This window comes from Lytechinus pictus, chromosome 2 (assembly GCF_037042905.1).
Source record: "Lytechinus pictus isolate F3 Inbred chromosome 2, Lp3.0, whole genome shotgun sequence".
NCBI lineage: Eukaryota > Metazoa > Echinodermata > Echinoidea > Temnopleuroida > Toxopneustidae > Lytechinus > Lytechinus pictus.
The window spans coordinates 19,007,244-19,151,422 of NC_087246.1; the positions used below are offsets into that span (position 1 = coordinate 19,007,244).

The 144,179-nt window shown below is 36.6% G+C and overlaps 7 protein-coding genes, 1 long non-coding RNA gene and 1 pseudogene across 12 annotated transcripts in view; 4 read left to right on the plus strand and 5 right to left on the minus strand.

Annotated features, from left to right (window-relative positions):
• LOC135153270 (uncharacterized) overlaps positions 1 to 2,948 on the minus strand; it is a 3,196-nt gene extending 248 nt beyond the window's left edge. The window contains exons 1-3 of the long non-coding RNA XR_010292737.1: positions 2,706 to 2,948; positions 1,292 to 1,382; positions 1 to 406 (exon numbers count right to left, since the gene is read on the minus strand). The exon at positions 1 to 406 is cut by the window's left edge and continues 248 nt beyond it. This is a non-coding gene — a long non-coding RNA (uncharacterized LOC135153270). The remainder of the gene's footprint in view (positions 407 to 1,291; positions 1,383 to 2,705) is intronic.
• A 3,170-nt stretch (positions 2,949 to 6,118) lies between these two features.
• LOC129274320 (uncharacterized) lies at positions 6,119 to 18,399 on the plus strand. Of its 3 annotated transcripts, none has more exons than XR_010296256.1 (6): positions 6,119 to 6,812; positions 7,422 to 7,546; positions 8,211 to 8,329; positions 8,754 to 8,868; positions 9,759 to 10,621; positions 16,545 to 18,399. XR_010296256.1 is itself a non-coding variant. In XM_064112159.1 (6 exons), exons 1-5 carry the CDS (start codon positions 6,498 to 6,500, stop codon positions 9,799 to 9,801), a joined length of 717 nt encoding a protein of 238 aa, XP_063968229.1. In that variant the 5' UTR covers positions 6,392 to 6,497; the 3' UTR covers positions 9,802 to 9,806; positions 12,195 to 14,577. The 3 variants fall into 3 exon arrangements, 1 of the variants encoding a protein (XP_063968229.1); XR_010296257.1 differs by having other exon boundaries at positions 8,211 to 8,315; positions 16,545 to 17,973; XM_064112159.1 differs by lacking the exon at positions 16,545 to 18,399 and adding an exon at positions 12,195 to 14,577 and having other exon boundaries at positions 6,392 to 6,812; positions 9,759 to 9,806.
• Positions 15,287 to 15,810, plus strand: LOC129283718 (uncharacterized; annotated as a pseudogene).
• A 1,352-nt stretch (positions 18,400 to 19,751) lies between the features above and the next one.
• On the minus strand, positions 19,752 to 23,735 carry LOC135155939 (uncharacterized protein K02A2.6-like). The gene has a single exon (XM_064106499.1). It carries the CDS (start codon positions 23,733 to 23,735, stop codon positions 19,752 to 19,754), a length of 3,984 nt encoding a protein of 1,327 aa, XP_063962569.1.
• Positions 22,836 to 31,765, minus strand: LOC129274310 (lactadherin-like). Of its 2 annotated transcripts, XM_064112150.1 has the most exons (6): positions 31,436 to 31,765; positions 28,833 to 28,989; positions 27,661 to 27,884; positions 26,642 to 26,788; positions 25,830 to 25,959; positions 22,836 to 24,193 (listed from the first exon to the last, which is right to left on the minus strand). In XM_064112150.1, exons 1-6 carry the CDS (start codon positions 31,760 to 31,762, stop codon positions 24,189 to 24,191), a joined length of 990 nt encoding a protein of 329 aa, XP_063968220.1. In that variant the 5' UTR covers positions 31,763 to 31,765; the 3' UTR covers positions 22,836 to 24,188. The 2 variants fall into 2 exon arrangements, with proteins under 2 accessions (XP_063968220.1, XP_054767123.2); XM_054911148.2 differs by lacking the exon at positions 22,836 to 24,193 and having other exon boundaries at positions 25,440 to 25,959.
• A 10,501-nt stretch (positions 31,766 to 42,266) lies between these two features.
• Positions 42,267 to 47,897, minus strand: LOC129283702 (uncharacterized). Its single transcript, XM_054919379.2, has 4 exons — positions 47,737 to 47,897; positions 47,193 to 47,354; positions 46,073 to 46,231; positions 42,267 to 42,475 (listed from the first exon to the last, which is right to left on the minus strand). The coding sequence occupies exons 1-4, from the start codon at positions 47,795 to 47,797 to the stop codon at positions 42,267 to 42,269; spliced, it is 591 nt and encodes a 196-aa protein (XP_054775354.2). The 5' UTR covers positions 47,798 to 47,897.
• A 3,363-nt stretch (positions 47,898 to 51,260) lies between these two features.
• On the minus strand, positions 51,261 to 62,342 carry LOC129274299 (trypsin-3-like). Of its 2 annotated transcripts, none has more exons than XM_064112170.1 (8): positions 62,159 to 62,342; positions 59,211 to 59,291; positions 57,375 to 57,549; positions 56,038 to 56,342; positions 55,502 to 55,641; positions 54,879 to 55,062; positions 54,038 to 54,172; positions 51,261 to 52,743 (listed from the first exon to the last, which is right to left on the minus strand). In XM_064112170.1, exons 1-8 carry the CDS (start codon positions 62,169 to 62,171, stop codon positions 52,688 to 52,690), a joined length of 1,089 nt encoding a protein of 362 aa, XP_063968240.1. In that variant the 5' UTR covers positions 62,172 to 62,342; the 3' UTR covers positions 51,261 to 52,687. The 2 variants fall into 2 exon arrangements, with proteins under 2 accessions (XP_063968240.1, XP_063968245.1); XM_064112175.1 differs by having other exon boundaries at positions 51,268 to 52,743; positions 61,360 to 62,314.
• A 5,926-nt stretch (positions 62,343 to 68,268) lies between these two features.
• On the plus strand, positions 68,269 to 79,269 carry LOC129254622 (RUS family member 1-like). Its single transcript, XM_064112181.1, has 11 exons — positions 68,269 to 68,434; positions 71,769 to 71,846; positions 72,342 to 72,456; positions 73,108 to 73,153; positions 73,846 to 73,878; positions 74,252 to 74,357; positions 74,777 to 74,878; positions 75,591 to 75,661; positions 76,894 to 77,084; positions 77,960 to 78,017; positions 78,234 to 79,269. Exons 1-11 carry the CDS (start codon positions 68,300 to 68,302, stop codon positions 78,370 to 78,372), a joined length of 1,074 nt encoding a protein of 357 aa, XP_063968251.1. The 5' UTR covers positions 68,269 to 68,299; the 3' UTR covers positions 78,373 to 79,269.
• A 9,999-nt stretch (positions 79,270 to 89,268) lies between these two features.
• LOC135157234 (RUS family member 1-like) lies at positions 89,269 to 95,106 on the plus strand. Its single transcript, XM_064112187.1, has 3 exons — positions 89,269 to 89,374; positions 90,808 to 90,856; positions 91,542 to 95,106. Exons 1-3 carry the CDS (start codon positions 89,342 to 89,344, stop codon positions 91,730 to 91,732), a joined length of 273 nt encoding a protein of 90 aa, XP_063968257.1. The 5' UTR covers positions 89,269 to 89,341; the 3' UTR covers positions 91,733 to 95,106.
• Positions 95,107 to 144,179: the final 49,073 nt, after the last annotated feature.

The window sequence follows — 144,179 nt, forward strand, 5'->3', positions numbered from 1 at the left end:
ATAGTGCTGAATTATCATATTTATTCATCATTACTGTTATGTCATCGTAATGAATTTATTATTCTAAGTATTATTATCATAAACATCATCATTAACTACATCCATATTTGTAAAAACTACTGCTACAATCAGCAAGGATAATTACCCCTAAAATAACCCTATCCCTCTTAAATTGTTTGTGGGTTTTGTTTGGTCAGTGGTGAGGGGGAAGCGGTTACAATACTCTATTGTAAATACATGCAGTAATTCAGTTTGATATAGGATGTTTGGCATATTGTCAATGCATTATTCCCTAATTCTTCCACCAGAAAATTATTATTGGAATTAAAAAAACAAACCCTTAATTTGGTGTTGTATTTCTTGAGTCTCTAAAACAAAGGATGTGAAGCAGAGTCATGTTCCATGTCTGTTGAAAAAAAAAAACACACAAAAAGACAGAAATGTTAGCAATTCAATCAAGCCATCATCAAAATAAAAAGAAATAAAAAAATATATAAAAGCTTAATGAAATCACAAGCCGAATGAGTCGCCTTTACAAAATCTGGTGTGGATTGAAGAATTCATGAGTGGGTAGGAAGCAAATAAATTGATTACAAATGACTTTCCACTTGCTTAGCCTATAGTATAGTATATTCTGATTTTCTTTTTTAATTTTGACAAGCTAGATCTACCGGTAGGTGATATTAATTGTCCCGTGAAAATATGACAGGTGAAAATGAAAATGGAGCCTGTCAAAACGACTCCAGCCTAGTCTCTGAGCTGATTTTCTTTTCATTTACTCAATAAAACTTAGATCTTGGTCTACCGTGTGAGCCCCCCACCCCCCCCCCCCCAAAAAAAAAGGGACACCTCACAAAACCCCAATTTAAGGTAAAAATATGTCATGAACACATATCATACCACTAGAAAGAGTATATTCTCCCAAATAATTTGATATCATATTCATGGTTGGATAGTCAGTATGTATTCTTTGCAGAGATGTAGATTTTGATTTGCACCGAAATAAGGCATGGCTAAAATTAATGACTCCAGATGCCAATGATGTCAAAATCTATGAGTTAGCAAAATTTCAAAGAAATTAATTTGTGTATTGACACTAAAAAGAATTTACTAAACAATTATCTTGTAAATTATTGAACATGGGTATTGAAATTTGAAATGGGTTTTAATATAACCATTGTAGGATTATGAAATCATTGACATCTGGAATCATTCTTGGATAAAGTTGTTTGGTATGTAAATACATGAAGTCATTCAGTTTGATATATAGGATGATTATTGTTTTTTTTACCTTTTTGAATCAGGAGGGTCCTGCAGCTTAATTTGGTCTTGTAATTCTTGAGTCTTTAAAAGAGGATGTGAAGCAGCATCATGTTCTATGTCTGTTGATTAAAACAATACACAGACAGAAATGTTAGCAATACAAGCTATTGTAAAAAAACAAAAAACATAACACTTGGACGTATATATCTAGATCTAGTCATAGACTCTGACGTACATAGATCTGGAACTAAATGTAAGTAGATCTAGATCTACATCAAAAGTAGATCTAAATTTCATATTTGTTAAACCTACTATTCTGCGAACTTTCAATGTTATTGAATCATACAAGTGTTAGATCTAGACTAAAGCTGTCTTGACCTAGTGTCTTTAAAATAGTTTCATGACATTTGCTCTGATGACAAGTGCTCCGATGGAAAATCTGCACGTTAGGCCAAACAAAAGCTAACCTCCAAAATTAAAAAAACCCTTTGGCCTTAACTTAAGACCCTGACTGAAATAATACTAAGCCTAGGCCTATATAGATTCTACAGGTCGCTTTGACTTTGTTGTAGGCCTAGATCCAAGTCTAGTCTAGGTCTATAACAAGTTAGACCTAAGCTAGATAGGCTGGGAGGTAGAAATGTTTTCTTTTAGCTTTAGCCAAGACCTGTAATCAGATCTACCAATGAATTAGGCCCAACTTAGACTAGATCTCTACTCCCCTCTACTCTAGTCTAGATCTATGTTGCCGAGTCCGAGGCTGTCCGAAGTGGCGACGTTCAGACCCCGGGGTAGGCCCTACGTCTAACTCTAAGTTAGATTAACTTAGACTTGGTCTAGATCTAGATCAAGGCAGTAGGCCCAACTTTCAAGTAAAAAAAAAATAAAAGGAAACATAAGAACTAGTGTAGTACCGTATTATTAGTAGAAATAAGTTTGGGAAAAACATATTTTTTTACAAAATGATCGAGGACTAGACTCTAGAGGCTACGGTCCTATTGACATATTGTCTTGATATGTGAATTCAAAGGGACGGGTTAATGGAGTGAATGTCTTTCTAAACTCAATATGTCTAGCCTAAACGTTATCTAGATTCTAGTTCTTTTCATGCCTGCTGAGATCTTCGGTAGGAATCGAAATTTCAGAGAACGTGAATTGAATATACGTACCGGTACGAGGTCTCAAATGGTAGCAGATGGAGATTTACATCAAGTACCGTATATAGTAATATAGGCTTTATAATTATAGCCACCATTTTTAGCTCACGACGATGGAAATAGTTTTGAGTTTTCGCAAGTCGTTTGCTTCCTAATTGTTCACTTTTTATAAACAAAAATTAATTCACGTTATACCCAGACATCTAAAGATCCCATATAACATCAGATCTTTTGATTTATTTTTGTAAATGAATTAAAATTCAGCGTTAATCTGACAGTACTCACCGAAAATCTTTCAAGGAAATAACCTTCTTCTGTGCGGGTGACGTCACCTTTCAGCCCTTGATTAAGCCGAAGTGACGATAGGGGTCAAATTATGACGTACGAATTTCGATAGAAAAATACATTATTCATGAGGTAATGTCCAATCAAATCACAGTATCTTGCGAATACGCAAAGAAAAAATAAATGATTCATTAGCAATATGCAAATGGGGGCTTAGGATTCGGTTCAAATGTCTCCCAGGAGGTGTGGCCAAAAGTGGTACAAAATACCGCAGGTCCCTATGCTAATGAGCAAAAAGGCCAGATTCATCCAAATCATCTCGTGGCTGAATCCTCCTCCTTGCAAAATCTCGTGATTCGTGAGATTTTCTTTCTCTAAGAATTTACCTGTTTTAACCTCAAGTTAAATGAAATATTATTGCACCATCAGGTAGAGTAAAAGTTACTCTTTCATATTGGTCATTTATTTTGTATACAATATTTTGTTAAATAAGTAAATTTCTGGCCTGAAAATGTGCCTCAAAACTGAATTTTCTTCCTCTGTTTTCTTTTGTAAATTGTGCAAAACTTTTTATTTTGAGCCTCAATGATATCTATATCACCATAAAGCTGAACTTCTGTACTTTCTCACAATGCCACTCTTGATATGCGGCACCTTTTAATCGGGTCAAGATCACACTTTTCCCACCAAGGTACAAGACGAGATTTATGAAATGTTGTACTTGCAAGAAATCCAGAGTTCTGATTGGCTGGATAAGGTTCACAGAACAACAGGCGCGGGGTATTTGAGGAGATTACCACATGGGAAGTGTGACCTTCCCACGAGCCCAGGCACTGGGACCGTTGGAATTTGCCATTGTGTGGTCTCTTTGACCAATCAGAGTCCAGTATTCTTGTTTTCAAACTGTTTTATGTACTTGGCAAATGAAAAGTGTGATCTTGACCCGATTAAACCAATTCTTATTTTGAAACCTATATCATTTCAAAGCATACATATTCAGCTTTATCATGATATAAAAATCATTTGGGCTCAAACAAAAATAAAGTGTGAAAATAGCAGCTTTTGTCAAGTGAAAATATTTATTTTGTAGCATATTTTAGATCAAAATTTTAACCTATATTACAAAATCTTTGAATAAATTCAAACACATGACCTGAAAGAATGATTCTTTTTCTTTACAATGGTACCAAATTCATGAAATTTGATGCATAATTAGAGCAGCAATGGCCGAATGAAAAGAGGTGTTTTGGTCCGCATCAAGCTCATTAAATATGCAAAACATCTCAAGTCATGAATATCACTTGGATGAAAGAAGCCACTTTCTTGGGACCTGCAGTCTGACTGTATCACCATGGAGCTTCTATGGAGTATCTGTACGTTATATGCAAATATTATTTAAATGAGGCTTTTCCGCGGGTGCTACCTTTCCGTCTATACGTATTTATTAGTCTATGGTATGCATACGCACTCACATGCAGGCGACCCGTTCCAAGGACCCCCGTTTTCACAAACATTTGTCGTTCCGAAGCCCGTTCCGAGGACCCTCCTTTTTACAATAAGCCCGCTCCAAGGCCCCCGTTTTTTGTATCGCCAGCGGCACATACCCACTACTTTTTTGGTCGAGTGCCCCCCCGGGCCTGCTGGAGATTCAAACAGAGAGGAAGAGAAATTCCCAAGAGAGTCTGATAGTTCAATGATTTCAACTGAAAAGTAGAAATTACAGGAAAGAAAAACCAGTATGACAAACTACAATATCTCAATCTGAGTCAAAACATTAAACATTTTCAGAATTAGGCAGAAGTACAGCAAACTGCAGAAAAGAATGACAAAGTCCATGTACATATGTCCAGTGCAGGAAAGACTCTAGGTGATGGAATAATAAATCATGGTGATGGAACAAATCAAAGTGAAAAAGCTCATGTTCATGCAGATCATGAAAACATACATGCTGAAAGGATGAAGGAGTTTGAGGATACTGATACCTTAAATACTATATAGGGAATGCTGTAGGAAGGAGTGTAGATGAGGCAGAATCTGATCTGATTGTGATGATGTCCAAAGAATGCAAAGACCAGTAGAGGAAGGAAAAGATGTAGACAAAAGTAAACGGATGTATGATAGAAGGATGATTGAAGATGAGAAGATTAAAAGTACTATTGAAATCATCAGGTCCAATAAGATGCATACCAACTGCCCAGAGAAGATTCAGGAGAACACCCATCCTGAAATGGGAACAAAATATGATGCAGACAAAGATATTTAAGAAACCAACCCAGTTTTGACTAGAACACAGAATGGAAAATAAGGAAAGAGTGCAGCTAAATCAAGACACAGTTGCAGATCATAATGTGATGGAGGAAAGTTTGTCATCGGATAAAGATCTCGATGCCTCTGACAATTATTATCAGTGTAATAAACACAGACACTCCGACCGAGAGGATCGAGGGCAATAAGACTAGTGCACATGGTTAACACACAATAACGGTCAACTATATATGTAAGGCCTCCATGCAGAATGAGTCGCTTTTATCGGCCAGACGCTAGAATTGAGTTTTTACCAGAAATAAAATTCCAGCATGATTATGTAATAACATTATTATATTGTATGAATTATCTTAATTATGTTTAGCTGACAGTACTGAAATGATAACTAAAAAATGCCGTTAGATGTGATATCATTATGTTGAAATGAAAAAAATCTAATTGTAGGGCCTACTTTGGCACAAACATGTACATGTTCTGTTACACCTATACTTTTTAGCATATTCCGTTAATCATTATCTTGTTTGTCAGTGCGATTTATCATGATTTGTCAGTACTTATAAGCATAACACCTTTATTTCGTTTTCTGTTTCCTTCATATCCTACACCGAACAATAGCTTCATTCACACGATTCATGCAGGCCAGTTAGTCGCCTCGGCTGTGAATATTATTAGTATATGATTGCAGAAGAGGTGATTGATTGGTTTGCATGAAGTATATGCCACCATAATTATCCAACATACACCCAAGACAATTTGATTATATTATATCATAACATTTTTGTTTAAATTATTTTTTTTCTATTACCAATATTCATTAAATATATGTTTGTACTATTTCAATCAGTGGCAGCCAAGGGGGCACGTGGGCAGTCGGACTGGATCGTTGCCCTCATTTCCTCCCTAGCAATTTAAAGTCTAAAATATATATACAAAATGTGTAGTAAATGCTGTCATTCAAGCTGTGAAGTGTTCCAAAACAGCATTTGTCACTCTTTCAAATTTTGAAAATTTCCTACACAGTCACTGTTGGCACCCAGCAATATTAACTGTTATTTACTGACATAAATCTTTCAGGTCATTTATCATATAAAATTCATAATTTCCCTCGTGTTTCACACTCGCAGTGGCCAGTGCGATTACCATTTCTAAATGAAAATCCCTGCAAGTTTTGAAAGTTTGGATTGGATTTGTTGTGCAGAGACTTTGAAGTTCAAAATCAAGAAGCTACATATAATCGAACGGGCATAAAAAAAAATATACCATGTTACTACATTAAGTACGTTTTGCAATCAATGTAGCAGAAGCATTTGCATTTCTGGTTGCTTCATTGGAATGAATAAAAAGGTGCTTCTACGATGTACATGATGCAGCAAAATAAGTAATGAACTTTGGAACGAATAAAAGGCAAATAATGCCTATATTCATGGTCGGTCATGGAGGTCATTGCCTCACACGATACCAGATTTGTTACACGACGTAAAGGTAACCATATCACACAAGACCCGAAGGAGAATATCACAAGATAAAATGAAAGTGTACTGCAATATATCCGATATGCGTCTTTGGCTGGCAGTGATTCTTGTCGGCACTCTTATGATGGGAAACGTGTCTGCTCAGGCACCCATACCTGACCGACCACCAGGCTTCGTCTATAAACCGTCCCCTGAGAATGCGGCGGCTCCCGTCATACTGGAGGCATGGGTAGACCTTGTCTGTCCCGATTCTAAGGATGCTTGGCTTACCTATCAGAAGGTGGCGGATTTCTATGGACCGAGGAAGCTCAGGTTCTCTGCTCTTATGTTCCCGCTTCCTTATCACCGGGCTGCCATGATGGCTGCACAGGTGTGTTTAGGGAATATTGCTGTAACATTCTACTAATTACACTACCTACACTGTAAAAACGCCGTTTAAGATTTGAAGCGAGTTGTTTAAGCCAGTCACTGTAACAACTATTGTTTTTTAAGGTATTGAACAAGTTGTTTAAAAGTTTTAAACAAGTTGTTGTTAGATTGACTGGTTTAAACAACGCGCTATCTTTTTTTTACTGTGTGACCACCACCCACTACTATTGTGGGGTCGCTCCCTTTTATTATTTCAGTAGGCCTAACCCCATTAAAATGTAAAGTTGCACTGGACGATTTTTTACTTCTAGAATACTGCAAGCATAAATTACTTTTAGAGATATTCATCTGTTTCATTCCCAGTGTAATCAGAAATATTACATCATAAACAGACATGCAGATAAAAATATATTTGACGAGATGTTTGATTTTACTTTTTATCAATTGTTTTCATTTGAAATTGCATACAATGCCAATTGAAAGCTCTTTTGACAAGATAAGAATCCCGAGTTTTGCTCAAACCATAACTGCATAATGTGCTACGTATGTAATATATACATTCAATCTTATTAATTTTTTTTCTTCAAATTTCACATGCCATGCTTTGCAGGCCGCATTTATCGCCGATGAACTTAACCCAGAGAGGACATATCCATTTTTCGATAATGCCTTCTCAAAGCAGCCAGCCCTTTCAGACGATTCTATCTTCAACCGTACACAGGCATACGTTGTAGAGCAAGTATCATCTTATGTTTTTAAAAGCATAATTTTTATGTCCTTTTATTGGCAGGTATATAATATTTAATTTGTATCTTCCTCGTTACACCAAGATATAGGCCCTATTTGTAAAGCAAACGATCTTTGACCTTTCGCACTTGCAATTTCGCACTACGACACATCTAGATGAAATTGGAAATATTTGATGATTGAATAAAAGCTTATTGCTATATTCTTGCATTATTCGTGTTTTCCCAACAGGTCCTATACGTATAAATTGGTTTACAGGTTTTTTTTCGTGACCAGTTTTCAGTTTTAGGATCACACCTACGGAATCAAATCCGAGAATAAACCAAATTAAGTGAACTTTCATCAAGAGAACATTAAAAAACTTACTTGTTCCTCTCATGGACATTTTAAAAGCATAAGAATAGAATAGCATAGATTTTTTAATGTTCTATATCAATTATTCATGTGCCAGTGCAAATTCTCCTTTGAAGCACCATAGCACCGAAAGGTGGGCATGTACGCTTTACAAGTATCCACAGTTATTATTCAAAATAATGAAAATATTTGAAGAGGGTGTAATATTGGATGCCTTGAAAAGAAAATTAATTAGAAGTTATTTTGATTGCATAAGTAAGAGTAATATAAGTAATGATATCGCCTTTTCATCTTTTAGGACATTAGCAGCATGGGCTGGAGAAGTTGGGTATGACCGAACAGAATTTGCTTCTCGTCTCGCGCGGTCTGATGCGACCCAATGGTTGGCAAGAGTCCAGTTCAAGTATGGTGGAACTCGTATGTATTCTGATCAAATGTAAATGTTTCTGGAATCAACGCGGCATACCATTTGTACATTGTACTAGCCTGAATTTAGATAAGCTGGAACAACTTATATTGATTTTTTGCAGATTTGATTTCAGAAAAATTATTTCCATCTGACAATGGATAAAACATATAACACATTATGAATGTAAAATATAATATTTAGAAAAATACAGTTAGTGTATCTGGGCCCCAAAACGCAAGGGCATGCCAGTGGCTGATCGTGATGAACATTCTTTACTCCAAGCCTTGCCGTTGGCAGTAACAGATCAGAATTCGTTGATCGAAATCCTTCGTGTTACGGAGACTCTCATGATTATTAGAGATGATGAAGCATTCGTTACTTGTGATTGATTTTTTTTTCATTTTTGTTTAAATAAATTGAATATTGATATAGGTGGAGTGTTCGGGACACCCCAGACATACGTGAATGGTGCCTTAGTATATTCCAATCCAAAATGGACCTTAGAGGACTGGCAAAACATTATTGATCCCCTTCTGTCAGGAAACAGGTATTATTCATGTTTTCTTGCTCAAATCAAAATTGTCTTATGCATTTTAATGACAAGCGAATAAAAAAAACATATCTGTATTTTATGCGTCTGTTTATCATTTGACATTCTAATCTGTTATCCAAGCAAAGAATTCTTCGCACTTTTCATATTAAAGCATGCCATTCATTTAATGGGAATTCCTATAATAATTTTTAAAACGTTTTTATTAATAATTCTTTAAAATCCATATAGGTTACACGAAACAGACGGGTTGTTTATATAAAAAACAGAGCTAATTAATAATTTTAATAAATTTTACTCATTAAAAACTCATCTATCTCTGCAATTGATTTTCTTTCTTTAAATTGAGTATTTACATTTTCAGGAGGCGATCGGCTTTGAAGCTGAATTGAAATAAATCACGAAATGTAACTAATGAAAAATGGATGGAAACTAAAATTAGCCAACATGCAAAATACCATGCGTGTGTGCAGCTAATTGATCATGATCTTGTTAGTGATTTCCATGAAAAATTTGTTCTGTGCCATTTAAATGCAAGGCTTTTGGTAGCTTATTACATTTTCGGTGAAAAGTACTGACCAATGTTTAATAAAAATGGTCATGATTATAATAATAATAATGATGATAATAATAATAATGATAGTAACATTATAACTATAATGATGATAATGATAATAATTATGATATTGATGATGATGATAATGATAATAATAATACTACTACTAATAATAGTGATATAATAATGAATTTATACAATAATGAAACCGCCTCCCTTATGTCCTGAAAGAAAAGCTTATCAAAAAATAATCCCTTAAAATCTTTTTTTACGACTCCTACATTTTATAATTGTTTTAATATCAATCATCCCATTTTTCTTTGTTGAACAGGGCAAGACGTTACTCAGACGGAAACCAAGGCTATCTCGACTAAAAAAGGTGGATTACAATGGTTCAAAACTTTCTCGTTTGAATAAGATAACACATGAATGTTATTCTCATTTAAGTTCATCCTTAGCACACCCCGAATTAAGTAGTCAGATGTGGATGATGATTATGTTGATGACGATGATGCATTATGCCTGAAATGGTGATCTGGTTCACAGAGATGACACAACTTTGGCTATCATGCTTTGCCAATATTTTAATCCTTCTTTGCATGAGCACCATTCCCATGCCTTCCACATCTTTCCCTTTATCTCTCTCTTCTCGAAATGAGCTCAGGGGAGTGTTTCATCAACATTTTCATCCGACAAGTTGTCAGGGGCCTGTTGCAGAAAGAGTTGCGTTTAAACGCAAGCCAAAAAATCAATCGCAAGTCCCAAATGCGCGCTGTTGATTGGTTGAAAATCAAGTTGCGCATGATTTTTACAATTGCGATTGATTGCAACTCTTTCTGCAACGGGACCCAGATCTGACATCTTTCTCTGATGTTAATTGGCCGAGAGATACTGTTACTATGGTAACTGTCGGATAAAATGGGACTTGTCGGATAAAACGTCCGACAAGACCTTTTATGAAACGCTCCCCTGGATGTTCATACAAAAGACCTTCTTCCAAAAATCATACTTCTTGACCCCCCCCCCCGTGAAAGCAAGATTCTCTTTTAATTTCTGAAGTGTAAATTGACTAACTTCAATTGCCATATAAGGTTTGCCACGGCAATCAGGTTTCAGAAGTAAATATCCATCTCGACGTGCTTAACAGATATTTCTGATAGTTATACGATAACCTTGACGAAGGCCGAGTAACAGGTGCTCTTTTTCGGACTTTAGAAAAGCTTTTGATATTATCCCCCACGGTATCTTCTAAAATTATATCACTATAGCTTAAGAAATATATGTGTCTTATAAGGACTTTACTAGTGATTTTCTGCCTGTTCATTCCGGGGTACCGCAGGGATCAATGTTGGACCCTCTATTGTTTTGTATGTAAATTAATGACATTAGTAACTTAACCATGTATTTTCATACTAATATATTTCTCTGTATGCGGATGATACTGCAATATTCTCTTCTGGATAGGGGATTAAAGCTGTTCAAACACGGTTACAATGTGACATATATGTTTTAAGTAAATGGTTTAGTTGTTGATACAGATAAAACGAAAGTTATGTTATTCTAAAGTCGGAGGAAGGCATACCTAGTCAAGTTACGTATATGCATTGATGGTTAATCCATAGAAAATGTAACTAAATTTAAATAACTGGGTGTCACCTTAAGTCATATTCTGGACTGGTCTCACGTCAATGCCATCATTAAAAAGATCGTGAATTCTATAATGCATGCGGAGAATTAAGCACCGTCTGACAAAAGACGTATTCGCCCCTTTGTATTTTTCCTTAATCCTTCATATCTACTACTGTTCAACTGTTTGGGAATCATTAAAAGTGAAAGATTTGCAGCGACTACAAATGTGTTAAAACAAATACTGTCGTTTGATATTAGATGCAGACTACTATACCCCAGTCCAGAGTATAATGTACTCTCTGAGATTGCAAACTGTTAAAAATAGAGCGGATTATAATTACCAAGTACTTATCTATAAAACTCTAAGCGGTCTTGCTCCCGGATATTTATTTCAAACTATGCCTCTGAGATCTAAGTGTTCTGCTTTACTTCCTATCTTTAAACGAAGCATCCGTAAATTCTAAGCAAGTTAATTAATTTTTCTACTGTTTTGTCATAATATGTATAATATGTATAGACCCCAATCCCCCTGTTATTATATATACATGAATATACACACACACACACACACACACACACACATATATATATATATATATATATATATATATATATATATATATATGTATACATATATATATTCCTTTTTTGTATAAGCTGTGTATTTTAATTGTGTATGTTATAATTATGATTGTATAATGTTCGAAATGTGAATGATAGCAAGGCTCCTTTGTGAAGCAGCCCTCTGGCTTTAATGGGACTACCCTGCTTTTCATTAAAAAAAAACATGAATAAATAAATAAATAGTTAAATGAATAAATAAAACCAAACGTATAAATTTACCAAATCAAATGCGTCTACTTGGGATTTGCGCTTGATTCATTGTGTTGTGTTCAAACGTAACTTTTTTCAGCTACTGGCCCAGTTTTTCAAAGAACTTCTCTAAAAGCCTCGTTACTCCAAAGATTTATATCATCACTTTGAAAACGCTTTCATAGTCAGATGTTAGCTAGACCATATTCAATGCTTTAACTATCAAACTAAGATGAAACTAATATTAATAAAATTAAATTATTTAATTAAAATGCAACAGTCATGACAGTATTACCCAGATGTGTGTCTTTTGTTTTTCATCCAGAGTCAGTGTCCTGTCGAGCAGTGTTCAGTTGGTCATCTCAACAACGCGAGGCTTTTTTGCCGTTTCAAGAGAGGCATGAGAATTAAACGCAGTCTAAGAGCACAACAGTCTATCTACCATGTCAATGCAGTAGTAGTTTAAAAGAAAAAAATGGAAAGAATATATGGATGAAGAGGTAGTTTGAACATAAGGTGATAAAGATAATGGCCAAATATTTTACAGTTTTAAAAATTTAGGCCTATCCATCAATATTTCTTATGTCCATGCACAGAAAGAATCCTGAAAAATTGCTCGAAGCGTGGCAAAATAATGTTTCGAATATTCAATTATCGTAATAAATGTTTAAACTCATGCACTCTCTCAGGATATGATATCCAATATATTGTGAGGTGAGCAGTAGCGGTTACAAAATTGACCATTATCTTAATTCATCTTTATTTTTTAAAATCCTTATATTTTCCACCAAATTATACATACGGCAAACCGTATATAAGATACATTATTATTATCATTATTATAATAAGATGCAGTGATGCTAAAAAGTTAGAGAAACCCACTAGAAAATGCACTCCTTTACGTTGAGTGTTGAATGGAGACAACACCACTACAAGGCACGGGATCTAGGGGTAATTGTCGAGAATGAACTAGGAATGAAGTCCCATGTTAACAATATTTGTAGGGCTGCTGCAATTGGGTTACACAAAATTGGGAAAATGAGAAAATATCTTGATAGGAAAACAACAGAAAAGTTAGTACATGCCTTCATCTTAAGTCACTTAATAATAGTTTACTATTCGGAATACAGGAATCGCTTCTTGATAAATTACAACACATCCAAAATTCTGCTGCAAGACTTATAACTCGAAAAGGAAAATTTGAACACATCACCCCTATCTTATCTGACCTTCACTGGCTACCCATTCGATCAAGGATCAAATATAAACTTCTCATATTAACATTCAAATGTATTCATGGTATTGCCCCTGCTTATCTTCAAGAACTTGTCCAGATTCATAAACCCAAGCGTAATCTCCGTTCTGGCTCACAAAATCTTCTCTCTGTAATTACTGTCAAGACCAAATCATATGGGGATCGGGCTTTCCAGAAAGCTGCACCAGCACTATGGAATTCTCTACCACCGACATTAAGAAATATTACCCAGCTTGGGAAATTCAAAGTTCAATTAAAAACCCACCTCTTTCAGAATGTTTGATTTAGTCAATCGCGCATAGAGACCTGTAGGTGTTATGCGTTTTTAAGAAATGTACTATTATTATTATTATTACTACAATGTTCGGCGAGCCCTGAGAAATAAACTTTATGGAATGTAATAGGGTCAAATGGTCTTTATTGACTACAGTAATTCAGTTAACTTTATTTGACCCTGGCAGTCCAGTGGGTGCTCAATCTATACTCTGTTATGTGTATTATGTGTTGTACTACACTGTACCAATTTCTTATACTTGTCATTGCCGAAATAAATAATAATAATAATAATATTTTAATACTGACTTCACAATTAAATAATTATCTAAAGCATGGCAGAATTTGAACACTTGAAATATTTCTAGTGGTGTTCACTAACATTATAGTACCACTGTATAGACACTGTCATCAAATATGTATTAAAGAAAAAAAATAAATGGTAAAATACAAGGGAGATAAAATTGCTTAAATTGTAGAAAATCTATTTACAGTACATGCATATAAATGAACGTGAAATGGGAAACTGCAAAAGAATAAAGCAAAGTTCTGTGGATGCGGTGAAATGTACAATAAAATATATAATTTAAGACCTTTAGTGGTAGAATAAACATACAATGATAAGGAAATATGATAGGATAAATTCAATTAGGAAATTGATTGGTTGAAAAGAAAGTTTTTATGCTTAGATTTAAAGGAATTAGTATGTGTGTAATAAACCAAACGAGTAAATCATATAAAATATCTAGCTGTAAATAACCACGTACCTCTGAAGATGACACAGAAAATGATTTTATTTTTTAATTTAGGACTTTGGCTTTTAGAAATATGGGTTTCCCTCTAATCACATTGGCAGTCAATCGTCACTACCCAATTAATGACCAAGTCGAAATGATTATCCAATACACAGTTCTTCATCCTCAGAATCAGAATTATCAACAATCGTGGATCACTAATCAATATCAAGGATCCCTCATTTTTGTGCACGGAGATAATTTCAAGACGAAAAAAGTGAATCATTTCAAACATGAACAGATTTTAAATTTTAATTTCCTATATCCATTTATTCAACATTATTATAACCTTCTAAATCACGTGTTATTGTAATAAAGATTGATATTGATGTACAGGCAATATATACAATTTCTTTACCAAATAATAAATATTCATAATAGACCTTAAAAACTATTTGGAGTTTTCCGCCGACTTATTTCTAAAAATTCATTTACTGGTATTGAGTACAACATACAATTTACAGCTACAAGAGATTGCAAGAAAGGGGCACCCCTGCACACAACTGCAACTAGCACACGGTACCATAATTATAGTACACCAACATGACCAAGGATACCACCGCACTACATGATCGCCACATCACCTGGAACACCAGCAGCACTTGACACAGCACAACCTCTGCATGTACAGCGTCTCATTCTTTTGGAAAAGTATCAGAGGAAAAGCCTCTGATTTCTTTAATATTCCCCCATGTTACGCTTTAGAATATCTCATAGATTTATCATTCCATGGACCTACTATACTCTGTATTTTCATCCATCGACTGACTTGACAACCTCTCATCACTGCCTTTAGCATTATACATTGACGCATAGGCTGAGCAAAAAAAAAAAGGGGGGGGGGGAATAAATAAAAGGGGAAGAGAGGAGGAATCATAAGAGAAAGACGAGTGAATAAAATTAGTTGAGGGGAAACATTTTATGTCTCTAGATAAAATTTTCGCTCGCGCTTCGCGCTCGCATTGCCTGTTTGATGAGATATACACCTCTTGCTCAATAGGCTGATATGGAGCTTAAAATATCAAGTTTTGAAGTCAACATACAAAACATATTTCAGCTCGGACATCGAGTTTTCATTATTTTGTATGATTTACCATGGACCCTCCATGGTTCAACTCAACACAAAAATCGATGTTCAACCAACAATTAGATCTGGGTCTCCTAACCGGGGAAGCTGCGGTCGAAGAAACATTCGACTTTGAGCGTGACTACCAATACGCAAACGGATCAGGCTCGATGCTATTCAAAGACCTCTACGATATGTGGAAGTTTGTCCAAAAGGAGCTTGGTCAAGAAACGGTAGTTTTCGATAGCGATGAATTTTTGTCAAATCCTTCTGAAATGCTACCGAAGATCTGTCAAGCAGCAGGGCTGCCGTATACAGGTATAACGAGTCACTTTTGAAATGGGATTCGTCTAATGATGTGACAAAGAAGTGGATGGTCAATGCTGATGGTTACGTTGACAAGCTTGGGCACTTCTTCGAAACTGCCATCAATAGCTGTGAATTTTTGCCCCCAAGCAAGATGCCGTCACGTGATGAGGTTACACCTGACGTCATCAGATGTACCGATCGGGCTATTAAATATTATGACGAAATGTACGAAGTAAGACTATAGGTCTAACTTCAGATTCATCTAGCAGTTCAAGGATACTACTGTAGATCATCAAAAAATATCAAATCAATCAAATATGAAATTACAAGAAACTGTTTTGCTACTTGGATTTCTGTAATTTGAATTTTTAATGTGAGTCTTATATTTTTCTCCTAAAAATGATTGGTAAATTGTCTCGTTTATTTTATCCCACATGCAGCATTATTAAAAATTAAGTGCGGGATAACAATTACTTTATAACAATTATTAAAGTTAGTTGGTGTAAAAGACCGGTAAATCACACCAACACTTCTCGAAATCTTATATTTTCATGACTAATCATCAACTAGAAATCATACATTTTGACTCCCGTCGTTCTTATGACCTCTTGATAATGCATCCGGGGATCTTGAACCCTTATCCTCAATACATCATATAGTTATCAAGACGTATTCAATAAACATCTACAACAAAGAATAATATTATGCATATCTTATATCTTTGTGATGGGAGAGTAAAAAGTCATCAGCAAAAAGTTGCAAATTTGTTTAAAAAAACCCTGAAGAATTCATAAAAAGCATTAATCTAAATCAACAACATGGAAATGAGCCTTGTGATACGTCACATTTCTAGATTATGATATACCAGATTAATAGGCTGTTGACAGAACTCGATTTCATCCACTACATGCTGTAATCTATTATTTGTTTACTTTCATGTCTATCAATTGGATTTACGTTAACTACTAAATCCAAAAGGCCCACATTCAGCGGCGTAACAGGGGTCGGTGGCCAGGGGGGACAAGAGCCAAAAATTTCCCGGTCATATCATGGTATGAACAGGCGTAATGGTGTAATGAGGCGACTATTTTGAGAAGGCCAGATATTGCGTATCGGGCAGAATCTATCTTTAAAAACAGTTGCGAGCGAGCGAAGCGAACGAGAACATTTTTTTGGACCTTTTTAATACATAAATCCAATTTTGTGATAGATTTTGACATGATATCCAGAAAACAATATATTTCACTCTTCTCTCTTTAGATTCCTTTTTTGTGGTCTGTACGATACGCCACTGTGAACAGGATTCTTTGTGGCAGTAGCCGCGTGAAGAGTAAAAAAAGAAGAAAAAAAAAACAGGGGAGCAGTATAGCACATGTGCTAAAAAGCTGCTTTATATAAGTCCCGAGCGAGCGAAGCGAGCGAGAAAAAAAATCACCTTTTCGTGAGAATCTTTTTTGAGCTATTTTTTTACATTATATTCAGTAAATAAAATCATATCCTACACTTTTCCTTTTCTTTCCTCCTTTTTTTAAATTCTTGTTTGTAGAACTTTTTGGGGCCATGGCCCAACCCTTCCATACGCAGTGCTGTGCGGTTGGGGTCCGGGCGGAGCCCCCGAAACTTCTTGATATCAAAGCCATTTAAACCTCGCAGATTGCCGCTATTTTAATCAAATTGCGGTCATATACAGAATATAGCTTTTACACAACACATTTATTCAACCCGGTTGCATAATGAACCAAATAATCTTAAGGGGCAAAACATAGCAATGCGGAAAAATTTGTTTAAAAAAAAGTCGCCAGCATGCAAAGCGAGCTGGAAAAAAAATTGCCAATTGAAATTAAATTCTAATTATGTGATAGCTTTTTCCATTATATTCAGCAAATAACGCATTTCATTGTTTCCATTCATTTCATGATACGTTGTCTCCTACAATTTCTTTTATTTTCTCTTGGGTGTGGAACCAAGCCCCCCCCCCCCCCGCGCCTGTATGCCAGTGATTGATTGTGATTGAACGGGGGGCGTTATAGAGCCATTTGAAGGTTATAAATGAAGAGCCCCTACTGCGTGGGGTCTGGGGCAAAGCCCCGGTAGCTTATTTGCATAAAATTTAGCAAGCTTATAGCACAATGTTGTATGCAGTCCATCTTTTTTCCCGCTCTTTAATTTCAATCATCGGCAGCCCGGTCGTGTTATCATTTTTTTTCCTTGTCCCTTTTCTTTTCCAATTTAGCTTTTGACTAATTACTCTCTTCCTTCGTTTCCCGCTATTGGTTGCCATTTTGTCATCTTTTAATTCATTTCCAACCGTGCTATTGCATTACATAGGCCTATTTCGGAATGATTTGTTCTTTCTCAAATGTCAGTTCTTCTTTCGTACATTTTCCCACTTTCCTTCCTTTTCCATAAAAACAAAAAGTTTTTCCTCCTTTCCTTTCCCCTTTCCCTTTCTTTCTCCCTCCTTTTCTTTCTTTTTCCCGTTTTTCTTTTATTTTCCCGGTGAAATCCGCCAGGGGGGGCAACTTGCCCCCCCTGCCCCCCCGCCTGTTACGCCACTGCCCACATTTGGAGAGCAAACCTTTCGAAAGTCAAATTGCTAAGCATGCTGAATGGCTGAATTGAACTGAAGTTTTCTTGGTTTATTTCATGTCTATATTCATTTTTTAATATACAAATAAAATACACAAATAAATCATATACAGATTATGATTGAAATCATCCAAATATACGATATAATCCACATGGCCGTACGCATATATTTTTCCCCGGGGAGGGGGCAATTAGAGGTGTAAAATACCACGGGGACGCGTTTGCATATTCTAAAGTGAACTTGAAAAAAAAATGGTGCATACTTTTCATGATTTTTGTGGAAATGTTCAGTAAAGGAATGTAAAGTTTTCAAAATTTCTGGGGGATTAACTGCCCATCTGACCCCTCCCCGCTGCGTGTTTTGTCTTGTCGTCTCTTCTACTCCTACTATCAACTTCACTACAGTATCAACCTAAATAACGGAGGCTTCAAACTAATAATACATTTGGGTTCAGCCATTTACTGGATTCCATCTTGTTACACTCTCCGGTATCCCGCCACAGATGGCGCTATTCCATAACATCCCCCTTTGTTTACAAAAGACATTGATTTGCAAATTAACCCTTAATATACATTTTTAATTAGTCCATTGTTTAAACAGAGTCCTTCTTCTAAACGGAGTCCATCCAAATCCAAATCACTTCAGGAAGTCACAGTTTATAAAAGTTCATCACAGTTCTTTGATCCTTCCATTCGTCTTGTATATCTGCGACAGTCCCATACTTGAACGGATTATGCTTTCATTTTATATCAAACTCCTGTGTTATTCCAGTCGATTCCGAAACATCTATGATGTGATTGGGAAATCATCCGGGCGACCACCAAAAATTCTATTAAAGATATATCCGATTTATTACTTTCTTTTGTTGTTTGTTTTGTGTATGTTTGTTCAAAGGCTTTAGATTGGCTACCCAAACAATACTAACTCTTTTCTAAAACATAACAATTAAAAACTAACTCTACTGAACATATATAACATGTCATCAATACATATCAATAAACAAACTGCTTGGTCACTTCACTCATGTAACTAATTAAGTACATCATCCTTTCCTCAGTGAAATGAAAGAGAACAAAACTAATCACAGGTTGCCTCAAAAATCGTCAAAATTGCTGCACTTTTTATTTTTCATGTTTTTTTTTTTTTTTTTTTTTTTTTGTACAAGATGTTGTCCTATGAATAATCCAAGGGCAGCATTTGTGAATCCGACATGAGTTGGAAAAAAAAAAATTCTGGAAATAACAAATTTGGTCAAATAGTGTATATCTCATCAGCATCTCTGTAAATGTGCTGTGAAAGTTGTCTTTGTCTACATAATGGTTATATCAACTATATCAATCTACCTCATAGTAACACATGTATTATGAAAACCTGCAAAATATGATAGATCAAATACTTTCAGAGTAGCCAATCTATTTTTCTTTCTGCTTTCTTTTTTTTTTTTTTTTTTTTTTTTTTAACCTGTCATGCCAAAATTTGCGTCAAATTAAAAAAATAATACAAATAAAAGTATTTCCACACTTGGGTGGACATTTCAAACTTTAGAACTTTTGGTTGTTTCCCACTCTATTAGCTATGTCCGGAATTTATAAGTTCTATCTGGTCACATAATCATCCAGATAACGAGGTCGTTGAATACGCCTTCCTGATCTAGTCGTCTGGGCCTGATGTTCGTTAGGGTCCTGTGGGGGGGCCACAGGCTGAATCTCTCGCTCGGGTTGAGAAATCACCAGGTCGTCTAGTTCATTGTTAGCATTATCAGTTGTTTTGCTAACTTTTCTGAGATGGCGTCGATTTCGTCGATAAGTAACGCCATCTTGGGTAAGGACATTGTAGGATCTAGGTTCTGCAGCAAAGCTTACCACTACTGCTCTCATCCAGGACTTCTTTGGACCCCCTGCTGATTTCAGACGAACATGGTCACCTATTTTCAGGGGTGTCAGATCTCTGGCTCCTCGGTTGTAGTAGCATGCTTGCCTCTCCTTGGCTGCTCTCATCTCCTCTCCAACCTTCTTTTGTATCTCAGGTTTGAGCAGCCTCTTGGTAGTTGGTAGCACAGTCCTAGTTCTCCTGTTCATTATTCTCTGTATCGGACTGCTTCCCATACCAGGTGTTGGTGTGTTACGAAATGCCAGAAGGCTGAGGTATGGATCACTTCCTGCTGTCTTAGCCTTCTTCAGCAGAGATTTTGCAACTTTCACACTGCTTTCCGCCTTCCCATTGCTTTGAGGGTAATGGGGAGACGATGTTGTATGTTCAAACTGCCACTTCCTTGCAAACCTCTTGAACTCGTCTGCAGTAAACTGTGGTCCATTGTCTGTGACAAGTTGATCCGGAATCCCGAATCGTGCAAACTGGCCCTTGAGTTTACTAATAACATTGGTGGCCAGTGTCTTCTCCAGATAGTCGACTTCCCAATAGCCTGAGAAGTAATCCACAGTAATTAAGTAGTGGCGTCCATCCAGCTGAAATAGGTCTGCACCAACCTTTGCCCAGGGTCTCTCTGGCACATCATGGGGTTTTAGTGTTTCCTTGGGTTGTTCTTTACCATATTCTTGGCACGTCTCACAATTCTGCACAAAGTCTTTCAATTGGCTACTCATGCCTGGCCAATACATGCATTCCCTTGCTCTTCTCAGGCATCCATTTACACCAATGTGGGAATCATGAATCTGTAACGTCATCTCTCGTCTCATGGCTTTTGGAATGACCAATCTCTCTCCTCTGAATATGAGGTCATTCTCTGTACTCAGCTCGTCTCTAACATGGAAATATGAGACTAAGTCTGGCTCCACATCCTTCTTGTCATTGGGCCAACCTTGCTTGATAATCTCTTGTAGTCTCTGCATAGTCTCATCCCTCTTAGTTGCTTCTCTGATCTCAGTAAGCAAAGGCTGTGAAACTGGGATGTGCATTGCTAAGTTGACAGTCTCTAGCTCCCTCATTTCATCAGTCTTGCCACTCTGAAGATAGGCTCTGCTTAGGGTATCTGCCAAGTACATCTCTTTTCCTGGCTTGTATCTGATTACCACATCATAAGTGTGCATTCTCACTAACATCCTCTGCAATCTCTTTGGTGCTAGATGGAGTGGTTTTGTAGTGATGATCTCAAGTGGTTTGTGGTCTGATTGCACACTTACTGGTCTTCCATAGGTATACACATGAAATCTTTGCAAACCAAAGACTACTGCTAATAGTTCTTTTTCAATTTGTGCATACCTTGTCTCTGTATCAGTTAGGGCTCTACTGGCAAACGCCACTGGACGTCCTTCTTGCATCAATGCTGCACCTAATCCAGTGTCTGAAGCATCAGCTTGCAGCGTCAATTCCTTGGATGGGTCATAATACTGGAGTACTGGCTCTGCAGTCACCAGCTTCTTTATTTCTGTCACTGCCCTGTCATGCACCTCTGCCCACCACCAAGTTACGTCCTTCTGCGTCAGCTTGCGAAGTGGCTCACAAAGGTCGCTAAGTCCAGGCAGAAACTTGCTCAGGTAGTTCACAAATCCAATAAATCTTTGGACTCCCGCTACGTCCGTAGGGTTAGGCATCTTCAAGACTGCTTCCACCTTCTTAGGATCCGGTTTCAGTCCTTCAGCAGAGATTGTGTGTCCTATGTATGATACTTCCTTCACTTTAAGCTTAGCTTTCTCTATGTTAAGCTTTACATTTCTTTCCCGACATCTGTTCATCAAGGCTCTAACCTTCTTGTCATGGTCTCTTATTGCTTCCTCTTCTGACTCCCCTTTACCGAACACCAGTATGTCATCCGCCACACATCTGACACCTTCAAGACCTTCCAGCACCAAGTTCAGGCGTCTTTGGAACTCTTCAGGAGCGGTGGACAGACCAAAAGGCATACGCTTCCAACGATACCGGCCATAGGGAGTGTTGAATGTTGTCAGCTCCGAGCTGGACTCGTCTAATTGGACATGCCAGAATCCGTTCTTCGCATCAAAGGTGCTAAACACCTTCGCATTAGTCAAGTCTGATAGGATGTCTTCTATTGTTGTCATGGGATAGTGGCTTCGTTTCAATCCCTTATTCAGATCTCTTGGGTCTAAGCATACTCTCAGCTTCCCATTAGGCTTCTCCACACAGACAAGGCTTGAGACCCAAGGGGTGTGCGTCTCTATCCTTGCAATTATATTGCCTTCTTCAAGCCTGTCTAATTCTTCCTTTAGTTTGGTCTGCAAAGCCACTGGTACTCGTCTTGGTGGGTGGATCACCGGTGTAACGTCTTCGTCCACACTCATATGATACTCTCCCTCAAGTTTTCCTGTCCCTTCAAACACATCAGCATATTCAGTCATCAGGGTCTGCTTGCTTAGAGTACTCTCACAATCTGTGTCAGCCTTCAGCAACATTATGTTTTCCTCACAGACCTTGATCAATCCCATCTGCTGGGCTGCACTGCTCCCAAGTATTGGCATGCACTCTCTGTCTACAACGATGCAGTCCACTTTGTATTTCCTTCCATTCTTGGGATTCATCATTTTCACTTTGGTCTTGCCAAGAGGAACTTCAGTTGTCTGATTAAAGACAGTAAGTACAAGGTCCTTGCTCTTGATGACTTCTTTTGCCAGCGCCTTAGGGATCACATTACATGTTGCTCCGCAGTCTACCTGGAACTTCACATCTTTCCCACTTAGTGTCATCAGCACAAAAATTTTCTTTTTGAACTTTCCCCCGTCTATCCCGTACACAGCATGCTCTCCTTCCAGTTCCACTGTCTGAACTTCCTGGAATTCTTCATCTGAACTGCCTGCTTCCACTACATGGACTGGTCTTTTCTTTGGTTTCTTTGGATCTCTCTTCTGATCCTTACCATCTTTCTTGGCTTTGCTCCTGCACACACTAGAGAAATGATTTTTTCCATTGCATGCAAAGCATTCTTTCCCGAAGGCTGGACATTTCTCTTTTTTCCTTTCATGACAACGTCCACAGAATTTACACTGCACTGCCTGCAAGTTCTTGGGTTTTTCTTTATTGCTCACTGCATGAACCAATTGTTGCTGCTCACCGACAAGAACATCTAATCTGGCCTTAGAGAGCACAGATGCTTGACAAGCTTTGACACACTTGTCCAAATCAAGTGAAGATTCTCGTAAAAGTCTCTCCCTGAGCATGCCATCTTTGATCCCGCATACGATCCGATCACGAATCAGAGACTCCTTTAAATCTCCGAAGTTACAGTGAGCCGCCAACAGTTTGAGTTCAGTTAAGAACGAATCAAATGATTCTCCACTACCTTGACTTCGAGTAAAGAACCGATACCTGTCCACGGTCTCATTCCTTACTGGTTGACAATGCTTCTCAAAAGCATCCAGAGCCTGGGCCATAGTGACGTCTTGCACGGTTCCATTCGGTAATCTTGTCCCTTCAGGTTTTATCGTCTCGTAGAGCTCCCTTCCCTGTGGACCAACAAGGTACTTCAACATCTTGAGCTTCACCTTGTCCTCTTTACCATCCATGCTCAAATCCATGTAGAGCACAAACTCATCTTTCCACTGTTTCCACTCTAAGGAAAGGTCACTTGCTTCAAAGTTCATCTGTCTGGGAGGCCTCAGTTGCTCCATTGTACTGATGATGAATTTTTCTAACCCTGGAAACAATCAAGTGAAAACAGCTGGTAATTCCGGTCACTCACTGCACTTTTCCTGTGCAATGTCAATGGGATGCAAACTGTCTGGTATTTCCGGTCACTCGTCCTTCAGCACCGAGTTCTGTCCCTTGTTTCCAATCAGATATTACTACTTTATCATCAGCATCATTCAGCATCATCCAGCATCATTAAGGAATATTGGGAGGTCATAAAATGTCTCATCAAAAGCTGGACTTACAATTTCATCTCGGTCATGCTCTGTGAACATTCGCCGTTTCGGAAGTGCATCCTTCCGTTTTCCGATCTGCTCCGACGATCACGAAAAACTGTCCAAAATCAACATCACAGAATCCAATAAAAGCTCTGTCCTGACACCATGTTTTGTCTTGTCGTCTCTTCTACTCCTACTATCAACTTCACTACAGTATCAACCTAAATAACGGAGGCTTCAAACTAATAATACATTTGGGTTCAGCCATTTACTGGATTCCATCTTGTTACACTCTCCGGTATCCCGCCACAGATGGCGCTATTCCATAACACTGCGATGCCTTTATCATGATCATGTTTATCGTATCTTTCAACGAATGTAAATATCATATGGGTAACAATTTAACCCAGCATAGCTTCAGTTTTAACATTTCCAACTGGTGATGTCTGATTATAAGAAAAGTATTTCAAAACTAGTGTTTGTTTCATAAAGCTATTCGTAAGTTAATAGCGACTGGTGAATCTTTCTTACGCGCTAAATGATAATGGTGAATATAATTTATCAAAAGAAATGATCACCATTCTTCGTAAAGTCACTCTTAACTTGCGAACAGCTTTATGAAAATACCCCCTGTTCCTAGTCCATCTATTCACAAGGTCACCCTGCACCATCTCTCTTAACGCTAGTAACTTTTTATGCTCCTTAAGTTTCCCATTATATATTTCCTATCAATTTATTAGTTACCTAATTAGATATAATTGATTTTGTTATTCAATTATCGTTTATCCATATCACCATCTTCAATGTATAACGAGTAAAAGTTAAAATATAATAACTCGTGAAAATATTTGACCACTGTTCAAAAGGCTATATGATATTCAAACAGTTCATCAATCACTGAGTCAAGCAATCAATCAATCAATAGATAAATAGATCATTATACTACAACTTTTATACAAACATTTGTAATGATAGTAGTTTTAAAAGTGTTTAAGTTACATTTCAAACGTAATCAAATACTACTGGAAATGATAAATGTGTAAAAACAATTATTTTGCAGTAAAATAAGATAAGATTAACCCTAAAAGAGCCCGGTTATTTGGACCCATCTCACAGCCGGGGAGGGGCGGATTCATCGCCCCCCCCCCCCGAGATCTCGGCCTTCGATCGTGCGAGAGCCGCGAAAATTTGCTCAGTGGTAGTGTGCGATATAATCTACAAGGCTGTATGTTATTTTTAATTAAATGGATTAATTATGCTAATTTATTTATGAAATAAAACATTTGCTCTAATCAACTATTATACTGCCTCAAAACTGCTATTTTTTATTCACAGAGTCTTTGTAGTATCCCGATCAAATGTACTTCCAAAAAAAATGGTATCGCAATTTTTAAAATGTATTTTATTGTTTTTTTTAATTTCTTATGTATTTCTTTGTTTTCGACTTTTTGTTTTTTATTGTTTTTTCGATGGAAATTGCTGCAGATTTAATTTTGTTCATAAATAAGACAAAGTTAATTAAATTTAGTCAGTAAAAGTAGAAATAATGATACATTTATAAAATTGGATTTGTACATGAGCAGTTTTGGGTCTGACATGCACTTACATAATTTTGCGTAATTTCGTAATCGCGTACCCGGGCATCGCAAATTTAGTCTCAAAAGTTGTGCGAGATTCGAAAGTAAGAAGTCAATGAGCGGCGCGGTTGAAAAATTTCGCGCGGCGGATTTATCGTAAAAAATGTACGAGCGGCCGGGGGGGGGGGGTCCGCCCCCAGGCCTTTTTAGGGTTAAGACTTGAAAAGTGACCCTTTACTATAAACGTTTCAGGTATTGAAATTCTCCTAATCTCGTATACCAAGGACTTCATATCTCATGCCGCAGTCATTGTTCCATATGAGTGGGTGAATTCTGACATAGCGAGCAGTCAGTGGCTGGTTGAACACAATAGTCACTGGAGTGTCATTATCGTAGTTTGCAGGAAAGATCTAGTGATAGAGAGAAATATATTTAGATTCGGCGGGAAAGAAAAAAGAAAGAGAAGGGAAGGATGGATAAAATTAAATAAAGAGAGGAGCAGGAAGAAAAGGGAATAAAATTAGGAGGGAAAGTAATGTAAAAAAATGAAAATAAAATATAAGAGGACCATTGCCGAAAGAATTGCGTTTATTACCTAACCCCAAATAAGTGCTATTTATTGGTTGAAAATAAAGTTACTTATGATTTCTTTTAGTTGCATTCGACTACAACTAACGAACGTAAAGTGTTGCTGCTCTCTACGTTCGTTGCCGTTTAATAATAATAACATTTTTATATACCGCAAATTCGCAAATTGCAACTTTTTTGTGCACAGGGACCTATGTTACTTTACATAAAATAGGTTTTTCTCTCGCGCTTGTTCAATAGGGTTAATTGGGGCTTAGATTGAGATTATCCCAATTATAAATAAATATTTCTGGTCGCGTGTTGAACTTTCATTATTTTCCAGAATAAGATACGCATACTGTTGGCCGCAAAAGAGTTCCCATAATGTCCCATTTTCAGGCCTGTTAAAAATTTCAAAAATTTTTACTAGATATTTTCTTGCAACATCCCCTTTGGTTAAGGAAAATGTCAGAGGAAAAATATTGGATGCTTGATTACTTTATTGATGCGTTCAAGTACACTTACTTGCTGTTCGCATTGTGGTTCCAAAGCGAAAGTCCATACAAAATCATCCAGAGAATAGGACACTTTCAAAGACGTTACCCATTGATGTTCCATGTGTCGCCCTTGTACAATAATACCGGTGATGAGAGAGGTTTGACCAACATCTATCTGATCAGTCAAATCATTCGCAGAAAAAAATCAAATGAATGAAAATTTGAATAAATCCATATTCCCAATTTCATTTGCCTAATGCACAGAATATTATTAAACTTGAAAAGCTATTTTGTAATCTGTATACTGTTAGGAAATGTCTCCTTACCCCCACCACGAAGTTCTTGCAGCAGAGAACACCTGTAATCGTAAATTATGTTAAAATAAAGAGAATTGGTATCTGCGGTATGGAACCTTACACATTTCCCTTCAATAAATATTTTTATACCATTAAATTCTGTTTAAAATAGACCTCTTACATTAATTACCGAATGATTCACATTTTTTGTTTAAATAGACCTTTCTTATCAATTATCGAATGATTCACTATTTTTGCTGTAAAATCTTATTTTTTTATTCATTTTTTTAACAATGTATCATCATGTTTATCATTCGGACCGTTTAGCTACATCAAATTTTCACATTACTGTATGTTTTATACTCAGGACATCTCCTTGTGATGAACTCCTGAACTTCCTGGGAATGTTCATAATATTGTAAGAACAAGCGTAAGTGATTAGTTTAAACTCACAAAGTGATTAGTTTAAACCCACAAGTTTTAAATCACAAAGAACAAATGTAAGTTCACGTAATAAACTAATTGTAAAAAGTTATACATTTTGTTCATTTTTGTTTTGCACAATTGCCAGTATCTTAACATCTTTTCAAGACGAAAAAAACCCAAACTCTCCCATATTTCAAATCTAAAACACACATCGACCGATTCCAAATTTTCGGTCAAATGCGTAGATAGATAAGTCTTAGACATGTTTTTTTTATGAAGCACACACTTTTCTGTGTGCAGACGAATACAAATATAACGGACCCACCATCACCCATCTGTCTTGGTCGTCATCAACGGCTAGCCAGCCAGCGCTCCTATTAGAATCAATTCCGCCGTTCAATCTTCCATTTTGCGCTAGAAAAAGGAATCCACCAAGAATTTGATACGATGAAGAAGTAAGACTAGAATCTGGGATTCGTCCATCTTCCACTCCCATTTTACTTCCTCTCAGGGGATGTAGACATCCAGATTCCTCTTGGTTTATAGCAGCTAAATTAAAAATGATTAAGAATAAACAACGATTTAAATGAAATATCTTTGAGAGATCGATAGCAAGGCAAGTTTATGCCCACAGGCCTATCTAAGGCTACTTCTTCCATGAGTCTTTCCGTATTTAATATCAATCATCCCTAGAGATTATAGATCAAGATACCCCTCCCCCCAAAAAAAAATATTGTTTTAATATTCTGAAGTTGGCGTCAACAAGAATGCTGACATGAAACTAGGCTGTCGGCTTCTGTCCGAGCAAGAGGAGAAACATATTGTACTTCTTGAACTTCCCCAGTCGAGATATTCCTAGGAATTCTCTAAATTCCAAAGATTAGAATATGAAATGAGATTGGAGAAAATCTGTAGTATTAGGTGTTCAATCTAATTTTGGATATCATTGCACTCTACATTATTTCCAGTGAATTTCTACGCATTGTCCAGAGACATACCTCTGAAGTCAGTTGACATGGTTGAAGTAGTGTCACGAGTATCAGTCCAGAAATTAAGTCGCAGTGCCCCATGATTTTAGTCAAATTCATATCCCCATAGATCATGTGGATATTGGGACCAAAGTTTTTTTTTGCAACTTTGCAACTGAAAATTCCTAACTTGTCAAATATTCTTTTTCTGATTGTGTTCAAACTTCACCATATCTGCTTCTTTAAAATGACTTTGTGGCTGGTTCGAAATCCGCTTATAAGTCAAATCGTTAAAGTATTAGATCTTTATTACGATTCACGTACAAATAGAATTAAACACATTTATCAGAAATCGCATAATCTAATTTCTATATTTAGTGTGAATAAAGCTAAATCTTACCTTAAATTATAATTTCCGATAATTGTTCAAAAGTTACAATCTAATTGAATACTGAAACTTTGTATTAGCTCAGTTCCAAATTCGGTCGAAAGCACTGACGTCATGATCATTGATCATTATTGTGCTCACCTAATAATTCATTGATGGGACCGTACCCATTGAGTTCTAACCTGATGCTCTTATAACCCAAGCTCTTTATCAGATGGATACGAAAGTATCTACATACGATGGGTGTGAGGAAGTTGTGTTCTACTTGACTATCACCGTCGTAATTTCCTGAGAAGACCTGAAGAAAACGCAAGAACATGGATGTATGAGAAGATAGTAATTCGATTTTCATAATGCCGGTTAAACTGTTTAAAGTAGGCCAAAATAAGCCTACTCATCGTGATAATAATAATCAGAGAATGCAGTTTTCAAAAGCACATTTGCTCTAACAGTGGCGTAACTACGGGGGGGGGGGGGGGGGCATGGGGGGGCACGTGTCCCCCCAATCGGCTGGCAAAAAAAAAAAAAAAAAAAAAAAAACGGGGAAAAGGAGAAAAAGAGGGAGAAAGGAAGAGAAACGTAGTGGGAAAGGAGAAGTTATTGTTCATTATAATGTTATATTATAATCATGTTATGTTATATTACATAAGAAACATTTTTTGATAACTTTATGAACATAAAGGTGTGTTGGCTCAGTTGGTAGAGCTTTTGTCTCACAACCGGGAGGTTGGGGGTTCAAACCCTGGCCGCGTCAGACCAAAAGACGTTAAAAGATGGGAGTTGCTGCTACCCTGTTTGGCGTTCAACGATTAAAGGGATAGAGCCTCGTCGATCTGGCGCTGCACAGCGGCTGCCGGGCCCACGATCAATTGGGCAAAGCAAATTTTCGGAGTATTTCATTTCATGTCTATTTCGAACAATAAATTATGGATTTATCATTTATTTATCATTTATCATTTATAATTTGCTCAAGGCCTATGTCTTCATTGTTCCTGGTGCTTGAATTGTCTGTTTAACGAGATAATCCTGTTATACTAAAACCTTACGTTTTCAAGTCAATATAAACCAAACATATTTCCTCGCACTTCGAGTTATTATTGTTTTATGTACTGACATATGCTTCTTTTTCATGACTTCTTAAAGTGATTGCCCCATTTTAAGGTCTTAATGTAAAACATTTCCTGTCCATGCTTATGTTCGCATTAGTGGATTGGATTGGTATCTGCTCTTCATGAATTCTTAAAATCGGTCCTTAAAAATGTCCCTTCTGATCTGAATATAAAAAAATTTCAGCTCGCGCTTCGCGCTCGCATGATTATGTTGATAAAATATGGTCTTAGTGAATTCCTACAAACAAGCCTAAAAATGCCCCTCTTCAAGTCTGAATTTCATAAATTTTCAGCTCGCGCTTCGATTATAATGACATTTGCTTCATGTGTTTAGATGTATACAAAATCAGCTAGCGCTTGGCACTCGCATTAGATGATTATTGTGAGACATGCATACTCTTAATGGAGTCCTAAAATATAGCCCTTAAAATAACCCTGTTTGGGGTCAATATATAAAAAATTCAGCTCGCGCTTTGCGCTCGCATTGTTTGTTTAGCTAGACAGGTACGTATCATGATTACAAAAAAAATTGCTTATAATGTCCTTTTTTAGGTCTGAATATAAAAAATTTTCAGCTCGCGCTTCGCGCTCGCATCAGTAAGTGACTCAAAAACATTTCGGGTGCCCCCCAATGCCGTGACCCACGGTACGCCACTGTGCTCTAATGAAAGTGCTGATAATTTGAAAACAAACACACGAACCCCTATTTTGTTAATGTTTACACCTCTTAACTATACCTTCTTCTATGCAAAATTTGGTAAAATGACATGGGTTTTGAGTTAATTGCAGCTGCATTTATTGCACTTCTCAAGTTTGTACTGGAATTACACATTTTTGAGATTGGGTTTTTGTTATCTTTCACATCATCTTTAAGACTTACTGCTGTTAGACTGAGGGTGTGTTTATGCTTCCATTGCGAGGACTGAATCAGCGTTTTCAAACGTCGTTTCAAAACGCCGATCGTAAACGTAAAATAGCAATATTAGATTTTCCATCTTTAAGGATACAGTCATTGACTATGTTGCGAAATCTAATATTCATGGATTTTGACTGAGTAATAGAGGTCTAAACTCATTGTAGTGATCTCGTGAGGTCTAAAAATGCCAAATTCTTTTGAATGCGCAATTCTTAAGAACGTCCATTTGGGTGAACTTTGAAGCTCTATAGCAAAAAATCAAGCACATGGACCCACGTTAATTTTTGCATATTTGGAATATTCAGGTGCTAAAGTATTCTATGAGCATAGTTTGGTGAAAATGACATGGATTTCACTTTAACTGTGGAACGTCCTTAAGAGATCCACATTGCCCTCGTCTATAAAGACTCGGGGCAGTATGATTCTTTTGCGGGCGACATATTTGAAGTTCCCCTCTCAAGGCCAGTCAATATTATATAAATATTCCCCGAACTTGTTCGGACCAAATCATAAACAACCACATGAGGTTTTGTTCACACAGGCGTTTGGCCATGGGTGTATTCATTAAAACCTCTCCGATAATAATGCAATTAATGGGATTGAAACAGTATTTATTGCGTTCGTTATCTCCCCCTCTCTGTTCTCAGATTTGGTTCCAAGTTGTTTCGGGCTTTGTTTTGTATAGGATAAAAAGGACAAGATGCAATATAGATGTTTACCTTGTCTGTATTAGCATAGGTGTCTTGGTAGAAGGCCCATGACGTTCCGTCCATACTGTATGACACTTTGTATAACGTCGTCCACTGTCTTTCAAATACTGGTCTGCCTTGTGTTATAATAGTTGTGATGATAAAAGCGGAATCAAAGGCAACCTGTAGCCAGGGGTCAGCGTCGTCGGTGACAGGGCGCCACGCAGATAAACCGTTAAGACGAGCTTTATTTTTGTCCACAAGGGTCTCGTTCCACTCACTTGAAACTGAAATAGCATCATCGTGGATTTTACCGCTTTCTAGACCTAGAGGACTACCACGGGGTGTGTTGCACATTTTCGCTGTTGTATAGAAAACACATGCAGAATTGTAAGTGGTTCTAATAACCATAATTACTTAAACTGATTATGTGTATAAGCACTGTTATAGAAAAAAAAAGAAACTGGAAATCCATATCGGTCATTATTAAGATTTAAATTCACTCTATCACTGTAAATATTGATTGTATCGACAAAAAGGGGAAAAAATCATACTTTCATTTAACCCTTTCCCCCTCTCTCTTCCCTAACTATACTGAGCAATATTACAATGTAAAACAAACCTAAGACCAGGTCACACCGCCCGATTTTTGTTGGAGCGTTCCTTGAACGGAAGGGAGAGGGGGCCGAATTTCGAGAACGCTCGTCACCGCCCACAAAATAGGTAAAAAATCGAAAACACGGGCGTTGCCTTAGCGGTGCACCGCTGAAGCCTACGTTGCTTTAGCGGTGACGCGAGCGTTGACAGAGCGGCGTTCTGCGCATGCGGGCGTTGGCTCGGCGGGGGTTTAAAGTTGGTTTAGCGGCATACCGCTTTTGACTACGGAGCTGAACGGATGTCTTTGATAGAAGTTCTGATAGATTCCAAATGGGCTCCTGGTCCATTTCTCCCCGTATTTATAGTCAAATGCTGGTCCCGCTCCGACACTTCCATACCAACGCCAAACAAAAGTTCATCACAGCAATGGATCGCTGCTTCAACGCCCGACACCGTTCCAGCAATCCCGTTTCTGCTCGTAAAACGCTTACAACCGCTCCAAAAAAGTTTGTGCAACATTTAATCACCGCCCGGGCAAAGCTGGCGAAGCAGCGGTGGTCTAGCGTTCAAGATTTCTGCGTTGGTCTAGTGGATCTTAAGCGTCCACGAAGTTGCGTCTAGCGGTGCCAACCTTTATCTGGGCGTTGTGATGATTTTTTTTCACCGCTCCTAGAATGCTGGGCGTTGGTGATGATTTTTTTTTCACCGCTCCAGGAATGCTCCAGCAAAGTTCTGCCGGTGTGACCAGGCCTTTAAGGCCTTTAATAATTCTTATGGAAGGTTACTCTCCTATACAGTGCGTATCAAAGAAAAGTTGACACTTTGAAAAAGCCCTGGCAATTAAAAAATATACGACATGTGGGTAATTTTTTCACATATATTCTTGGGTTTGGGTCTCATCTATCCAATAAAAGTAAAAGTTATGACAGAATGTTACACTTGAGTGAGAACTGTCCATTTTTGTAAAGCTCGCAGAAATCTGTTTGCGCAGAAATGTTCGTTTTCATGCAGTGTCAAGGGGAAAGGGCGAAATCAAACTTACCCTGCGAAACATTTCTCATACATTTCCCTTGCACTTTTAGTCAATTGAAATAAAACGGAGACATTCAAGCATTTTGTAACAATTTTGCCAACCAAATTGAAATTTCAACACTTAGAAAGCACAACTTTTACCCTTTTTGTGCCAGCTGGATCTGAGGACATTGCTGAATTTTAACAAAAGTTTATATCAGACATCTCCAGTATTTTTTCACTAAGTTTTTATTATTCAAAGTGGGTTTACATTTCATTTTCCATGTAATTCTTGTTTCTCCACACTTTTCCCAAGCTTGACAATGATTAACAAAATAAAAGTCAAGCCTAAGCAATTCCATGTAAATCACAGCTCAGTGTAAAGCAAATATCGTCACGATGGCCTCGGTGTGTGGGGGAGTGGGGTGGGTGCGCGTTGCACTCTTCGAAGTGTTTTGGACAAGGGAACAAGTTAAAAAGGTAAAAGATATCTTCAAATCAATTTTACTAGCTAAATTCCACGTGTTCTTCATGATTAAGGTCTACTTTTATTCGTGTAATTATTTCAAGGTTCTGCGCAAATCATTTTTCACTAACTTTTCAAAAGTAAGTGGTGCTCACTCAAGCGGAAATATTTTTAGACAGTTATATCGTCATTTGCTTAAATGGATCTGTACCAATGTTCAAATGTGGAAAAATCTTCAGGATATTACAAATGTATAATTTTACAGGATTTTTTCTAAGTGTAAACTGTTTTTTGATACGCACTGTATATATACAAAGTCATGTAGCTTTGGTGTTTGATACGGTGTTTGGTTCCTAATTTATTACGCAGTGAACCCTTAAGTAAAGAAATCGAAAACAATTTCAGAGTTGATTTTTAACAGAATCATATTGATACAATGAAATCTAGCTTCAATATCTTGCTCCTCCTTGAGGAAAGGAATCAATCGTTGTGCATAACATATATTGGATGAATCTTTTGACAACAAAAACGAGTTTATACAAAAAAAAAGAAATAAAATGAGGGTATTTATTTCAGGATTTAGACATTTTTTGATCTCTCCATATTGAATGAATATACGATACTCATGTCAGGTCATGGGGGTTGAGCAGTGGCGACCCAGTTTTCTACTAGCCAAAGACAAGAATGAAATCTCAACAATACAGCACCAGGGTTCAATCCCCTGCTTCTAATCCAAACCCTGATTTGATGGACCCACAAGCGACCAAATGGTCAGCTCGCTCCAATCGATTATCCTACACACTTAAAATGTTGGGCAACATACTGTCCACTGTGTTGGGTAATGAATGTTGGTAAAATGTATGTGGAGGAGCCGTGGTGTAGTGGTTCTGACTCTCGCCTTGTAAACAGAGGGTCGTGTGTTCGAATCCCACCACGGTCTGGAGTCCTTTGACAAGGCGTTAATCCACAGTTTGCCACTCTCGACCCATGTGCTGAATGGGTACCCGGTAGGATGTGAAAGTCATTGTAGCTTGTCCAGTACTGTGTGCGCCTCACCGGCGGCTGACTGGAATACTGACCAGGGAGTGGAGGATGTGCACACATTGATTGCGGGAATGACTGATCGAATCCGACGACCGGTGTAGTAATATATCTGTAAAGCACTTAGACACGTCGGTCCGATGTATTAAACGCTATATGAGAGCGGATTATTAATATTATTATTAAAAGAAAGAAAACAATTATATTCCGGGCAATTATTATCAAATTGAGCAATTTGGGTAGATTTTAACCAATAGTTGTGTGGACAGTATGTTGCCCAGGGTTGGTTAAAAGTTTTTTTTTTTTGCCCAACTATGTTAAGAGTGAAGTCAGAAGGAAGTGGATCAATTCAGTTAAGAATAGTTTAGCATATCGGTCTTTTGAAGGGATTGGGTCTGATCATCGAATTGTATCATGTTAATGTCAAAAAGGTTATCGAAATTGTAAAACTCAATCTAAAGACCTCATGAAGAGTATGGGCCCAGGTAAATCAAAATGATCAGTTGAAAGATCAATACATTCTTGCTATGTTTAATAGGTTTCGTACACTTTGTAATGAATTAGATGACAGTAGTGAAGCATCAGAAGTATACGATAAACTCATTGAAGCTAATAGAGAGATCGTACTCCCAACTCTCCCAAATAAAACTAAGAAAATGAGTGATGTCTCAAACGAGGAAAATCTAGCTCGCACCAGGGATATATTTAAAAAGGCTTCAACTATGATTACACAAGGCCTATTCGAAATAGTAACAGAAACTTGAAACTGCTAAAAAGGCACATGCCGGGGGCACATGATGTTTCCTATACAATGGCCCTTGAAAGTAAAATCAAAGACAAAACTGAAAAGTTTGAAAGTCTTCGTTGATAAGAAACATGCAGCAGCTTACTGTGATAAAATTTGACACTTCCTTCTCGGCTCTCCAGTTTAGAACAATAATACAGAAGACCCCTTTTTCAACCACAAAGTTTGTGATCTCCTCCCTACTAAAATAGGACCATTTTCTAAATCAGTGCCTCTTTGGCTCTGAAAAAGGTGCAAGTTTCAAAGTAACTTGGTCCAGATAACATTCCTGCTGTTACAGGGTAGAGTACTTTATTTCACGAAACTCTTCTAAAATGCTGTATGAAACTCTAATTGGTAATAAACCCACAGCTTTCTCTTTGTCATCCATTATACCCATTCTAAAGAAAGGGATCTTTCATCACCATCAAACTACAGAGGCATAACATTATCACCAATTGCAGCTATAATACAACGCTTCTTAATCGTTTGATTTCATATGTTGATATATATTAAGGACCAATCAAAATGGTTCCAGAGAAGGAAGATCCACTCCCTCCCATATTCTCTTAATAAGGCGAATCATTGAAGAACTAAGAATGTCTAGAGAACAAGGTACTATCACTTTCCTTCATTTCTCACAGGCATTTGATAGCGCTAACCGTTGTAATATGATTAAAATTCCTTCAAATTATGGTATCCCAAATGAAGTAATACAAGCAATCGATGTAATTTATACGAATCCACTCTCCTTTGCTCAAAGTGTAGATGGACCTACTGAACAGTTTGTGACAACTTCAGGAATTCTTCAGGGTGACACTTTGGTACCAAATCTATTTTCAATTGTACTAGATTTTAAGATATTCACTAGATCATGTACGAATATTATGGACATCAAACCATAATGTCTATGACTACAAGTAGGGACCAACACAAAAATATTCAACTCATTTAGATCATGATGATGATATAGCATTGACTACTGCTTTTTGAATGATGCACAATTAAGAACTGCTTCTCACAGGAGAGGCTTCATCTGCAAAGTTTGGCATCAACTTGAATTCCCAAAAGACCGAGTTCATGACATTTAATAAAGCTCATGATCATGCATCAATACTGACAAGGGAAAGGGCCAAGCTTATTTTAAGTATTTAAATTCATTATGCAACTCAAGAAAAAACTTTCTATCGACATGATCGAGGAAAGCTCTTGCTTGGAATCCGGGGGGGGGGGGGGTACTCGACCAAAAAAGTGGTAGGTATGTGCCGCGGGCAAGACAAAAAACGAGGGCCTTGGAGCGGGCTTATTGTAAAATAGGAGGGTCCTCGGAACGGGCTTCGGAACAACTAATGTTTGTGAAAACGGTGGTCCTTGGAACGGGTCGCCTGCATGTGAGTGCGTCTAGCCTGCATCCCTATGGAACGGGCATACGTGCATGAAGCTAGCCCGGCGCGGGTGCGCTCGCGCAGAGGCGATGTTCACCAAAATTGCAGCTCATTGTATATAGCAGATCAATGCGGCCGGAACGGCGTAACGAAAAATATGCGAAGCTTTGGAGCGGATCTTTTTCTTTTTTTTTCTCGAATAGAAGAAAATGCAATGCTTTGGAGCGGCTTTATTTGTTCTTTTTCTCAATGAGACAAAAATGCTATGCCTTGGAACGAAAATTTGAGTATAAAAATGGGAGTCCCCTCCACGTCACATACCCACCACGCATTATTATACTGAGTGCCCCCCCCCCCCGCCTGTAATACATGACATTTATATGATACAATTCGATGATCAGACCCAATCCCTTCAAAAGACCGATATGCTTATACTATTCTTAACTGAATTGATCTACTTCCTTCTGACAAGGGTGGAGTTGATTTGAGCAAGCTGACCATTAGGCCGCTTGTGGATCCATAGCCTACCATTACGGTGTTGGAATCTAGTAATAGTAGCAATGCGATTGTGTTGCTCCACAAAATCTTTGAGGAGCATGCCAAGATGAAACAGTAGAGTGAGCATCTTAGGGCCCAAGTTGTGCATTAAAATCCCGCCTATCATCAGCAAAGTATGTGCAGGCAAAGAGTTTATAGCGGAAGAAAGTTCATCATAGAACGTACTGAGCACTCCTTCCCTACTCCTTCCCGACCTTTCGCTGGAGAACGCGAACGCTTATTTACGACGGTAGTTGATTTTGTGAGAGACTTTTGGGCCCGTCGTAAAAGACTGTCCTGCAATTTCAATTATGTGACATGAGGATCTTGTGTAGCTTTCGCATCTGCAACGGAAACATCAATCTGCGGTTCGTGTGCAAAATACTATGGTAACAGCGACATAATTATCCGATTTAGCACGACTTTCTAGAGCCACATTTGGTTCCTCCCAGATCTCGAGAGGCCGCCCGGGGGGGGGGGGGGGCACTTCCATTGACGAGTGGATACCAGGCGCAACCACGCGTAAAAAGGGAAAGAGTTGGCAAGTACGTTACGTATATGCCTATATGTAACGTTATAAGGGTGTCAAAAACGATGTTTAATATACTAAAAAAAGGGATACATTTCCAAGACAAGTCTTGTAGGGGTTCACAAGCCAAGGGATGCATTTTCATAATCTGGAAAAGACTTGTTTCCCTTGTTTAGGGTGCTTTTCGAAACCCCATGGTCGCGCCTGGTATCCACTCGTCAATGGAAGTGGTTCCCCCAAAAATTTGAATCTAATCACCCATTTCGGGGAAAGTAAAACACAATGCCCATTACATTGTGTGCTAGAGGCATATCGTTTGTGTAGGAGGAGCAGGTAATAGAAAAAACCCGCAAATTCGGATGGTGTTCAGACAGATAGGCCTATTGCATATGTTGTGTACATATCAACGCATGCGAAATGGTTTCGGCTGGAGAGGTGATCTGACCCATAGAATCAATTGCCAGTGATCCACCAATAATCCACATTAGATGCAATATCGATTCGATGGACTGTAATGATCTATATCTAAGCCTTAATTCAGTAAGTTTTTCCTCACTCAATATGTACACGATTTGTTTGAAAAAAAAAACCACTTTCTTATCCATGTCATAATATATTGTAGGCCCAGCATTTCGAATATCTCCAGCCAGCTGTCACAGTAGAGGCTCGCCGCCGGCTCAGGGGGCATACGCTGATGACCAGTCGTACATGCACGAAAGCGGGATTTAATCTCGCAGCATGGTGTGTGTGTCGCGTGAAAGAATTTTGTACACGATCGAAAAGCAGATCTATAGGGCCTAGCTGTAATACAAAGCTTAGCAATGATTGTAGAGCAGTTTTCTACGTTTGATTCTATTGAATATAATGTACAATCAATCTTAAAAATCGAGTCTATGATTAATCGTTACCTTTTGTGTTACTAGACCCTAATGTCGCGTTCCAGAGGTTTGCGAAAACTCGCAATTATGTGGGCTGCAACCACGTCGGATTTCATTTTGCGAGGGGGCGGTAAATGCACGCAAAGGCAGAGTGCACTTTGCGCGCTCCCTAGGGGGTGGGTGCAGGGAGGGGGAGTTTTCCCCCGTCCCGCGCGAAGCTTTCGAAGTTTCATCATATTAAAATAAAAAGAAGCAGTCTCTCTTATCTCTAGTGCCTATATCAGCTCCAATTCAATTGAATTGTGAACGCACAAAAAAGGGATAAAATGGAGGAAATTAAAATAATAATTACCCCGCGCAGAAGCTAAAGCGTTTAATCAATTTTTCGGAAAAGGAAGGATCCCAGGAAAAGGGTATTCTCCAAGCCATATTGAAAGAACAGATTTGATTAGAAACAATTTAGCGACAGTGAACATCTTTGACCTGCAAAACAGAGAACAAGGGAATATGTGCCGGGAAGAAGATATTCCTCCCTGCGCAGAGCAATGAAACTCAGTAGCGTAACAGGCGGGGGGGGGGGGGGCAGGCAGCGGCGTAACAGGGGTCGGTGGCCAGGGGGGGGGGGGGGCAAGAGCCAAAAATTTCCCGGTCATATCATGGAACAGGCAATGGCGTCATAAGGCAAACATTTTGAGGGGGCGATATGGCGTACCGGGCAAATATATATATATAAAAGCGAGCGAGCAAAAAATTTTGACATTTTTATTGCAAAAATCTAATTTTGTGATAGATTTTAATTATAATAGATTTTAATTTTAATGTTAAAAAGATGATATCATATTTCACCCTCCTCTCTTTCCTTTTTTCTCTCTTTTTTGTACGCCACGGTGAACAGGATTTTTGTTATGATTGTGAGCATCAGGGCGAAGCTCTATATGCTCGAGGGGGCCGAGTATGGCGCTTCTGGCAATAAGTAGCTTAATATAGGTCCCGAGAGAGCGAAGCGAGCGAGATAAAAAAATCACCTTTTCATGAGAATCTAACATGAAGATCGATTTTTACGTGATATTCAGAAAAATATAATACACTTTCCTTTCTTTCCTCATTTTTTTTGTTTGGTTGTAGAACTTTTGGGGGCCATGGTCCAAACTCATCCATATAACAGTGCTTTATGGGTGGGGTCCAGGGCAGAGCCCCGGAACCTCTTGATATCAAAGCCATTTTGAACCTTACAGATAGCCACTTATTTTAATCAAATTGCGTGTATATTTATATAGCTTTAACACAACACATAAATTCAATGCAGTTGTGTATCGTAATCATCCAAATATTGTGAGGGGCACACCATAGCAAATGTGTAAAAATTTGTAAAAAGTCGCCAGCGAGCGAAGCGAGCCAGAAAAAAAATGGCCTGTTAAAATGAAATTCTAATTATGTGATAGATTTTTACATCATTATAGCAAATATCATGTCATATATTTTTTTTCATTTATCTCATTTCGCTGCCTCCTTTATTTTCTTTTATTTCCCCTTGGCTGTGGAACCACCCCCGGTACGCCAGTGCTTCAACGTAAAGCTTAATGCAGGCAGGGTCCATATAGGGGCCCGTTATAGAACCCATTACACGGGTCGTGTGGTCCAGTGGTTAGAGCATTGGACTCATAATCGCAAGGTTGTGAGTTCGAATCCCAACTCTGCCATTGTCTCCACTTTGATAAAAAGGCCCGAGAGTGATATCTGTCGTCTATAACGTCAGCCACTATGACTGATTAACCTAGACGTAAAATGTTTCATAGGTAATTGGTTATATACCAGCTTGGCGTTTACCAGCAAATTGCTGTCCTGCCGAGTTCCTACGAGAGTTACCACAAACAGAAACAGAAACAGAAACATTAAAGGTTACAGATGAAGAGCCCCCACTGCACGGGGTCTTGACTCTTGGACAGAGCCTTTGGAGATTTAGCAAGTTTATGATAGACTTTCATACGACATTATGCTATATACCATCCATTTTTCTTCCCGCTCGTTATCTCAATCCTCGGCAGCCCGGTAGTGTACGTTATCTTGTCCCTATTCTTTAATTTCCAATTTAGATTTTGGCTAATTCCATTCTGCATTTATTTCCCGCTTTTGTTTGCCTTTTTGTCATCTTTAATTTATTTCCCTGTCTTACTAATCATGCTAATGTATTTTTATATCGGGGCGAATTGTTCTTTCTCACTTGTTTTTTTCCTTCCATTTCCCGTTATCTTTCCGTTTTTCCTTTTTTATGTTTTTTCTTAGTTTTCTTTTCCCTTTTCCTTTCCCTTTCCCCTTTCCCCTTTTTCTTTCCTTTCCCTTTCCCTTTCTTCCCCCCTTTTTTTTTCTTTTTCCCGTTTTATTTTATTTTCCCGGTGAGCTCCGCCAGGGGGGGGGGGGCAGCTTGCCCCCCTGCCCCCAGTGGCGTAACAAAATAATTTTGTTAAGGTATTAATTTTTTAATTAAAAAATTTAAAGAATTAAAAGAAAAACTCACAAAGCTACCTATCTTCCCCTTTGCTTTCATTTTTCTCCTCTCCTTTTCCTCTTCTTTTTTTTCTTTTTGGGGACTTTTTTAATGAGGGGGGGGGGCGACCGCTCCCACCGCCCCCGGCTACGCACCTGGTGAGCTGTAACAGGAAACTATAGTGGTTGCTGGATTGCCGTTCAGAGTGATTTCAATTATACGATTATCATGCTTTCGAATTGACATGCTTTCAGAGTATACCCATTCGCAACATTTCAAAATGCCTAAATATTGAGCTTTATGGACTAGTCCAACCCTCTTGCCACTCGATATTAAAAATAAAGGTATGAAAACTATTCACTACTACATATTTCTTTTCAGTAAAGGATCCACTTTGACTTTGTCACTATTATCAAGGTTGATCCGTCCCGGAGGCTTTAGGATCAACCTGTCATTGATGTTGTAGTGTTCCGACATGGGCAAATCAGGGTTTAGAGGCAGGGGCTTGAACCCTGGTGCTGTATTGTTGTGATTTCATTCTTGTCTCTGGCTAGTAGAAGACTGGGTCGGCACTCCTCAGCCTGAATGCGACGGGTAGACCGAGCTACATGTTATCGGTATCAAGCCATTCCAAGATGTGGTGGAAATCCATTCAAACAAGATTGGGCAGAGATCTACGCCAACACATTTATTTTAGGGAGACGACCTGGAGATACGAATCTAATAAATCTAATGCTGTTAAACCAAATTAGCTTTTTTTAAATAAGCTGTATGGAAAGGACCCAAATCATCCTTCCTGGGGGAAAAATTAGTTTCCAAGCTCTCATATTAGAAGGCAGACCCGTCGAGAATAGTCATAATCAATGCATCTTGAAACGTCTAACTGAATTAATTAGGGTGAAGACATTATAAGCTGATAAAAAAAAAAAGGTTATTATATTACGTTCGTTGCTACCGAAATGTCTTTTGCCTGCCGGTAATGACGTTACATTTAATTTGGTTATAACTTGTTGTACTTTCGTGCCATGATTTATGAAACTTTTGAGAGTACATTATCAGTGAAGATGAGTTCGCATATTATTTTATTTGACTCAATTGGTTTAGTATGATATTGTATTGAACTCATATTGCCGAAATTTATTTGAGTTTCAAAGAAAGTCGCATCGTTTTGGATACTCACATGTACAACAAACGATAGCGATACTCTTGTCCAAAGGGACCTTCCAATCGATACGCTTATACCAGCAGCGAGTAATGTTATTCATATTAGCTGGACATCCTAGATACACAGCATCATACAAATTATTTGGTGAGGATGATATATCAAAGAGATCTCCTCCTACTGTCGTATATGCACCTATTAAGAGACAAATAGAAAATACAAGATGAATGGTGACTTCTGTTGGTTAACGAAGTAATATGCAATGGACTTTAGATACATTCATCATTTGTAATGGATATTCATGAGTGACCTTATCCAGTGATGTTAAAGCCTTTGGTTGAATTATATGTAGTTCACCTTAGATTATTGAATTGAATTTATTACCAAATATATCACTGTCAGGTACAATTACATGGAATAGTACATCACATATAAACAAAACATTTGGTAATTGGAGCTAACATAATAGCAAGATGCTAATCGAGGTTAGCCCCAAGTAATGTCATTATCATAGTTTAAACAATAATTTTAACTAAATCTCAATATTGTACATCAAATACAGTACTAATTCTACTTATTACTGTTGCAGAAAATTGTGATCATTTTTAGAGAACATATTTACACTATTTACAAAAAAAAATCTTAATTATTCATAAAATCTTTATATAGAATTTTTTGTTTTCAGGCAATATTTACCATACCAAATTAATCATAATCTTCCAGTAGCATTAATTTTAACGATTTGCTAAATATCTTGCGACTGGGGGTGTTTCTAATATTACTTGGCAGATGATTTCATAAAGTAGGACCAGAAAATGAAATTGATTGTTTTCCCAAATTGGTATTATTTTTGTCAAGATTAACATTTCGCTTTTCTCTATTTCTCGTATTGTAAGGATGGTCTATAAATGAAAAATAATCAATAAAACTATTCGGCAACCGATTATTCATTAAATCGTGCATAAATACTCCTATCAAATATTGGTATTGTTTGAAAATATCGAGAATATTTAGATCATAAAATAAAAGAGCAGAGTGATACGTATGATGGTTGAACGTCATTATTTTATCTATTCTTTTTTGAAGTAATAATATAGGGTTTAGGGTTGTTTTGCACAACCCACCCCAAACTTCCAGATCATACGTTATATGTGGTAAAATAAATGAGTTGTATAACATTACTAAGATTCTCTTTGTTACATAATTCCTCAATCTATAAAGTATTCCAATGTTTTTCCTTAACACATTGCATACAAATGTCAACCGATATTCGCTACTCTGGGCCAAAATTTTGGAACAGTTTACCAGCCCGCCTACAAAACCCTCGTTCTTTGCAATCTTTCTCTTATAAAATGAAACTTTATTTAAATGCTCGCACTGACAGAGATCATTGACATGTTGACATGCTTGAACTACCTTCCATTTCTAATGTTAATTAATGCACATGCCTTACCTGTTGCTCTGCTAGACAAATGTCACTCAAGCTCTTTATATATACATGTACCAATATTACGTAATTGCGACCAGTTTACTCTGTTATTCAAATGAACTTATCTTCTAATGCCTACATTTCTTCTCCCTCTTCTCCATCTGTGTTTCTTTTTCTACTCTTAACTTTCTTATTTATATGCAATTACATATGATGTCATTACAGTACGTAACTTGTTATTTATTTGTATCTGGCGACCCCAACTCAAGCTCTGCTTTCCGGGTTTTCGCCTCCTTCAAAATTGTGTCGAAATATATACTGTATTCGTTACTATGTCAAATATTATTTTGTATCTGTTTGAAGGAAATAAATGTGATTTTCAATCAATCAATCAACCTGTTTCTTCCCTGTAAGGTTTTTGTCGATACATATACCAAGAAATAATATTGATTCCACACACTCTAATAAAGTTCCTTTCAGTGACATTTATCCTGATATTAAAATATTTTTTTCGTCTATTTTTAAACAACATATATTTAGTTTTCGTAACATTGATTGTCAATTTGTTGGCATTGCACCATGTTATTATATAGTTTAAATTGAGACTAATTTCTGATAAATCAATATGTTGTTCATCTCAATTGAAAGTATGAAATTAATTCGAGTCATCCGCAAAAAGACGGAAATTGAAATAATTTGAGGAGTTTGCCAGATCGTTTATATGCAACAAGAACAAAGTTGGACCCAAAACTGATCCTTGTGGAATACCGCATGAATTTGGCCTGCATTCGAAATTTACACCATCATGATTAACAAATTGCTTCCTGTTTCGTAAATAATCATTAAACCATTCTACTGCTTTACCATGAATGCCATAGTGTTATAGTTTCATAATGAGAATAGATTGATTAATCGTATCAAAAGCTTAGCAAAATCGATGAATATTCCTACTGTCACCTTCATTCATCAGTATATCTTGTAATTTGATTAATCAGATTTATCAGTGAAAGTTCGTACTGTATCCATTTCTAAAACCATATTGGTGTTTATACAATATTCCATTCTTTTCTATGAGTTACAGATCATATTCTGTTTCTTTTCATAAGATAATTGACGTACAATGAATATTTAAAAAACTACACGTAACTTTTACACAAATTATTCTGCCAACTCTACCAAATTGGTGGTAAGACTCCCGCGTTAATATGCGGATATAAGGCACCAACCGATTTTTATTTGTTTTCCTTTGACAAATCGGTATTTTTAATCCTCTTTAGAATCACCCAAGCAAGTGCTTAAACGAATGCAATATATGCGTTTAGACTATTTCAATATCTGCTGTAGATAGATATAGATCCAGATTGTGGATGTCTGCATCCACTACAAATGCAAAGTTGCACAGAACAGCAAAGAGCGGAAGAGTTAGGATGATGGGGAAGGGGCCAAGCGATTATTGAGTACCATATACGTAGCTGGTGAGTGGCATGGAATTTGTCAGCCAGTTAATCTGAAGGAGAAGGGTGTTCACGAATCACGATGTCCAAAAAGTTTCCTTTTTGGTCAATAAACCCTTCAATAACGTTCAATAACGCTCAAACCTCCACTATTGTTTCTTCTGCCATTACCCTTTCATGTCTTTTAACATTTGATATGAAATATCGTACAGATAGATTTCTTCCTTTCAGTTGGATTTTGCAAAACGTTTTGAATGTAAGGTGGATAGAAGTGTACCGTGAAGCCATCTGTCGTTATTGAAAAATAAATCTGATTTTTTTGTGTTTTTTAATGTACGTTCGCAGACAGGAAGTGCATATTTATTTCAAGCGGAATATGCCTTAAAAGCTCGAAAACACGAAGTTTTTTTTTGGTCCATCGCTGCGTTCCCTCGCATTAAATCAATGAACATACTGAATGAACAAAGATGTCAAAGAGGGAAGACCCAGCCCACCCCCCCCCCCCGGAATTCAAGATCCCCATCATATTGATACTTAACTCTCCAAGTGCCAAATGGAGAGTAATTACAGAGTATTTTGTGTATAGGTTTGCAACTCTCCATACTTGACAGTTATTATCCAACTCATAAATGACTCATTGGGTCTACTCTAAGTTTTGTAATGCAGTGGATACACTGCAACGAGACCATACGTGAGATTTTGTAAAGGGCAAAATACGTTCAAATTATTCAGAGGAAAGCTAAGCGACAGAATGCCAATGCGGTTTAGGCATTGTTAACGAAATTCATCGATTAATTCACATGATTTAAAGAGCCAAATTTATTATATGCTGAAACTTGCCACACCCTCTCACAAAAAGTGGGATATATATCCCCCAACCTCCAGGAGTTAACTCTAGTGATCATTTACCTTCATATCCTAGATACTTGCAGACGAACCGCGATGCATTCTTTGGCCAATCTCGCTGATGAACGAGCAAATCGTTTGTAGGGCCAGCTTGAGATGTGACAACCAATCTTCCTTCAGTTTCATTACCACCGACAAGTCTTAAAGACTGTAAGAATGGCCCTTTTGTAAAGGAATGGAAACAGATTGCAAATATTAAGGAAGTTTGTACCTCTGACTCCAAGTTGTTTAGTGAAAGAGAATCGGGTCTTTGCACGAATGAAAACATGGATGACTTATCATTTGTAATGTAAGACCAACATTACTTTTTTTATGAAACACTTAAGATATTACCAATACACAATGCAGGCTTATGGCCCAGAGGAAGAACATGTTGGTTATTCATAGCTAATCTGAAACGGGTTATCTCCACGCTATAAGTTCTATATTTTGTATTACTTTATTGTTATGTTTACATATTGTTAAACAGAAACATAATATTATTGTTAAATAATCATTTGATCATACAAAGTATAGTTTATATGTAATTTCAATCGTGAATAACATTCGGTTCTCTGATCTCTCTGCAAAATCTCTCTCTCTCGTTTATACTAATAATCATTACATGGGGAGATGTCGGAGTTGTACTCGGAGTGAGTTGTATTCGGGGGAGTTGTCCTCCAACGGAATTGTACTCTGGTGTGTAAGTTGTCATCTGGGGTATATGATCAGGGGAGCTATCCTCCAGGAAACTCGTCCTCTGGAAGGGGACCCTTACTCCGAGAGAATTTGACATGCGAGGGAGTTGTCCTTCATGGAGTGGGGGGGGGGGGGGGCTGGGCGGTCCATCCACGGGAGTCCTAATAAGTATATTAACAGTAGGCAGTACACATGAATACACGCTCTCAATGCAAAGGAGCTATAATCCGGTCCCTTATCACTCCTCTCAGAGTGAATTGAAGGACCAGTCCTGATGGAGTGATATCTCGGTCTTTCAAGAGTGGGTTTTCACCCTTTTTTTGAATGAAAGTGTGCATTTTTTTACATTTAGAGAGTATTTGGACAGTCTCAAGATCGCCTCAAAATTGATTTTGTCCCACACTACTTATGAAGGGTAATTAGTTGTTAATTATTACATTCTTACCTGCACAGTAGAATTGTTTTGAATGAACAGGTAGAGCATTGAACCCACTTGGTATGGCCGAAATCTTTCCTTCCGTTAATTCTAATTGTACAACGTCTCCACTTGCCAACATCTTTGATGGACACTTAACGATCTCGGGGCAAATTTGACCAGCAGTAAGAGCTGTGGGGTTATAGTGGTTTATGAAAAAAGACTATCAGCATAATCTCCAGCAAAAGGAACATCCTTCATGGAATCTTAGATCTACCACCTCTGAAAGGAACTCGATGAAAACTCCTCTGAACAGAACAGAGTCATTGATAGAGCAATTCATCCGTTTCTTAATGTTTACATTTTGATGTGTAATCCATCGATTTCCAACACTGTACTTTTTTTTTATTTTTATACAGTAAATGAAACCACACGAAGCAAACCAAACACTTCATACGGAGTGGAAGCGTTGAAATCAATACAAAATATTTCATAACATTAATTTTATGACATAATATATGTCTATTAAGTATAAAAAAAATGATGAGTGCAATAAATAGTTTTAAATATTTACCTGTTTCTTGAAGTAAAACCACAGACAAGAGAATTATCTCAAACATAATGAAAGTTGTCATCACACGATGCTGAAGACGTGCCTGATATATGTAAACGGAACATTACCAGAAACAAGAATTTTTTTTGGACGTCTGTCGGAAATGAAAAAAAATCTTATTCTCAAACATATAAACCAATGTCTTCAAAGTGTCCTACAATTTATTTTTTTAAAAAAATCGAAAAATTACAATTTATGAGGAATTTTTCTAACTGGTGAGAACGGTCGAGGATACTTGATGAAAATAAGATATCCTTATTCAAATCAACATTTCGATGGCCAGATTACTAATATAAAAGTTTGATAATATGTCACAAGGCGTTTACTGATCTGTAGTCATCAATTCGACGTTATGCAGTGAATCTGACATGACAATAAGGTATATTTGGTAAAGTCGACTGGATACGTGAATGATGTTACAGTCACGTGAACGAAAAAGACTTCAAAGAAACCGATAGTATCTTATTGGTAATACAGTTGTCTGTCGAATTGAGACGGTTTTGATGGTGTGCCTGCATCATGATGGATGAAAACACGGAGAAACATTGCGATTATCAAATGCAGAAATGTCGTTAGTCGATTCCATTTTTAAATTTACTTTTCACATCGTGAAATGAGAAAACATGCCAATTAATTGGCTCTGATCGAACCGCGCACCATGACAATTATATGACAAAATTACAATTCTCAGAGTGATATATATATACGAATAACTTTCTTATTGCTTGATTACCGCTGAATAATTACAAGTAATGATAATTGCTAGTATTCATATGTTCGTTTTGCTTCGGTTATTTGTCTGTTCCAAGGTGAAAGGAACAATAAATTAGAAGTTGTGAAGAGTTCAATTTGATTGCACAATAACCATTGGTGCAGTAAGAGTGTTAATACTGTCAGTTCGTTATTATGACTCCAATGATAATCTTATTATAATTTCTAATAAACACAATTATTTTTCTTTCTTCTCTTGCTACAGATACATGCATTGTATTGTGTTTCGTTTGTGTGTTGAATGTGCATTGTGGGCGAACCGACGGCCTTGTAAGTAATTACGCCTTTAAAATGTCTAATATTGCTAACAAACTTTCCTCTACGAGGTCGACGATGTGCCATTGTGTTTCGTGAAGTGCTAATCATCACCAATCACTGACCCCTCCCTCCCACCATGGACCTACTAGTAGGTCCATGCTCCCACCCACCCATCCACTTCCACGCACAAAATAGGTATTTCTGAAACGGCAGTGACTCGGTGGGTCATTATTAGGCCTATAAAATAGAATAGTTTACGGCAACTTGCTATTATCAATGACGTACATGTAGGCTGGTTTGAGCATGGGAGGTGCAGATCATGGGGAGGTGGAACTAAAGTGGTATGGGGAGCACGTTTTGAGGAGGTGGAACTAAAGTTTTGAAAAGGGGTACAAATTTCGTTTTGCTTGCCAGTGTCGGAACTCCTCTGCCTCAGCGGAAGGATGCACACACCCACCCACAAAAGACAGACAAACACTCTCATATAATTTCCACTCTCTTCCTTTCCCTTACACGCATGTGTACTCACATACATTAATAACAGAATGACATAAATCATGAAAATACGGTATATTGTATGATATAGAGTGTGTGATACAATCGGTAAAGAAGCGCTAAACCAAAGCACCTAACCCATCAAAATCCCAATAAAGACACCCCCATACGCTAAGATCCATATATCCACACGCTCCCTTTACTTATACATCCTTACACGCCCTCCCACACCCGTCGCTGCCACATACACTTTTTAATTAACACATGCACGCATTTTTACCAGAAAGACATTCTCATTTGCTCGATTCAAGATAAAAAGAGCCACGTAGGGCATAAAGTGCCTTGTGTCGGGAATCGAGCCCCAGACTTTCAATTGTGTAGTTCGGCGCCTTACACCACTTGGCCACGGCACATACACTAAACATACCCATCAACCCTCACCCACACACATACTCTCACGTACCCACACACGTACCCACACACACACACACACCATCAATATTTCTGGTTATGTTCATAAGTGGGCGTGAAACAAAATCGCTTATGCCTTGTTGCTCTATAATATCATCCACACAACCCATATCATTCATCCACACGCACAATTCTGGATTGATATGTGGCATCATACATCTTGAATGTAGAACCGGGTTGTGCGTCGTGATCACTTCACCTTCGCTGTGAGCGCGTATGTCCAGATAATAGTAAAAGTAGTAATAATACAACTAGGGCCAAGTAAAAAAAGAAAGTAGTTGATCGTCCTCGCGCGCATCTATTTTGGCCGCCGCATGAAAATTTTTACTATTTACTATTTTCAAAAATTGGCTAAAAAAAAAAAAAAAAAAAAAAAAAAAAAAAAAAAATAGTGATGTTTCTCCTCCGTGCCTGCTTTCCTTTTTGATTGCAGCATCAATTTTCTTGATATTTACTATTTTTATGGCTGCTGAATAGCGAAAAAAATCACAAGATTGGCGAGGGATTTGCTCTCATGTGCTCTGGGATCTCTCTCGCAACTTCAAAAACAATTGCTAAGTCCGATATCGCCGTAACTGCAAGAAGGAAAAAAATTCTGATTTGTTTTTTTATTGGAATTTTGAAGATACCATCACAAATTAGCGAGAAAATAAAGTTTGCAAACTCGGAAAAGATCACGGATTTCTTCATTTTTAGTGCATTTTCGGGGACCCCGCTTCCTAAATCTGAACTAATCCGTCGCGTGCTTTGGAAATATGGCGCAGATAAATCAATTTTAATGATGTAATTTGTATTTTAGCGGGGTATTTTGGTGAGTGATAGCGCCAGTACTTCGATGTGTGTTACGGTGAATGAGCTGTGCTTGTGACTCTGTTGGGTGAATGCATGTGTGCTGGGATGATGTGATTGACTGTGCTGGCGCGACATGTGAATTTGTGAAATGAATTGAATTTTCTGGCAAGTTTTCTTACGTCAGCAGGCAATGCATTGAATATTCAAAAAATAATTTGAAGTGGATTATTCATTATCAATATTGAAAATCATTAATGGGATTCCAGTAAGTGCCAATTCTGTTCAAATTTGATAAACTTCATTCTTCCTCGAGCTATTCAATTTGATGGACAATTGTAAAAATTGGTAAATAGATCTAACAGTTACAAATATTGAAATAATAAACATTATGTGAACAATTAACAATTAATTCAATAATCATTTAACATTTGATATCAATTAAAAAAATGAATAAAAATTGAACAGTATTTAACATTATGTAAACGAATATAAAAGCAGCTGGAAACTGCGATGCGAAACCATGCCCAGAGCTAAAAAAGAGATTGGCTCTGGAAAACTGAACATGGCTCCATGGTAATAAAAATGACCCCCCCCCCCCAAATGCATGTTTTACCCTTACATATATATTAATATAGAATAATGTTTAAATCATTCACTTGACATGAACATTTTGTTTTACAACAAGTAGCGGTATACATCAGTAATACTTCAATAGATTTTTATAGCATAATACATTTTCCATATAGATTTCCAATCAATTGCATACATGTATATATATACATGTATATATTTCTACTCATTTATTATTAATATTGATCATGCATCGATCACATAATTCGAGCTTGACATGGCCTGACAATCATTTGAATAAAAAATAGCAAAAAAAATAGTAAATAGTAAGGACCTCCCTCATCACTGATGTCAAAAAACGGGCCGAGAAAATGCCTCCTTGTTTTTAAAAAAAATAGCAAGATAGCAAATAGTAAGGACCTCCCTCATCACTGCTCTCAGAAAACCCGGACGATCAACTACTATCTTTTTTTACTTGGCCTAGTTAAAAAAAAACCTGTTGAGGTTCTGCACCTTCTTTTCTGGGATTTTTATTAGCCTTTGCAGGCCTATCAAAATTTAATGAAAACAAATGCAAATAAATGCATGTACGATACATGAGTACTTTCTTTATTAATGAAAAAATAATAAACAAAAAACACAAAGAGGTATTATTCTACATGAAATCATTAAAACGAAAATTGCTATTTTAAATCAGATTTAACGTATATCAACAATTTAAATGATTATTAGTGCTGTTTTGTCAGTAACTGATTTTGTATTGCACTTTTGCAATATGAACAAGAACGATTATCTGGATCAAGATGGAAACCTAATATTCGACGGGTCAGAATTCAATAATATTTTCGGACTTTCGCCATCGTCTGTCATAAAAACTACTATCTTAGCAAAAATTTACAATTCTGCCAGCATATAAATCACTATTTATTACAAAACAGATAACCTTTTTATGAACATAAATGAAAGGAATAAATAAGAACGTTATAAAACATTTATGAATACGAATAAGCTGATTTATTTCTGTGAGCAGTGGATCATAAAATGTGTAGTCCTCTATAGAAATAAACATGGGCTTACGACTACCCTGCAAAATTACACAGTGAATGTGTTACAAGTCAATATCAGGAACTGCATAGGGGAACCCCTGTCCGAGTTACGTAGGCCTATAAACCTTCAGTTCCTGTATAATAAAGATCTGATTAAGCAGTTTCCCCACCCATGGACCGTCTTTAGCCCAAAGGAGGGGATTCGTTGAATTTCCAGTTGTATAGGCCCATGCCCCACCACTAGCTTTGCGCTACTGTGTCTCGACCTGTTCATATTATGGATTAATTTACAGAAGAAGGGGCGCTGGAATAATTTTGTGGTGGGGTTTATTAAGGAAGGTGCTGAAGAACATGATGAATACTATATCCACGAGTGATAAAGGAATAGAGAGAAAGAAGGAGGGGAAGGGCAGGCATGGATGGTGGAGGGGGCGGGCACGACCTATTAAATCCCCGATCTACTCTTGGGGAAGGGGGAGGGGGTGGTGGTCTCGTGTGTTCCATCCTATTCATTCTTTGTTTGTCAACGTGTGCCCGATGTCTCCTTTCAGGCTATCTTGGACCCCTGTACGAAGAAAAATGAAATAAGATTACATAATGTATAGTAATACTGAACAATAAACCATGATCTGCCGCCCCTCATTTTCCCGACTGAAATAGAAAAGGATCTAGACCAATAATTCGAAATTTGACGACCCAAGCTTCCAACCCACAGATCACGAAAATTCTAATAACAAAGTCTGTCTCCCATTATGCACATGGATTGTAACAATATCATCTGTGTTAGCTGATTATTACGATCAAATTGAAAAGTTATGAAATACAAATACAATTTTAGTGTTTGTTGTTGGTATTTTTTTCATTATTCAAGCAATACCAATTTCTTTTGAACTGCTTGAGCTACTCTTTCGTGCTTATTGTTAAGGGAAGACTCTCGTGGGGGGGGGGGGGAGACTTCTAAACTATCAATGATTGTAATCTTTACTTTGAAGTTTTTGTTTTATATAGTATATTATAATCATCACCATGGTCATAATATATTTCAAAACGGACAAGAATAGAAACGAATCATTAATGCAAAGCAATATACAAAGAGCAAGCATTGGCTATGTCATTTTTCATCAGAATTAGGGATGGCCTGATGAGAGGGTACAGCCTGATCATATCGGTTTCTTTACACATGCAAGTTCCATAGTTTAATCTCGATAGAATCTTGAACTGGTGAGGAATAAAAAATTTGTTTAGTTGTGACTATGATAACAGAGCTACAACATATGTACAATCATAATGTTCGCGGTTTTGTCTTGTTTATTTTAGAAAAAGGTGAATAAATATTTTATGTTTTCACTACATGGCAGATGAATGCATGGATAAAATAATGAAAATCAATTTCCAAAGTTTTAGATGTAATATATAACTGATCAGTTGACGTTTTAGTGTAATATTTATCCTCAAACTAACTCCTGAAAGTAACTGATCAGTATAACGTTTCACTAAAAATTTCCAAGTGTTTATCGTAGTTACGAAATGTATACAAGAGCGATTTGTTTACTTAATAATACTTCCTGGGGGGGGGGGGGTAAAGTCACTCTACTTCGATTTTCGCCAATGCAAATATCACTATTGAATGATTTACAATTTATAATTTTTTTTATTATCATCCATTCACATTACTGCTTTATGATACTTAAAGTTAGGTAAAAGTTTCTTTATTTATTGTACCTTGATTTACTGATTCAAATATTGATATAATAAATTGAAATTAAACTGAAATAAGCGTGAATCATTATCATAGTCTTTAAAAGCAGTGACATTTGTTTGAATACTATTGTATGATTGAGCAAAATTGTATATCCTACCTTTGTTGGTGTTCTTTTTCCACGTGATAATGAGGGCTGTATTGAAGCCTATCGAAACGGCTAAAAGTAACGACAAAGAAGTCAATCCCCCTATCACAGCCGATGATAATGGTTGTGGACAAACACATGGAACATCTAAAATATTAAATTGGACACATCAGTCACATCCAGAGTTTATCAAATTTCACATGCAAATGCTATCAGTTTCAAATTTCAATTTCTATCAATTGAAATTCAGCCATATTTGACCATCCTAAATCGATTGCAAACATTAATATTTATATAAGAATACAATTAAAGATAAGAGTTGGAAAAAATGTCATGTAAAGTATTGTATTAGAATAAGAAGAACAACGATAGAAAACAAACACTACTATTTGAAATGCACTTTGCAGTATATACCGTTCTTTTCTCCGTTTACTGTTTCGGTAACCCTTTTTCCATTTCCGTTCTCCCTAATAAGAAATACAAACCTTAAACGAACGAACGGAGAAATGAAAACCAGGTGAAAGAAAAATACTAACAAAGTTTATTCTAATTGTAAAGTAAGAAGGAAAAGAAACGGAGAAAAGTACTTAGCATTTACATACTTATAACGAGGTCCACTTTGACATCACGAACAATTTCTATTTATAGGAAACGCTATGCGAGTTTGGTGATTCTCAGTGTCTTGTGTTGATTACTCCACTGATTTATAATTGAGCAGGCTAATACGATGAACTTATTTACTACGTTAACCTAGCAGTCCACGTGCAAAACGAAAAGTTAATAAGCCTTGCAAGAACAAACAAACAAACAAACTAATCCCTATGCTTTCATTGCTGAAACAAAAGAATCTTACATGAATCTAAGGTGTAGTTGTTGTTAAAGATAGGTAGGATCCAGCTTTCGAAGCGAGTTACTCTGGTATATACACCGGGCGAGTCCGGATCACCACACCCTTCACCCCAGCTCACGATACCAATCAGGTAATACTGGTTGTTATTAACCCCTCCAAGTGATACCAGGGGGCCACCACTGTCACCCTTGTCATGCAAGAAAAAGAGCGATCGTATATCTTGTAATCTAAGAGAATAATACCAAGTACTCTTATGACAATGTGAAATAAAATTGCATTTAAACAAACGTACGAGGTTATATAGATTGTAACACAAATGAGGCCCTAGAACATTGAGTACCATACATCTCGATCATCTCCGTCTTCATTACCACCACTACCAACAGCGCACTCGCCAACAAAACCGTCATCATTTTCATCATCATCATCATCATCATCACCATCATCATCATCATCATCATCTTCATCTTCTTCATCATCATCATCCTCATGATCAATATATTATCATCACCATCATCAACATCTCTTCATTACTATCGGATGATCATCACCGCCGTCATCATCATAATCCTCCCTCACCTTCACCTCCTCCTCCTCATCACTACCGTCGTCGCCATCATCATTACCTGACAAGCATCGACTCCTCCTTCCGGCAGGCCTGCACAAATCATGTTATCAGTTATTTCGCCATTTAGTGATTTGTTGCATTGCTCCTGGTCGTAAATGGGAACATCCACCTGATACATCGTGTCCGGATAGTCGGATTCTGGATTACGGATATAAATACGGATTATCATATTTGAAGAAAATCAAGATCAACATAAAGCATTGCATTGTGTTTGGATACTTTAGTAATGGACAAAAGAACCGAACAGCATAGGCTACTGTATTCATGACAATGCAACAAAAGATGGAAAAGGCATTTTCCTATTCTTTTAGAACCAAAGTAAAACCTGCATTTAGTCATGTTAATTTTATTCATGAATAAAAATCGTCATATTTTTATTCAGTACCCCTGTTACATGATCCTTTTAAAATCGAATTGCTATTCGAATCACAAGACAGACAAATTACAATGGACTTTATTGTAACCTCTTTACTTTCCAACTACAACTGTCTTCTTACATAATAGATAGAGTCTGCCCCTGTTTCACATATCTACCTCCACTCTTAAGAGTCCCCCATCCTGTGACCGTCGCAGTCTTCCCCGCGCCGAACTCATCGTCCATATCCCTCGTTGGAAGACAGATGGTATTCACTCGATAATCTTCAGTGAGATTAAAAGGCTCCGACATCATGAACAGGGCAATATCATGATCGACCTCCTCATCACCGAGTAGATCGAACTCGGGATGAGTAAAGATTCTGGACGCGCGGCGGACCTGGGTGGAATTGGTCTCGGAAGTCAGGCTGATCGAGCCAGCGAGGAACTCGAAGACGTGCGGCTCGCAAAGGTAACATGGGTCACTGAAAGGCAAAGTCAGTAGTGATAATAACAATAATAAAAATAATGAAAACGAACGTGGCGATGATCAATGCGTAGGATGCTTAAATTATGGTGCATGGCGGACCTTGTTATCACTGGACCTCGAATACATTGGATCCTGAGTTCATACTAACAGAGCCAGGAAGATACCCAAATTTCGTCTGACTCGCAGATCAAGGGGCATATCTCAAAATGATATGAAAATAAATTATGATGATGATGCTGATGATGATGATGACGGTGGTGATGATAATGGTGGTGGTGGTGGTGGCTGATATATACTGATGATGATGACGACAAGATTATTACGACCATGACAAAAATTGGTCCTATATTGACGAATACGATCGACATCGATGATGGCCCTATTAGACCTGAGTGACTTCAGCCGATACGAACATTTTATATCGTGACATGAAGTCTTTTTTTTTCAAGTCTTCCCCTCAATTTATTTTATTCACTCTTCCTCCTCTTTGTTTTCTTTTCCTTTTCTCCTCTCTTTTCCCTTCTTTTCTTTTTTCCCTTTCTTTCTCCTTTTTTCTCTTTTGTGCTCCGCCAATAGGGGGGGGGGCGTGCCCCTCCCCCCGTATCCGCCTCTGACTACTACCACCACCATAACCACTATACTACTACTACTGTTACGTGCTTCTTCAGTATAACAACTACTCCTCCATGACCACTACGTTTTCCTTTTTTTGCATTATGAATTCCCATTTTAATGGGCCATTTCCGTTTTTTAAGAGAAAATTTTTGCCTTCGTTACTTTTAATAGTGAAATCATAGTCTTACGTTCTTATCAGTGAGTGAGAAGATAAATATGCTGTTCCCCTTCAACTGTGGTTTGATTCCATTTAAATCGAATTGCGATGAAGTAGTTGAGTGGTCTGTGAACCTGAATATTTGAAAGTCGAGGGATCCACATAGAAGGGCACGCAATTGAATAATTAGGCCATGCACCAGACAAATGGAAATTCACACGTCGTGTTTGAAAACAAATGTTTTCAAATACTTACACACAATGAGCAGCCGTAATGACCCACCATGGGTCGATTAAGGATGCCCCACAAATCTGTTCTCCATTTTCCAACATAGCAACCTGCCAGGGCCAAGCATATTCCTCTGCGGGTTCTCCCCCAACGATTTGGGTGGCGATCCCAGCATATTTGCGACCACAGTCATCGGGTCTTGCTGTGATAAAAGACAGTTTGATAAAAAAATACATAAACATAGTAAAATCATATTGTTTATCGTTTAAGGGAAATGAGCCTAGATTTTTAAGAAGTATTCCTTTTTTACAATCACAATCATTTTTTTTGTATTATCTATCGAAACAGAAAGAAAAACATCGCCAAAACTGTGAAAGTTATGTAGGGTATAACAAATATGAAAATTGATTACAGGAATGCGGAACGACAGTACCTGAAGTGTTGAAATGTAATAAAACACATCTTAAAACTTGACAAATGATCAGCATATTCGCTTATTCATTCATTCATTCATTCATTCATTCATTCATTCATTCATTCATTCATTCATTCATTCATTCATCCATTCATCCACCAATCAATCAATCAATCAATCAATCATTCATTCATTCATTCATTCATTCATTCATTCATTCATTCATCCATCCATCCACCAATCAATCAATCAATCAACCAACCAATCAATCAATCAATCAATCAATCAATCAATCAATCAATCAATCAATCAATCAATCAATCAATCAATCAATCAATCAATCAATCAATCAATCAATCAATCAATCAATCAATCATTCATTCATTCATTCATCAATCAATCAATCATTCATTTATTTATTCATTCATTCATTCATTCATTCATTCATCAATCATTCATTTTCTTTCATTTGCACATATCATTTTAACAACATAAATATCAGGTTTGTGTACAGAAAATAAGCGAGATTCCCTAAAAGTAGTAGGCTTGTTTCAGGATCAGCATGTAATGTATAAAATACAATATACACAATATAAACACATGAAGAATGGCTATAGCACTAGAGAATGACTTAAGCCCAGCGCACACTATATGCGATTCAAATTTCAAAGAAATTGTAATAACACAGATATGAACATTCTAACCAATAAAATCTTAGCGATTAGAGTTCAAAATAGTGTGAAAACTATACTGAAATCGAAATTCAATCTAGTTCGAGCCTCGCTGTAGAAAAAAAAGAAAATCATTCCAAGTCGTAATGACGTGATCATCGCCTGCGACTTGAAACCGATTTGGACATTACTCCGACCACAGGGCTTGCCGCAAGGAAACAAAATGATTTCATTATTTCCAACATCATGCCGAACTTCAAATAAAATAATTTTACTTCTTGGAACTTTCACATTGAATGCAAATTGTGATTTATCTAAAGAAAAATTGCGTGGCATAGTGTGCGCTGTGCTTAAGAGAAGAATAAAAAAACGGAAGGGATCGAGAGAGTGAGAAGTGAGCGGGAAAGCCGGCATGAATTACTATAAGCATGGTTTTTATGATTATATAAGATTTAGACTTTGAGCCTTTTTTAATAACAAAGGGATTCTTATTTTTATGTAAGTCTATGTAGAATGACAGTATTATCTAACAACATTCAACAAGACTAGATAATATAGGAAAATATCTATTTGAAGTACAGGTATCATTCAAAGCTTCCGTATAATCTCGTATGCGATCTCAGTCGATTTGTTACAACCTGTCGATGGTGATGAGTGACTACAGATTACTACATTATATGAAGACATCGATGATGCTAGTAGACAATGGTGGTGAAAATAATGACCCTTTGATGACTGACCCTCAGACAATAATATATTACAACAATTTAGGCTCACCCTGCCAGTTTAGATTTAAAGCCGGAGAAAACAGCAGCAGAAAATATACCAAAGATAACTGCGTCAGCATTCTACGCCTCACTGTATAAAACATTAATAACACTTAAGCTTAGATTATGTAATAAAATAATTTAAACAGAAAAATAAATACCTTTTCCGTGGACTGTCATTGCATTTCATTAGTTATGGCAACCGGAGCTTGTCATAAATACACTCAGTTGAAAATATTCGTGACTGTTTATATATATAATTGATACATAGGCCTAGATCTAGATCAATTATATATAAAGGGCGTCAATCGATATATATTTGGCATTTTCTTGCATGTTTAAATGGACATTTACCATATGCATCAAACTGATTATAGTCCAACTCCAAAAATTTTGGAGAAGTTTATTAAAAATGGACGTGAAATTTACATTTTCATGCAAAAGGGCCTAAATCCGAACACTTTTCATGCATATTTTTTTTTTATTTCACCCAAATCAATGTTTCCATTCAGGAAGTTTTGTTCCTATGTTTAAAAATCATAAATATAAAAATGACAGTTTAAAAATCCTGCAGATTTCTTTTTATTATATATTAATTTTTATGTATTTTGGGATTTAGTCCCTTTGCATGAAAAGTCCAGAGGGGTAATAAATATTTTTTGCACCGTTTGTCTGGTTTTCTTTCCCCTTTCCTATTGAGGCCTCCATCAATTTCAAGCTCGTTTAAGAAGGAGGTCTCCCACATTTCAAAATGCATTATGTCGATATATTTCTGTTATTTTTTTAAATAATCAAAATAAGAGAAATTTATCGGGTATAATTATATTTCAATTAGATTGTTAGAATGTATGTATGCATATGTTATTCATTATGTAATTTGCTTATTGTTATTTTATGCTGAGAAAATGATAACACTTGTAAATACTTTTGTTATTGGAATGTGGAAATAAATAAATCAAATCAAAATAAAATAAATATAATAGTTCTCTCTTCCTCTACCCTTCCTATTGTCTAATTGTCAGCTTAGTTGTAGAAGTGGTTTACTGGTCTGTTTACTAGTTACATGTATAAGTTTTGTCTGACATAACAACAACTTGAAATAAGTTTTCATGCAAAGGGACAAAATCCATAAAAATTGTAAATTTAAAAGAATAATATAAAATAAGAGACATCTCCAGGATTTCTATATTGTCATTTTTGTCTCGCCTGCATAAAAATATATTCAAGTCCTTTGAAAGCACGTAGAGACGTTGTTCATAATGTGTTATGCGCTATACAAGAACTTTCTATTATTATTATTATTATTACTATTATTATTATTATATTATATAGCAGAGCGAGACTATAGGCGCCAATTTTCCGGAAGCGGCGTCAACATCAAATCTTAACCGAAGGTTAAGTTTTTGAAATGACATTATAACCTAGAAATTATATAGATCTAGCTCATGAAACTGGGACATAAATATAATCAAGTATTACTAAAGATCCTGCCTAAGTTTCAGGTCACATGATCAAGGTCAAAGGTCATTTAGGATCAATGAACTTTGACCAAGTTGGGGTATTTGTTGAATTACCAATATAACTTTAAAAGTTTATGGACCTAGTTCATAAAACTTTGACATACGAGTAATCAAGCATCACTGAACATCCTTTGCGAGTTTTAGATCACATGACGAAGGTCAAAGGTCATTTAAGGTCAATGAACTTTGACCGTGTTGGGGGTAATTGTTGAATTGCTATCATAACTTTGAAAGTTTATGGATATAGTTTATGAAATATCTAGGGGTAATCAATTCACACTTACAAGTCTTAGGTCATGATCAAGGAAAAAGGTCATTTAGGGTCAATGAACGTAGTATTATATCATTGTGTGAATGTTTTCTTTTTGTGAATACTTATTTTATAGTAGTTTTCAAAGCCGGCACTGACGCTATATTGAATTGCGTAATGCAGGCGAGACTGCCAGATGCGCTCCACTTGTTGTAACCTATATTGATGACTATTGAACATAGTGTAAGAGCTTCTTGAAAGGAAACATATATTTGGGTGAAATAAATTATGTTGATTTATGAAAAATGAACAAACGTGTATTTAGTCCCTTTTGCAAAACTCTTCATATATAGGAACAGAAGCTTTCGGTATTATATAAGCCTACTTACCCTTACAATGTTACAGGAGTCGATCTACAAATCATCCTTGATCATAACATGGACATATGAAGAGATGGACGATTAACGCGAGCATTTCTTTGGTCCAATGATAGTCACCGTCGCCTGGTTATGTGCATCTTAATGAGAACATACAGGTGTTGTAACAATAGCAATTACCAGTCCATGACTACCAAGGCGTATCTGATCACCCACAGACGGAACAGTTTCCCGGTCTTGATTTTTGTTGGCTGATACCCTGTTTCAGCATGTGCCTTCCAGTCAACATGCTTCATATTTGGAGCAGCAAACTTGAGAAGCAGACGATTTATATGATATAAAATATGATATTATTCGATCCGCTAACTACCGCTCACACATAAGGACATCAATAACATTGAGAGATACGCTATCTATACATGTTATGTACCACGTATATCTGGAATATTATGGAGAAACCTGGGAAAATCAAATATTAAATGGTAAACAATCAATCACAATATTGCCTCTATATTAAAATATGCAGACATTTCCCCAAATAAAACACATGGAACTAATTAGATTACCAAAGGTAAACAAAAACTGCACATCGATTTTTCATGATTTAAGTGATTTGTTATCAATTGCACATATTATTTGTGAAATATGTCCAGTCACGAACTGCTTCTGTCCCTTCTCACGGTGACGATCATAGGTCCAAAGAAGACTAGAATGAAAATAATGTTATTCAGACATGTACAGTCACCTGTTAGTGAATTCATTATCTAAGCGATGAATGTCCATCCCTTCATAGGTCCATGATCATAATTACCGTTGTTATACATTTCTCAGCTGGTACGAGTCGAACAAACGTGCAAATCCGATGTTAATCGTCCATTTTAACTTCCTTTGTGCCCGATAATGTCTTAAATTTAGTGTTGGAACTAGACACATGCAGCTAGACCATCTGACTCGGGCCTGTTGTTGTAAAAAACGCAGACTACTGGTAGATTACTGTGGTTATCAGCAGTGGCGTACCGTGGGTCACGGCATTGGGGGGGGGGGGCACGAGCAAAAATTTTGAGTCACTTAGTGAGCGCAGCGCGCCCAGTTGCCAGGTATACTGACCTAATAGAGACATTTTAAGGACAGTGCCATTAAACGGATATGTATCTCACTGGTCAAATAATGCGAGCGCGAAGCGCGAGCTTAAAATTTTTGATATTCAGACCTAAAAAAGGACATTATAAAATTCTTTTGTAATCATGATACGTACCTGTCTCGCTAAATAATGCGAGCGCGAAGCGCGAGCTGAAATTTTTGTAAATATTGACCCCAAACAGGAAGATTTTAAGGACTATATTTTAGGAATCCGTTAAGAGTATACACATCTCACCATAGTCATCTAATGCGAGTGCCAATAGCGCTTGCTGATTTTGTTAGAATTACATCTAAACATATGCACATAAAGCACTTGTAATCATGATTAACATACCCATCTCACTAATCAAATCTTGCGAGCGCGAAGCGCGAGCTGAAAATTTAGGAAATTCAGACATGAAGAGGGGCATTTTAAGGCTTGTTTGTAGGAATTCACGAAGACAATACGTAGTTCACTAACCAAACGGTGCGAGCGCGAAGCGCGAGGTGAAAATTTTTGATATTCAGATCAGAAAAAGGAACATTTTAAGGACTGATTCTAGGAATTCATTGAGAGCAGACATATTTCACCAATCCGCTACTGCTAACGTAAGCACGGACAGGAAATGTTTTATATTAAGACCTTAAAATGGGGCAATCACTTTAGTCATGAAAAAGAAGCATACTATTGTACATAAAACAATAACTCGAAGTGCGAGGAAATATATTTGGCAGTTTGGTATATATTGACTTGAAAACGGAAGGTTTAGTTTTTATCAGGGTTATATATCTCGGTAAACAGACAATGCGAGCATCAGGAGCAATGAAAACATAGGCCCTGAGCAAATTATGTTTCATTAAGTTATGAAAAATGTTTCTTATGTAATATAACATAACATATTATTATGAAATAATATAACATTATAATGAACAATAATGTCTTTATTCCCACTACGTTTCTCTTCCTTTCTCCCTCTTTTTCTCCTTTTCCCCGTTTTTTTTTTTTTTTTTTTGTCAGCCGATTGGGGGGGCACGTGCCCCCCCATGCCCCCCCGTAGTTACGCCACTGGTTATCAGTATTATTTGTTAAGAGGATTCGTCATGATTGTCTATAGAGTTGATGAATGACTTGGTTAAACTTAAACGAAACACAACTTGTTAAATGGGTTCTTGTGTGCAATAGTATGTAAACGTTTTAGTTAGCCAGGATTACGACGTCGTAAAAATAAGGCTTATTGGGGTGGTGTGACTACTGATAGACAGTGGCGTAACAGGCGGGGGGGGGGGGGCAGGGCGGGCAAGCTGCCCCCCCTGGTGGAGCTCCACTGGCGTAAATCCGTGTTGAGGGGTGGGGGGGATGACTGAAATATTTTGGCATTTTTTTTGCAATCATGTTTTTAGATATGCAAGGAATTGTAATTGATATGTCCACAGTGGCGTACCGTGGGTCACGGCATTGTGGGGGCACCAGCAAAATCTTTGAATCACTGAGTGAGCGCGCGAAGCGCGCTCAGTTGCTAGTTATTCTGACCTAATAGAGACATTTTAAGGACAATGTCATTGAACGGATATGTATCTCACTGATCAAATTATGCGAGCGCGAAGCGCGAGCTGAATTTTTTTAATATTCACACCTAAAAAGGGACATTATAATCAAATTTGCGTAATCATGATAGTTACCTGTCTCGCTAAACAATGCGAGCGCGAAGCGCGAGCTGAAATTTTCGTATATTTTGACCCCAAACAGCGAGATTTTAAGGAATATATTTTAGGAATCCATTAAGAGTATGCATATCTCACCATAGTCATCTAATGCGAGTGCCAAGCGCTTGCTGATTTTAGTAGAATTACATCTGAACACATGAAACACTTTTTGTAGTCATTGCAATCATGATTATCATACGCATCTCACTAATCAAATATTGCGAGCGTGAGCCGCGAGCAGAAAATTTAGATAAGTTAGATAATTCAGACCTGAAGTGGGGCATTCTAAGGTTTCTTTGTAGGAATTAACTTGGACCATACGTATTTCATTAACCAAATGATGCGAGTGCGAAGCGCGAGCTGAAAATTTTTGATATTCATATCAGAAAAAGGGACATTTTAAGGACTGATTTTAGGAATTCATGAAGAGCAGACATATCTCACCAATCCACTAATGCGAACGTAATCACGGACAGGAAATGTTTTTATATATACGAAGACCTTAACATGGGGCAATCACTTTTTGAGTCATGTAAAAGAAGCATAGGCCTATGTCACTACATAAAACAATGATAACTCAAGTGCTAGGAAATATATTTGGTTTATATTGACTTGAAAACGGGATGTTTTAGTACAACAGGATTATCGTTGAACAGACAATGCGAGCACAAGGAACAATGAAGACGTAGGCCCTGGGCAAATTATGTTTCATAAAGTTATGATAAAAATGTTTCTTATGTAATGTAACATAACATAATTATAATATAATATAACATTATAATGAATAATACTTTCTTCTTTCCCACTACGTTTCTTTTCCTTTCTCCCTCTTTTCTCTTTTTCCCCATTTCCCCGGGGTTTTTTTGGTCAGCCGATGGGGGGAGCATGTGCCTCCCATGCCCCCCCCCCCCCCGTAGTTACGCCACTGTATGTCCATATGGCAAATACCCCTCCAATATTATTATTTTTTTTACCCCATGATGGTTTAATGGTTTTATTAGAGATTACATTAAAAAAATTTTGACATTCCATCTTAATCCCTTCCCAAAGACCCCAACATTGATGAATTGGAAGAAACGGGGGTTTCTCTTCAATGTTATGATAAGGACATAAGTATTTCGTTTGGAAATGGTGAACTGGCTCTTTATTTGCATTTTATGATTCAATAATATTGTTTTATTTGTTAAGCGGTATTTTAGGAAGAATTTTCACCAATAAAACAATTATCTCTTGTGATTTTTTTTTATTTCTTTCGTAAAAAGTGGGGGGGATGATTGTACAGGCCATCCCCCCCTCCTCGAAAAGTGGGGGGGATATATCCCCCCCATCCCCCCCGGGATTTACGCCAGTGTGGAGCTCACCGGGAAAATAACAAAAAAACGGGGGGAAAAAGGGGGGGAAGAAAGGGAAAGGGAAAGGAAAGAAAAAAGGGGAAAGGGAAAGGGAAAGGAAGAGGGAAAAGAAAACTAAGAAAAAACATAAAAAAGGAAAAAAAAAACAAGTGAGAAAGAACAATTCGCCCCGATATACAAATACATTAGCACGATTAGTAGGACAGGGAAATAAATTAAAGATGACAAAAAGGCAAACAAAAGCGGGAAATAAAGGCAGAATGGAATTAGCCAAAATCTAAATTGGAAAATAAAGAATAGGGACAAGATAACGTACACTACCGGGCTGCCGAGGATTGAGATAACGAGCGGGAAGAAAAATGGATGGTATATAGCATAATGTCGTATGAAAGTCTATCATAAACTTGCTAAATCTCCAAAGGCTCTGTCCAAGAGTCAAGACCCCGTGCAGTGGGGGCTCATCATCTGTAACCTTTAATGGGTTCTATATAACGGGCCCCTATATGGACCCTTCCTGCATTAAGCTTTACGTTGAAGCACTGGCGTACCGGGGGGTGGTTCCACAGCCAAGGGGAAATAAAAGAAAATAAAGGAGGCAGCGAAATGAGATGAATGAAAAAAATATATGACATGATATGTGCTATAATGATGTAAAAATCTATCACATAATTAGAATTTCATTTTAACAGGCCATTTTTTTTTCTGGCTCGCTTCGCTCACTGGCGACTTTTTACAAATTTTCCCACATTTGCTATGCTGTGCCCCTCACAATATTTGGATGATTACGATACACAACTGCATTGAATTTATGTGTTGTGTTAAAGCTATATAAATATACACGCAATTTGATTAAAATAAGTGGCCATCTGTAAGGTTTAAAATGGCTTTGATATCAAGAGGTTCCGGGGCTCTGCCCTGGACCCCACCCTAAAGCACTGTTATATTGATGAGTTTGGACCATAGCCCCCAAAAGTTCTACAACCAAACAAAAAAAAAATGAGGAAAGAAAGGAAAGTGTATTATATTTTTCTGAATATCACGTTAAAATCTATCTTCATGTTAGATTCTCATGAAAAGGTGATTTTTTTAATCTCGCTCGCTTCGCTCGCTCGGGACCTATATTAAGCTACTTCTTGCCAGAAGCGCCATACTCGGACCCCTCGAGCAGATAGAGCTTCACCCTGATGCTCACAATCATAACAAAAATCCTGTTCACCGTGGCGTACAAAAAAGAGAGAAAAGAGGAAAGACAGGAGGGTGAATATGATATCATCTTTTTAACATTATGTCAAAATCTATCACAAAATTTGATTTTTGCAATAAAAATGTCAAAATTTTTTGCTCGCTCGCTTATATATATATATATATTTGCCCGATACGCCATATCGCCCCCTCAAAATTTTTTGCCTTATGACGCCATTGCCTGTTCCATGATATGACCGGGAAATTTTTGGCTCTTACCCCCCCTGGCCACCGACCCCTGTTACGCCGCTGCTGATAGACATACACAACGCACCCCACATACACACACCCTCATCCTCAGACGCACACACGCACAACAAAAACTCGAACAGCCATGGCTAACTAATATTGAGTGGTTAAAAAAAGATGAATTTTAGTGATGATGATTTCTGTTTGTTTTGATTTTAGTGTGTAAGAAATGTGAAATTAATGCTCGAATCAGGCAGAAAGTGTCAAAATTTGGGACATACAGGCGCGGACCCAGAGATAGACTTTTACGGTGGGGGGGGGGGGGGGGGCTGATGATGAAGAAAAACTGAAACTAGGCGAATTTTTTAAAATAAAGAATGGTAAGAATTAAGAAAACAGGAGGAAGATCTGAGGACAAACAGAAATAGAGAGAGAGAGAGAGAGAGAGAGGGAGAGAAATTATCATTTTGGCTTAGAAACGGGACAATCTAAGGTTATTTTGTCATCACATGATCTTCCTATTCCTTTAATTCCTACGCGTGAGATATTCCTTTCTGAAAAAGGGAAATTTGATTATTGAAAATTCATGAAAATGTTATTACCTTATTCATTAGTATAATAACCCTAAATAAGAGCGCAAAATTTGTTGATATTAAGGTCTAAAAACTTGACACTATAAGCACTTTTGTAATTTTGAATAGCTGCATGGGTAATATATTTTTAACAATTAATGCGAGCGCAAATCGCGAGCCGAAATTTTTGATAAATCGTCAGGAAAATGGGATTTTAAGTAGTTTGTTATAGAATTACAATAGAGGTATACATTACTCACCAATAAAAATGCGAGCGCGCAGCGCTATAGCTAATTGGTTTTGACAATCAAACCTGAAAAGGGATATTTTGAGAAATTATGGAACACACGAAGAAAAAAGGGTACTTGTCAAATAAAATAATGCGAGATGTAACACAGGTAAAAAATTTGTCAAGCAAAAAAAAATAAATAAAAGTTATCAACCAAAATTTTAGGGGGGAACCACCAAAATGTTTTGACAAGCAAAAAAAAAAAAAAAAAGGTTATCAACAAAAAAATTAGGGATCAGGGGGCCGTTCCCCCAACTCAAATTTAGGGGGGGGGGACAGGACCCCCGTCCCCCCGCTTCCACTGCCTATTTATACGTCCCTGAAACATGAATATATTTTGATAGGAGATCGAAGATATCAATAAACATTTTCAAGTGAAATGTAATTACGACTTTTTTTCAGAAATTAGTAAAATAAAAATATTGTTGCGTTCTACTTCTACTTTTGGCTTGCCATAATATAAAAACTGATGCTCTTTTCGAAAAATGGACACGTTGATTTGTCGAGAAACTTACGGATCTCGGTCGGATCCAAGGGATTATATGTGTAATAATGATGGTAAAATATTGGAGTCACGATCTTCTAATAGAGGACTGTCATTTTTGCTCCACTTTTTTCGGGTAAGACTAAGAATCTGTTAACCAATTATTATTGATTTCCAATGGCAATGGTAGCCCCACCCGTGTTAATTTTTGTAATGTTAGTTCTTCAATTTTGCGGTAGATCACCGTAGATGTAGTCAGTGGACAGTGCACTCATTCAATGAACAAGGTTTTTATGATATAACCTTGTTCTCTGTTATATCTCCACGTGTGGCAAAATAAGGGTGGCAATGTTTGACTTATTTTCTCTTTTTCTTTGGGACAAATGCTTGATTTTTTTACACTGACAGTTTCATCATTACAAATACAACTTTGCTCTTGACTTAAGACCGTAAATTTGATTCTTTAAATTATTTTTTTCTTAATTAGAAATAGAGATTGAAAAATGAAAATTTTCTTGCCATATTACTTTCCACCAATAGAGGGCGTACACAAAAATATGCCCAAAATTCAAGTTTTTGAGCGCTCTGGTGAATACAAAAATTATTCCCAAGTTACTAATGAAAAATAAATTGCAACTGTATGGAAATTAGTAATTTTGGTCACAAAAGTGATATTTTAATGATTTTTTAAAGAGTGTCTGTACAGCTTTGGCATACCATAGTCCTACCCACTCACACTAATACGAGGTTCGTATATATATGAACCTCATACACCGGACCGTGTTTGACCGTAGATTTCGAAGTAGTCGGCAAACATTGCTTCATTGCTGAAGTAATATTTGCCGAAACTCCTTCTCGCTACGCACCGGGGCTCTTTCCGGTAAGTAGCAATACATAACAAAATTATACATATGATATTTAACTCATTTCATTTAAAAAGAGCAAATTTCGCTTACCTCGGCCTAGCAAGTGACTTTGTTTGTCTCTTCTACGGAAATACAAGGAAGCCCGTTGGTGGCGCTAATAAATTTCACAACCTTGATTCAGCTCCTCGGTAATTTTATAACTGTGTCTAAATTCTGTGAATGCGCAATTCTTATGATTAATTTACTAATTATGGGCACCAATAAATAAAATACCTTCAAAAACATAATTCAGGATTACTATTGGCGATGATAACACTTTTGTTGCAATTAATTTAAAACGATGACTAATATAATTTTTTTTTTTTAAATACACATGCCTGGAACGAAACCAGCAGTACAAGCAGTATTAACGAACGTCACGGTATACCAAAGTCTATACAATGAAAAGATTGGATACTTCACGGACTTCGCGTAATGCCTTGCGTCGATTTGCGTGTAAAATAGTGTAGGTTCCTAATCTTTCCCTTGTCGTGTCTTTGATATGAATATAAATCGCGCGCCCTCTTTAGGCGAAAATTGATATCTACGCTGACCAAATTTTATCTCCGTGAAATCTTCACTAAAGATCAAGAAAATATACATATTTTTAAGAAAAAACTTCAAGGAGAAGTCACGGAAGGATCTAAATGATTCGGTAAGTGTCATAGCAGAATGTGAAATACCAGATTATTGGTGATATTTTATGTGGGCAAAAGCCCACTATCTTTTTGACTTGTCGTGTGTGTCGCGTGCATATGACTGATATTCCTTCGCACGCGAGATGATATGAACCCATGGGTGAGTCCTACCCACTCATTCAATGAACAAGGTTATGATACACTCACACTATTGCGAGGTTAGTATATGCTATACGAACCTTGCACAACCAACATGTTTTTGTAGTGGATTTTAGAGTTGTCGTTAACATCGCTTCATAACGTGAATGATGTTAGCCGAAACCCATTCCGCTACTCACCAGGGCTTTTTCTGGTAGAAAGCGTTCCATTATCAATTTTTAACATATTTTTTTAATTTAAAAAGGACACAAAAAAGAGCAAAATCGCTTACCTCCGCCTGGAAAGTGGCTTCGCACGTCTCTTCCACGGAAATAAAAGGAAGGTCGTTGGTGGCGCTAATACAGTTCGCAACTTTTATTCAGCTTGGTGGTATTTTTTAAACTAGACTCATGATTCATTGTATGCGCAATTCCAATAATTGTTTGATAAAATAGAGACCCCAATAAATGCAATAACTTAAAAAACGTAGTTTTTTATTATTTTTGCTGACGATAATTAATACTTTTTGGAAAATATTCAAAACGATGACAATTAAAAAAAAAAATATAGAAAATTCTATGTACCTTGAATAAAGCCCCGCAAGTGCTAGTGTTCGTTTGTCAATTAACGTTCAGCCAAAGTCTTTCCAGTAAAAAGATTGAACACTTTGCCGACTTCGCGTAACGCTTTGCATCGATTTACGTGTAAGATAATTTCTGTGTCTAGTCTTTCAATTGTAGTGTCTTTGATATGAAGATAAATCGCGCGCCCTCTTTCGCTCATTAGACGAAAAATTTGAGAGCTAGAAAGGTAGCTCTCGTATTTTGTCAACGAGAAGAAAAATCAACGCTTAAATGACGCATTTTGAGGGATATTCATCAAATTATGAGGAATTGACTTCACATCGTTTCGTAAGTTTCGTAGGAGGACTTCATTCTATAAGTCCTCGTATTAATTTTTCGTAAATTAACGTTTTTGTTGAATGCGCCGTGCCTTCAATTATTCTGTAGTCGGCGGCTGAGATGTAGCCGTGGGTGGTTATGATATAACCTTGTTCTCAGTTATATCTCCATGTGTGGCAAAATGAGGGTGGCAATGTTTGGCTTATTTTCTCTTTTTTCTTTGGGACAAATGCTTGATTTTTTTACACTGACAGTTTCCATTGGCATTACACCTATTCGTCATACAACTTGGCCCTTAAGTAAATTTGATTCTTTAAATTATTTTTTTCTTAATTGAAAATAGAGATAAAAAATGAAATTTTTCTTGCCATATTACTTTCCACCAATAGAGGGCGTACACAAAAATATGCGCAAAATTCAAGTTTTTGAGCGCTCTGGTGAATACAAAAATTATTCCCAAGTGACTAATGAAAAATGAATTGCAACTGTATGGAAATTAGTAATTTGGGTCACAAAAGTGATGTTTTAATGATTTTTGAAAGTGTGTGCTCTGTACAGCATTGGCATGCCATAGTCCTACCTGTAGATTCCCCACAGGCAGGATGGTTGCAGTGAGCCAGTGGGACAGTGGATTGTACAATTTGTATTACTGAACACTTCATAAACTCAATACGATCATATCAAACGGAATATTTTCTTCAAATTCATCAAACTGCCACCATGAATACACAAATACATACAAATAACAACTTATCATGCTTATCAAGATTTAAAATATAACCAGTTAACATGTCATTGTTTGATGAATGATGATGAATATATTTTCTTAATTTCACCTGTTGGATCTGGTTCTTTTGGAATATCTTACTTTATTCTTCCCATTGCAGGTTGTGTTTCTCCCCCAAGGCTATCCAGACAGTGTGAGCAAAGACTACTTAGAATATCAGATCTGGGACACTGTACAGGTAACTCACTGTCGTGATTTTAACAAATTACCTCACAAATACACTTTATTTAGGAGGAACATACACCAAGAATGTTTTTTATTCAAAAATGAGCAATTACAATTGGTTTTTTGTTTTTTCTCAACATAAAGTATAATTAAGGAGATAACAATTGCAGTCAAACAATGATTTCTAATCATCAGAGTTGTTAATTTGAAAATAAGAAAAATGATTGCAACTGCATGGACTCAGGAAGAAAATCCTCACATAATCCATTAATATTTTGTTATTTTAGCTTTTCTAAAATTGCTGTCACCTTAGTGGCTACAGCGCTGATTTATCAACAAGTCCATTTTCTCATTTTAAGCGTAAAGGTTATAAAAGACCATTAGACTCATTTAATTTCACTTGATTGAAGTTCATTTATTTTGACACTCAAATACTATAAAGATAAATTGTATATGTTCAGCTTACATCAAAGTCTGACGATACATATTATTTTGTTTGTAACGTTAGGCTTTTAGTAGCAGTATTACTGGGACTCTGTCAACCCATGCCATGCTGAAAGGTGTAGGAGTAGGTGACGAGACAGCTTCTGCTGCTGCTGCTACAATCACATGGCTACTAAGAGGTCAGTTTCCAATAGTGCTGGTCAATATTTGATTTCAATATTAATCGATTATAGCCTGCAAAATATTGCTGATATCACAATATATCACTGAGTTTGAAAATTAACTGCAATCCTGTGAGAGTCGGGAAGGGAATATGAAACTATGAAAGTAAGGCTTTCATTAGTGATTTTCCATGATGAGCGGGCACTTGGGAACCAACTCACAAAGTTCTAAGTTGGTTTAAAGCAATACAGAGCAGCATTTTTGGTCAATAGGTAGTGATTAATTTGTCACAATCGAAAGTATTTTTGTCTTATCATGTTACTGCGATAAAACTACATAATCATAAAACTATAATTGAATATTCGATATTTTTTCAATATGGCATAAATTCAATAATATTGAAATATCGCCCAGCACTAGTTTGCAACTAGGAGTTTGGGAGGGGGCATAGATAATGAAGAGAGTCTAAGTTGGAGACTGCTTCTGCTGTTGCTGTTACAGTCACATGGCTACTAAGAGGTAAGGTTTGCAAATATTGTGAGCATGCTCTTGCTCTTTTGAATCCTATCACAATTGGTAATTAGACTAAAATAGTTTCTGAGATATTCAAGTTTGAAAAAATCAGTGATATGATTTATTTTTCACCATTCATTTTTTTTTCTATACAGATGGAACAAGTATGACTGGCAGAATTGCGTTTGCATGGTATCAAGGGTTAGTAACGTCTGTTTTACTTTTTTCTACACATCTTTTTGTCTTGCATGCATAGCTTAGAAAGTTTATGGACTAATATAAAAACTGAGACTTAGTAATATTCAAGTGTTAGTGATCATGTGGTATGAGTTTCAGGTTGCATGATCAAGGTCAAAGATCATTTAGGTTCAATGAAATTTGACCACATTGTGGCTTCAACATGAAAAAACTTAAAGGTTTAGATTTGGAATTCGGCCATCATCTTCCTCAATGGCAATTCATTGGTGAATGATGATGTTGACAACAGTTAGTTATTACCACCACTAGTAGTAGGAGTATTCTAATGCAGTGAGTTTGCAATAAATTCCAAACGTTGAATGTACATGTAACCCAGTTTGTTATTGAACTTCTGATTTGATTTACTTGTTCCAGTAGGCAACGGAATCGGCATGTACGTGGGTTATTTGACTTGGATTATTTCTCTTTGATATATGAACTGTCCTAGACCTTGTTTAATAAAAAATAGAAATAAAAGGAAAATATGACAATTTGCTGACAAAAGCTTCTAAAATGGCATTTTTAACTGGTTGAGAATAACTGTAACTTTTAAAATTCATATAAGGTTCTATGAAATGGGGTTCTGATAGAAATAATTGCTTATCTCTTGGGGGAAAAAAGTTATTCACTGTCCAATTTGTTATCCTTCACCATAGGTCAAGCCTGGATAGTGATGCTAAGAGATGGAGGTAAGCTTATTCATTTTCATTTTTAGGGGGTATGTAGTAAAACAAAATACAGTTTCATATTTTCGATCAGAATTCAATTTTCACTATAAAATGAAATTTCCAGCAATCAGGTGAATTATTTATTGTAGAAAAATAGTGATATGGATCATTGGTATTTGATAAGCCATCCTCATCTGGAAACCATCACTAGTCAATAGAACTAGTCTAAGTACCAGACATTAGCAAATTCACCTGTTAGCTAATTAAAGTAAAATTAGTCATGTAATAAATTTGATTGAGACCCGTATCACCATTTTGTATTGGTGAATAATGTACAAAGTAAATAATCGTTTTGAACTTAAGATCTACTATCACCCTGTTTCTCTCCTTGCAGATTGTTTGCAGACATCATGAATGATGCAGCACTCTGTATAGAGCTCATTTCAGTATTCTTTCCGCAATACTTTGTCATCATTGCTTGCATGTCATCACTGTTCAAAGTAAGTATGCTAACCCTCTCAAGATGCTTTGGAATGTCATAATTTACCAAAAATAACCAATGGGTATCATATTTTTTCATTTTTTTGTTTTTATTTTGATTCAAAAAGTGAACAAATGAAAAGGGAACACTGAACATAGTAGTAGTAACTATTGTTATAACTAATCAAATCCCAAGTAAGATTTCTTCTAAAGCATATCAAATTCTTTTGAAGATAACTTTCTATCAACTTCAGTGAAGGTGCATGGTAGTCCATCTGAAATTAATATCAAGTGATACTATGTTGTATTTTATGTAAAACGCACCTTCAAGGAAAATATCATATCAAAGATAACATGATACTTCCTGGACGATCAACAAGCAATTTGATTTTATGGGACCTGAGAGGAATCGATGATGCTTTCTTTGTTCTTTTTTCAGTCTATGGTTGGGGTTGCTGGAGGAGCAACAAGAGCTGCACTCACCATGCATCAAGCTCGGAGAAACAACATGGCTGACGTATCGGCTAAAGATGGTTCTCAGGTAAACATTTTGTTCTCGTAGAAGACACCATATCACAACCACTTTCAACAGCATCAGCCTCTTAAAGGTCTAAGCTACTCATATAGCTCCTGGATGTAGTTTTATTGTACAGTATATGCTTACTATAATGATACATAATTTTTTGCTTTCCTTTAGAACATTCATACAATGTTTGCCAAGTACCAAAATGTTAATGGAATTGCTCTTAACATTCGGTTTCTCAATGAAGATGGAAGGACCATCATACTTTTTAAAATCAAAATTCATGATCGGGTTGTTTCATGAAAAGGTATATTTATGTACCTAGACTATCAATAATGCACATGGGAATATAACACTGTGATATACATGTAGGTCATTGGTGTTTAGTAGCTCTTTAATCAGTGATAACCAGGACTTAAGTGAAATATCCTATTTGTTACAGTGTAATGATTATTTAAAAATATTTTTCCGCCAAGCTTGTCTTAGTAAGTTAAAGTTGGAGACATCTTTAATGTTATAAGTAACTTGTCGTTTGCTAAAATGTCATATGAGTGAATGGCTGTATAATTCCATTTTAAATTTAAGCCAAACATTTGTAACTTTAGCTTATTACTCATGCAGCTTTCTAATGATGCTCAAAGTTTTCAAATCTATCAAGTGTGAAAATGCTAATGATCTACTGATTCATATTGCATTTTCATTCATATTATTTCTTTCTGATTCGTCTCAGGAAACGGTGGTGAATTTAGCAGCTCTTTTTGTAGGTCTCATCATCACTCCAATGGCATCTAAAAACATCCTGTGAGTCCATTTCCTGTAGAATTTAGCATATACTACTGCGGCACGCCATAATTGAAACAATGGTCAGTGGTGGATCCAAGATTTCATCAAGGGGAGGGGATAGGGCGGTTGTTAAAGATAAATTCCAGTTGTGGGAACGATCTCAAAATGACTTTTTACAGAATTTAATATAATGATCACCAAAGTGTCTGTTTGTATGAATAAAAAATATGTGCCAAAGGATTCTGGAAGAAATTGTGTAATTGCTGAGAAATGAGCAAAATAAGCGCGGATTCGGTCACTTCCGTCGGGTCTTTATTCCAGCAATAATAATACACTGTCCCACGTGTGCCTATCTGTGTTGGCGATCTTCAGTGTGATCGTTTTTTAGCTAGATATTATGATTTCACAAAGTTCAGTTTATGTAACTGTACCAGATCTAGATCCACGATGATATATCAATACTTTACCTTGGTTTTACAGACTTTCTCACGAAATCAGTGTTTTACTGCAACTACGTTCATTTAGCTTTAACAAAAAGTTAGTTGATATCTTCAGAATCTTCTGATACACCCCCTAAACAGATTGAATTACTTACATGGGAGGGGGTTGAATAAGAAAGGGAGACACAATTTAAAATTTGGGCAATTAGGAGGAATGTGACATATTTCCCATGTTAACTCGCAACACAGGCTCCTGGATGGGCAATTGTTTGCCCCTTATCATATTTGTTATCAAGAGTTGTTGTACACCACTTTTTACCCATTTCTGAATGGGAGCATGAAAAAGAGAATGTAATCTGTTGATTCCTGATTTCTTTAGTTCTCACAAGATTTGTACATAGACATTCCGGTTCAAGAATTAAAGGAAAGGGCCAACACTGGACTTATTCGAGGGATGAGTGATTGAACAACCTCTGCTAGTGGTATTGTTGCTTTAAGATATTGAATATGAAAAATATAACTTGGGGTCAATATTGTTTTCAGTTAGAAGAGCAGATAGATAGATGGATGCAGTTTTTACATTTTTCATCAAATTTAAAGGGCAAGTCCACCCCAGTGTGTGCATTGCCATATAATGAAGACTTAAGTTTTTTTCTGAGATTTCTTTTGTCATTAAGTTTTATGCATGTTTTAGAAGAAATATGGAAGTTGATGTATTTAGAACAGCATAGAATACTGATTATGGGTTAATGTGAATTAATGTGAATATAGTGTCACTGTCTAGAGGTCTAATTGTTTTATTGTTTTCAGACTGACATGGACACTTTTCTTTCTCTGTACCTGTCTCCATCTCTATGCCAATTACCGGGCAGTGACCTGCGTTGTCATGGAAACCTTGAACCAGTCAAGGTTCCACATCCTAGTTCAGGATTACCTCCACAGCTCTAATGTCAGTATGTGTGGACCTGATGCAGTTAATAAGAAGGAACCTGTTATATGGAGTAAGTCTAACCTCATTTTTTTGGTTGATTAAGGTGTTGCTATTCTCTCAGTAGTCTGCTTATCCCAAGCAGCTCAAATCCAAGGCCATACAAGTGTAGGGTGGCATTGGGCTGGCACATTGGGCATGGTATCCCTATATACAGAGAATAAGCATAACATGTTCACTCCTGGCTTGCCTGTATAAATCTGCCCCGAGCTATCATATTAAACCTCAGGGGTTTATTTTGCATATACATGTCTACGTACTTGGTTTAAATAACAAACAGAAATAGTGAATATTCAAATAGCACATATAACCAATAAAAGAAATATATTGATATGCATAGAACATGAATAGCTGCTACTGAATATTAATGAACTAAGTCTGTTGGAAGAACCAATCAGAGAATAAGAATGTAACTTCTGTAAAGTATGTGTGAACATGAACATGAACAATAGACAAGGATCGTAGAAAAGATAGAATTTTGATTACTAACATAAGAGAGAGGATGATCAAGAATAGTGCATATCTATAGATAGCTATTTCAGAACCCTGTTCACATTACAGCTCTACACAAGCATGACATTGGATGTAGTATATTGATCAGCTTCAATATCCCTTTCTCTGGCATTGGATTTTTTAAAATTTGTTCTGTGATATAAAAAATTTACCCTCTTAAAAAGTTGCATTGCCCTGAAAATATTGATAGCTCAGGCCTGATATTATTGGGGGTGATTATTCATGTATGTCTTTAAAGTGCTTAATGTTCCAATGTGTCAATAGATATATAAAAAGGGGTATTATTATTAAAAACTTTGTTCTGAATTCTTGCACACGACTGGTCATAATAAGTTTTAAATTATATTGCAACCTTTGTTGTTTTTTTCAATACAGGACTTACAAGACCTCTAAAGCTTAACCTAGGTGTACCATTCAACAGAGTAGCCAAAAGGTAATTTCACTAATTCATTTTACTTCAATTTAATCAATTTGAAAAAGGTGATACCTAGCCCCATGTGTTATTCAAAGCTACCTATATTAATTTGAAACAGCCAATAGTTATGGTATGTGATATATATTTTTTTTTGCCCAGTGTTTCCTTGACATTTAAAACATTTTGATACATTGTTTAGGTTCTTTTATTTTTATTTTTGTGTTTATTTGTCAGCATGAGAGATCTTGAGATGTGTTTACAAAGCAACGGACAGGAAAGGTATCTATTAAGTTTGGACATGAAAAAAGGTGAGTACTTTGTTGAGCTGTCTTATCATTTTGAAATGTCGCACAAGCGTTCTGCCTCAACATGAATGAAATTGATCTGATAGCAATTTCCATGAAATCTTTGATTTTGGTTCACCGTTATAGATAGTAAATTTAAGAGGAAAATAACTTTTTATATGCCCATCCCAGACGGGACGTATTATGGTATCACGCTTGGTGTCCGTCCGTCTGTTAACTCTTCCTTGTAAATGCGATAACTTCAGTTTGACTTAACCTAGGCTCATATAATTTGGTGTGTATGATACTAGCATGGATCCCAGGAAGCCTATTGATTTTGAGGTCAAAAAGTCAAAGGTCAAGGTCACAATGACATTTTCATCTTACCCTTCTGCAGTCCTTGTAAACGCGATAACTTCAGTTGAACTTAACCTAGGCTCATATAATTTGGCGTGTATGATTATAGCATAGATCCCAGCAATTCTATTGATTTTGAGGTCAGAAGGTCAAAGGTGTAGTCGCCACCTTCCACTTTTCTTGCTTGACCAATAACTCCATTTTCCATGTTACAGGCGAGCATATTTTGTGCTCGCCTTAGCGACACTCTTGTTTGCAATTGAGCTCTAGTCTAAAAGTGCTTTAGTGATTATACAGCAATGAGGAAATTGATTGATCTTTTTGAAATCACAGAATTAACGTGCTTAGCATTTTTACTATGTTATAATAATGTTGCCTCGACATGCTTTAACAATATCTTGGTATAAAATTGGCTTACAGAGTACACTGACCAGTGTGTAATTGGATAATCATTTACTTTTGCTTTATTCATTGCCTACAGAACCTTCATGAGCTTTGACTTTCATATGCACTTGTTTTACTGACTGAGTTAACTCCCTTTGCACACATTGTTAATTAGATTCCTTTGCTAATTGCCTTCTCTTGTGTGCCTCTTATTTTCTTTATGTAAAAACAGCAAATCATTATACAAAAATACAAATTAATACAATTCAAAATGCATTTGATACTACAAAATAATTCAAGATTGTGATCCATCCAGAGGCGTCGAGCATGGGGGGGCAGGGGGGGCAACCGCCCCACCAATGAAAATATTGGGGGGGCAAACATATCGTTTTGCCCCCCCAATAATTCCGCATGTGCAAAAAATAAAATAAGATTGTAATGTTACACATAAATCAGCAAGCGAGATTGAGATACACAACTCGTTCTTCATCTAAAATCGTGCTCAAAATGTCCAGTTTTCAGATTAGAATATAAAAAAAATTCAGCTTGCGCTTCGCGCTCGCATCATTTCTGTAGCAAAAACCCATACTTTTCATGATGGAATAGGTGAATAGAATGTCCCGTTTTCAGTTCTATACCTCAAAAGAACTCCCACTTCGATTTGCAATAATCTTTTGTTGGATATATTTATTGTTCTTTATTAAAAACGTCAATTAAACTCTTTTTTTTTTAAAGATCAAAATATCAAAATTTTCAGCTCGCGCTTCGCGCTCGCATCTATTATTTTTTAATTTTTTTTAAAATTTAATTTGTTGGTGAGATGTGTGTGTGTGTGTGTGTGTGTGTGTGTGTGTATATTTGTTAAGTTGAGGATGGAGAAGTAGAGACTCAACCTTCACTCGCAGATCTGCATGCAAGCATACTAGATTTTAAGAATTCTGTATCATCTAAATTGGACCAAATTGCTGCAGATATTTCCTCTATGAACAAGAGGTTTAACGACCTCAAAGAGAACGTGGACTTCAACTCTGAACGAATCTTGGACATCGAAAAGCAAAAATTGCCTGTATTGGAAGACTCACTTCAACACAAAATTAAGTTCTTAGAACAAAAAATCATACTTCTTGAAATCCATAATAGGAAGTCAAATTTACTTTTTTACGGACTTCAATCTACAGACGGGGAAAATGTCTACCAAGTGCTCAGAAAGGTGTTTGTCTCTCTTGGGATAGAGGAAGAGATAGCAACGCTCATAGCGATAGCTAACGCCCATCGTCTTCCAATACGGGAATCCGAAGGCCAAGCCGCCGGCGCCCAAGCACCCCCTCCGATTATTGCAAGATTTTGCTACATGCATGATAGAAATAAGATCTTAACGGCTTTCGAAGATCAACAGAGGAAGCGTGCGAGGAGCTCCGGTGAAACCAGTCATGCTCTCACTCGAATTACAGTGCGAACCGATTTGCCGCCAGCAATGAAAATCTGCAGGTCGATCCTCGCGAATGAAGCATACAAGTTAAGGAAGGAAAAGGGAGTTTCTACAAGGATCTTTCAGAAAGGTACCGAGCTTCACCTGTTATGGAAGGAAAAGGGCACAAACAAGTGGAATAATCATGATAAGTAAGATTTAAAGTTATAGAATGGTGTGTTTCCTGTGTTTAGACTAATTACCTACTATATATATTTGATTTGATGAAGACATGAGTGTTAATACTGTAGGGAAGGGGAAGTAGCGGTATATACAGGAAATATAATTAAGGGGACCATGAACAACCTGGGATGGAAGAGAAAATGTGAAGGCAAGTGGATCATGAGTCAAATATTAGAAGTTCAAAGTTCAGGTCCTGCTTCAGCTATTTAATAATGATATTCTTAAAATTGATAACCAAAAAAGGTTGTTTATTTGTTTGTCTTAATCTGATAAAAGCCATGATGTCATACGAGACCTTGCAGGGCCTTGTATTTCTGATTTATTATTTATATAAAAAAAAAAGGACAGTAGTAAATGCAAATGTCCTTTTGTTAGCCTGTAATAATATTTACACAGTTTATTTTTGTTGACTAAAAGAAGAAAAATCACTATAAGGAGTAGACATGAATTGGATTAGCATGGTTTACATGTAAATAATAATTAAAAAAAGAACCGAAGACTGAATTATAAGTTAGAAACTTTAAACAGATATGAGGTTAGCAGGTATAGAAGAATATATGACTTCTAATCCATTTACATTATGGAGGAATGCGTAAACTGTTTGTTTTTTTGGTTTTTTTTAAAGATTATTTATTATGTTTTACCACTATAGGGGAAAGGAAAAAAAAACCTGTAGTAAAAGGTACAGGGCTTTGTTTCAGAGTTGAAAAACACTGTCTGGTTTGTATTTTCAAAAAGAAGGAAAACAAAACCCTCAAAACAAACAGAAGAATGAACGAAGAATTCACCAATGAAAGTGAAATGGAATTTTTAAGCTTTTGATGGTAAAGACAAGATTAATAAGAACATTAACCCCCCTTTTTTTTTTTTTTTTTTTTTTTTTTTTTTTTTTTTTTCTCTTTTTTTTTCCTCTTTCCCCTGTGGTCACGAATTTCTGCTGAAGAAACAAAGATGAAAAAGATAATTATCAATGAGTTTAGTAAGTGCAGTTGCTGTTTTCATGTTTGTTTCTAACTATTTTGATTTTTTTTTTTTTTAAGCATTTAATCGCTTTTGCGTTGTTCCCTCAACTTTACAATGTTTGAATTAAAAAATACCAAAACTCGAAAATGGATTTGATTGTGATTGGAATCCTTTAATTATTGTCTAACTCGGAGGTTTCAAGTGCCCCTGTAGGATAACAATTTCAGTTGCCTTGGAACAAATGTGAAGATAGGGATGAATAATAATGGCATTCCGATCACATTTCGGCAGTAATAGTTGGGTCGTGGGGCCACATTTTTTTTCCTGTTTAGTAGTTTGGCTCTACTTTGATTCATGAAATCTTGAACGGGCTAGGTCAGATTTGCATCACTGGGTTATTTCGGTGCCTATTGTAGGCAATACACCAAGCAATACTAGGTAACAGGATCTCATTTTATTTCTCTTTTCGTGAATGGAATTGATGTGGCGAGCTTAGATCATGTAAATTGCATATACAAAAAAAAGGGAGAAGAATGTGATCCAAATGATATACCTATTATTGTACACTACAGTTTATGTACTGTTACAAAAATGTATAAGGGTGATTTTTCATTGCATTCAAATACGAAGTAAGTAAATGTTGGGCATTGTCATTCAGATTTGATTAGAGTAAATAGGTCTTTAGTCCTCATTAGCAAGAAAAAAAAAAGGACTGGAATGTTGATATTATTGAATAACAGGTATATGCTTAGAGCAGTAACAAGAAATCATTCCTTCATTATTTATTCATTTCCTTTATTGTGTATGGAATGTAATTGCTTTTTACGTGCAAAGTGCAGGTGTAGTTAACCATTCACGTGTTTAGGTCTTTCAAGCTTTTTATATCTTTTTGCCCTGATTAGGGCTCTGATGCATAACTCCGGCAAGGCAAGGCTATCAGTCTTTGGAAAATATTTGTGGAAAAAAAAGGAATGCGATTTGATTAGTAATGTGTCTTAATCAAACTAAATAATACGAGGTTTCAGCTTTACAGCTTGCTTACTCTTTATTTTTGGAGCATGGAATTGATAATGGAATTTATCAGGACAGGATCCCCCCTTAATTTTTTTTTGGGGGATGTTTTGTATTCAATTATTTTTGTCATCGCAGTGGTTTTTTTTTTTTTTTTTTTTTAATGGAAGGTTTATGAATTGGTACCACAATGGCAAATAAAAATATAATGCGCTTTATTTTCAGTGCTAGTTTTTAGTTGTGGTAAAACTGGAATTGAAGAGGAAGTGGTAAACCAGACGGGTGCAGTGTTTATCAGTCTATTCCTCAATTGCAGGAGGATCCACCCTATTCACGCATTATTTGGTTCCTATAGAATTTAATGTTGGAAATAGACTTGAGTTCTTTGGATATAATATGTTTGGGTTATTAACTTGGTGTTGGCATATTAGCTATGCATGACCGCCAAGTTAATGGCATGGGAAAGTGTGGTTGGGTGACTGGCGAATTGTTGCTTTGGATATGTTGGATGTTGAATGAATTTGATTAGAGTAAATAGGTCTTTAGTCCTCATTAGCAAGAAAAAAAAAGGACTGGAATGTTGATATTATTGAATAACAGGTATATGCTTAGAGCAGTAACAAGAAATCATTCCTTCATTATTTATTCATTTCCTTTATTGTGTATGGAATGTAATTGCTTTTTACGTGCAAAGTGCAGGTGTAGTTAACCATTCACGTGTTTAGGTCTTTCAAGCTTTTTATATCTTTTTGCCCTGATTAGGGCTCTGATGCATAACTCCGGCAAGGCAAGGCTATCAGTCTTTGGAAAATATTTATGGAAAAAAAAAAGAATGCGATTTGATTAGTTATGCGTCTTAATCAAACTAAAAAATACGAGGTTTCAGCTTTACAGCTTGCTTACTCTTTACTTTCGGAGCATGGAATTGATAATGGAATTTATTAGGACAAGCTCCCCCTCTATTTTTTTTTTTTTTTTTTTTTTTGGGGGGGGGGGGTTGTTTTGTTTTCAATCATTTTTGCCACCGCAGTGGTTTTTGACAAGGAAGGTTTATGAATTGGTATTATTATAATACACTCACTTTAAAGATATAGATGTAAAGTTGTAGGGAAATGGTGCATGATTTTCGTTGTTTGATTATCCTTACATCAATGATGTAAGAGATGTTCTAGCTAGTTGCAGCTAGACGGATAGCTAGCTGTATAGCCTTTTTCATTTTAGTATGAAGATGAATAATTTAGTAGATCGTTCTCTTTTATGTCATGTTTGCATCTGAGTAAAACCAAGAAGAGATTTCTTTGAAAAAATCCAAACCCCCACTTTTTTATGCTTGAGCTATAGTACATGAAGTAAAGATGAGAATATTCATTCTGAAACAAATTTAGGCACATCGGAAAAGTCTCATTGCAGTTGGTTTTATGGGGGGGGGGGGTAATTTAGAAAGTAATGGAAAGGTATTTTCTTTTCTACGGTAAACCAGACAGGTGCAGTGTTAAACAATCAATTCCTTGATTTGCAGAAGGATTCATCCTATTCACGCATTATTTGGTTCCTATAGAATTTAATGTTGGAAATAGACGGGAGTTTCTTTGGATATAATATGTTTGGGTTAGGCTTAACTTGGTGTTGGCATATTAGATATGCATGACCTCCACGTTAATGGCATGGGGAAGTGTGGTTGGATGACTGGCGAATTATTGTGTTGGATATGTTGGATGTTGAATGAATGGGGGTGTTTGGAGTGTGATACTATGAGAGGGCGTGGTTGTATTGTGTTTTGTGTTGCCTGTTTGCATTTCATGGGTAGTCTTTCATGTCTTTCATTCATTCAGGTTCTGTTGTATTTTTCGGATTGGGTAAAAGTGTATGGATAGAAGGTTATATCTTACTTTACTCACTTTAAATGTCAGAGGTCTAAGAGACAAGGCTAAAAGAAAAAACATTTTTGAATTTTGCAAAAATAAAGGGAGTAATATTGTGTTTTTACAGGAAACCTATAGTACGGAAGAGGTTGAAGAGAAGTGGAAATTAGAGTGGAATGGGCCTATATTGTTTAGTCATGGAACGAACCATAGTAGAGGTGTTTCAGTTCTCATTTCTCCAAATTTAAATATAAAAATGGATAATGTTATTTTTGATGAAAATAGAAGATACGTCGTTATGAAGTTTGAATTTCAACAATCTAAAATAATTTTAGTTAATTGTTATTTCCCCACAAGAGATAAGGAGAAGATGCAAATTGAATTTTTAGAGGAACTAGATAAATGTATTTCAAAGCTTTACAGCTCTGAAGAAATGATAATTATTGGGGGAGATTTTAATACAATAATGAATGGAGATTTGGATTATTTAGGTCCAAGAATCTTTTATAAAAACAGATTTAACAAGAAATTTGATGGATTTTTAGATAGATTCGGTTTAGAAGATATATGGAGGAGGATGAATCCTGAAAAGAAACAATTTACATTCAGGCAAAAATGTCCTATTATGCAAAGTCGATTGGATTATTGGTTCGGGTCCTCTGCTTTTCAGCATTTAGTTAATGGTTGTGATATTGTAACATCAATCACGCCAGATCATTCGGGCGTTCTGCTTCAATTAACAAGCAGTGTAGACAAGCCACACTTAGGCAATTCATATTGGAAGTTCAACAATAGTCTGTGCGCAGATCAGGAATTCGTGAATTTATTCAAAGATAAAATAGTTGAATTAAAAAAAGAATGGCTCCCGAAAATAGAAGATAAATTATTGTTGTGGGATTTTTTAAAAATGAAAATGAGGGAGATTATTAATAAGTACACAAAGAAAAAAGCAAAGCTTAGGAAACATGAAATTGAAAAATTAGAGGAAGATATAAGAAGTTTGGAAATCCACCTATCGACTCAGCCTTCGAGGAAAATACTTGATGAAATGGAGGAGAAAAAGTCTAAATTGAACAGATTGTTTGATTATAGCCGACAAGGTGTAAAAATCCGATCAAGAGCTTTTTGGTTTGAGGAAGGAGAACAAAAAACACAATATTTTGAACAGTTATTAAAATCAAACAAACGGAAAAGTGTAATAACAGAAATATATGATCAAGGTGAACAGACTATAAAAGATAGGAGTGAAATATTGAAGAAGATAAAGTCATTTTACGAAAAATTATATTCATTGAATGAAGTGATTGTAAATGAAAACTCTTTTTTCCTGAAGGATATTCCTAAATTATCCAAAGAGAGTCGAGATATTTGTGAAGGGAAAATTACTATTCAGGATTGTTTAAGTGTTTTGAAAGAAATGAAATTTAATAAAACCCCTGGAAACGACGGTTTTACTGTTGAATTTTATTACACCTTTTTGAATTTATTGGGGGGATTTTTGGTGGAAGTGTTAAATGAAGTGTATAATAGGGGATTATTAGCAACTTCACAAAGGCAGGGAGTGATTACACTATTAGAAAAGGAAGGCAAAAACCCTTTATACATTCAAAACTATAGACCAATCACGCTTTTAAATGTTGATTACAAGATCTTATCAAAGGTACTAGCAAAAAGATTGAAAAAGGTTCTGAATGAGATAATTCATATTGATCAAATAGGGTATGTTGAAAATAGGAACATTGGAGATGGTGTGAGATTAATCGATGATATTTTATTTCAGTCCTCTTTTGGAAATATTGGATATTTGATTACGGTGGACTTTGAAAAGGCTTTTGATTCTGTTTCCCATGATTTTCTTTTTCAGACTCTTAAATTATTTGGATTTGGCCAGTCTTTCTGTTCTTGGGTTCGTGTTTTATATACAGATATAACTAGTTGTATTATGAATGGAGGTTATTCCACTGGTTATTTTGATATAAAACGAGGGGTAAGACAGGGGGACCCCATTTCTCCTTATCTGTTTTTGCTCTGTATAGAAACACTAGCTTTGGCAATAAGAAGAGACGCTCTAGTTGAAGGAATTCAGTTTGGATCTCATGAAATTAAGCAAATATTGTATGCCGATGATATCACTCTGTTTGTTAAAAATAGCAATTCTGTTAAACGGCTTAAATATCTTTTGGAAGAATTCGAAAAAGTGAGCGGTCTGAAGATAAACAAAGGGAAAACAAACTTTTTTTGGATGGGAAAAGATCAAGACAGACCTCAAACTCCGCTATTTGGAAATTTGGTTCAGCAAATTAAAATCTTAGGCGTTTATTTCTCTCTAAATGTAATAATAAAAGAAGATCTAAACTTCAAAGAGATACTAAGCAAAATAAAAAGACTTTTGGGATGGTGGAAACAAAGGGATCTAACCCTTATGGGTAAAATACAATTGTTGAAAAGTTATGCATTATCAAAATTAAATTACGTCTCGTCACTTTTAGTTGTTCCTAAGTGGTTGTTCGTTGAGGTGGAACGGATCACTTTTGAGTTTTTATGGTCAGGTAAAGACCGTATAAAGAGAAACATTATGTATCAGGATTACTCACACGGTGGGTTAAGAATGATGAATTTTAAGTTGTTCATAAAGGCCCAACGTCTAATGTGGCTGAAACGTCTATTATACGGGGAACGCAATGCTGGGTGGAAATTGTATTTTGATTTCTGTTTTAGATCACTCGGTGGGAGACTGTTATTTCTTTGCGATTTTGATATTTGCAAATTAACACAGACAATGCCACAATTTTATTCTGAAATGCTGAAGGCTTGGCAAGATATGAGAAAATATAGATATACAAAAGAGGAAGTAAACCCGATTATATTTAATAATAAGAATGTATGTGTAAGAGGTAAAATGATTTTTGATATTGATCTTTATAATAAGGGAATATACACTGTAGATCATATTTTTGATAACGGGGTTGTGAGACCTGTGGCTTATTTTCAAAATCTTGGGGTAACCGCAGATGAACTGCTCCACATTATTGATATAGTACATGCTATTCCAATTACTTGGAAAAATGCCTATAGCTCTATTAAATTTATAAAGATTGACGATGAGAACTTCAATGTTAATTTGAATATCAGTAAGCTGGAAACTACTTTTGAGGTGATTAAATTAAAAATGATTTATAGTTGTTTTGTTGAAACTTTACGGGAAACTTATAATTTAACATTGAAAGATAAAAACATTAATTTGAATTTTACGGATGTTGAAATGTGTAATAGGCTTGCCCAAACCAGGAGCATAACTTTGATTAGGAAACAAAGAGAATTCCAGTTCTTACTTTTACACGGGGCGATTTATACCAAAGAACAGTTATTGAGATTTGGGTATGTTAAAGACAGTTTATGCTCTTTTTGTGGCAGAGAAACCGAATCATACATTCATATTTTTCTAAATTGTCCCAAGGTAAAACCTTTATGGGAATTTTTCATTAAATATTTCTGTATGTCTGAATTAAGAGATTTAGAATGGAGAGATATACATTTGGGATTATCTGGAAGTACGAATAGAAATAATTGTGTAAACTGTATAATCTTTTTCATCAAATATGCCATTTTCCAATCCAGAACTAATGGTCAGGTTCCTTCCTGCCATAAAATACAAAAATATATTGCGGAACGTAGGGAGGAAGAAAAATGCTTAGCTATAAAATCGGGCAAATTGAGTTTGCATGTAAAGAAATGGGAAGAACTGAAGGTGAATGAGGCAGTGAATGCAAACAGGTGTGAAGCGTCTGCTGGTGCTGTGAGTATGTAATGGTATGTCCGCGTGTGAATGCGAGTGTGCAATGGTATATGTCCGCGTGTGAATGTGAGTGCTTGCTGCCAGGGATGGGGGGGGGGGGGGGGGTTTCCTATCTCCATGGTTAGCAAAATGTTTGAGTAGATCCAAAAAGAAAGAATATTTTGTTTGGGGTGAGGAAAAGGTTTTGTTTGTTTTATTTTGTTGATGTTGTGTTTTGTTTTGTTTTCGTGTGTGCTTTATATACAAAATCTTTATTCAGATTATTGTATACTTTCTAAGAATAAACATAGAGACTTTTTTTTTTCTGTATTGTCTTACAAAAGTTGGAGGAATGAATATACATGTATAAGTACTTTTTTTTTATTATGGGATAACCTCTTCACTTAAAAAAAGTCTGTACTTTTGATTTTTCATCATACAATACGGTATTATTATACAGTAAATACATGTGAAATTACGAGGTTTTTGTTATTGGTATTATGGGTTATATCTGTTCGAAAAATTTATATCAAGATGTATATTATTTCATATGTTATATTGCTGTATAAGTGTACTTCACTTTAATTTGCATACATGTATTTGATTTATTACCCTTGTACATGAAAAATGTAATAGTATCTGAATAAAGGCTAAAAAAGCAAGAGAAAAAAAAAAAAAAGTATATATATATATATATATATATATATAAAATCTATATATATATACATATAGGCATATGTGTGCGTGTGTGTGTGTTTGAGTCTGTTTGTTTTGTGTGATCGAGCGCCTTTGGAAAGTTGATTCATGATTTTGCCCCCCCAATCTGAAAAATGGACGCCCCTGGATCCATCATAATGGTTCATTCTTCTCATCCGTTAAAAATTATATCTCCTGATAAAGCCAGCTTCCGTGTCAATGTAATATTGATCTAAACAAGTTTTCAGTGATAAATTTTCTTGTGTGATCTTGATATCCTAGGTTGTATTGATATTGTGATTCATCATGATAGTACATCAGAAGATGTCCTTAAAGCTTGTCTCCAGGCTGAGATCATCATGTATACAACATTCCATCTCCATGGAAACAGGGTATGTATAATCTTATTATTACATTATGTAGTGGTACGCCTTTTGTGAGAATGAACTGGCATCTTGAAGGCGGGTGAGCGCTCCTTCTCGCAGAACCTGGCCGGTTTTACTTTCATTCTTCCTTCAGTAAGGATGTGCGGCTCCTAGTTGGCTTCCGGATTTGTGGCTCGCCCAGCCTTAAAAAAAAGACATTTTCTAAATTTATATAAAAAAAAGAAGACATTTGACGGAATGCTGATATATCCGTCTTTTTGAAGAGATCTGATAAATAAAATAGACTTCAACTGGAATGAACTTGTTCTCTTTATTTTTGTCATCATCGTACGGTGCCCTTACAATTGTAATATTAGCAAAAGTAATTAAATCCAGTTTGGGGCAGTGTGATATTCTCACAATCCTTTTTCTTCTTATTACTAGTATTACATCATATGAGCAGGGGTCATGTTATTATATTTGTTATTTGTAGTTATCTCCGCCAGCAAGCTCTTTTTATCTACCTAAAATCGAAAATGGTTGCTATAAGACATTAGTTTTTGCCCAGTCAAAATTGTTGAATTCTCTCTCAGATTAAGCTACATAATTGTAAATCTTCATGAGGACTCTGCTTAGCTTGGTTATTTCATAAGTCCATGGTTATTGCATCCCTGTATCCAATATAATGTGTATCGTGAGTTTAGGTAACCTTGATTTCATTGCTAAATTATGTGGGGGTTTAATATAATTTTGCATCTTATATTTTGTTGAAATCAGTAATTGTGGTTTTCACTTAAGGTGATAATTTATGATAGCCAATCTGACATTGCTTTTCATTTGGCCCTACTTCTTTTTCAATTCCATATTTTTGACGGATCGTATTGGGTAAATTGATTTATATTTTAATGAAAGTGCCACTTGATATTACCATTTGCTTGTAGAAACTGTAAAGGCATTTTCATAGTCATAGGAGATTTGAAGAATCTTGTAACTTTATTAGAATTCATAAATGGAGAATGTAGTCCATGACCTTTGCAGAAGTAATATATTAAGTATTCAGAAGATTAGCATGTTAATTTGTATACATTTTTATAGGCCATTGTACTACTTTGCTTGTTTCTCTGCTAATATCCAAGGTGAATTCAAATCATTTTAACAAAGTATGAGTATATTGATAACTATCGAGTACAGTTATCTATACAAAATAACCAGAGTTGTTCATATTTGTTAAAGCCAAATCTATGAAATCTCGATATTTTATGGGGTTAAATTTCACTGACTTTGGTAAAGTCTGAAATCATAGTGCAATTTTATCAAACAGAGAAATGGACATATTCTATATTTGGTTCAATACATGAAACGACTAACATATATTTTGATTTTGTTTAACTATGCATATAATTAGTAGATCCTTTGAGGTTATTTGTTTTATTTTTCTCTTGATTGTTTTGTTATTGCAGGTTCCTGGTGACAGTTTATCAAGAGAACTGACAGATATCTTAGAAAGAGGTAAATGTATAATATAGTATGAAAGCTTTCTAAATTCTGTTATAGATATTTGTTACTGTGAAGAACATTTAACTAATAAAGTGTAATTTTCAATTAGGGAGCTTAGTTAAAAATAAGTTGTGTGACTCCTCCTGGAATGGGTAGTGTCACACCCTCTGTACCTTATTTGCATACAAGTGGGAAATCATTTGTGCTCGTTCATGAAAATAATAAGTATCAAAATATGAATAAAAATGGGCTTATGGCAGCATTAACTCAATCATTTTGTAAATAATATCAGTGACATGGTAAGGATAGGAATATTTGTATTTCTTTTATTTTTCCAGATTTGTTTTCTTTTTTCTTTCTTGATCTCTTGATTTATTTGTACATTTATTCATTCATCACAACTTCTATTAGTAAATTTATTGATTATTGTATTTACATAACTTTACATCAATAGTTTGTCTATCATTTTATTCATGCATCCATTCAATCATCCATCCGTTCATTTATTCCCTCAATCATTCATTCATTCATACAGTCATACATTTGTTCTTTCAATCAATCAATCATTCATTCATTCATTCATCCATCCATCCATTTATTCATTCATTTGATTTACAAAATCATCAGCGCCTCCACCTGATGTAGACATTAAAGTCTCAACATGTTGTTTTCCTTGTTATCATGGTGATCTTTTAAGGTGTGTATATGAACAGAGACGATACTTGGCAGGCAGTCAAGGTTTCCGGCCAGATTTGTAACAAACTCTTCCCAAGGTTCCTTAATGACCTAGGTCAAGCTGGTTGGGTCAAAGGTCATTCACAGATGGGTGCTGATGAATGGAGAGCAACGTGGAATATGAATGGGATCGATGCAAGGAAAGTCTTTTGAGTAACTGAAAAACCAGGGCCAGGAAACACAAGGCTTAGCGATTGATTGTACAGTTGAATTGTTTAATTGATTGCAGATTAAGTTCAATGCAATCACTTGTAAAATTCGACATGTTGATTCCTATGATATGTGTTACAGGTTTTGAATTGACAGGTGACAGGGGCAGGTACATGGATATCTATGAAGAATAGCACAAACTTTAGAAAATCATGTTTTTATTTTTTAGGGATTCTGTATTAGGATTATCCCCTCTTGACCAAATATGAGCTTCAGAGATGACTAGACAAAGAAAATCTGTATGCTATGAACATCGCTCAGTACTTGTATATATTTTTGTAGGCATACTCCAATGTTTCATAGCTTTCTGGATTTATAAATGTCTTATTCATTATCAGTAAAATCCAAACAAGATTCGGTTAACTCTGCTTGGAACTGCAGAACCCGTTCCATTGAATATAACTTCGACTTATAAGTGGAAAATAAGATAAGATTCGGGTAATCTGTGGGCTGTTTCATCAAGTTGATCATAGATTATACATGACTCTAGGGTGTGGTTGGTGACCCTCTTGTGCTAACTGAGATACCCCCAAATTGTAACCATAAGGAGTACATTTCCTATAACCTGAATGATGTTCTTAAAATGTTTAATTTTTCTATTCAGATCCTTGTTACAATGAGAACTTTAATCTACCCAAATATGGGATCCATCTTACAAAGAGTTATGATTGATCCAAGCAATCTGAACTCTATGGAAATCCATCAGTGTCATAATTTTTTGTACAGAAAATTTGCAAAATATCCTTTCTAAACAAAGGCAAACACACCAAATTGTCAAGATAATTATGAATTTATGAATATACGTCATATCTAGGAAAATAATTTAAACAAAGATGTATTTTAGATGTGGGTGTTGCTGGTTTTCCACAGTTGAGGCTGATCAGATCAATTACAACTCTTTGTAAGACAGGGCCCAGATTTCAACTTTAGCCGATGGGAATAAGAATGATTGGGAATCTCATTTAGATTCATGCGCCCAAGGAACTGTCTTTAATCTATGCGATACGGACAGCCTTGTGAAATTTCATCCAGGTCTGCAAAATTAGACTTTGATATCTAATTGCTCATACAATCTGCATTGTTTCTTTTGATCAATGCTCATCCTGTTTACTACTGCATTGCATTTTTCAATGAATCTTGCCATAACTTGCATGCGGCATTTGTTATTGTTTTGTAGGTATGCCATTTGTTTGTAGGTAGTACTAATGATATACTTTAATTAATCATTGGTCAGTACTGTATACACCTTTATACTTCACGGAATACTATGTTCCATGATTATGGAGATATTTAAGCAGAGGATATCCAACGAATTTAATTAAGGGGGAATCTACCCGTAAACAAAGTAGCAGATTGTTTTCAAAGAAAATTAAAAAATCAGGGAAAGAGATGGGTAAAAGTTTGAACAAAATTGGACAAACAGTAATTTTTTAAATTTTTTAAATTTCAAGCATTGTGCTTAAAGGAATTTCACATTAGCTGCACGAGTGATATCATTGTGATATAGGGAAGGAACAACTCAATTATTTGCTCCAATACAATTTTTCTCTAAATAAAATAAGAATGATTTATTTTATGACGATGAATAATATTTGTAATATTGTTATTACTGACCAAGGAAAAAAGATGCATAGGAGAATTCCACAAAGTCCTAATAATGATGGTCATCTATCAAAACTATCTACTCACCAATTGCCAATTTGAAATGTGTATATTCTTAGTGATCTCATTTCCAAAATTTACAAGATGATTATTCTTTGCCTCATCTCTTTAAAACCTTTTGGCTATTCTTATTTCTTGTAAATTTGTAGTGATCTCATGTTTAAAACGATTTATTTTTTGTTCTTTTTAAGGTTTCTTATAACATCTCATCATTTTTTTATCTCTCTCTTTTCACACGAATTATATTTTATTCCCAAGGTTGTATGAACATTTCAAGGTTCTGTGAATAAGGTTGTTGAACCTATGGTCTAGACCTCAGTAGATTGGCCCTTGCACAAAACTAATGTGAATATATGTGTACTGCAGATGCATCTTTAGATAACGCATGAATGATTTCTTACGTAATGGTATGAGTTGATGACCTGGTGGGCCTTTCCGTGTCCTCATGGGTTTAACGTCTATTTTTTGTTTACTAATGATTTTAAGCACCGGTAGCCTAGCTCTTGAATGGTCACAATATATATGTATTTCAAAGGTGTCATTGTGTTAAAACCATAAAAAATCAGTCATGCTGAAAGTATTTGGGAGGAGAACGGGAAGGGATGGGATTGCTCTTTCAAAATTTATTTTATAATAAATTTATTTGTTGTTTTTTGTTAACATTGGCTTTCAAAAAAACATTTGCAAACAACTGCAAGACTTGCAAGAGAATGAAATCCTTGGAACAAGCGAGCTTGTGTGAAATAAAAAAGAAATCAAAGAACAAGATCAACAACATATTAGACAAACAATAAGACAGTTATGAGCATTTGAATGTCGAGAACATCGAGATAAAATAGACAATTATACTGGGGAAGTTGTGCATGTGTCAGAGACATCACAGATCTTGGTCACATTGCCAAGTTGGGGTCGAACCATTGTGGGTAAAAAAAGTGTTTGGATCCCACAACTCTTTTTGTTGAGCTGGACATTCTGGCGCCCACTTGATGCTGGGGTTCGTAAGCAAATTGGAAATTTACTTTGCCAACATCGGAATTATGAAGCGCTGAATTCTAACCTTTCATTTATTCTTCTTAAATTCTAAATACATATCACATATCTTCCATTATTTTCTGAAGGTGTGTTTATAGGTTAACTTTAAATCAATTTTAACATGAATTAGCTTTAGTGTGAAGTAGAATGATTGTAAAGCTCACTGCAGTTCATGAAGTCATGCACAACTTTACAAACACGTTTGTGAAGCAGGCCCCTGACATACATGTGACGGTCGGCAAAGGACCTGGAGTGAAATTCACTGCAGTACATGTAATTGGTGAGCTTTGTTTGGGATGTTTTCCTCAGAGTGAAATGTACCGTAAATAGCTGAAGGAGGCATGTAGTGCATCATTGCATTCAGTACGACACATTGGTCAGATCTTGCTTAAGGGAAGGTTGCTGCTGTATCAAATCATTGACATTTATGCATGAGTTAATGTCAGACCCCAAATTCTCATTGTCAAAAAGGAATTCATGTATACATTTGTTCTATTAAATGCCTTTTAAAAATAGATTTGTTTTTCTCCAAAATAAGGTTTAGGATTCTTTGTATTCTGTATCATGATACTTCATGTAATGTAAAATACTAAAACATAATAAAGGTACAGAATAGAACTTCATGTGCATCTGTTACCAGTGTATATGTCTATATTTAGTTGTGTTGCAATCTGTAGCCTTGCTTTGAAAGACCAATGGGTGAACTATCATGCCTAGATGCAAAGGAGAGTTTGACTGAAGTCACTGAGCAAATTGGAAGCATTATTTTCCTTTTTTGCTTATGTGGTTTGTTTAAATGGTATTAACATAATCGATTAATATTGGCAACTTGGCACGCATATTAGATATTGAAGGCAGTGATACAGTAACTATGTCCAGGGTTGAACATCAAAACCACCTCCCCAGCTACTGGTGTAATCCTAATCGCAAACCTTTAGGTCAGAAAGGAATTACCAGAGCTTTACAGACTATAAAGCACTCGTTCATATACCAAGATATTCAGGATAGAAAATTCACTTCTTGATAGCATACCACCATACCATTAAGACTATGTCCAATATATTTCTTTGCATGTCACATGCTGCTGCTCTTGACCACATGGTGTATTGCCTACTGGCCACTCTCGGTCATTGTCTACTGCATACCCCAATCCAATCATAAAAAAAATAATCATTTTTGTTTTAGATAGTTATAACTTCAATTTCATTTCAAACAAATTCAAATTTCAGTAGTTGAGTATATTAATAGTCAGGGGCCTTAGCAAAATTTTGGGGACAGAATTTACAAAAGCGCAATTTTTTGCATGTGGGTCCCTGGTATCAAAAGCATTAATTCTAGATAGAGTGCCCCGAAATCGGTGAAGGGCACCCTATTTCAAAATGCTAATTTATGCAAATTTTATGCAAAAAACTCATAATTCACCATATCTCACTAAAAATAATTTTCAAATGCCCAATTTTTGTGTATTTGGGTCTCCTTTTGCTAAATATTCAACTGCAGGTCGATTTTAATAAAAATGGTGAGTATGAATCAATTCTTAAGGTTAATTTATGCAAATTTTATGAAAATCATATATAAAAACACATATTTTATCATATCTCGACATAGAATTGTCAAAATCACAATTATTTTTCCACATGTGTCACTGGTACCAAAAGCATAATTCTTGATTAGATGCCTCGATATCAATGACTGGAATCCTATTTCATAGTGCTAATTTATGCAAAATTATGCAAAATCACACTATTCACCGTAAATTACTGTATATGTATAGTACAGACCTTAACTTTTCTAGAAGCCTATTTCTTTTTTTTGGGGGGTATTTGGGATTTATTTTGATGGGGCATCAAATCTAGATTGATTTCTGTACAGTTTCCGAATAAGAATCAATTTTCAATATTAATTAATGCAAATTTATGAAAAATTTCTGCAAATATGTGTAAAACACATCAACTATCATATTTCGAGGTTTTAAACCGAGGGACGAGCACAACACTATGCATATGAGACACTGTTACACAATTCATTCATTATGGTGACTTTCCATGCGACCAGAGGAGGGTATCATGTTTAAAATGCAAATTTATGCAAATTATAAATCCTTTTCATACCCCTTCCACAATAAAAAAAAAACCAAATCATATGGAAAAGATAAACCAGTATTTTATCTTTTTTTTCAAAACAATTAAAGAGGTTAGATTTCTTTCCCAAGTAGAGTTTTCCCCTGTCAGAAAGAGGAGGGTATATGGATGGTTCTCATGTCAGAAAAAGCTGTCCATGTCTGCCCCTCTGACAACTATGTACATTTTTTAGAACAGGGACACATCAGATTTGAGCAAAGAGACCTGATCCTTTTTCTTATTCTGTCGTCCCTTGGTTGACGGTGACCTGAATAATTTCAGTGATTTTTCTTTATTGGCATATGAATTGATCTCTATCACTAAAACTAGGGTAACACCAAACCCAAATTCTCCCAATAAATTTCAGACCAAATCAGAGTCGAATCGGTCTGGAATAGATCCTGAATCAGAGCATTATCAACTTCCCAAAATAATTGTCCATATGCCTCCCCAAACTCAACCGAACTCCATCGGAATACATCCCAAATGTGGCTCGAATAAAATTTGTCGTGGCCACACTCAGGAGTATTTTGGAGGATATTCGGTTGGTTTTAATTTTTTGTTTTTTTTCAAGACAAGCAGAATCCCTCCACAAATGTTCTAGTATATGGGGAGGGAGAACAGAATAGTCCCGGATCCTTCCGAATTGATTCCGGGAGCTCCTCGAATTGGAGATAAATAAGTACCGAATCCAGGCCATTTTGGACAGAATTGGTCTGAATTTGTTCGGGAGAATTTGGTTTTGGTGTAACCCTTGCTTAAAGCTAGGGTTAGAACGGAACCGAATCAGCTGCGAATCCATCCATAGGCACGTATTCGGGTGGTTTCAGGAATATTCTGTTTTGCCTTCGTAAATGCGAGAAAATTCGGAAACATTCGCTGAGGAATTCAGCTCATTTTGAAATGTTCAAAACCAGCAGAATACTCCCGAATGGGAAGATTAAGACCTATTCGTATCAGTTGTAGAGTAAAGGTCCGACTCTTGCCTCCCCATATCGTACGAATCATTACTCGAATACAGAGAAGAATATAGACGAGTGAGACGAATTGGCTAGAAAATAGAAAAATGGCATCCGAATAGCTGCCGAATTGGTCAATTATAGCCCATTTCGAAAGATTCTGGCGTATTTTCGGGAAATTCGGTGGCGGATTTGGGCATTATCGTTCCGATTCGGGTCGTTATTCAGGTCGTCATTTGGCGATAATCGGAGGTTTCGGGCTAAATTCGGCTTGATTCTGGCCACCATTGGCTCGATTGTTGCCACTGTTCGGGTTGGCATACGGCTTTATACGGGACAGTCAATATCGATTCGGGTAAATTCTTTGGGATTCTTACGAAGCCCCAAACCGGACATTTTTGACATCCAAAAAAAAAAAAAATTATCACGTACGTACGCAGTATTATTACGTACGTACGTAATATTATTACGTACGTACGCAGTATTATTACGTACGTACGTGATAATTATTACGTACGTACGTGATAATTATTACGTACGTACGCAGTATTATTACGTACGTACGTAGTATTATTACGTACGTACGTGATAATTATTACGTACGTACGCAGTATTATCACGTACGTACGCAGTATTATTACGTACGTACGTGATAATTATTACGTACGTACGCAGTATTATTACGTACGTACGCAGTATTATTACGTACGTACGTGATAATTATTACGTACGTACGTGATAATTATTACGTACGTACGCAGTATTATCACGTACGTACGCAGTATTTATTACGTACGTACGTAATGTTATCTCCCAAAAGGTCATACATGAATTCAAATACCGGTAGTTACTGAAATCTGATCACGCTAGCGCGAAGCCCGCAGGCTTTAAATTTTTATGTGGGCCTACAATAGGCCTTCTGCTTTGATTGTTCCCGCATAGAATTTCCCTTTAAATACCAGCCTCTTCAAATAGTTTTTCTTTTTTTAAACACCTATACATCTTCACTTAATTTACATCAATTAATACCATATCATATTCAAATTTAAGCAGAGAACGAAGCAATTTCAAAAGGGTGGTAAAATAATAGGGGCTCATCCCAGTGTCGCGTGTGGGTACATTTTTGAAAAAAAACTGTATCGCCAAAACACTAACATAATAGGCCTTTAATTGTCCTTTCCCCAATGTGTTTCTAGCAGTTTCTGAAAGGAATGGTTTAATTGAAAACACAGCCTGATGACGAGAACAAATGAAATGGTTATCATATGAATATTGTGGGTTATATAGCAGGGACCTGGGAACTCGCGGGGGTGCTGGGGGTGCTGAAGCACCCCCAAAATTTTTCCTGGGGGTGCTGCGTGTATTATTTTCCATAGGCAGCACCCCCACGAAATCAGGTTCCCTTTGTATTTTTTATATATGTTATAATGTACATAATTATCACATCCGACAATCGCAAATCATACAACGTCTTTCACATATTCCAATAACATCCCTCTTATAACATGTAACGCGTCTCAATCAAGCTCCGGCACGCCGATACAGACGTAGTCGCGCGCGATACGTGATAACCATTATAGTTTACACACTACCATGACTACTCGATAGCAGGGAGGGACAAGGGTGTGGTTGGACTTGAAACTTAGAGGGTTTTATGTCGAATCAAGTGTGGGCGAGCCCGACCGCCCGTGTTTTGTATAAAGAATTACAATTCAGACAATAAAAATCAAATTTCAGTCTTTTTCGCCCTGCCCCATGGCCCTGGGAAGCGGGGGTGCTGGGGGTGAAGCACCGGCAAAATGTGGGGGTGCTGCATGTGTTATTTTCCATAGGCAACACCTCCTGGAAATCTAGTGGTAAGTTGATGAATGACAGAAATGTAATGAAAATGAACGACGTTTTGTAGACCCCCACCCCCTTAAGAATTTTCCGACACAGTACTTAAAATAGTGTTTAAATTCACCCTTTTTCAAATCGGAATATCAAATATTTTCTGCTCGTGCTTCGCGCTCGCATTATTGATTTTTATAATAAAAACAAAGTATTTACAACGCCCAGATAAATAAAGGGCTAACTCTAAACACGCGCACGCATGTTTATTCAGATACGCAGCTTGTTTTGGGGCTACTCCGGGCTGAAAATATTTATATCAAATACAATTTTATGAAAGTTAAATAGTTAAGTTATTTAATTCTAAAGTTTAGCAATAGTTTATGAAAATGGTGATATGCATGTCGTCATGAATATTAAATAGGTGGGTTGACATGTGCGGAAATCTCTTCCCAAAGGTAGAGGGACCAGGGCCTGCATGGAAAATTTGACAAGCATAAAAAAAAGAAAAAAAAGTTTTTCACCCAAAATGTAAGGTCATTTAGTCCAAAAGCTATTATTTCGATTGTGAAGTGATGTATTTTTCTCCATGAAAGACCAAAAATAGTAGGGGGGCATTTGATATTGTGTCCCCCTACTATTTTTGGTAGGGGGGACACGTCCCCCTGTCCCCTCTGGGATTTCCGCCCTTGCGGGTTGAAGATATCACATCCCTACTATCCTGTTTCTTGTGTTATTACATGGAATCAAAATTGTTTAATTTTTTCATACCAGTGTGAATGATATGTCTCCCTTATAATGAAATAAGTTGCAGCAAAGAATATCTAATAGACTAAATCAGTTGTCAATTCAACTGTTTTTTGGTTCTTGAAGGGAAAATATCAAATAAACCTAATTTTATATAATAAAATACAAAAGAACAATTGGGGATATGACATCATCAGTTTGCTCACTGAATATTAATGAAGACATGCTTAAAACTGTTTCACCGGAATAATGCTAATCTTTAAAATGCAATAACTTTGATATTCCTTGTCGGATTTTGATCAAATCTTTATTCTTATGTTCGCCTGATTTCTCTTTATCTGTTCAAACCATATTGCATTCAGTGTGGAGTTTCAGATCAGAATATCAAAAATTTTCTGCTCGCGCTTTGCGCTCACATTATTAATGTAAGAATATATCCAATTACCCATCATTTTCTTGATTTTCAAAACATGAATAGAATGTCCCAATTATAGGTCTGAAATCTCAATTTTGTTTCCGCTCGCTCTTTGCGCTCGCATCAATTGTATAGTTATATACCTATCCTGTTCATGATTAGAAAAGTGCTTAAGATGTCCTGTTTTTAGGTCTGAAATCTCACTTTTAATTCCGCTCGCGCTTCGCGCTCGCATCAATTGTATATTTATATACCTATCCTGTTCTTGATTAGAAAAGTGCTTAGAATGTCTCGTTTTTTGGTCTGAAATCTCAATTTTGTTTCCGCTCGCGCTTCGCGCTCGCATCTTATCCTGTTCATGATTGCAAAAAGTGCTTAGAATGTCCAGTATTTAGGTCGGAATGTCAATTTTTTCAGCTCGCGCTTCGCGCTCGCATTATTTGATTGGTGATATATGAATCGTCTTAATGAGTAACTGCAAACATTCCTTATAACACTTCCCTTTCGATCAGACCAGAGCGTATATAAAAAATATCTGCTCGCACTGATCACGTTCGCAGTTATTATTTGTTACATACGCATCTTGTTCAGGACCACAAACATTGCTCAAAATATTCAATTTTTCAGGACAAAATACATGAATTTCCCCCCCAAAAAATAGCTCGCGTTTCGATCGCGCTCGACTTATCTCATTATATATCTATGTTCTTTTATAAGAAGAAAGCTAAGAAGTGACTGTCATATATATGTATATATATATATATATATGTGTGTGGGGGGAGGATTGGTTGGTGTGTGTGTGGTGCCCTTAGAGGTGTGTGTGTGTGTGTAATTATGGAAAATTCAATTATTGTGTCCCCCCCACCTTTGAGGAGAGATTTCAGCACCCCCACTGAAAAAATCGTTCCCAGGTCCCTGTTATATAGGCCCTATAATCGATGAAAAGTCATGATCATCACCAGCATGACTATGGTCCAACCATGGTCCCATGCAGCTAGCAAGCTGACGTTGGTTGGGCCAATGCGGGGTGCCGATGTCGGCCACATTCGGCGAATATCGGATTCCATAGACCAATGAAAATTAGAATACTACGTACGTACGTAATAATACTGCGTACGTACGTAATAATACTGCGTACGTACGTAATAATTATCACGTACGTACGTAATAATACTGCGTACGTACGTGATAATACTGCGTACGTACGTAATAATACTGCGTACGTACGTAATAATACTGCGTACGTACGTAATAATTATCACGTACGTACGTAATAATTATCACGTACGTACGTTATAATTATCACGTACGTACGCAATAATACTGCGTACGTACGTAATAATTATCACGTACGTACGTAATAATACTACGTACGTACGTAATAATTATCACGTACGTACGTTATAATTATCACGTACGTACGCAATAATACTGCGTACGTACGTAATAATTATCACGTACGTACGTAATAATACTACGTACGTACGTGATAATTTTTTTTTTTTGGTTGTCAAAAATGTCCGGTTTGGGGCTTCGTAGATTCTACTCTGATACGGGACCTAATCGTCTCTAATTCAGTGAGCACCCCGAATCAGAAACGAATAGGTTGCGCATCCACCGAATTCATATTCGGGAAGAATCATTCCAAATTTACGAGGGAGAATTTGGTTCTCGTGTAACCCTGGTTGAAGTGTAGTCTCAATCAGACTCGTTGCTTGCTGCTTGAATTATATCTTGGTCTACAATCCCTCCTCACGGTGAAGCTGCAGATTTTGATATTTACTGAAAATCATTACTTCACATCCCAACAATTTAATTACAACATAGGATAGGTCTCTAACCGAAAGGAGATAGAAAAAATGTACAGATTTATAGAATATGCCCACGTATACATTGCCCATGATGTGATTATTACACAACTTGAAAGAGATTTTTGGACACCATTTTGTTTCCCAACGACTGAAAATCTGCTTAACTGTGATCCATATATACTTTATAGCTATTGAGAAAATCAGAATTTAACTGACAGATAGTACATGTCCAGATACCTCCGTATACATAGCCTTTGGTGTGGGGGTGTCTCCAAAGTTTTGAATTTTCCTGTCAATATATTGCTCACCCCCCCCCCTGCTCCGACCGGATTTACGCCAGTGTGTAGGGAGTGAGAATGGGGGACAGGATTTAAAATGGACACCCGTTCAAAGAGGGTTCTGTTTCCCATAAGATGAATTTGCATCAAATTTGCTTCAATAAGCATCATTTATTATTTATGCAGAATTATTTCCATTAGCAGAAATAATTAGCATATCATAATTGGCAAAATATATGTTTTTAAATGAATTTGTTATCAATAGCATACATATTTTGTGGGTTTTCTTCAAAATTTCGGCCTCTTTTCACTGTAATATTTGCTTAGTCATTGGATTACAGCTTCATACATAAATTATTGTTAATTTACATAATATAACACACTTTTGCATGGAAACATGATTTTCAATATTATGTTTTGCTGGTAAAATTGAAGTTTTTGAGCTGATAGAGGTACTTCAAACGTTTGGGCCCTTTTCCACTGTTAATACCCATTGGAATAGGACTAATTTATACATATAAAATAATTGCTAATAAAATAGCATATTTTGCATGAAGACGGGATTTTCAATAGCACGTTTGATAGGGAAAATTTAAGCTATCGTTCAGATATAGATTTTCTTTGAGTTTGGTTTCTTTTTATTCCTTTTTACTAATTTTTACTGTTCATGCATAAATTAACTGCTAATTTACATAAATTAACATATTTTTGCATGAAGACACAATTTTCAATATCATGTTTGATAAGGAAGTTTAAAGCTATTGACCTGAAAGAGACTTTTCTAAAGTTTGGTATCTCTTTATTTACTTTTATTAATTAATTCCTATTGGCATTATGGCTCCATGCATAAATTACTGCTAATTTACATAAATTAGCATATTTTTGCATGAAGATGCAATTTTCAACACCATGTTCTGTGGAAAAAAAATGAAGCTATTGACCTAATAGTGACATAGGGAAAGTTTGGTGCTTTTGTAAACTCTGTCCCCAAAACTTCAAATTATGGGCCTAAGGCCCCTGACTATAAAGAGAACCGGTTTTTCTCCCATTCTGTCAAAAGACGATTTTTCTACTTAAAAAAAAGTTAATTAATCCCTTCAAAGGCAATCCACCACCTCACCTTAAATAGCGCCAGCTAGGCAGCTGCAGTCCTGATTTTAATGAAACATTCTTGGATGTACCTCCGGCCATATTTGTAAAAAACATTGATACAATGTTTTGAAATATTACAGTACACCTCCAACTATTCCTGTTTTACAATACATCAAGTGACCAATATTCCAAACAAACTACAGCCATGCACTTAGAAATAATGATCCTATTCAGGATCGCATGGACCTTCTAAGACCTTCTCATTCCCCCTTGATTCATGGGTTTGTATCCACTTCCAATTGGTCTACAGGCAGATGGTATGATTCTCAAATCGTCCAACACCATCATGGCTAAGCCCGCTTGGTCTATAATTAAATTGGTCTTATTTGGTCTTGCACTTACTTTGTCTAAATGTCATATAGTTCGAGCCCAGATTATATTTTTTTTGTCTAAACCATAATGTTGCATTTAATCTAATGAAATATGGTTTCATAAACTATTCTTGTAACCATATAGGCCAAGCGTTGTTAGACCAAGTGGATACTATATGAAATGGGCAAGCCTAATTGGAAAGGTGGACAAAGTGGTTGATTGGCTAAAAGGTAATTAGACAAGTGGTTATTAGACGAACTGGTTGTAGACGAACTGGGATAAGGTCATGTGGGATGAAAGCATACGGAAAGGAGACAGAGTAGGTGTAGACCAAGTGGTAATTTACTGAATCGTCTACTTCTCCCTTGCTTCTCTTCCCTCACTGCCTCAGTTCTCATTTTCACTCTCTCTCTCTATTTTTGACCCTTTCTATCCGCCTCCCTTCTCTCAATTTCTAATTTCATATCTTCTCTATCATTTCTCTATGTCTCTCTTCTCCATCTCATTTTGCTTTTTCTATCTGTCGGCTATCTCCTCTCTCTCGTTCTATCTTTCTATTCTTGTCTTCCACCTATGTTTTCTATTCCACTCTACTCCCCTATCTCATCGTTTTCATATCGTGTCCATCTTGCTTTTCTTGCTTTCCCTTTATCTTACAGTGCTTGAATTTGTTTTCATTTTCCTGCTTTTAAACAAAACCCATGAATTTCACTCATCGCCTATTGTATGAAAACATATTTTCTTCCTAAATATACATGTGTTTTTAAAAACGCAAGCCTTGTTCTTACGTAATTTACTTTACTGGCTGTCAAGATAACTTAATAAACTAAATGTGGGATGCCTTTAATTGAAATGAAATTAATGTTTCAATGAAGTAAATTAATGAATTCGTCGAGCATAATTTGATTAGGCCGATACACGCAGGGGCGGCGGAATGTATTTTCGTTCTGGGGGGGGGGGGGTAGAGCCAAAAAGGGCACTTATATATGAAACGGATACTTTCACTATGAGATTATCATCCGCGCGAAGTAGTGTGTTTTGTAGTAATTAAGTTAAGCAAAGCCTTTTTCTAAAAGTGATTTCTGATTGATAGCGAGCGAGCGATTTGGAAAAAATTTCAAATCTGAAGTTGTGAAAAACACTTTCTGGTCAATTATGACGCTAATTACTTTGGAAAGCGTATCCTCGCGAGATGTTGCGAGTGCGAATCGTAAGCTCAATTTTTTGGACATTTCATTAATAAGACATGAAAATTGAACATTAAAAGCAGTTTTTGTCATCATAAAAAGTTGTGTATATCTAACTGAATGATTGACGCGAGCGCGAAGCGCGAGCTGAAATTATTAATGTACTGACCAGAAAAGGGAAATGATAAGGACCGCATTTAGTGACTGATTAATAGGATAGGCCTACATATTTCACCAATCGCATAATGCGAGCGCGAGTTGAAAATCTATATTGCAACCTGAAAACTGGATATTCTGAGCCCTTTTTTGTAACCAAGAACAAAATGAGCACCTTATATTGAACAGTAACTGATGCGATCGCAAAACGCGAGCTAGAAAAAAATGGTGATATTCCAAGCTGAAAACTAGACATTCTAAGACATTTTGTAACCAAAGACAATGATGCCAGCGCGAAGCACGAGCCAAAAAATTGTGATTTTCTAACCTAAAATGTATTACGTTTTACATCAAAAAGGTATTTCATTTTGAAAAAGGGCACTTTTCATTAAAACAAGGAATTTTTTTCGTACGATAAAGGAGGGAGGGCAAGTGCCCCCTGCCTCCCGGTTCCGCCGCCCCTGGATACACGCGTATTGTTACAAAGCTGTAATTTTGTTATGTGTAGTATGCTCAATAGGATAATCGAACATGATTCTAACAGACTTGTGCATTAATTTTAATTGGATCACTTGCAAGCAATTCGTCGTTTCCTTGGTTTCGTTTACGAAGTCGATCTTTATGAATTATCTTTGCTTTTTATCTACATCCAGTGGCCTTGATCTCCTGTATAAATTTCTTATACACTAAAACTTTTATATCAGGGATGGCCCTTTGTAATTTTAAATTGGGGTGGGATTTAATGTTTTAATGAATTTAGGCTTTTGCATATGTTTATTTGCTTAAAAATACAAAGTGAGCGATGTTGAGCTTTTACTAAACCCACTGTACTTTGTAAGAAAATTAAAATTGTAAATATGAACTAGCTTGTCAAAAACGAGTGTGAAATAGTGTAAAGAATGTCATACATTTTGCATGACGAAGAAGTCTACTCATCCAGTTATTCCAGTTATTGAAGTTCGGTGAAAAATTAATTAAAAAAATTGTGATTTATTTAGTTAGTATGTATTTTTTTTTTATTTCTTTACGATTAATAATAATGATTATTATTGTTATCATTACTGTTATCATTATCATATGATTATTATTATAATTGTTATCATTATTGTTATTATTATTGTTATTATTATCATCATCGTTATTAGCTCCCAATCATTTTAAATACAAATCAAGCAATTTCTGTTTTTTATCACCTGGATAATCGGGGCAGGGGCGGCGGGGGGGGGGGGTGGGGTCGCTCCTGCCCCTTTATCACAACTCTGTCTCCCCATCTCTACAAATTCCCAAGTTTATTTAGCAAAGTCAATGAGGCCCATGTTTTCATATATCAATAAAACGCCTATTTCGAACCACATTTAGAAGAGAGTTCAACCCATTAAATAAACCACGCTAATGAATTACCGTCGCCCTAGACTCGTATCGCCTTTGGATTAATTAAAGTTCTGTATTTCATTAGTTCATGATATACTTGGTGTGCTTGGAAGGTTTATGCTGGCATGTTACATTATTATATATCCCCTGTTAATTTATAACGCCATCGATGCACGTGTGATCAATTCTGATGGTGCAAAGTCTGAAGTTCATAGTACTATTTTCCACTTGCACAATTACATACCATTCTACTCTGAAGTATAATCATTGTTGGAGTGGTTTGATAAATAGTACCCCTCCAAAGCCCCATTCTTGGAGATAACTCTGCCATGTTCGGCGTCATGTATATCTTGTGACATTAGTTGACCACATGGTTTCGAATAATAAGTGTTTGAAATAAGTTGAATGCCCAGTTGTTGTATGTCCGGACAATCAATTTTAAACAACCACTTGGAAAAATAAACAAGCAAGGTTTCATCAGTGATTAGTACAAAATATTTGGAAATATTATGGATAACAAAATAAAAGACATTTGCAACTATTGAATTCATAATTTTATTATAATCCAAAGGACAAAAAAAGGTTTCAAAATTGTCAAGTGTCCGGATACCCGACCTGCCCCATCCTACGGATATTGTAATGTCGCGGGGACAAGCCTTCCCCTTTCCAGCAACATTTTATATTGTGATTTTCTTCCTCTTTTCTCCTCCTGAATCCCGATCAATAAATTGAAGAATCAAAGCAAATGGGAGGGGGGTGGTAGATAAACAAAGGGACGGTTGCCTCCTGACCACTGGTCACGACGTGGTATTCTTTCCCTGCATCCTGCACAGCGCCACCGCTCTTCTCACAATTCCTTTCCTTTCCGAGAAAGAATTCGTCTTCGTTTCAGGCACAGGTGGAAGAAGGGGAGAAAAGGTATAAAAACCATGGCCGTACGCTGATATTTTTTCTGCTGGGGGGGGGGGGGCAGGACGCGTAAACATACAACTCACAAGCGAGGGAGCGAAGCGACCGAGCTTGTCATTTTGACGCTATTGCATTTTGAAAATGAATATGAAAGATTTCATGCATATTTTGAATTGAATTTTGTATAAATTTTAATACAAAAATGTATGTTTTCTAAATTTCTGGGGGGAGGCAACTGCCACCCTGCCCCCCCCCCTCCCCGCTGGGTACGAACATGGCAAAACTCCTTATGCAAATGAAGTTACTTGCTAATGGCAAAGAACATCACTCCTAGAAATACAATGGCAGTTGAAATGCCAGATATTATTATGGTAGAAAGGGGGTAGAAATGTACAAATGACACTATTACCGGGCAACAAGCTTATTAGAGGTAAAACAAGTAAAAGAGATGCAATGTGCGGTATGACATTTCAATTCCTAATAAGTAATCAGTTCAGATCATATAAGGGTCTGACGTCATGTGAAGTGTCCCAAGTATGTAAATTCATTCATTTTCGTTATTGCATGTCGATTTTTATTTCTTCCGGTGACAATGACGTTATTTCTTGTCACTGAGAATTTTTTTCTGAGATGTACCATACACGATAGAATAGTAATCTTGGTCAGCTCATTCCCCCTCCCCCATTTATGAAATCCTTGATCCGCACCTGCGTGTATTGAATACTGATAAAAATATTTTGACGGATGACGCACGATTTATTGAATTTTAACTAAATTGTATATGCTATGTCATCATTGTCATGTTAAGCGCACCTCTGACGTGTCGGAGGTTTTAACTTCATGTGATAGAATATTGATCAAACATGAAAACATGTGAGTCAATGATGTCGATCACCTTTTCCCCCCCTTTTTGTATTCCCAGTTTCCCCAAGAAAATTTTACAGGGTAAAAATACACCCACAACGTGTACCTCTCTTTTTTATGCCTTTGTTCTCTCCTCTCTTCCATTTTCTCCTCTTTTCTTTCTTTTTCACTACTTGAAAAATTAAAGTTAATGGTTGGCTCCTGTCCCCTGTAGATTTAAAAGCGCTAACACTATATCTTTATTTTAATAATTTCCTATATATCAGATCAACTCAGAGCTGGGCTGCCCCTCATGCAGTTGTTCATGTTGCCTTTCTGTAATCGGTAGCCTTCCCCATCTCACTTTTCTTTTGCACCCCCTTTATTTTATTATTATTTTTTTTGGGGGGGATGTACCATGTTGGGAGGGGGAGGGTTAAATCTATCAGTTATAACTACTAAAGAGATATCGTATGCAGTATGACATTTTTATTCCAATTTTTTTTAAATTCATTTGTTCATTTATTTATTTATTTATTTATTTATTTTCTTTGGGGGAGGAGGCATGTCCCGAAGGGTTGGTTTGAAATATTGATGTTATTGATAACATTAGAGGTATTAAGCACGACAAAGCAATGTTCTTTCAATCGTCTTTTTTTTTTCTTTCTTCATTTTTTTTCATTTGTCACTTCTATTATTTAAGAACTGGAAATATTATAGGGGTGCCTCCTGCAGTGACGTTGCATTTGCTCCTGCGGCAATTGCTCCGGTCCTAATTTCACAAAATACGGTAGGCCTATAAGGTTGAGGTCGTTGCTTTGAGGATTACACTTATATGACTTATAGAGAAGTCTGATGATATAAATCTACCAGAGACGATTGTTGCAGGGGCAAATATCATGAAAATACCCATGCCCTCTCTGTACCACCGCCCTGACACACATTCACCTATTAGTGCAATCAATAGCTTGGCTTGTGATACGACATGAATATGTTTTCCACTGGACTCTCCAACCCTTGAGCCTGCAATCAATGCCTGCCTGGGAAAGAGAATAAAAACCTTCGTCTTTTCTCATCTTGGAGCTCTGGGCGACGAATCCTTTTCTCTTTTCCTCCTTTTTCTATCATGTCAATCCATCCCTGCATCGTATAATTACTATTTTCCGCGCTCCCCTCTGCCTTTGCTGCCAGCTGACTTCTAGAGTCGCTTTGAATATAAATTATTGCCCCATATTGGCGGCATTTTGGGACTCGCCGAGAGCTGTTTTTCTCGCTGGATAAAACACCCTTTTCAAATGTGGGATTTTATCCGCGAGCCATGCATGGTGCATTTATCGAATGGAATAGCGTATTTGTGAACTTGACAATACTTCGGAAACGTGAATACAATGAGCATGGAAAATAAAGTTACTATTATTTCAAATCAGTAGTTGATTGGCGGTATTTCTTCCACAGGATATTCGTCGTTTAATCCATTTATATCTCCGTCACTGATATGTTCATCGAATTTTTCGAAAACCAAATTTTTCGAAAACCAAAGAAAGAAATTACTTTCTAGTTTTTACCTATTTAGCAGCTCTGTTTAGTGAAAGACTGTTTCTCAATCTTACACTGTCTTGTACACCCTTTGGAGGTATCTTTTATCCGATTTCCAACCCTCCTATTTTCATGGTTTTCAGTATTGTAAAAGTGTAAAGACAGAATAAGAAAGTGTTAAAGGCGCGATAGAGCGGGATAAGGGGAAAATTGCCCCATACATGTTTTAGCACCTATTTTATCAGCCTTTATATCTAATTTTCCTTTATTCTACCAATTCTGCAGCAGATTTTTCAAGTTCAAACTTAGAAATATAAGACACTCCGGACGTCGATTTGCTTCTTCGCTTCCACTTTTCCCGGGATATTTAATTATTCTTGCCCCAATTCTTAAAGAAATCATCTTAAACACTGTTTAATCATCATGATCGCTGCAAATTTAGCCTTGTTTCAGACCTTCAGGAGTTTCATTTTCTCATAATCGTGACCCCGGGGGGGGGGGGGGCACTCAGTATATAATGCATAGTGGGTATGTGCCGCGGAGGGGACCCCCATTTTTACACTCAAATTTCCGTTCCAAGGCGTAGCATTTTTGTCTTATTGAGAAAAAGAACAAAGAAAGCCGCTCCAAGGCATAGCATTTCCTTCTTATCGAGAAAAAAGAAGAAAGAAATCAGCTCCAAAGCTTCGCATATTTTTCGTTACGCCGTTCCGGTCGCATTGATCTGCTACAATTTTGGTGAAAAGCGGCCGTAGAGCGCTTTTCGACCATCGCCTAAGCGCGAGCGCACCCGGCGGAGGCCGCGCTAGCTGCGTCATTTATGCACGATTGCCCGTTCCATAGGGATGCATACGCACTCACAGAGATACGGAGATCCGTTCCGAGGACCCCCGTTTTCACAAACATTTGTAGTTCCGAAGCCCGTTCCGAGGACCCTCCTTTTTACAATAAGCCCGCTCCAAGGCCCCCGTTTTTTGCCTCGCCCGCGGCACACCCCTACCACTTTTTTGGTCGAGTGCCCCCCCCCCCCGGGATCGTGACCCACCATAATGAGGAATGGGGTTCTTAAACCCACCATACCAGAAATCTCCATTCGCTGAAGAACCTCGGGCGATGATTGAGATTATTCAAGATCCAGCCTCGAAGGATGATTGATGGTAGAAATAGGGGGGGGGGGGGCTCTAAATGACACTTACTGAGGCGTTCTGGGAGTTATTATACAAATAAGAATGATTAAATCTGGTGAATAGTGTTTTATTACAGTGCGCAAATGAGAGGTGTTTTATTGGTTATTATGCAGCACGATCGAGTGGTGCAATGGGGTAACTTACTAATCTTACCTTGCATCAAACACTAAAAAGTACAACTATAAAGTCTACGTGTTTTTATTCTTTTCTGCATTATAAGGCATTCATCAGTTTTTGTCTCACCTGCATAACAGAGTGAGACTATAGGCGCCGCTTATCCGACGGCGGCGGCGGCGTCAACACCAAATCTTAACCGAAGGTTAAGTTTTTGAAATGACATCACAACTTAGAAAGTCTATAGACCTAGTTCATGAAACTTGGCCATAAGGTTATCAAGTATTACTGAACATCCTGCCTGAGTTTCAGGTCACATGACCAAGGTCAAAGGTCATTTAGGGTCAATGAACTTAGACCATGTTGGGAGAATCAACATCAAAATCTTAACCTTAGGTTAAGTTTTTGAAATGTCATCATAACTTACAAAATATATGGACTTAGTTCATGAAATTTGGACATAAGGTTATTTAAGTATTACTGAACATCCTGCTCGAGTTTCACGTCACATGACCAAGGTCAAATGTCATTTAGGGTCAATGAACTTTGGCCAAATTGGGGGTATTTGTTAAATTACCATCATAACTTTGAAAGTTTATTGGTCTAGTTCATAAAACTTGGACATAAGAGTAATCAAGTATCACTGAACATCCTGTGTGCATTTCAGGTCACATGACCAAGGTCAAAGGTCAATGAACTTTGGCCATAGTGGGGGTATCTGTTGAATTACCATCATAACTTTAAAAGTTAAGATCTGATTCATGAAACTTGTACATAAGAGTAATCAAGTATCACTGAACATCCTGTGCAAGTTTCAGGTCACAAGGTTAAGGTCAAAGGTCATTTAAGGTCAATTAACTTTGGCCAAGTTGGGGGTATTTGTTAAATTACCATCATAACTTTGAAAGTTTATTGGTCTAGTTCATAAAACTTGGACATAAGAGTAATCAAGTATCACTGAACATCCTGTGTGCATTTCAGGTCACATGACCAAGGTCAAAGGTCAATGAACTTTGGCCATAGTGGGGGTATCTGTTGAATTACCATCATAACTTTAAAAGTTAAGATCTGATTCATGAAACTTGTACATAAGAGTAATCAAGTATCACTGAACATCCTGTGCAAGTTTCAGGTCACAAGGTTAAGGTCAAAGGTCATTTAAGGTCAATTAACTTTGGCCAAGTTGGGGGTATTTGTTAAATTACCATCATAACTTTGAAAGTTTATTGGTCTAGTTCATAAAACTTGGACATAAGAGTAATCAAGTATCACTGAACATCCTGTGTGCATTTCAGGTCACATGACCAAGGTCAAATGTCAATGAACTTTGGCCATAGTGGGGGTATCTGTTGAATTACCATCGTAACTTTGAAAGTTTATGGATCTGATTCATGAAACTTGGACATAAGAGTAATAAAGTATCACTGAACATCCTGTGCAAGTTTCAGGTCACATGATTAAGGTCAAAGGTCTTTTAAGGTCAATGAACTTTGGCCAAGTTGGGGGTATTTGTTGAATTACCATCATAACTTTGAAAGTTTATGGATCTGATTCATGAAACTTGGACATAAGAGTAATCAAGTATCACTGAACATCCTGTGCAAGTCTCAGGTCACATGATCAAGGTCAAAGGTCATGTAAGGTCAATGAAGTTTGGGGTATTTGTTGAATTACCATCATAACAGAGTTTATTGGTCTAGTTCATAAAACATGGACATAAGAGTAATCAAGTATCACTGAACATCCTGTGCGAATTTCAGGTCACATGACCAAGGTCAAAGGTCAATGAACTTTGGCCATGTGGGGGGGGGGGTATCTGTTGAATTACCATCATAACTTTGAAAGTTTATGGATCTGATTCATGAAACTTGGACATAAGAATAATCAAGTACCTTTAAACATTTCGTCCGAGTTTCAGGGTCACATGACCAAAGTCAAAGGTCATTTACGGTCATTGAATTTTGGCCATTTTAGAGGTAATTATAAGATTGCTGTCATAACTTTCAAAGTTTATAGATAGAATGTGTATATAGGGGTAATCAAGTTTCACTGACAAGTTTTAGGTCACATGATCAAGGTCAAAGGTCAATGAACGTAGTATTGTATCATTATATAAATGGTGTTTTTTGTGAATAATTATTTTATAGTAGTTTTCAAAGTCAGCACTGCTGCTATATTGAATCGCGTGATGCAGGTGAGGCCGCCAGAGGCATTCCACTTGTTTTTATTTAAAAACAAAGGTTAATAAGCAAATTAAAAGAGGAAGATACTTGATAATCATATCAAATCCATCCCCTATTACCCCCTTTCCCCTCCCTCCCCACACTATCGCAGCCCCACCCCTTCCAACAATAACCACACAAAGCAAATAAACATACCCTATCACACCCCATTGTCACACACACCTTACCCCATACACACCCTACGCACATGGCACCCCACCAAACATGTAACCAAAAAGAGGCATATCTTGCTAAGATTATATATAATATAATATAATGTTTTATTGTCCACCTTAATGGAAATTCATTTTGTTTAAATGCAAACATACAAATTACAACGCAGGAAATATACAAAATCAAGGAGAGACAAATACAAAATATTGGCGTGCACATAATACATTCATTCTTATACATAAGACGATTAAAAGAGTATAACGAGATCATTGTTAAAATAAGAACAACAAGTAGGCATATTCGGTGTAATTATCATTATCATCACTTTAGAACTCTTAAATGAGTAAAAGTATCAGGTCATTTTATTGTATTTATCTATTTATTACTTAAAGTATAATTCACATATAATAATCCACAACTCTACATTGACCATTGACCATGTTGTCGATACTATTATTATTGTAATCATTATAGTTGCTTTTATTATTATTATCATTTATCATTATTATCATTACTATTATCATTATTATTATTATTCTTATTACTATTCTACTACTATCATTACTCTTTACATTTGTGGCAGTTATTGTATTTATGAGGAGACATAGATGGCAATATTAAAGAATAAGTGTGATTCTGCAATTAGGTGACTTGTTTTCTATTTAATGGTTCAGAAGACGAATTGAGAAAGGAATAAAAGAGTTTCCGTAACAGCTTGTTATTGACTTAACTGATTCCCACCTTCTTCCACTACGAAGTAGTTTGTATTTCTTATTATTTATGATTACGAGGCCTTTCGATATATGAGAGTTATCAGTGGTGGACCTTCAAAACCTCGTCAGCTCAGTATTTTCAGACAACTAAAGAAAAATATTTTCTTTGTAACTTGACCTTTGTTGAAATGCTGAGTAAAATAATAATACACATGCATATAATATTACAAAAGCTGTAGGTTCTGAGCATTTCCGGAAGAATTTATCGGACTATTTGGGTAAGCAAGCAAAAATCATCAAAATTCTATACCAGGGGAGGTACTTTTTTACCCCCCCCCCGCTCGGGTGCGCGAGGAGGCATGATGTTTTAATATTGGGAAACTATTAGTGTGTATATTTTTGAAATGGAAAATAAAGAACACGACACTGATTTTTTTTCAGCGCAAGGCCAAGCTACTTAGCGAGAACAACTATTACAGCACGGAACAAATTTCAATTGCGGTGAAGGATTATGATGATAACAAGAAGAAAATGGAGAAGAAAGGAGTTGAAAGGCAAATGGAATCACGGAACGGATACAGAGACAAAGATATATACAGGGAGGAACAGAGATAGAGAGGGAGGGAGAGGGGTAGGGAGGTAAGAAAGGAGCAGAAATAGTATTTGACAAATGCCCTCGATGCCCGTACCACTCATAATCATTAGTGCGTCTCGCGTTCAGCGTAATTGGCAATTAGTACTTTTATGCTAAATAGTAGATTTCGTCGGACGTGCATTCTCGTCCGAGTTGAATGTATACAAGTTACTACCACTTGTAAACATACAAGCCGTATTAAATGACCCAGATTAACACTGATGTTAAAATGGAGATCGATGAATCGGGAACGGAAGGGTGACTCTTTCAGGATGTGTTTACGAGCGGGGCACCGAAATGATGCTGCCACCAAAATAACAACAAAGGGATGTTTATCGCAATTAACTTCCCAAACACCACGCATGCTACGTGTGGATGCGCACGTTCAGCATGAAATCATTCATGTTGCATGTTTCATGAAGAACACCATTCCAACTTTAGAACAGGAGGATTCATCAGCCAAACCAATTTTTTCTGCAGTCTGAAAAATGTGCTCCTCTTTTTCACTAAATTTCCCACAGTGTGCATCATTTTTCCATTCTGGCTTCCACTTTTGCTCATTCAACCCTCTCCTTTCTTCCCCCCCTTTTTGTCGTTCATGTTTTCCATCGTTTTTTTTTTCCACTGAAAAATCTTCTTAAAAAACAAAACAAGCAGATTATCGAGAACACCTGTAATCTTACTGCACTGTGTAATCTTACATGCATTTGTGTAAAATTACAGAAAATTTGTATTTTGGTGTACATGTATGTAACACTTTCCCCCTTTTTTAAAACAGACATTTTCTGTAAAATTGTAAAAAAATCTTTTCTGTAAAATCTGTATTTTGATTTTTCTTCTGTAAATTTTTTTTTCTCTAACAGTGCAAGCCTCATACTCACTTTCTTCCGTCCCCTTTCATTCATTCCTATCCTTTCTTATCATATCCCCAGTAACACAAAGCTTTGTGCTTGATATAAAAGCTGATTTTACGCTTGATTACGTAGACCATTATGTACAATCGAGTATACAAAATCATCTGAATGATCAATCGCCAACTTTTGTGATACGGGTCCCTGATCTACAGTAGATATGAAATCAGCTATTCTGTCTGATTTTTCCTTCAGTGTTTATTTTCATCAAAACAACATTAATGAGATTTTTACAGACATGTTTGGGACCTGTTGATTCATTTGGATAAAGGTTGGTGCAGATGGAGGGGGGGGGGGGGTGGGACATGAGGCATGACAGTATTATGACATCTCTTTCTCTCATGATTGAGGGATTCAAATTACGTCTTCTGTGTAATGAGAGCTCCCTTTGCCTTATATTGCTTATCAAACACATTGATTTATTATCAAATTTTTGTTTCTTTCCTTCTTTCATGAAAACCTGGACCCACCACTGTCTATTCGTGACGTGCATATACATGTATGACTATGATTAAAAATAAAAAATTCAAACATCTAGAAATAATAGATCGAGCCGAAGTTAACTCTACAACAAAATATCAACAATAGCGTTTCTTTTTTATGTTTAGTGTATGAGCATATTTTCCTTAATTTGATATGTATGTTGATTTTATTTACCTTGTTTTTTTTTATTCAATAAGTTTGGACAAAAGAGCACAGTTTTGTTGTATTAAACATTTCAGGAATATATTGATATAGCAACAGTAAGATTCATAAAGACCATTGAATGATTTTTTGAAGCCCAATTTTAGAATAAATATGGTAAAACAGTTAATACGAAAATGTATACCATTAAAAAATATTCATTTCATACAAGAATCATGACTATGGTAATTCTTAAACATGACAGAAAATACACCCTAAACCTCACTGTTCATAAAAAAAAATCTGTCATCTTTCTTTGCAGACTTAAAAAGTCTACGAAGCCCCTCACCTCTCATTACGTACCCTTTTGGTTAAGTAACAACGAAAGAAATCAGAAGGTCAAATGAATTCAGAAGGCCTTCTGATGATCTAGTTTACTTTTCTTTCCGGTCACGTCTCAATTTTAGTGAAGATCTTAACAGGTTCATATTCAAATGACTTTGGTAAATATTTTGACAATGGAAATATGAAGACTCACCTTACCGGATGCTGATTCAGCTAAGAATACTCTGAGTCTAAGAAAACAGTCAATTTTTATGATCAGTCCTTCATGTCTGTTTTGTTCGTGTTATTTCATTTTTCGTTTTTGACTGTCCAACATCGCATAAATTCACTCATTGAACCTAACCATACATGTATATCAAAGTAACTCATTTTATATTCACAAATATGACTAAACCTTATGCGTGTTATTAATGACGCACTGGTGACTTTACTTTTTAAAGGGAGATGTCTTCATCCCACTCCTATAGTATACCTTTATAAAAAAAAATCTTTGTATTTAATTTGTCATTACCTTTGTCATCAAATTTCCATTATATAGGTCTAACTAAACCTTTTATTTTCACTCAGGATGCTCGTGTCTATCATAAGAAAGATTACGAATATTGTGTGCAAGCAAAACACACACACTCACAAAATATATATATATATGATTTCCTTACTTTCCTCAGTGCATTTTTCTCAGAAATCAACGTAAGGAGAGTATATCCGTTACCACCTTTAATATACATATCGGATATTCTGAGAAAAGGGAGAACAATTTACACAACTGATCCCAGATGCATATTACATGAACCATGCCGAATTGGTCGTAAAGAGGAAAAACGAGGAGTTTGTAATCCATCCGAAATCTTCCTGGAGATTTGAGATGACGGCATAACCAAGATGATAGCGGAATGATTATACTGATGTCTCGAAATGAAATATATCTCTCGTCAAATTTCAGAGATTCATCGTTGCCGGTAAATTTGATATCATAGATTGGATGCTGATGGGATAAAAATGAATGCCAAAAAAACAGAAACACGTATACTATTTTATATATTCTGTTACAATAAAACTAACAATAAATAGAGAAAATAAAGATAAGATGTTCTAACTTTCTTTATTATGAAGAATATGACAAAATAACAAATTATCTTATCTATTCATTATTTATTTATTTCTTTCTTTCTTTATTTATTTCTTTATTTTTACACAGGGTAGCATTGTCAGTTTCAGAACTGCTTTCCACAGCGGCCCTGTCCGCATAACATACAATTTGTTATAATTAATATAATTGAATCAGTAATATTTACATAATCAATAGCACAATTACATATTCACATTATGTACATATCTATATATAAATATGAAACCCAAAAGAATCATATCCATCAGTGGGTGAAGGGACGTCAGTTCTGCTATATTCCTTTTACACTGTACAGTATATCCACATGAGCGGATAAAAAACTCATTTAAGTTTACATGTAAGTCTACAATGCTGGTGATGATGAAATTGATGTTGAGTAGCATTGGGCGATCACAGTCACCTAATGAGCTAAAATAAACAGTCGATTTCAGCAATCCATGGGTTGAAACTGGTTGATGATCTTGACGAATTCTTATGAAGGATATTCTATAGGCCTTCTACTAAAAATTATAAGTTCATTGGTTAAGACAGTGATTTTGTGGTGGCTGTCAAATAAACCCTCAGCAATCATTTTCCTTTAGTAATCATGTAATTTTATTGTATTACTGTATTTTGATTGCCATATTTTCATCTGTTGATATAACATTTTTTTTAATAAATGGAATGAAACCAAGTCGAACTGATTTGAATTGAAATAAAAGTGAATTGAATACGATCCCCTGCACCCCATCCTCTCTCTCCCCCTCCCCATCTCTCTCTCTTGCACATAAGGCTTCACATTCTCTCCAATCGTCCCCTCTCTCTTATCTCTCTTCATCTCTTCCTCTCTCTTGATACTTGATATCATAATGTAATCATAACCTTGGATTTTCATAATTCCCCTATTTAATTACCTGATGCAGAAATGTCAACGCTATCTAAATAATTACTCGGCAACCCGCTTCCCCACGTATTGCACAGCACTGACTCTCTGCGGGAGTACAATTACATTATTCCACCTTTATAGTCGTTATTTCATAAAGCGCACTTCCGAACTCATACAAGGGCGGCTTCCCGAACAAGAGGCAGGTGTGTTTTCAGGTGGTGTTAACGTATTGTGCAATTATGAGATATTCAGATTTCGCTTTCGCAAGCAGTGACCTCAAGATTTCAAAATTGGCATGCCAACATGCATGGCGGCGTTTCAGTAATGACCAGGATATTGTCGGGGAGGGGCGAGGATAGCGTTCATTTTTTAACGCAACTTCTCCTTTCACTGCACACACAAACACAAACCCACACCTTAAAGCTCACACATTAATTCATGAAATCGTACATAGCTTTACGAACAGCTTTATGAAGCTCCCCATCGTTATCTCATGTAGATATGAAAAGAGCAATTTTCAATCGAGATCAGTGCCATGCTTAGTAAAACAAATTTTCGGGGGCAGTTTCCATGAATATATTGATGATGCGTATACTGCTATGAGCAGTTGTCTGGCCAGCAGCTTTTCAAAGGGGTTTTATGGGGGCAACAAAATTTACAAAGAAGCGATTTTGTAGCAGCTCGAATTAGTGAGTTATATTATTCGGCATGCTGTTTCCTGAATATCCAGCCTATTGGATTTCTTGATTTCCGTTAACTATATTTTGAAGAAAAAAAAAATCAGTGATTCTAAAAGACATGAAAAGAAGAAAAGCGTTCTTTAGGGTTGCTATCTTTGCTCTTTTGTACGTTGCACAAACAGTGTAAAAGTCTAAAAACTCAGCTATTCCCGCTTATTCTACTCTAATTTTAAGCTAATCTATGCACATTGTACATGCGTATTCCAAGTCTGAGCGTGTTCAGAATAGATCAGAAGCCTAATGAAGTACACACATTCAATTGCAATTTATTCATTAATTGATTGATTAAATATTAATTGATTCACTTATTAATCAAATTCATTTCATCAATCATATAACTTCATTGTAGAGGTGCACTGCACATACATCACTAATTGATACTCTTTCTTTCTTTCTTTCTTTCTTTCCTTCTCTCTTTCTTGTTTCTTTCATTTTTCTCCTTTTCTTTGTGTTCATTAGACCATAAGAGGCATACACCCCCACGCTGAGTGGCAAAGCCAGGGGTCAATGTTTGAGGAGCAGAGACATATTTCTAACCTTGACAAAAAAAAATCTAAAAAGATATAGGGCTATTCTCAAGAGCTTCGATTTAAGCTATGGAATAGCGTTTCTCCTTCTTGTCATAAACATCATTTTATGTGGTAACATGGTAAAGTAGAAATCTGAGGGACATGGGTTCGATTCCCAACCATGGCGTGTTTTCCTTCAGCAAGAAATGTACCCACGCTGTGCTGCACTCAACACAGGTGAGGTTAATGGGTACCCGGTAAGAAGAAATTCCTCGAATGCTTGAGCGCCTATATGGCGGCTTGGCTACAGCTGTGCGGGATAAGGATACCAATGTAAAGCGCAAAAGAGTATTCATGTATTGATATAGTACCTGTGGAATATAAATGGTCCATATTATCATTGTTGTTATTGTTATTAATATTATTATCATATATAGATGAAGATCTGTGTTCATCATGTTCATGATTCTTTTGGGATGACAGGGCGTGTATATATCGTTATGTCGGGAGAGAGTGGGGGAGAGAGAGAGAGTGAGAGAGAAAGGAGTAGATGCATGTTGATCCTCACTCTGATATGATATCAATCATGGGATCTTAAAGGTGATGCATCGCCTCAAGGGCCGTACAAAATGCTGCATGCGATTCTTTATCTTATACAATTTTGATTTAATTATGAATCTGATGTCACAGTGGCCGTTTTTTTTTGTTCGGTTTTTTTTCTCAAACATGTTAAAGCGAATATCATTTTATGTAAATCAGAGTGATATTCAATCCCGAAACAAAAATAGGACTTACTGTTTATCAACTTGAAAATTTAGAAATGCTTCACTTTGACTGTGTACTCAAGTGACTTTATCGTACACAACGTGCGATAATAGCGTCCTGCGGGAATAGACTGCAATGCAAATACAATTTCCATGCTCCAATTCAAAACACACACATACAAATTATGGACAACAACTGAATAAGGAAAAATCATCGGATTTACGTAAGTATTGAGATACATGCCACCAAACAGCCCGAACCGTTGCCAGGCAACGGTCCAACCTATTGCGGTGGGGAAGAGAGGCAGTGGAAATTTCATTAAAATCGATCGCCTGCCTAAGTAGGCGATTCTTTTGGGGCATGTTTGCGATTCATGTGTCCTGGAGAGCCATTGTGAGTGCTTATTGCTGACTTCCATACCTATTATCTTGGGTATGTCTCAATGACAGACAGGTATTGTCGCCAATCTGACAAAAATCCAAGTAAACAATTATATCGGAAGCTCTCGTTTTGTTTGCTCGTTCTACAATGGTAAAATAAAACCGATCAGGTATTGATTTCCAATCCACGACTGACAATGTAATCTGCTCCGATTTCTACGTTATGCGTAAACAAACTAAATGGTAGAATTATTTTTTTTATGGATAAATATGTTTTTCACATAAGTTATTATTGAGCTCCTAAAGTGCCCCCATTGCGCCGTCATTCATACTTCTAGTGCATCTCCGATTAAAAAAGGTAGATCTGTTATCTTTCTTAAAACATTTCCAATATTATGTTTGAAATATTTGTCACATACATTGGGCTTTGTCATGTTTGCTGATTTAAAGTGATTATATTTTATTGCCTATTTACAGTAGGCTAAATTTCAGCTGACATATAGTATTGACAACTCCTATGATACGATAATAAAAAGGTGAATCACCTTTTTCTATGATAATCGTAATTGTGGTGAGGGCAGTAGGCCACCTTTGACAGGCTCTTTACCTGATGGAAACGGTATTAAAACGTATATTGATCTGAATAAACACACACGAGCTCGGCTCTGAGCGGGAAGATGGATATTGCCCTCATTTCTTTTCGGGCACAATTTCCTCTTGCATTCTTCTTCTATCGGTTTGATTGGGTTTCTACGCTTGACAACCCTCATCAACCTCAGATTACAGCCCGGAATACTAAAATGCAAACTTCACTCCGCATTCGGAGAAACGGATGGGAGATGTTGAGAAAAAGGGAGAAGGACGGTTATGGTAGGAAAAGGGAGATCGAGGAGAGACAAAACGGCGACTGACGGGAGTGGAGAGATGAAAAAGGAGGGGAGAGGGAGGGGGCAGGGGCGAGGGGACAGGGAAGGGCGAGAAACTGAGATGGGGATGAGAGGTATCAAGAACGGAAATAAAAATGAGACAAAAGGATGAACAAGAAATGATAGGAAAGGGTAATAGGACATGTAGGAGGGAGGGGTCAGGGGAAGAAAGAGAGATTATTGGACAGCAAGTAATAGGAAGCGTCATGGTGGGTGACTGCATGCCGGAATCTCGTCTTTCAATCAGCATCAGAGAGTCTTTGGTTAGAATCCTGTATATCAGGCATTAATTTCTCTTTACAAGAAATGTATCAACATTAACTGCACTCAACCCAGGTGAGGTGGATTGATGTTGACACGACATTAGCTTCTTCGACTATTGCCCCGGGCTTTATATCGTATAAGATGTCTGGTCAGGATAAGGGATGCAATGTGGACTTATGTCATGTTTATGGTTGGGGTAAGGTACAGTTTTAAATTCAGGATTGAAGTTCGTCATTCTATCAGTGTGTGTTGAAGTTACACTTTGTTATATTCATCGAATGCTAAAGCCTATGTGATAACTAATTTAACATGTTTAAACGCAATAGACTATGAATGTAAAATGTATAGTAAAAAGCGCTGTATAATCATGATCATGTAGGAGGAGAAAGGGAACGGAAAGAACGAAATGAAACATAAAAAAAAAAGAAAGTAAGCAGAGGAAAGGGTGATCTAGGATAAAGATATTTCAAATGAAGAGACGTAGGAAAGAAAAATAAAGACCAATTGAGGCACAAATAAAAAGTAAAATGATCACCTAACACGACGAAATTTAGTTTATGGGAGAATAGTGGGAGATGAAAGTAGATGTAAAAATCCTCCATGATTCAAGTACAGCATGCTCAGGAAAATGAGAGAAAGGGGTGGAAGGTGTGTGTGTGAGAGAGAGAAAGGGATGGTTGGTGAGGGTGATTCTATCTGCACACATGTGTGGAATAAAGCTAGAGGAAAGAGCAAATAAATCGAATCGATCAAGCATTAAGGATTCTCATTTGAATGCTCATCACGTCGCTTGTCCCAAACCATATCCGATAGAAAAAGGAAGGCCTGCGCGTGGGTAGTTGGACGACAAGAAATTTCTAAGAATTAAGTGAACTCAAATCGATCCTTCAGTTTCACCTTATCAATGCCGAATTGCTGATTGGAACAATTCACGTGAAACCTGGTGGTTGTTTCATGAAAGTTGTCAGCACTGAATAAATTGTCAGTGCTGACAATTTCAGTGAAATCCAAGGTTTTGATTGGCTGAGAGGCACTGGCCCCTGACTGTTACTATGGTAACTGTCGGAGAAAGACAACTTGTCAGTGCTAACAACTTTCATGAAACGGTCCCCTGGTTTCAAAAGGCATGGAACCTCCGTGGAAGGGAGAATTGAGAAGAGAAAATGACTGGTGATGTATTTCAAGAGGGCTTGTTACGATCGTCTGCGTTCGCGGAGCGGGGATGGAGCTGGGGTGGCCGCACCCGTTCAAGAAAACCGGGCTGGAGCTTTTCTCGAAAGGGTGGGTTGAGGGAGGGGAATCAAAATTACGCATCTTTCCTAGACAACCGTTGGAGCTTTTCACGAAAGGCAGTGCTGAGTAGTCTTTTGTACCAGTGGTTTATTTGTGTGTCTGTGTAAATTTGTGTGAGGGTATGGAGGCCGCATATGAGGTGAGGTTGTGTGTGGGGTGTGTGTGGGTGCATGTGTGTCAACTTCGTCGGACATTTGCATTAAAAAGGAAGGAAAGAAGGAAAAAACACAAATTTTGTGCATTTTCATTTAGGCTTATTCATTTTCAGGGTTATCAGTAGGAGCCTACTATGCTAACAGCTTGCGAAGGAAAGCCAGTTACGAAAGTAATTGCTTCAGTGGTGTACAGATGAGAGGGGGGGGGGGGGGGCTTCGGGCGCTTGTTTTTACGTTTATTTGACTCCCCTCCCTCAACCCACCCTTTCGAGAAAAGCTCCCCCGGTTTTCTCGAAAGGGTGCGGCCACCCCCCGCTCCATCCCCGCTCCGCGAACGCAGACGATCGTAACAAGCCTTTTAAGAGACCAATCTAGGAAGGTAAAAAGAAAGAGAATGACGAAAGTGATAAAAAAAAGAGAGATAAGAGCAAAGCTCATGCAAATGTCCTAATAAAAATAAAACAAACAAGAGGAGGGAGAAAAATAAAAATGGCACTGGGAAGCGTGGGAACAGAGTTCCCCAAGGTTTGTCCGGGGGTTTTGCGTGTGTACCATAGGCAGCACCCCCTGGAAATCAGGTACGCTAAAAAGAAAAACTTGAACCCAAATCACTTTCCTTTTGGAGTTCAACCCCCTTTTTTCGCTTGTCAAATTTCCATTCGAAACCATGCAGAACCCCCTATAAAAAAAAAAAAAAAAAAAACAATAAAAAAAAAACCGCTCCGAAGGCCATAAAGAGTGGCAGGGAGTTATATAACTTGTATGCGTGTATGTTTTAAGATAGAGCGGGCGGAGAAAGAGATCGGATGTATGATAGACCATGATTAAGAGTCAAGGAAAATAACAAAAAAAGTGAGAGACTGAAATAAAGGAAGTGAAAAATAAAAGGTGTGTATGGTGAGGGTGGGTGTGTGTGGTTGTGTGTTTAAAAGATGGCCTAGATAAATAGATAGGCAAGAAATCGGATGAATGACTCGTGAAATGTTTTTAAAAATGAGAAGAGGGAGGAAGAGAGAGAGAGCGAAAAAAGCAGGAGAGATAGAGTGTGTTTGTGGGTGTGTTGGTGTGGGTTTAAGAAAAATAGAGAGGGGAGGGGAGGGATCGAGATCGGATAAGACAAAAATGGAAATTCAAGGAAAATAAGAGATTGAGAGGAACAAATAAGAGGAATTAAAAATAGGTATGCATGTTTGTGGGTGTGTGTGGTTGCGTGTGTGGGGGTGCGGTTGTCTATTTGACAGATATATAGAGAAACAAGAGAGATCGGATGAATGGTAAATTAGCGAAAACTAGAAGAGATAGGAAGAGGGAGTGAGAGGCGCCTGTTTGCAACATTCAAAGCGCATAAACATGTCTAAAATTTGTTTTTATGACCCTAAAAGGGCATTTTTGTAAATATACAATATCGTTTCATGCATAGTACATACGCCATCTTTGCAAACGATGTTTTGATATGGAACCTTTCACGAAACTGTGCCCTGTGCGTTTTAACTCGGCCATGCTGAATAAATAAGTCGGTAGCATGGGATTTGTAAACGATACCTGTTGTTTTGGCATTTGTAAGTGTATTCAGGTGGCTTCCGAGTCGCCTAGCGTCGTGAAAGGTTTCCTAAACTTTTTTATCCTTTCCCTCTTCATCCTTCTTATTCCCTTTATTCCCCCCTCTCTCTCTCTCTTTCTCTTTTCCGTTCTCCTGCAGTGACACGCACTTGTGGACCCAGCTCCCACTGCGTGTTCATACGCATCTTCTTTTACCTCGGAGCTCAGTAAAGAACGTATAAAAACCATCGTCTAGCAAACATATCGCCAAAACACACACACACACAAACTGAAACATTATAAACAATATTTATTTGCAATTTTCATACATTTCAAAAGCCATACACACAATCTTTTTAAGGGGATAGGATCCCAAAAATGCGAAAACTTTGGTGAACTCATGGTATTCCATGCATTTTGAAAATGAACTTGGACCATATACAGGTGCACATAACTACAAACATTTTTATTTGATAATGCAATAGAGATGTAGGTTTTATGACATACGTACGGCCATGGAAATTGTGTTATTACGTCGTGTCTTTATTTCCCTGCTTTCACACTATAGACCACTCTCCGACCGATCTTGATGCATGAAAAGTAGCTGGCGTTTTGGCCTTCTTATCTGCAGGTGCATGCGTGCAGCGAGTTGTAAGTTAAAGTGAAATGTAATCTAATAAAGATTTAATCTTCCCTCCGTCGGTTAACTGTTCTAGCCTGAAACTCTTTACATTTTCTTCCTTTTTTTCAATTTGTTCAAATCTTTATGTGCTCGATTTGAACATGATGTGCCAAAACAGGGGCCCAAAGTCTTGTATAATAACCTTCATGTGAACCTCAGACTTCAATGTGTTTATCACTAAAATGTTGAGCAACAATGGAGGCCCAACATGCATTTTGATACGGGTGGGGGAAAAACGACTAAAAGATGTTGTTCTATTTTCCCCATGTTTTCCTCTTATCTTCTTTGCTTTTAAAAAATCTACAGGGGATTTACAAGCATCATCATTATTTTATTTTTATCCCCTCTCTATCTCTTTCTTTGTCACTCTCTTACTCTCTCCCCATCACCCCTCTCCTTTCTATCCTCGCACCTGTCTCTTTCCTATCCCCACTGTCTATTCTTTGTACACTACCTTGCCCTTTCTCCCTTCTCTCACCTATTACTTTAATGAACGGCGCCTCGAGATGGTGGGTAAATAATGACGAAGCAGAATACAAGAGGAAGCTACGTCTGGCATTCAAATAAAGCATAGGCGTATAGTCACGATGGCTTGAAGTGAACTCGAAAGAATTATTGTTCTAGGAAAACAAATACAGAATATCGTCGCAAAACAGGTTTATTTGCAGGGACCGGCTGTGGCAATCGTACCAAGCGGTACAAAAATGGTTTATAATAAACGGAGGCATCATTAAGATAAAAGTTAGATAATAATGAAAAATACAATAAATCATTATTATTTTTTTCTGTAAGTTTGATATACTTAAGATGTATACAAAGATAATATTGAAACATAAGTAGAAAGAGACGAAGAGAGGGATGGAACGTGCAGGGGTGACCGCTCCTATGATTAAAAAAAGTAAAATAGATAGAAAAAGAAATACAAATAAACCAATCATATTACACAAATGGTTTGACTGATAAAGAATTGACGTGACGTGTGTCAAAATTTCATGTCACCTTTCTTGTATTCACTATGCAAGGCAACTATCAAACTGTGTTGCCATGGCAACGGATAATCATTCTTTGTAACTTCAGACAACTAATCAACTTAGGTATGTACAGATGAATTTCAGAAACAAACGAAGGAAGGGTATGGTGAAAGATATGGATTATTTTTATTAGCTCCTCATGCACAGTGCTGCCGCCACTAAATACTTGTTTTCATTTTGTGGAAAGGAACATTGATATGGAATATTGATATGAAAAAGAACATTGATATCTCCAAAAATAAATTATCGATCACTTAAACAATGAGAAAAAATATGTTTTACATGTTTCATGTTTCACATGTTTCATGATAAAATCATAATCATATAATACTGTGGCGTACATGGAGCATTTTAGCCATCTGAGGAATGGGGAGAGGCTCTATGTGAAATATTGATAATTAATTTATTCATTTTGTAGGTAAGGAGCTTATAGAATGCAAATCTCATCCCATCTCAAGTACCTTGTTAAACCACAAGTGTGTTCAATTGCACTCTAATGCATGCCTTCATCTTCGAAGAATTTCACTATCATAATCAATAGATGGAATAATCGAAGCAAAATCATTGGTTGGTTTCAGTATTAACATATTGTAGTTACATGCATAAATCGCTGCATTTCAATGCACTTTACTTGTTGTAATTTAATTATTACCCCGGTCATCGGATTCTGGCATGCCCGCACACAATGTCTGTACTTTACCCACTCCCTGGAAAGCAAGATTCAATTGCTTGGCATGCTACACAGGCTTTGGCATACAACTGGGTACACATTTAACACCTGGGTGGAGAAAGGCAAAGTGTCGATTGACGTTTTGCATAAGGGCGCTACAAAGGCCGCGGTGGGATTCGAACACACGACCTTCTAATTGCAAGTCGAGAGTCAGACCCGCTACACCACGACGTTCCCGCTACGAATACGATTACTTCAGCTTTTCAAAAATAAAGATAATTTTAGCTGTTTCAAGGGTATACGTGGAGTTGGCACTTGAAATTACATACCCAATCATAAAAGGATGTAAGAGATTCGCTGGGAATCTCACTTGCTGGCATGGTAGCAGTTTCACTACTCATCAATGACTGATGCTACAGTCACGTCATGGTAACCGATTCCAAACCGACCAATTATAATGCCATTTGAAATAGCGTACTAGTTTTTATCGGTATAGAGTAGTTTTTTTGTAATGACTGATTGTAGCATCACAATATTATTTGGTCAGAAAAAAGGTCGCATTTATCTTTGAAAGGGAAAAAATATTAAGGAATTCCTGCCAATTGTTAAAGCCTATGACCGTTATTCAATTTTAGGTATTGAAATAATTACCAGGCCAGGGGCCGTTTCATAAAGCTGTTCGTAAGTTAACATGGTTAAGAGCGACTTTAAAAAAACGACTGGTGATCCTTTTTTGTGGTATATGGTATTCGCCGTTAAATGTTCATTGGTGATTATTTAGCGTTCTTAAAGTCGTTCTTAACTTGCGAACAGCTTTATAAAACACCCACCAGGACTCCAGATAGAGATTGAGAGTGTTTTAAATCGCTCAGCTCGCAAAGACGTTTCGGGCTTTAGTACCAATGTCCAAAAATCGGTCTTTTTTCAATTTTTTACTAGTTAGCATTGTTAACTTAAAACATCTATGGAGATGTGGATACTAGACAAAGGAGAGTCTAGTCTGCTTCTAATCATAATTTACTTGATTTTCCTTTTATCGACATAACATCCGTTTGCTCATTACCCAATTCCTCCCTCTATAACTCAACAGACGATACCACTGAGTCTGGACAGTGTCTGCCTGGTATCATTCAGATCTAGCTGCACTCTGTCTAAATAAACACGTTTGGTTATCACCAGTATTTTTTCGACAAAAAATATCAACAACAAATACGTGCCAACTGTCGTGTTTCTATTTCTGTTAAATCACGAAATGTAATACCTCAACACCGTAATTATATCGGTTTAGTTGATGTCTTTACATCGATGGCTATCCAGTGTGATTGTGGCTACATCAGCAATATTCCCTAATGTCTTGTGAGATTGTTTCGTCATGGGGATACTCGAGAAATTAATTGGTAATTTATTGAATAACATGACCCATTTCCCCCGTTTATATCGAAGCTCATTATTATTATAAAAGAAGCTTGTGTTATATTCCAGTAAGTGAAGTAAAATAGGGTGAAAATACCCTTTGAATTTAATTAATTAGGCAATCACCTTTTTCATTTTCTTCTAAGCTATCCCTTAGATAATACACAACATTATTTCATATTTTCACGTCTCTTAATGACTTTTCCCTTCTTAATTATCCATTCTTATTAAATCTTTCTTTGTCCCCTTTCATAAAAATCCAAGATTCCTTTTGAACAAGTTCAGTGGGATCCGACCCCATGTGAACTAGTGAATAATATGTTGAAAGAATAAATTATTTTCATTCACGTGTAATACTTTCTATGCAAGTGAAATATATAGACAAAGGGTGTTTTATTATCTGCCATAATGTTTTGAAATGGGAGGAATCATATCTAATTTCGAACAATGAGCAGTGTTGGCATGGGTGTCGATCAGTATTCTTGGTTGGGGGGGGGGATGATGACACAAAAGTTCTTGTGGATGGGGATCTTTCAACATTACCCCCACTAAAATCACAAGTTAGGACATTTGGGAGTGATTGATATGCATGGTGTTCTTGGAAATTCCTTCATTGTTGTAGTGTACTGTACATATATAATTTTTTTTTAAATTCAATTTGTGTTACAAGTAAGCCTATTCTAAACTCATACGAAAGAAAAAATGACAAAAATTATCTGGAACATGTACATAGTGATCTGTTGATTGAGCATGATGTATACACAGGGGCATCGATCCATTTTTCAGATGGGGGGGGGGGGGGCAAAATCATGAATCAACGTTCCAAAGACGCTCGATCATATAAAACGAACAAACTCACCCACACACCCCTACACCCCCCACACATAGGCCTATATTATATATATATATATATATATACATATATATATATATATATTTATATATATGAATCATGAGAAAGAGACACATATCTCACCCTCACCAACAATGCGAGCGCGAAGCGCGAGCTGAAAATTTTTAGTATGACATGAAAACAGGAAAAATGTACCTGTTTAGGTTTGCTTGACATAGTAACTCATGAGGAGCATAGATACATGTATCTCACTAGAGAGCGAGCAAAAATTTCTTTATATTCTGACGTGAAAGCTTGATATTCTAAGCACTTTTGGTACCAATGATTAAGATGGGGGGTATCTAGAAGAACAATAGATGCGAGCGCAAAGCGTCAGCTGAAAATTTTAATATTTCGATCTGGACAAAAAGACAATTTAATGGACGCTTTTAATAAAGAACAAGATATATATCCAACAGAAGATTATTGCAAATCGAAGCGGGAGTTCCTGTGAGGTATAGAACTGAAAACGGGACATTCTATTCACCTATTTAATCATGAAAAGTATGGGGTTTTGGTACAGAAATGATGCGAGCGCGAAGCGCGAGCTGAAAAATTTTATATTCCGATCTGAAAAGCAGACATTTTGAGCACGATTTTAGATCAAAATCGAGTTGGTATCTTAATCTCGCTTGCTGGTTTCAGTGTAGCATTACAATCTTATTTTATTTTTAGTTGCACATGCGGAATTATTGGGAGGGGGGCAAAACGATATGTTCCCCCAAATATTTTCATTGGTTGGGCTATTACTCTAATAGCTATATGGTCATTCCTTAGACGATTTATCTTGCCACCCTTTTACTCCCGTTTGTTTTTCCACCCTTTTGAATTAATTGATTTATTAAAATTAATTCATTCACCACTGGTGGGATGGAACACCCTATCAACAAAAGTTGTTTTTCGTTGGGGTCCTTTTATGTCATGTGTTAAAAAATATCATATACATACATGTAAACATTTCATTCTTTTTCATCTTGAACTTCCACCCATCTGTTTAATAGTCCTGAAAAAGAATGTTTTCATTTAATAACAATATACACAAATTGCGAAATTGCGAGGGAAACAAACTGATTGATGGCATACTATAATCATCACTATAATCATCATGATCAAACTTTTCATTTTTTCATCATCATTATTATAATTTTTCTACCCTAAATTATTGGGGGGGATGATAATACAGGCCATCCCCCCCACTTGAAATATTGGGGGGGATATATCCCCCCCATCCCCCCCGTGATCGACACCCATGAGTGTTGGTACAACATTTATTCATCATGTTTATAGAAGCTTCTTAACTTTTTGTGCCTGCTTCATAAAGAACGGCAACCATTAACTGCCAATCTTGAAATCAAACACAATGTCACTTTAACTCAATCAAAAGCACGTATTGGGATTTGCGCCTGATTTTTTTTGCATTTGCTATCTAATGCTGATGTGAACATGTCATACAGGAAAACAAATTCAACTGAGCTAGAAAAAAATCCCTAGACTTCCAGGTCATGATACATGTATGTTGAACATCTGAACATATTTCTGGACTCAAAGGTTAGAATGCAACATTGTACAAAAATCCGGAGTGACTTGTACATCATCCAGGTATATGACCAAACTCAGGGGTTTGAAACAACCCCAAGTTGACTTTAAGTTGGTTTTAAGGCGAGTAATGAAAACCAGTCAGTATTAAAAACAACATCAATTTGATTCTCATCTGATTGGGCTGGTGTAAACTCAATCAGCATGATTGACCAACCCGGTTATCATTCTCGGTTGTCTTGAATTGCTTGTACTTTTTCTTTTATGGACGGATTCGGTACGGGTTTTTTCGTATCGAAGAACTGCCACAGGAATTCGTCAGATTCGGGTACATAGTACCAATGCAACTCATACAGAAAAAATATGTGTTTTTAATCCGCCACTAAAAGTTCCTATACATGTGAGTAATACTTTGCCCTATACACTTTATGCAGTGAAGTCATCGCGCCGATACAGAGGCTAAACATTCGTTGTTGATCTGCAGCAGGTGCATCCCTGACAACTCCGTTAACGCATATTGCTATATCCTCTGAGGGAGGGCGCTATGAGATTATGACGTCATGATTATGCATAAGGTCTATTACGAGGACAGGCAGGCGGTTACTGAAAATGGCAATGGTGATGAAAATGATTTTATTTCTCTCAGGGGGGGGGGGCATGGAAGAAATTTATACATGTTATAACCATGGAAAGTTTGGTATAAATGATACTACACAAATCATAAAGGGAAGAAGAAACAAACATGGCCAAAGAAAAACATATATACAATACAAGAGCAATAATAATGACACTAATAATGTGTTCTGACCGGCAGATCGATCGATTTTTAATCATGACGGGAATATTTTGCTAGTTCTATTCCCTTTTCCAAGAAATGTTTAAAAACCGGCACACGCTTTTACTTTTCCTGCGATTTCATTATAACGTCATTTTCTTCCTGTAAACATGGTACATCTACTTTTATTCTCTCTACCCGAAATGCTTAAGAACCGTCACATGCTTTTACTTTTCCTGCGATTTCATGATTACGTCAATAATTTTCTTCCTGTAGACATGGTGTATATAATTATGTTCATCCTTTCTACCCTGCCGTGCTGTTTTTCTTATGCTACACTCACACACAAAAAGACAACTAAAAACCGATCAAAGCTACGTTATTTCGAGTCGCATATCGTCGATCGATTTGGAGTCAGTTGTGTTGGAGAGACTGTAGCATAACTCTTTCAGCTCCTACTTCAGACCAAGAGGTCCCTTTCTCAGACAACCGTGCTACATCTCTTTAAACTGCAAGAAAGTGCATTTTCAATATTTTTCCCTCTCGTGTCCCCCTCTCTTTCCCTCCTTCTTTCCCCTTCCATCTGTGTTTTTATGTGACGAATTCCCTCTCACATGACTCATTCGAGGCGGCAGCACAGACATTGCCAGCAAACCACAAATTAAAAAAACACACCAAATGCTTGATATAAGAGTATCATGCGTGTTGTGAATACATTTGTTCAAACTGATGTGTTTGACATGCATTGTTAAATGTCATCGCGACTCGGCATATCTATCTCTTTATGTAGAAAACTTACCTGATGGAACCTAATTAGTTGCATATCATTCTACGTCATCTTGTTATATGTATAAAAACGAACATTCACTTTTGTTCCTTTATAGAAGAAGACATTCTCAAGTAAATTAATATTCAGTTTTAGCAGTGAAGGTGGAAGTGTAGATGTACGGTTGCTATTCCGCGACCAGTAATGGAGTCTGGGTCTCATCATTAGGAAAAGGTCTAAGATTTCATATAAGGAGACACTGACAGTGGGTCGACTTTCTTTTAAAAAATCAAACAAACACCCCAAAATGATGAGATTGGATACATTTCAAAAGAAGCCATTTCTTCTCTTTAAAAAAACACTCCTCCAAAGAAACTATTATCTGTACCTCAGAAAGTGAAGGCACGATTCCAAGGGTGTGTGTGGGTGTGTGTGTGAGGGTGTGTGCGCGAGCGCGTGATGGTGGGTGTGTATGGTTATGTGTGTGTATGTGTGCATGGGGGGTTACCCCAGTTAATATCCACAATATGTGTAGTCTGTATTTATCATGACCACGAATTCGATAGATGCTGGCAATATACAACATACATACTGAATGTCAGTTTTAACCATCATTCGAAAATGATTGAAAACGTGAAACTTTAAGATACTATTTCAGGGCTTATGTTCATTTTGCTATCCTTGAAAACACGGTACAGTCCAGACGGGTATATATTGTGTTCATACTGTACGATTAATAATTTATAATTTGTAATACATGCACATCACTATAAAAACACCGCCCGATATTTTAAGCTCGTTGCTTAAGCCCGTCACTCTAACAACTATTGTTTAAACTTAACTTAAACTAAAAAAAAAATCAAACAACTTGTTTGATTGTTTAATCATTTTGCTTAAATGATTAAAAAAGTTTTAGAAATTAAAGAACTCACCTTTACTACATACATTTAAGAAATATTAGGTCTTTTTTACAAGATTACATTGAATAATAGCATATGTACATTACATCAGAGTATCAACTTGTGTATGTAATTGTTTTTGTGTTGGGTTTGTCTGGCACCTTCAGGGATGTCTCCTTTAATTATATATTTTTATTTTTTTATCCAGTCTCTCTTGCTCATCTTTTGTACTCTGGAGTTCATCTTATTATTCACTTTTTTCCTATTTTTCACTTTCCCTTTACTTTCCTTTTACCACTTATCCTGACTCTTCTCTTTACTTGACCCCTTTTCAGCCTATTGCTCCAACCATGTGTTCTTTTACTTTAATTATCTATAGCTATCTCCCCTTATTCAGGCAACCTTGCCGGCAGGCATCTGGCCCTTTTTAGGTGTGCCTCACAAGCCTTTCATTATTTTCATTTCATTATTTCATTACCTTTTTTGCATTTTTTTCCTTTCCATTCTGATAAGTTCTTTCTTGTTTTATCTTAAAGCATTATCGTGATTATAAAACATGTACACATTCTGTGATGAGCTGCTCTACATTATGTTATCTTTGAACTGTTTATACTGTGTTTATGTTGTTTTTTAAGAGTCTTTTAGTCAGCTTATGAAATAAAAATGAATTGAATTGAATCAATAATTTGTTTAAATATTCATAAGCAACGTGCTTAAAACTTTAAACAGCGTTTTTACAGTTCATAGAGTGAACGAGTGAAATGTTTTTGAGAACATTGAAGGCTTAATATGCCTCTTATTATACATGCAAACATCGGAAAGTGGTGTAGATGATTATATCATTCGCGTGACATCATTTATCTGGAGTTGAACGCCTACGAAATATGAATGCTACGCACGTTTCATAGGCATGACGGCCTCGTGGGAAGAAAGTTGGTATTAAAAACCAATCGGAAAGTATATCCATTCATTTGAGGGGATAAACATGGTATTGTGCGTGGGTGAATCTAATCGAGAGATCTTGCGTCCGGGATGCAATATTCCGGAACAGGTATCGATATATTTTTATCATGTTTTATTTACCAAGCAATGATAACCGGTGATATGGTTACATGTATGTATTCAAGTGTTTATTTCAAGTACTCTGCTAACCTATGGCGTAATTTCTTTTTCACAGTCCATGTCTGTCACCAGCTTGACTCCCAGTCTTTATCTAGTGCAAAGAGTGCATAGAAAAATAGTGTAAAATAACACTTCCGCCAACTTTAAGACCACTAATTCATATATCAGAATAACACATAATTGTTGATAGAATAGCTGGTTATGCAGTACAAAATGTAAATATGAATAGGCATATGAGTGAAGAAAATTCATCTAGTCGATTTTATATTTTAATATTATACGTAGAATAACGTCTATTATCATGATTGAAATTCCCTTTGAAGAGGATAAAGATTGTTTTACCGCCATTACCTAGCGCCCGTGATGTCCGATCGACAATGTGTAGTAAAACATATGGAGCGTGAATCATGCGTAAACTGTGTCTTGAATTTCAAAATCAGGATGCAATGCAAATACGTCTCATGGGTGCATTTGAGAGAAATGTTCATGATTTTCCAGAAAGCGTGAAAAGGGCGAGAAAGAGAGAGTGAGATAAACTGAGAGAGATGGGGGGGGGGGGGGGTGTTTGGGGTTTCGCGAGACACATTCCAACCAAGTTGAATCCTTTCAGATTCGTTTTAAAATCTCAAAGTATTTAAATTCAATCCCTCGAGATTGAATACTAAATGTTAAGGATTCATACTAAATTCAAAATTCAATTGGTCCCTAACTACGGTCTATCTGGATTAACTTTAAATCCTTCCAACTTAGAGTGTAACTTTAAGTCGATGGAACGATTTAGACAAAAAAACATGCCATGTCACCTTAGGGGCTCCGTAGAATGTGAAATAATTCAATCGCTGATTTTATAGAGCGGTATTATCACCCCGTCTATGTTGATGGTTTGTATTTAAGTCGATATGATATTTAATGATTCTAATCCTTACCTACCACAACACTTAACAAGTTATGCTAAATAGTCACACCAGTAAAACTGACTATTTACTGGCCGATGGCGTACCATTGAAAATAACGTAATAACTTTGTCGATCTGGCGTTGATTTCGTCGGTGAGACCGAACATAGTATCAAGACACAAACAGACAACACGTTCATTGGTGTCCCACCTCACAACTTGACCTCAAAATAAAACAAATGAAAAGCTAATTTTAAAACGCAGCAACAAATTATTGACATTTGGCGTTGGAAAGCTTTTATCCTTGGCATCGGATATTACTACTTCAGCCTTCAGTTCTCCTGCAAATCAATATCAATTGTGTCAAAGCGCACCGCCCAGAGCAACTATATAAGGCTACATTAAAATGCCGCCAGAGCAGTTAAGCCTCCGCTGATGTTTTTCCACAATCTCTTAAGGATTGTTTATGTCATTTAATGTTATCACCAAGTCAGTTGAATGAATATTTGTTTAAAGAGGAGATATCGAAATATGCTCACATCTGCTATCTACATCTGATATGAACATGTTAAAATGATTTGATAGTTGTGATAATGATTAAGTAAAAGTTGTATCAATGAAAATGATACATATAATAATGATTGATCACAACAACATGACGATGATTACCACTACTACTACTACTACTACTACTACTACTACTACTACTACTACTACTACTACTATTACTACTACTACTACTACTACTACTACTACTACTACTACTACTACAACTACAACTATTACTACTACTACTTCTACTTCTTCTTCTTCTTCTTCTACTACTACTACTACTACTACTACTACTACTACTACTATCACTACTGCAACTACTATCACTTCTACTAATGCCACTTATACAACAATTACTACTATTCTTACTCCTTCTACTACCACTATTACTACTGCTACAACAACATCAACTACTACTACTACTACTACTATCACCACCACCACCACTAGAAATGTTTGCCTATGTTTGTCAGTTGAATGAAGATTTAGAAATATGATCGTCCCTGCTATCTACATCTGATATGAACATGTTATAATGATTTGATGGTTGTGATGATGATTAAGAAAAAGTTGCATTAATGAAGATGATACACATAATGACGATTGATCACAACAACATGCCGATGATTACTACTACTACTATACCCTTACTCCTATCACTATACTACTTATACTACTAATACTACTACTACTACTACTACTACTACTACAACTACTACCATTACTGCCAAAACCCCTTCTACTATTCTTCAACTACTAACACCACTACTATTACGGCGACTACTGCTACTAAAATTGCTATTTCTACTACTACACCACTTCTACTACTACTGCTGCTACTACTACTACTGCTACTACTACTTCTACCACTACTACTACTACTGCTACTACTACTACTACTATTACCATCTCAACTGAAACTACCTTTTCTTCTGCCGGCACCCCCGGAGCAGCTTTACTATGGCTTCTGCCTTTTTCACATGTTGCTTATAGCCTTCAGAAAACTAAAGGACTGTTGAATATTACATGTGAAATGTTATTTGAAAGGATAAATTTGTGCGCAAATCTTCTTCATCGATTCCTCTTCCCTTTTCCCATCTGCTTTTCATTTCTTCTCCTATTTTTAAATTATTCTGTTTCTTTTTTTCTCCACTCCCCTTCTCCCTTTTTTTCTGGGGGATGGGGTGTGTTTGCACCCGCCCCTAAGCAGTGTTAATTATAATACTACTGGTATCTACTAACTCGTACTTACAGGACATTTTAACATTCCCTATTTTAAATATTAACAGCTTTAAGGAGCTTTTTAAAATGGTTCCCTTTTATCAAGAAACGAACCCTTGTAAGAATGCAAAAATGCATGTATCAATTTTGTATCTGGAAAGCACTTCATATAAGATGCAGCAATTTGTATTTCGCTTTTCCATTTGAATATTTACTTGAGGCTTCTATAATTATATGTTCATTGTTGATCAATGCGGATCGTTGTGGTTCTCTTCTTATGTGATCACAAACCCTGAACATGCTTAAGTTGATTAAAGTGTGGTTGTTAATGACGTCACTGAATTGTATTTATTTTCTCATCTAAACCGCACCACGCCTAAACACGAGAGCTTGGTGTTTGGTACATGCTGAAATTATAATGTCGCCAATGCAATCATTGCTCAACCATAACTGTACTTACTGATCGCGGTTGGGAAGGTTGTCGATCGATAAATAGCAGAAGTCGCCGTACATAGTCAGGATTCTGTCGAAGATGTTGACACTGTCTGAACACTTTTTTTGTAATCGCGTTTGAAGATTTGGAGGAGACGATAGTGTCGCAGTCTCACCAACGATACCGATTTCAGACCGATCAAAATTCTTACGTTATTTTCAATTACATAAAATCGATAAGTTAGAATTTGATTTCAAAGGTGTGACTGACATAACTGCAGAACGTTTAAGATCCCGTTCACAGATGTAAAATTGCTCGTAGGGGACTTATGTAATCTCGTAAAGAAATGGGTGAAGGTGGAGTTTTATAGACGGGGCAAAGCGTCTATATAATTGCTAGATAGCTTAGCACGATAAAATTATCAATCTACATTTTTATTTAAAAAAAAATCCGCGATAAATATTTGATGTATATTGATTTTAATCAATGTCTTCTTTATCATGCATGAAAGTTCGAATAGAAACTGATTAAATGAGACCCGCCATCCATTTCATTCATGGTGTATAAAATTCATATATACATATATATCTCACACGAAACAGTCTTATTTGAAACTGGAATTGAAAAGGTTTTATTGTTATTGCACTTCGCAGCCAAAAGGCTGAATTGTGTACAATTAATCTTTTTCTGGGGGCTAAGGTCCTAACCAAGGTGGGTGTTTCATAAAGCTGCTTGTAAGTTTCGAGCGACTTTACGAACGACTGGTGATCCTTTCTTGAGGTATATTATGCGCACGAAAATTAATTGGTTTGAATTTAGCTGCTTCGGAATAACGAACCTTCGGAGTAATGAACGTAACCCGAAAACTGTCACCAGTCGTTCGTAAAGTCGCTCGTAACTTACGCATAGCTTTGTGAAACAACCACTAGGTACCTCAGTATGCTGATATGATGAGATACAGATCCAAGACAAAAAAGAGCTTAATCCACTTCAAGCTGATTTAAAAAAAAAAGAGAAATAGGAAATCAACGAGATGACACTATACTACCACTACTGCTACTACTACTACTACTACTACTACTACTACTACTACTACTACTACTACTACTACTACTACTACTGATACTGCTATTAATACTACTGCTACTACTACTACTGCTACTACTACGATTACTACTACTACTACTACTTACTACTACTACTACTACTTACTACTACTACTACTACTACTACTACTACTACTGCTGCTGCTGCTGCTGCTGCTACTACTGCTGCTGCTACTACTACTACTACTACTAATACTAAAACTACTACTACTACTACCTGACTACTATATACCACTACTACAACTACTGCTGCTACAACTACTACGATTTTACTACTACTACTACTACTACTACTACTACTACTTTCACTACTGCAACTACTATTACTTCTTCTACTACTACTACTACTACTACTACTACCTGACTACTATATACTACTACTACAACTTCTATTACTATACTACTACTGCTGCTGTTGCTACTGTTTTGCTGCTGGTACTCCTAATGAAGATGTATAGTGATTTTGAAATAATGACAACACTGTTATCACTACGAGTAGGCCCTACCACTATTTCTTAATTCGACTTCTTCATTACAACTACAAATATTACTACTTCATCTCCAAATCCTACTGCTATAGACCTAACATAAATATCTTTAGGCCTAGTTGTATTGATAGTAGAAGGAGAAATTACTGTTCTTCTATTTCATATTTCGGTCGGGATCCATCTAAGTTGGGACGTTACACATGTAGACAGCCAAAATATTAAAGCATCTTCTTTTTAATTTTGAATGTAACATTAACATGATTAAAATGGTAATATGGCTTTACAACAATTTATTTTTAATAAATCTTCTTAATCAGTCAACCAGTTAACCAACCGACCAATCAATCAATCAATCAATAAAACAATCAACCCTTTAAACATTCAAGTAATCAGTTAATTTATCAATCAACCAATAGATCATTGAATCAATCAATATGTTATGTAAACATATCTTTATTATTCACTCAGCCTTAACTCCCATGTTGTTTAGTTTCAGTTTTTAAAAGAGAGAGGGGAAAGAGTTCAGAAGTATTATGGACAAGATATTAGACTAAACATAGCTTTGATTACGAGTCAAATCAACAAGTGACTAAAACCCACACAAAATAATGACACTTGACACTATGGTATTGTGTAATCTGGTAATATGGGAAAAAATAGTGCTTTGTTAACATGATAAATATCCTCATTTCATACATATTTATTCTTGAAGCTTTACATTTTATGTATCAATAGGACTTTAAGTTAAGTAAATATTCGTCAACTAAAGGGGACTCTAAGTGAGCCCCGCAAACAATTGGCGAAGCTTCCGAACTTTTAAGCGCTCGTTTTACGAACGTTCGACTTACAACCGCGTCCTTGCAAAATCGTCGCCCCGTGAAAACGGCGCTTTATCGATCTGCATGTGAAGAGCGTATTAGTGTCGCCTTTATATAACCAGATCATTTACCTCTAAAGTCACAAACTTACGTAATATTACAGAAGAAAAGTAGATATGGCATTACGCGAATTAGGCAGATCCCTTCAAAGCGATCATACGACCAACGATAGGATGGCCAGACCATAATAGTAGGATAAGATGATAGGATAAAAATCCACTTTCTGCCAGACTGATAAACAAGATATAGAAAGATAGAAATGGACTTGTATATACTGTTTAAAAATTACAAATTGTACTACATAATCCAATGATTTGTAATGCATACACCATGAATGCTTTTACATCACAGAATATAAGGGGAAATGTACAGCTATCCTATATTTATGATTCATGTAGCTATTATTATATTGAGGATCGCATTGTAATTTTAACACCAGTACATTTTATCTTACATCACTCAACCTCTTTTGTTTCGCTATCCTGTTATACTCTATCACAGAGGCTTACGTATTAATTTCTCTTGAAAATCTTTCGAAGATATTATGTATGCTATTCTCGTACTTCTTCTTCTTCTTATGTTGGTTTGAGTGGCGATTAGTCAAACGATCATGCGTCCCAAATAACAAAAAACTACGTAAATATAATCCTAGAGATTTTCAAATTTCGATTCGTGAAAGGGTGCATTTCCACACAGGAAATCAGAAAGCACTACCTTTTTCTTTCGCCAAATGTATTGTCCATGCACGGTATTGTCTTCTATTAACACAGTTAGGTACTTCAGTATCCGATACACACATGTATCTACTGTACGATTACAGCTTACATAAAAAATTATATTTTTTCCCATTTGACTGAGGGAATCTCCATAATTATATAACACAATCATATTCAGTTTAGAAGTAGAAAGCGAACAATTCAATGTCGTATCTTTAACAGTATATTGTTCCGTTGCTAAGGTTACCAATCCACATTTAAGCGACTGCCATGAATTTGAGTATATTCTCTACGAGTCAAGATATGGAAGAAATTCAGTCCACTGTCATCTTATTAGAAATTGTAGAGAATACCATACCATGAATACCATGAACAGTTTGCTTCGATAGAATCTTTGCTAAAAAAAAAACACCCTGTATACAATTATTTATTTCAGATTGTGGCAAATGTTTTACTAGAGGGACCAATACAATAAAAACGATGCTCTGTATATAAAACCATTCCAATATATACATGTTTTCACTTATGCGCAATCTTGAACAAATTATAGAAATAATCTTACAATATGAATTCGAATGTATTGTATCGCAACATATAATGTAAGTAACTAATGATATGTCATGATGTGGAAATAAATGAAACATTATATCAGTTCAACATGACAGGTTAATGGAGGACAATGAATATCGGAGAGATGAATTGAATTGATGAAGCAGAATTACATGAAATATATTTCTGGATTTGTATGACATTGTTTTATCAATATCAAAATTTTATTTAATTATTATAAGTCACCATAAAAGGAGAGATGTTAGTTTATCGAATTATATACCGTTTCAATCACCTGCATTAAAGGAAAAGTAAGATATTTGGGAACAAATAGGTTTAAACTCTGTCATGCGGTGTCACTGAATAGTCAATTTATCTTTTAAAAATGGGATTATTCTTTCTTTCAATAAAGAAGATATTCAACCTTGACCCTGAACGTTATTTTTGTTATTAGAATAACTACGTCTGACATAATTATCATTGGGATAGCAAGTTGGCCTAACAATATATCCACACCGAAATAATCTCCTGCATGTTTCGTGCAATAAAATTGAAAGGTTATAATATCTTGCATAGACCATGATTATGTTTTAATGTAAATCTGAATGATCAGAATGACTTCATACCTAAACAGTTCGCGCAGTGAATCTGTGTCATGATTTCATTAGATTTATCAACGTTAACTATTTAACGAATGAAAAAATATACACGTTAACAAATCCAATTAGATGAAGGTGGTCAAATTGACGATTGAAATGGAAAGGACCAGAAATTATATTGACTAGATTCCCTTAGGGTCGGGAAATCAAGGAGCAGGTGATACGGGCGGAGATACAATTTCATTTTGTCCAGGAGCAAGGTAAGCACGGCTAATATCATCTGGCTTACTATGGTTTGAACTGCGTCTCATCCTGGAAGGGCTTGGTGGCGCCCTAGGACTCATCTTCGGACTCACCAAAGGCGACCTAGGTGCTACGTCTGGAAGCGTCGGCACTTGGCTCGTGCAAGAGGGTAGGCTAACTCCTTTCTCCGGTGTAGGGCAGCGCGGTTCGACAGTCTCTGGTGAATGGCACCGTCTAGGGAAATTTTCATCGTATGGCCCTTCACTTATCTTCAGCGCTGGCAGCTGTAGAAAAGAAGACGAAGGACTTGATGTCTGGCTACTTGAAAGAGTGTCTCCTGATTCGTAATCACTTACATCATCTGATGATATCGCATGGCTGTTTGGCACAAGAGCAGATGTCAGACGTTTGAACCTTGGATCCAAGATACTGCTGTCTTTGCTAATGGGAATATTACTTTCAGACTTTGAACTTCGAAGTGTGGGCTCACAAAAGCTGTGGTGGTCATGATGTTGTTTACAGTGGTTAGAGGGAGAAAAGCAAACTGCTTGAGACTTGCGTATTTCATTTGGAGATCTTGCTCTGCGGGTACGCGTTACATCAAGTTCCCATACAGCCTTTCCTCTGTGGGATCGTACCGGTGAACCCCTGTCCTTATCGTCCTCACGTTGTCCAGTCAAGACTTCGCTTAGATTGGCGATATTGGAATGAAATGCAAGGTCGTCAGAACATTGCTCGATATGAATAGTTGGCGCATGTTGAGGGGAGGACGTTGCACTGCGCGAGCAAGCTTCTGGTAGCTTGAAGTCCTCGGTGATTGATGACTTCGGGAAAAGGCTTGTAGCTGACATCGATCGCTTTCTGACCCCAGGCGATAAAAGCCTATCATTTTCTCGCAAGTCCGAATCTGAAGATGTTCGTTGAGGCTCAGAAACAAATTTTGTATCATGAGAGTAGTCTTTGACAACCACTTTAATTTGTTTTTTTGCATTTGTGACATCATCCGGTTTCTTACCCACCCTGAATTTTCTTGTCCTGGCCGGAGACTGGTTTGGGGAGTTTTGCCTTGACGATACTCGTGGTAAATTTAAGTTTATAGGCGAGTGGCTCAAAATT

Bases quoted from the DNA above. Each gene is read 5' to 3' on its own strand.
- LOC129274320 (XM_064112159.1), top strand. From the start codon at position 6,498: ATGAAAGTGTACTGCAATATATCCGATATGCGTCTTTGGCTGGCAGTG. The intron at 7,547-8,210 runs GCAAGTATCATC...TTCATCTTTTAG, and splicing joins ACACAGGCATACGTTGTAGA to GACATTAGCAGCATGGGCTG. The intron at 8,330-8,753 runs GTATGTATTCTG...ATATTGATATAG, and splicing joins GTTCAAGTATGGTGGAACTC to GTGGAGTGTTCGGGACACCC.
- LOC135155939 (XM_064106499.1), bottom strand. From the start codon at position 23,735: ATGGAGCAACTGAGGCCTCCCAGACAGATGAACTTTGAAGCAAGTGAC.
- LOC129274310 (XM_054911148.2), bottom strand. From the start codon at position 31,762: ATGTGCAACACACCCCGTGGTAGTCCTCTAGGTCTAGAAAGCGGTAAA. The intron at 27,885-28,832 runs GTGAGCACAATA...TTTTTAATTTAG, and splicing joins TCCCATCAATGAATTATTAG to CTGCTATAAACCAAGAGGAA. The intron at 26,789-27,660 runs GTGGGTCCGTTA...TTGACTGATCAG, and splicing joins ACCAAGACAGATGGGTGATG to ATAGATGTTGGTCAAACCTC.
- LOC129283702 (XM_054919379.2), bottom strand. From the start codon at position 47,797: ATGACAACTTTCATTATGTTTGAGATAATTCTCTTGTCTGTGGTTTTA. The intron at 47,355-47,736 runs GTAAATATTTAA...ATAACCCCACAG, and splicing joins GGTTTTACTTCAAGAAACAG to CTCTTACTGCTGGTCAAATT. The intron at 42,476-46,072 runs GTAAATGATCAC...GTCTCTTAATAG, and splicing joins CAAGTATCTAGGATATGAAG to GTGCATATACGACAGTAGGA.
- LOC129274299 (XM_064112170.1), bottom strand. The intron at 54,173-54,878 runs GTAAGATTCTTT...TTAATATTTTAG, and splicing joins CAACTACACCTTAGATTCAT to ATGTTCCATGTGTTTGTCCA. The intron at 52,744-54,037 runs GTAGGATATACA...TTCTTCGTACAG, and splicing joins GAAAAAGAACACCAACAAAG to GGGTCCAAGATAGCCTGAAA.
- LOC129254622 (XM_064112181.1), top strand. From the start codon at position 68,300: ATGGACACGTTGATTTGTCGAGAAACTTACGGATCTCGGTCGGATCCA. The intron at 71,847-72,341 runs GTAACTCACTGT...TTGTAACGTTAG, and splicing joins AGATCTGGGACACTGTACAG to GCTTTTAGTAGCAGTATTAC. The intron at 74,358-74,776 runs GTAAGTATGCTA...TTCTTTTTTCAG, and splicing joins GCATGTCATCACTGTTCAAA to TCTATGGTTGGGGTTGCTGG.
- LOC135157234 (XM_064112187.1), top strand. From the start codon at position 89,342: ATGTATACAACATTCCATCTCCATGGAAACAGG. The intron at 89,375-90,807 runs GTATGTATAATC...TTGTTATTGCAG, and splicing joins TCCATCTCCATGGAAACAGG to GTTCCTGGTGACAGTTTATC. The intron at 90,857-91,541 runs GTAAATGTATAA...TGATCTTTTAAG, and splicing joins GACAGATATCTTAGAAAGAG to GTGTGTATATGAACAGAGAC.